General features: G+C 40.4%; 1 long non-coding RNA gene across 1 annotated transcript in view; it reads left to right on the top strand.

Moving 5' to 3' along the window:
* LOC127580047 (uncharacterized) overlaps positions 1–3,258 on the top strand; it is a 17,435-nt gene extending 14,177 nt beyond the window's left edge. The window contains exon 3 of the long non-coding RNA XR_007957772.1: positions 3,173–3,258. This is a non-coding gene — a long non-coding RNA (uncharacterized LOC127580047). The remainder of the gene's footprint in view (positions 1–3,172) is intronic.
* The last annotated feature ends 140,921 nt before the right edge of the window (positions 3,259–144,179 follow it).

Here is a 144,179-nt window from a genome sequence, read left to right as displayed (position 1 = left end):
AAGTGAACTAAATTAAAACTATAAATTAGGATGTTGCTTATGAGAAAGATAGTTTAGAATTACATTGCCTTTTATGCTTCAGTGGAGTGATTAGTTTTCACATCAGCAAAAGTGTCACTATTGTTTAGCTCAACAGAGAGCCGATGCACGTAGAACTGCTAAGACACACCTTGTATTTTGAACAATTGCCTTTAGTACAGCTTTTTTGAATAGTCACAGCTGGCAATATGCCTTTGTCTTTATTAAACAATTCATCTTTCCAATTGATGGCTTGAAATATTGCTCTCTTGATTTCAAAAGCAGTTGGCTTTGGCATTTTTTTTTCCCTGGGACAATTCATTCTGTGCAATGACTGTGGCAGTGAGGAAGTTTCAATTTAGTTACATAATTAACTGCAGTTGGCACAAAAGATTTGACACAAGAGGCTTTGTAAATGGAGTCAAAGCATCTGTTTGGAAAGATCAGCATTTTATGGAAATAGTAATAAACCTAAAGATTTGCTTAAGTTGCAAACATCATTCGTGCGTCACAGATATCCCTGAGGAAAACCACCTTTATTTTTGCCAGACAGAATCATAATTTACAGTATCTTAATACCTCCTACTAACAAGAATAAGAGCAATTAAACCCATTGCAACATCAGATCAGCACTGTTTTACAGATGTTAGATTCCAATCTTAAACTCATAATAATAATGGAGGATTATCTTATTTCATAACTTATGAAGTACTAGAGTAGAGTCTCCTTGCAGAGAATGTTGCCTTTAGTGTTCACGTCTGTATGTAACAGCATGTGCCTGTGCTTTTGTAAGAGAGAAAGTTTTTTGGTTCCATCGGCAAACCTCACCAACAAGAAGCCCCATCCTTAATAAGTCCCTTATTGTTGAAATCCAATATTGGCAACCTCAGCCATTGATATTGCTGAATGCAGCATTTAATTTCCATAAATATTGATTTTCTTTGCAATGAAAACAAAAAAATATTGGTAACACTCAGCTCATGAGGTGACACAGAGAGAAATAGAGTTCATGCTGCAAGTCAATGACCTTTCATCAGAACTGAGAAAAATGAGAAATAAATTAGAGATAAATTTATGTGTGTTCATTGCTCTGAAATAGCACATAAGCTTGAGATTTTAGTCCAGTTTTGTAAATTGCAATGACCTTTGGGCAGCTATCATACGTATCACAGTTTACAGCAGCGTACACAAATTCTGGGTCATGCTTGTTTAACATGTAGAATTAAGGGAAACTTCCAAAGTGAGGTTTCATAGCATAGTGGTTAAGTGATTGAGTTAATTGCCAATGTTCTGGACTACTAGATAGGGAAAGGAGTGGAAAGAAAAATGTGAAGGTCTGAAATAGAGAGTGAAGCAGCGATTAAAACGTAAGAGGGATGATGGCAATGGGACAAGCAATGGAATGCAGGATGGGTCTGCAGAGGTACAAATGAAAAGAAACTGTAAACTCTATATGTGGTTGTTGAACTCAGGGCTGAGTCTGGATAGCTTGATCGGAAGATGTGATGAGGTTCCTGAAGCTTAAGCAGAGTTTCCTTGTAACTTTATTCTATCTTCCCTTTTACTCAGTCTCTTAAATTTTAATTTATTTGTAATTTTTTCCAGCTTCAACCTGGAACATTAACACTGCTTCTCTCTCCACAGGGTTATATTACCAACTCGGTGTTTCCAGTGTTTCTATTTTTTATTTCAGATTTCCAGTATCTGCTACACTTTTATGTTGTATTGATATCTTTTGCCTCTTTGTCAATTCATGTTAAATGAGTGAGTGTTAATAATGTCATTAGGGGAACTGATCTGTGTGAATTACTGGTGCTGACAGTATGAAGGAGCTGAATTAACATATATATAGTTTGAATGATAAAAGACTTACTGAAGCATGCTACCTTACATGGATGCTATCTACAGACCTTGAGCTGTTTCACAGATCAAGCTCAGAACTCTTTCTCTCTCTCCCCCATCCTACCTATAATCAGATAGATCATGACCAAAGGCTACTTTAGCAAACATCTACCTCAAACAACAGAACAACTCAACACATATCCTCATGTTCCAAAGTTTTTTGTTTTTAAATGGGAAAATATGTTTGTGCAAATGAATCTGTCTGCTTCCAATGGAGCAGTATTCCTGATTTCTTTTTAAAGTAGCCCACAGTGCAAATGTCATTAAAGAAACAATGTACAATGAGGTCTAGCTCCTGGAATACTCAAGGTTTGTGGTTCTTATTCAGAATATGCTTCTTATAATAATCTGACACAATCTGCAAATGAAAGAAAAACCCAGAAAATTCCAGAAATCTGATATAAAAGTGCTGGAGATACAGGTCAGGGGGATTTGTGTGTTTTCTGCTCACATACAAAACTCAGAAGTTCTGCCACTCTTGCTACCAATTTCCACCTGTTCTCACTTTCACAAGTTTCAAACTCTGGCTCTTCCCTGACGACTTCTCTATTTTCCATCAGAGGATAGGTTAGCAAAAAAAAATAGAATAGATACAGCCTGAACTGCTGAGTGTTTCCAGTTGCTTTGGTTTTATTACAGGCAATACTGTGCCTGTATGCAAATGATGAATTCCTAAGCACAGAATCAAACACTTGCAATTAATTAAAAACTAATTGTTTCATATATACACAACCAACATTAAGACTTCAAAGGAAGCTTCACCACAGAGGATTCACACAATCAGAGGACTTATCTTTTACATATACCAAATGGAAGAGACATACATGTCTCCACAAGAATATTGGTACCATCCAAGGCTATCTAATGGCCACAGATGAGGTATCACCTACTGGCAGCATTTGCAGATTTTTAATACGGAACATACAACTTGATACAAAATAAGTGATTCTTCTACACTTAATTTCTTTACCATTTTACAGACTTAAAATCTAACAGTCCCAACTCCCTTTAAGGCATCCAAAGAATGAATTACAACACATACCAAAGTTCATCCTGTTAGCATTCTTGATCTATCTCAATTCATCTGCTCACCCCATCAATGATTAAAAGAACATATTAGACAGAAACTAGCAGTGAACAGTGCCCTACCCGACAAATACTAACGCAAAAAAAAGTTTCTTGGGCTTAAAATATCTTGCCAATCTTCTTTTACTAATATCCATCTTGTGGATAATTCTCTTATTTCCCTTAGCCCTCAATTTTTTGACCTGAAGAAATTATAAATATGCAAAACAGCTAGCTGGAACAAGTCAAGGACCGTGGAGAAGTAGACAAAACCATGTAGTGGAAGATATGGAGGCTGTCGTTTTGTGAGACTGTTCTTGTGACCACCATTTTGTAAAGTGGTTTTCTGAACTAATTCTTGCTGGATTAATCGAAGTGAGCATAACGAGGGCCCTACCAATAATCTGCTAAATCAGATATCATTTCCAAATTAGAAGATATTTGTGGTAAGATAAAATAGAAGAATCAACACAGGCTCATAAGAAGAACAGTCTGTGTGCATGAACTGAAATAACCTGAGCCCAGTGTCTGACTGGGCTATGACTGGTTTGAAATTACCTGATTCAGGGAAAAGCAAGGGAATGATATCAGAGGCATATCCTTATTTGGGAGAAGAGCAATGAGGTAATGCTACCTGTAGTCTTGGGCCAGAGCCAATGAAAAGTGGACACAGGTGAGCCAGATAAGCCAGAACCAATGGAATCGCAGTATAACGGTTCAGAACTGATAAGAAAAGAGAATAACAATGAAGGATTTTGGATGTGTAACGAGCAAGAACTTCGGAGACAAACCATCACAAGGAAGATCCGCCCCGTGGACCCCCACCCCCACCCCGCCCCAATGCCTGGGGCAGGGAGAAGAAGGATCACTTAGCCGATGTGAGATCTCCTATTTTGGTGTCGTAAATTGGAGAAGTATTCTCCCACTCAAACAATAGCATTCAGGAACTTACCTGAGGTCAATTATAACAAGTTCACATGGAATATTTACATCGATGCAATAAGGTGCAAATTTTGAATTAATTAAGATTCATGTAATCATTTACCTAATCTATGTTTGGCCAGGGTCAAAGGTCAGCACATTGTTCTCATTTCAATGGGAACTCAAGGAAGTTACTTATCTGAGTTTTGGAATTTCAGAATTTGTGTCTCTTTTTTATCCCAGTTTTAGTTTCTGTGAAAGGTGTATCTATGTAAATTTACCCTATTTCTTAATTTGATTGTGAAATTTTGGTTACTCAGTGTGTCAGTGCCTTATGTAAGATCATTAAATCAGTAGAAATATATTACATGTTGTCAGTTCACCTGAGCTGTATTGGCTAATCCATTGAATGGAATGTTAACAAAACTCTGGGATTCAATCTTCAGTTTACCTCCATCATGCAAGTCATCTCACCCGTCACGCATCATATCTGCATACTTAGCGATATCCCAAGATCATCACACCAGATAGAAAACAGTCCCACTGTTCCGTCTTTTCAAACTGTCTCAGGGTTGTCTGGAGAAATTTGGTTAGGAGCCTTCCTTGTGTAGGTGTCTAATAATGACCACCTTACATAATCTATTCTTCTCATTGATCAACACGGGCAGGAATATAACTATAAATTAGCTTGGAGAAATTAGTTTAACTACTTTGTCACAATTTGATTGATTCATTCTGATGGGTTGATTCCAAGTGATTTATCTTTCCCATTTGGAGGTATTAGATAAGTATATAATGGAGAAAGGAATACGTGGATAATTTAGATAACATCCCCAACTATAGTGCTGAAGACAAGTACTCCAGTACCAACCATATCTCTGTTGAAGTTGTTCTAGCAGAGCTATAACATTAGAACAATTAACCCATCAATGTGGAAAATAGTTCAGATACGAGCAGGAGAAAACCAATCCAGCTAATTACCATCTGTAAAGTTAAGAGATGGAAGTGATGGTCAGCTAAGTGATAGAAGGTGTCAGCAGTGCTATCCAGTGGCAGTTATTCACCAATAATCTGTCCATCAATGCCCAGACTGGGTTTCACCAGGATCACTGAAAACTGAAATTAATGGGCATCAGGGAAAACACAACAGTAGTGGGAATCATACCTCGCAAAACTGACATTCATCAACCACAACTATCTTCAGTCATCCCAGCCCCAGGGCATCACTGTAGAAAATCCTCAGGGCAGTGTCCTAGGTCCAATCATCCTCTGCTGCTTTGTCAATGACCTTCCTTCCATCATAAGGTCAGAATTGGGTATATTTACTGATGATTGCAAAATATTCAGTTCCATTCACAATCCTCAAGAAATGAAGCAGTTTTCACTTTCATACACTAAGACTCAAAAACATTCAGGTATGGGTTAATATGTGGCAAGTAATGTTCACACAACAAAAATGCCCAAAAATGATCATCTCCAACTTGGAAAAGCCTGACTAACTACCTTTGGCATTCAATGACTTTACCATCAGAGAGTCTCCCATCATCAATGTTCAGGAAAATCAGCATAAATGGACCAGCCAGATAAATTCTGTGACTACAAGATCAGGTCAGAAGCTAGATATCTTGCTGTGAACGATGAGCCTCCTGGGAGCCTGAAACCTTTCCACAATTTACAAGACACAAATTAAGGGTATGATAGATTACGCTCAACTTACATGGATGATTGCCGCTCCAACAATTTTCAGGAAGCTTGACAATACCCAGGACAAAGGTGTGCAACTAATTGTTACCACATCCACCAACCTAAACATTCATTCCCTCCACCACCAGTGCACAGTGGTTACTGTCCACAAAATGTGTTATAGTTATTCGCCTAATCTATTCCATCATCAGCCCTTCCACCAAGAAGGAAATATACTTCAGACATATGGGAACACCACCACCTACAGGTTCCCCTCCAAGCTGCACATGATCCTGATCCAGAAATATATCATTGTCATTCATTGTAACTGAGTCCAAGTCCAGGAACTCTTTACCCAATAGCATTGTGGGACTACCTTCGTCAAAGGGACCAGAGCAGTGCAATATGATAGCTCACCACCACCTTCTCAAGATAAATCAATGTTTACCTTTCAAGTGATGCTCACTTCCAGAAAGCTGAAGAAATTTTAAAAAAGAGGAAATTCATTTGGAGGAGGCTCATTGGGAGGTGAACACCAGCATACAGCATCTTGCCAAATGGATTCTTTACTTGTTGTAAATTCAGAGTAATTCTTCTTAACTATTCTATACTGCTCATCCAATGTGGAGAATTGAATCAATTGTGTTTAAAAGAACTTTAACTGTGTAGATTGTGTACCTCTATGATCATTCCATTTGGCTGCTGCCCTCTTTTATACCACTAGCATCTTTATTCAGTGAGGCATTAAAACCAGCTGGCAGGCTTTTGAGAGAAAACTGTATAAATAAACAAAGAAGAAAATAATAGCAAATTTGTTCACAGGGTCAGACAAAGCACAAACTTCACTGCTGACTTTCCATCAATGACCAACCTGCCATCATAAAGTCAGAAACTGGGATTATTGTTGATGATTGCAAAATGTTCTGTACTATTCTCGACTCCTCAATAATGAAACAATCTCTGGCAATCTTAGCAAGACTTGAACAACATAATTAGTGACAAATAACATGTCATGCCATACAGGTGCAGGTCAAGCATCTCCAAAAAGAGAATGTCATACCACTTCCCCTTGACGTCCTCATCTTCAAATCCACCACCATCAACATCCCAGAGACACTATTGACTATTTATGCTCCATTCAATCTACATTTGGATACCAAGCAGATTAGACTCTGATATCTTGTGCAGTGTAGCGGTTAGCATAACCTATTACAGTGCCAGCGACCCAGGTTCAATTCCTGCCGCTGTCTGTAAGGAGTTTGCACGTTCTCCCCATGGTTGCATGGGTTTCCTCCAGATGCTCAGGTTTCCTCCCACATTCCAAAGACATACAGGTTAAGATCTGTGGGCATGCTATGTTGGTGCCGGAAGAGTGGCGACACTTGTGGGCTGCCCCCAGCACATTCTCAGTAACGCAAAAAGACGCATTTTACTGTGTGTTTCAATGTACATGTGACTAATAAATAAATATCTTATCTTATATCTTATCCCTATATGACACAAGGCAGAAATAAAATGGTAAACTCTAATTGCTGGGATGTGTGCAGCTCCAAAAACGTTCATGTTTTGTCACCAATAAGGACAAATTAGCCCATTTGATTGGTCCCACCTCTTTCACCAAGAAAGAGAGGACAGCAGGTACAAGAAAACACCACCCCCTGCAGGTTCCACTCCAAGTTGCACACCATCCTCAGTTGGAAATATATTACTAGTCCTTCACTGGGTTTAAATCCCAGAAGTCCCAACCCAATATCACCATGGGAGCACTTCAGCAGATTAGTTCAAGAAGGCAGCTCACCACCACCTTGTCAGACAATTGGGGAAATGCAATAAATGCTGGCCTTACCAGCTATGTCCAGATCCAAAATGAATAAAATAAAATCTACCACCTTCAAGAATTCATTCACTCTCCACTATTGTACCATGGCTTTTGACACATCCACTTCCCATTACATACAAGGCTTTATTTTTAGGGCAATAATTTTCTTTATTCTCTTCCCCATTGCTTCATTATACTTGTTTTCCTTTGTTACTGCTGCTTTATTTTACCTTCTAATCTTTTTAAAATTTTTCCCTTTGCTGTTCACTTCTCAGTTTTGTTCTCATTAATTTTCTGCTTGCTTCGCCATGACTGCATCTTATTTCACTATTTCTTTCTACTTCATTATTTACTTTTCTTAGTTCTGATATTAAAATTAAGATGTCTTCCACAGGGCCAACAGCCCAATTCGATTAAATGAAATTGTTGGAAGTTTATTTGATTAAAAACCAGATACATCCATGTTAACCTATCACACGAAATTGACTATAACTTTCAGGAAGGACTGCATTATTGATCAATAAATTTGAAATAATGATTTCAGTGTAACTAATTATTTTATATTTTCATCACTCCACAAATAGTGTCATTTCTTTCAGCTGCCAAAGCTGTAACATCTGGAAGTTAATGAAGACTTCCACCGCTCTAGCTCTATTCTTCCAGGTACCCCTTAAAACAAACCTCTTTCACACGAGCTTTTAGTCATTTGTCCTAATATCACTTCACATGAGTTGCTGGTATTCAATAGTACTCCTGTTTCATGACATTTTAAGAACATTAGAACCTAAGGAAGAGTAAGCCATTTGACTCCTCCTACCTACCCTGCCTTTAACTAAGATCATGACAAATCTTTTACCTCAGCACCCTGTACTAACCCCAAATCCTTTGATTCCCTTAATATCCAAAAATCTATCAATCTCTGTCTGGAATGTATTCAGCGACAGAGACACCACAGCCCTCCATAGATTCTTTGCAGCTCTGTCCTGGATAACCAATCCCTTACTTGAGATTATGACTGCTGCTTCTAGACATCCCAACCAGGGGAAACAACATTCCTGTATTGACCCTCTTAACCCCATGAGAATTTTGTGTTCTAATGGCAAAGGTTTACAGAGTCAATCTGCCTAACCTTTCCTCACAGGACAATCCCCCCATCTCAGAAATCAATCTGGTTAATCTTTGCTGGCCTTCCTCTACTGCAAGTACATCTTTCCAAGGTTAGGGTGACCAGACCTGTACACAATATTCTAGATGCAAAGTCTCCGCCACACAACCTGTACCCATCTCCAAAATATTGCAGTGATGTTTCTCAAATAGTCTTGTTCTAATATGTGATTCTTCTAGCCTCAGAGACTAGAAACTTTGAAATATTATTTGCTTTATGTCTCTCTTACATACATTAACTCACCATATCAAAGAAACCTGAGCCTGTTATTGTGCCTGCACATCAAACAATTCCACTGTGTCAGGCCCAGCACCATCTGATATCTCCCACGCATTCCACAATAATGTTGCAAACAGATAATTATGCTTCGCATGCTCCTATCTCTTAAACATAAAATTATTACAGCAATTTGTCTTCTGGTGTAGGTGTAAACCAGATTTTACTGACAATTAACAACTTTGCTGGGGAGGATGTTTGTAATTTGGAGTCTTTTCCTATATGTGCGGAGCTATTTTTTCCATCTGTGGCTGCATAAGCAAGCATAAGAGATATTGGCCTAGAAATTCTCGTGTAACACAATATTTTTAAGTGTTAAACAAGTGAGTTTTATCAGAATGAATAAATGGGGACTTTGTATCAGCACGGCATGCTTCTAGATATTAAACCCAGGTCCTCCTTGTATATAAACTACAGAGGCTGGTGAGCATCTCAGTGTTGCTAATCAGAATGTAACTCATTTATGAGGCCAGATAACTGATATGCTAAATCCTACTACACGTACGAGGCTCTGAAACAGGCCTAACTGGAGGAAGGCATGTTGTGGTAAATCCAAACCTATCAAGGTTGATGTCAAAAAGTCCTAGGTGTCTTCCTTGAAGAATGTTCTTTCTTCCTTCTCAGCTTAAAAGACCGCAGCTCACTACCCTACCCCTGACACCAACTTCCCAACTGCCATCTCCCAAACCTCACCAAACACAACCACTTCTCTGCAATATCCTCGCTGATACTCATATCTCTCCAGCCCCATAAAAATCATCAGTCCAGGTTACCCCTTCTCCACTTTCCCTCAATCTGCCACTGCCCCCAATCTGCAGCAGTGGAAGAATATCATGGAGGAAAGACTTTGGTTGGATTTGTATTTTAAAGGCTTATTCTTCTACCTGCGACATCATGGACAAGAGAACAACAGAGCCCTCAGGGCCAGTCCCTAACTTGCATAACCCCACCCCTCCATCCCATCACACATTCAGTGCCTGTCTTTTGTGCTTTGAAGAATCTCTAGTACACTGGCATTGATAGTCCTTGTAGCATTGTGTGCAGTTACGGGTCATAAATGTTTCTTTTTTTCTTACAGCCTTATAATCCACAGTCATGCACTTTATCCATGATTAATTTTTTTTAATCATTTGCTGAAGAACTTTAACCAGAGTCATATTACATTGAGATGATAAGTGCTCAGGTAATGTACATGTTCTTGAGTTGGCATAATGAATGAAAATGGTAATAGTACAGAGGACTACAGATGGTGTTTTCTGACCATCCGCCATTAACAGAATGGATGATTTCATCTTAATTAATCATCATTCTATAGTCTTTGAAAGTTACTGTTTTGTACTATTATGTCTGATCTTACTTAATTTACAGAATCATACAAGGCCATTCAGCTCAATGTGACTGTGCTAGCTCTGTGAAGAGCTTTTCTTTCAACCTCATTCCCCTGCACCCCCACCATTGTTCCAATTTCTCTGCAAATTTTCCCTGTTCAAATATTTAATTAATTGCATTTTGAAATGCACTTCTGAATTTGTTCCCACCATTCAGGCTATGGATGGGCATCCAATATGAAAAACATTTTCCATATCTTCCTCCTGGTTCACTTTAAATCCATGTCCTCTGGTTACTGATCTTCATGGAATCAGAATACTTTAACAGAGGCTATAAGAGTTTTTTTTGCAAAAGCCGCTCAATCTTCCTCCACACTGCAGATTTTCCCCAATCTCCTGCATGTTTAATCCTTTTCAAGTACACATCCAATCCCTACTTGGATGTTCTTCTGGACTTGGATTCCATCATTGTTTTGAGTTGTGTATTTCAGATCATAATAATTTTATTTTCCTCATTTCTCTTTTAATTTGTTTGCTGGTAAAATAAACCTTCAGTCACTGGTAATGGAGCCATTTGCAAAAATCTTTTGTAATTTTGAACTGCAATTAAATGACTCCTTAAACTTCTCAGTTCTCAGGAGTATAATTTCAGTTTTTCTTCTCATTTAACTTAAGCCCCTCATTCTCTGTACCATTCTAGAGGAGATTCTCTGCATTCTCTCCTAATCCTTTTCTAATTATATTTTTTTAAACAGATCCACTGCGGCTTAAACTTGGTTGCTTCTCACCTTCAGTGCAGTGCATATCAGGATTAATCCTACGGAATAAAATTTTTTTTTCAGCATCTAATACGTAAATTATTTGATTTTAAGAGAATAATCTCATACAGAAGCTTATTGTTCAGTTGCACAGATCTTCCAAACACTTCCTTTACACCTTTAAGCCAAGTCCTGTTTATTAATGACAGCATTGAACTCAAGGGTGCAGGCTGCAAAACGACAAGGCCGTGACTCCAAGGTAACCCTCTCAGAGGAGTGTGTATTATGCTACTGATTCTTGCAAATCCTTGATCTGGGATTATATTTCAAAGTGAAAAGAATGAAGAGGATTATATTTTCATTTTCTAGGAAATGTAAAACTCTCATTTGGAAAATAAGCCTCCATCTGGTAGGAATCCACTTGTTTCCTATAATTTCTTCTCCACAAAGCATGCAACTTTGGGAGCAATCCCAACTGTATATGTCCTATATGAAATATATTTTGTTAGCTTCCAGTTATTTTAAAAATTCAGTGAGCCTGTCTAATTAGGCAAACAGTATGAGCAATTGGATGAGCTGTCACAAAGCATGAATAGCCTGCGTTATTTATCAATGAGTTTTGATCAAAATTAAATGGATGTCTCTTTCATTGGTTTAATGAGCATGTTTTCAGAAAGTGAAAGACTCATTATTGCCCTGTAAAGATTGTAATGCAATTATCTGACAGACTCATCTGGATGTGGTTTGCACTTTCACAGACAAGATGTGATGATGCTCTTTTGTACATTTTAAACGCTTCTAATTTTGCACTGCCCCAATGCTCTAAGTTGAATTGCAGTGTAAAGTATTTTTAACATGTAAATAAAGTGCAGTATCGAGGTGAGAAAGATTGAGAAGACTGTTGGGGTAATAATGTAGTCTTGCTTGACACCAGTCTGCACTGAGATCGGATCTGTTATGGACCTGTTAGTTAAAATAGGTTTACCATGTCACCATGTAGCATGCTGGAGACAAATTTATGAGAGCAGCCAAACTTTAGAAAGATATTCCTTCTGATCGAGGGATTGTGAATTCTAAAAAGGCCATGTGTGGGGGATGATATTGTTCCTTGTGTTTCTTTTGGAATTGTCATATGGTGATAATCATTTTCCACTCCCATTGGTGTGGAGCTAAGTATTGGACAAATGAGAACGTGTACAACCTATGTCATGTATATTCCAAAATCAAGGTTACTCAAACCACAGCCATCGTGCTGCAGAATGCAATGTTTGCAGAAGCGCATGTTTATTCAAGCTCCACGTCACCTCTCAATGAGCATAAACATTGATGATGAAATTTACCTTCAGTACAACAGGGCAGCCTTTGGCAGCCTGGGGAAAAAGGGTGTTTTATCATCAAGTCCTCAAACCTGGCAAAACGCTCAGGATCTAAGAGGCAGCATTGATTTCCACCTTCCTGTACGCTTCTGAGACATGGATTATCCATAGCAAATTTCTCAACTACTGTAGAGGTGCCATGCAGCCAACTCTGGAAAATCCACTGAATCCACAGGTTGGATAAAAGACCTTCTCCCATCACCCCAGCACTAAGCTCCTAATTAGGCTCATTTGTGTCTAATAGGCAAGCCACACTATCACATGCCAAACACCAGACCTCCAAAATAAAAGGGATTGACAGGTGGCAGAAACATTCTAGGATATAGCCAAAGCCTGTTTCAAAAAGTACATTTCCACCAACTGTAGGATTCCCTAGTCCATGACTGCTCAAAATGGAGAGGATAATTCCAGATGGGACTCACATTGATTCCCTACATTGGGAGCACACAGATGCCCATTGTAAATAGCAGAAATGGTTCACCACCTCCCAAATTACCCCTCTATTTGTCCCAACAAGCACCTCCTGACCCACCTCTGACAGAGTCTGCAGGTCACACATTAGTCTCATCAGCTAGCTCAGAACACACAGAATCTGAGAGGAAGCAGCTCATGTTCCCTCCAAAGACCACCAAATAAGAAAAGAAGTCATGCATTTCTAATACCAGTATTTGATGCTTATCAAAACGTTGCCTGCTGTGCCATCTAAAGAGGTCAGAGAGGAAGTTTCCTGAAGTCTTGGATTTCACATCTGATGAGTTTAAAATAGAAATCTGTTTTTTGAAAAGCAGCTGCTTGAATCAGCAGAGGGAGTTCAGAGGCTGGCAGATGGTAAGTGAAGAATCATACATTGGGAAGGGTGGAAATGTTCAATTTGTCATTAAGAAACAAATCTCTCTGGAAAGGAAAGATATGTTAGCCTCTGTTACACAGTGGGCCAGCATCACAAGCTTTATGCAAGGGCTTGGCACTGGGATCCCAGTTCCAGGACTTTAGCAAGACCGGGCACTGTGTAGAGGCCACTTGGTGCAGGCAGTCAGCTGCACTCACAGAAGGGCTGCAACAGCTGGTGAAGTCCTGCCCTTAAGCAGTCAAGGCTGTCAGTGTGGAGAGGGCAAAGGTCTTTGCTATAATACAACAAATCATTGTTAAAAAAAAATTAAATTATCTTTTAAAAAAATACATTTAAGTTAAAAAGCACAACTGGTGCATCAGTTGGTGCAGCTGCTGCTGCCGAACAGCTCCAGTGATCCAGGTTTGAACATAACCTCTGGAGCTATCAGTGTGAAGTTCACACAATTCCCCCTGTGACCACCTAGGTTTCCCCCATGTGTTCCGGCGTTCTCCCACATCCAATGATGGGCTGGTTAGTGGGTTAATTGGCCACTGCAAATTGCCCTTAATGCAGGTGGGTGGCAGGAGAATTAGATGCAGTTAATGGGCACGTGTGAGAGAGTACATGTCACAGGGGAATGTTGGGAATGGTCTGAGAACCAGCAGAGTCTTGATGGGTCAAATGGCCTGCTCGTATGCCGTATGAAAATATGAAAAGTACACCCAAACGTACAATTAAATCAATAAAACTAACATAAATAAATAATGAAAACATAACTACTTCATTTTCTTCTTGGAACAATGCCACCTATTTATTAGAATGGGGACTACCATGCCTGCTCCAACTTAAGCCCTGCACAGGCTCACGGTCAGATTTCTCAACCCGAGAGCTGGGAGACCTGCAGAAGATCGTGCTGTCCCCACGTAGCCCAAGAGTATCCACCACAGCAGAACACGGGCAGTGGTTGGAGGGCAGAAGGTGCAATGACCAATTCACTGCACCAGGACATCTGCAGGAATCTGTGGGTGAATCACAGTAGTCGCACTGGTGGAAGATTTGCCCCCAGTGAGTTCAGTCCTGGATCACTTTTAGCATTTGGTTTTCTGATGGAATTGCACTGTGTAGCCCACATGAATATTGTGCCCTGCAATAGAATTTCTAGGTTTCTGTGTGAAACGTTGCAGCTTTTGGAATCTGAGATCCCTGCTCAAAGGTTTACCCACAAAATGTCTGTTATAAACAAGGCACCATGGAGATTGAGGCAGGTTAGAGATGTGAAGAGATTTTTGTTATGTTTTATACCAGGAAAGGTAAATGGTGTTCTTCTGTCTCCTTCACCACATGCAAATTATTTGATTATTTGATTATATGACTGAACTTGATTCTTGAGTGATCAGTAAGAAGATACAGTGGCAGAAACTTTGAGCAAAAATGATGCAATAACCTAAATATTTCATGAAAAATTCAGCAAGGAGTAGAAAGGCCATGAGTTTCAATTTTCTACAAATTACTGGATGACCTAACAACATGCAAATCTATGGTCCCTTGCCATTAAACATGATAAAACACACACAAAAAAAATCTTTTCACCATGATGTTGATAGAGCTTCTTGCAAGTTGAGAACCTGCAGGACAACATATTATTTAAATCTTCTCACTTTTGTAAGTGTGTGGAGTTTTAAGTTTGAAGTTTAGCTCTAGAGTGGTTGAGTTGAATTGGCTTCCTAATGGCAGCCACACACGTCCTAATTGGTAATGTGAGTCAATGTGGACTGCTGTTGCCCAATGTAATTATGCAGAATATGCACGGGTTGTCATGCAATCCTAACCTGATGTTAGTGTTGCCAGGCTGGTGTTCAGACTCCAATGAATTATTAGCCCTCATAGCTGAAGATGTATTTAGCTGCAGAAAGGACACCATGGAAGCATTATGTAAATGGGTCACCAAATGCTTATAAATTTGTTTCTGGTTTATTTCTACTGGCTGTTGCTGCAATTCGTCAAGGGATTGGTGCTTTCCACAGTTTCTCAAGTCCTGATATCAGTCTATAAATCGGCAACCCCAAAATCTGATTTATCTCATTGCTGTACAAATTGGCTTCTACACTTGACAAGAAAACACTAACTACAGTCCAAAAGCATATTGTTGGCTAAGAAGTGTTTCTGGTGGGTCTGAGCAGCTGAAAAATAGGATACAAATGCAAGTGCTTTTTTTTTACATTAAGCTGCTTCGTTAAAACTCTTTAATGAAGTTTGCAGAATTCTTTTTTTTAAGATTACAAGTGGCATACAATTGCTAAAGGTTATTGGTGTCAGCTAATATTGACATGGTTTGGAAGAGTTCTCTTGCCTCTGGGTAACAAAGACATGGATTAAAGCCACATTCTGAGATTTGAGGAAATAATCTGGCTGGTACTTCAAGGTAGTAATGAGAGAGTGTTGGAACTGTTAAGAGATTGAATCTTTTGGATGAGACATTATAGCATAGCCCCATCTCCTGGTCATCCGACAAACATTTATCCCTCAACCAACAACTAAAGCATATGGTCGATTATTTTATTTCACTGCAATTTTTGAAACATTGTTCTGCATAAATTGGCTGCCAGATTTTCTATATTACTAGAATGGCTGTAGTCAGAAATTAGTTGTAGAACCACACCCTGATGTTTTGAAAGATGTGCAATGGTAAGTTTTTTTTTATTTGCTACTTTCAAACAATTTCTAAAGTTTCCAGTGATCAAAATAACCGTGCATGATTAATCACTTCAAACTTACCCTCTTAATAGGAGAGAAGGCATAAGAATATCATTTGTAGAGAAACAATAGTGTTTTTGCACTGTATTCCATCCATAATAGCAGTCTATTCCCTCAGACTGAAATAAACCAGCCACATGCATCTTACAAGATGAAAAAGCTCCCACTAAATGAGAGTACAATAAAGCCAGATTACTGATAAAATGCAGAAGGTGTTTATCCAGTTTCCAGGATACTGGCACCACCCTACAAACCATTGACACTAAGAAATCCTTGTTTGTAATCTTTCACCTGCGTTCTGAAAGACATTAATATGTTCCAATTCATTAAAATCCGTAAAGCACACAACATTTTCAGGATCTCATTATAAAATATTAATATGTAAACTTATTCATTGGCCCACATTTTGTAGGGATCTTAACAACTGTAATAATGCATACACATCTAGATTGGCATAAAATAAATTTGGGGTGATTCACTTACCCTATGAATTCACATTTTCGTGGTACTTTTACTCCATTCTATCATTAACTAGCCTTGCTGAGATAGAGTAGTAGTTCTCAGAGGACTGAAGGTTACATGTGACCCAATCAGTGCGCTCCTGCTGCCCATTGACATTCTGTTCTTCAAAAAAGTAAAGGATTACAGCCCACAGTTTGCTTGCTCACCAACATGTGGCTGGTAGATTTTGTCAGTCTAGAAATGAGAAATAGTAGAGAATATTGATTTTTACAGCCTTATTGTCAGTTAACAAATACAGAACATTTTTAAATGGAAGTTGTGTTGGTGCTGCCAAAGGGTATGAAAATCAGAAGAACTGCAGATGCTGGAAATCTGAAATAAAAACAGAAAGTGTTCTTTCTTTCCACAGATGCTGCCTGACCTGTTGAGCGTGTCCAGCATTTTCTGTTTTTACTGCCCAGAGAATACACTGGGATCTTCAAATATAGCCTACCATGGCAGATAGGTTGAATAATTATATGTACAATTATCATCGCTCCCCTGTATAAAACAAATGATGATTGCAATTTCTATGCATTCACATCAGTTTTCATTCTGCTGCCAATTAGACTGAAAGCCACCTGGCTTGCAGCAGTGTCAAAAGTTGTTTCTGATTGCATTTAAGTATTGTGCTAATCAGGACTTGTTATGAGAGAGATTCTTAAACCATTGCAGTTCACTTCTGTAAGAAGATATGGTGGCAGAAAACCTTGGGCAACTACAATGCAGTAACCTAATTAACTCATGAAAAATTCAGCAAGGAATAGATAAGCCATGAGCTGCAATTTTCCATGAATTACTGGATCATTTACCAACATACAAATCTTTGGCCCTCTGCCAATAACCCCGATAAAACACAAAAAAAATCTTTTCACCATGATGTTTCCCACTGAAGTTCATGGCATACCATAAAATTGCTGGATTTATGCCATAATGTGAATAAACCTTGGTGAAGCTACTCAGGACTGGCAATTTTTGTCATAAGGATCCTGTTAATGATGTGATTTATGGACTAGACAGGACAGTCAAGCTTAGAGTTCCAGAATATTTTCCAGCATCTGCAGTCCTTTGTTTCTCTAATGAACTTCTGGATTTGTGCTCCAGTAAATAGTTACTTATTCCCAAAAGATATTCAAAGTTTTATCTGTCACTAAAGCATATCTACACTAGTCATGCATAAAAGGTGAGAGCAACCAATTTCAGCAAGCCACATAAAAATGCACAATAGTAGATTTATTTTTTCAGAAAGTAACATTTTAGATTCTGTTCCATCAATAACTTGAGACATGATGTGGGGAGTGTAGGATTCCTGGGAGGAAAATAGAGACTTTTGACCTGTGATTCTCACAGCTCTCCTCTAATAGGTTTTTCCTGATGTTATACCAAGGTCTGTTGTAAACCTATTGATGGAGAGATTAATCATCAAGTCCTTTATTGCTGTTTGATGCACCATCAGATTGACAGAAGCTGAACAAGATGATTTTATTTCTCTGCAGACTCTTTTGCTCTTATAATAGCAATCATACTTACTGGTTGTTTCATTATTAGTGATCACAAAAGCTGGCTCACTGATTCTAAATGCTGCAGATCAACAACAGGCATTTTTCATGCCCACTCTGCCATTCACTTAATAACTCCTTATGGACGAGTAAAAGAATTGCCAAAACAACCAGACCACTATATTTTCTTCTACATGTTGTTTTGTATTGTTTCCTTCCTGACTCTTTTTATAGCTCTCCCTTAATCTCCCATTTTCCTTCTCTTTCTAACTAGTTTGCTGCTCATTCCCTTATTTCTTCCTGCTTCATTCAATTTGTTTCTTTATCCTTTATTTTTCATTGGTCAAAATGATGGCCCAATGAGCACAACATTCATGAGCACCCAACTGCAACATAGTCAGGCCTGCACCATTTTCCTATTTATGTTCCAGCAATCTGTGGTTTGAATATAATACCATAAGTAGTTTAGTTAAAAGATTAGTATCATTCACACAGTGAAATCTGTGATTGCAACAATTTTTGGCCCATTACAAAATTTGCTTTTCCTTGAATTATTTGTCATCTATGTTTTCTATTGAGCATAATTGTTTGTTATTAAAAGGATAATTATTTCAAAACAAATGCAGAAACACTTTCACAAATAAAACAGGCTGGAGAATATTTCACACACTGTTATTTGTGAAGCTAAGGAGTTAAAGGACTCAGAGATGATGCTTGCCCAATCTCATGCTTAGACTAAAATATTGGTATAGATTGTCAGTTAAGTCAAATCAAGTCGAGTTTATTGTCATATGCACAAGTATAGTGAGGTACAGATACAATGAAAAGCTTGCCTGCAGCAGCATCACAGGCACGTAGGTACAGACAACACACAGAACATAAATTGTACATAAATTATACAAAACAGCGAAGAGAGGAAAAAAAGACTTTAGTGCAAAAAAAAGACTTTAGTGAAAAATGAAGACACAATCAGACACAAGTTCATGGTAGTCACAACACCACCAAAGTCTGTTTCACTTTTGCTCAAATTCTGTAAAACCCTGTGTTTAATTGGAATGCCCATTTATTTCATACTGGAGTTTTAATTCTTTTCATTCATTATCTGTGAAGACAGAGAATTTCTGGAATATTCCTGTCACAATTTCAAATGGCAAATCACTGACTCGATAAAGATGAAATACTTTGCATTAATTGGATTTGCCTCTTCTGTTCGTTGCCATGTGCACTGCACCATAATCCAATTAGAAATGTGTGAAAATGTGGAATAAGTTATCAATGGTGAGATGGTGAAACTTACAGTGTCTATCAGTGACATCAGGAATAATATTACCTTTAAGAGATTTACAATGCTAATTTTAGATGATTTTGCAATAGTTTGAAGTTAGATTAGTTGGCAAAAGCATTTTTGCTTAAACCCACTAAAGCCTCAAAGCCTCATTGGCAAATATCTAATCCCTATTTGTAAAATGTCAGGAACATTTACAGTAATTCAGTGATTCTGATCAGTAAATTGGAATTTTGGTTGACCATATATCAATGTCACTTAAGGTTAAGTTCAAATTCTTATTGTCTAAGCAGGTGAATTACACGCTGCATGAATGGTGTGCACTGTGCAAAGACACTGGAGCCTCAACAGTAATTGATGCTGCACCCATTTAACAAGCAATTTCCAAGTAATCAGGATCATGTATCATCCCATAGGTCTTTCAAATCTAAATAACAGAATAAAGCGGGAATACTGCAGTATGTTATCCCATTCACTCTGGGCAAATTTTACAAGTTTGGGCCCACTAACAAAAGACATCTTCTTTTCAGCACTGTGAGGCAATCTAAATTGTAACCACAATCTCCTCAATGATAGGAACAAAGGGGAGCCTGATCTTACCCTTTAACTAAAAGTAAAACAAAACATTTAATGGACTATAGATATTGGTTAGTGTGCTGAGTATTTAATCTGGCAGAAGCTGTTATGAAGATAATAAACTGGATTGCACATGGTCAAATGCAAATATAACATTTGTGTTACATGCTATATCCAGTTTTTGAGTAGGGTGAGGCTGTACTCGTGAATGATTCCACAGTACAGTTAGTTCTGAGAAGAACATAGCTAGATACAAAATAGAATGTGAGGCGGTTGATTTTTTTTATTTCCCCAAGGAAGCAACAATAAAACCTCTATTAGTGCTTGTGATGTAACAAAATAGCCCAAGGTGCTTTAACAGGTGAACTATCTAACCAAATTTGCCATTGAGCCATGAGGAGGCATCAGGACAAATTAAGAAAAGCATAGTCGAAGAGGTAGGCTTTTAGATGTGCCTTAAATGAGGAAAGAGAAGGATAGAGGCCACAATTGGAGCAAAACAGAAATCTCAGAGGTTTATAGGGCTAGAGCAAATGAGGAGTCAGACATGGGAAGAGGACACGACATGGAGGGATTTGAAAATAAAGCTGATCGTGGTTGTTCCTCCTGATGCTGTTATGGGGAGGTGGATCTACACCAGGTAGTCTGGTGTGGTAGGCTGAGAACAAGGTAAAGTAGGTTTGTCCCTCATATTGGTTCACACTCCACCTGCTCCAGACCCAATCAGCCAAACCACTCTTGATGAAGGATAATGGTCCCCATGCAGAGTACGTTCTATGTCCTAGTTATGGATTGGAGTTACACCTTACACAAAGGAAAATTGATGCGTTTTTGCTGGTGTTTTCTTTTAAGCTCTATACAAGAATAGCAGTCTTCATGTTGCTCATTCATTTGAGTCATTCTTTAAATTACGCTTTCAAAACATTATTACTTCAGAGTCTGGTCAGATACACCTGCCTGGGAGGAAGTAATTAATGAATCTAAGGGATTTTACTGAGTGAAGAACTGACCACAAATGAGGAAGAGCAACGGGAAGAACACTATTCCTGGACAGAAGTTAAAGAAATACCCAGTAAAAACCACAGCCTCCTTCCCTTGTGCAAAGTATTACTTCAATCAGTAACAAGGGCACAGAAGCTAGTATGGATGGGGGTCTTCAAAATCCATCAGCAAGTGTGGCTTGGTAGAACCTTCCACCGGCAGAGCTGGCTGAGCCCTGGAGGACACAACTGCCAGACTGTGTCAGAGCTGGGCAGTGAGTGAACCCAAATGAGGGATAATCCACTTGACCACATCCTCACCAGTCAATCCATTGCAGACACATCTGTCCATAACTGTGTTAATAGGAGTCATGAACACCAGAAATGGCTGAAGAACCCAGAAGTACAGAAACAACTGTAAATATGTGGGTAGTGGTGATTGTTTCCAAGCACAGAGTCGGGATGAAGGAGAAGTGTGCCCATCATCAGCTGCTTCATTAATGGCCTTCCTTCCAGCACAAGGTCAAAGTGGGGATGTCTGGTGATGATTGCATGATGTTCAATTCCATTCGCAAAGGAACTAGTCTCTGCCTACAAGTAGCAAGATCTGGACAACATTCAACCTGGGATTGTGGGTTGTATGTAGCATTTGCACCACAAAAGTCCTATGCAATAACCAATTCCATTAAGAAGAAATCTAACCAACCTCTCCTGATATTCAGTGGCACTACCATCATTCAATCCTCTACCATAAACATCCTGCGGGTCACCATTGACCAGAAACTTTCATGGACCAGTGACATAATGTAAATACTGTGCCTACAAGAGTAGGTCAGATGCTGGGGTCCTGCAGTGAGTGATGCATCTCCTAACCCCCTAATGTCTTTCTACCATCTAAAAAGCATGCGTAGGATGAAATGCTCTCCAACAATAATCAGAAAGCTCAGCATCAAAGATGTCAATTGATTGGCATCCCATGCACCAGCTTAAATAAACACTCCCACCACCAGAAGCCCACAGGGGCTGCAGTGTGCGCCATCTACAAATTCCACTGCAGCAACTCATCAAGGCTTATTTGTTACCTCCATGATCTCAAGCATCAAAGAAGGACAATGGCAGTAGGCACATGGACATATCACCACAAGAGCATTCCTTGGAGTTATGCACCATCCTGATATGGAAATGTTACCACTTCACCATCAACAAGACTAGCACTGGAACTCCATACAACAGCACTTCACCACACTAACTGCAATGGTTCAATAAGGCAGCTCACCACCACTTTCTCAAGGACAAGTAAGATTCAGTCTTAAATGATAGTCTTGTCAATCTTTTCAGTGTTGCCCACTTTTCATCAATGCATTAAAAATATGTACTGTTTTGAAAATTGATTAGCAGGTCCACAGAACCTTAAATGTTTTTTATGCTAACATCAGAATTACTCATATCACAAAATTTTATACCCTATTGTGCCTACAATCCTCATGCTTTCATGCATCTTAAATAGATACACATTTCTTGATTTGCTCAGAGGAAAATAAATTTGTATCACCCCATCTATCCTCATAATGTAAAACTTTATGTCCTGTAATTATCTACATCAAAAATGACAGAAGATCTTAAAATATCCATGCACCAGTCATCATGAACTGTTAACTGACTAATGTGACACATATACATGCAAGAAAACTGCATCAATGAGTAACTCAAAAAAATCTGTTGTCAACAGAGGAAAAGCAAATAATACTGATATTTTGCAGAGATTGTCATTTTGGTTCTTTGAAAAATAAAGTTCCTGTTCAATGAACAATTGTGTTTCTGGCCTCAACAGAAGCATTTTTCTGTACCCTTCCACTGTGGAAAGAAATAAAACTAGGGAGAAACATGACACCATGAAAAAAGTTGTACTTGGTGGCACTGATGTGATAAAATGTTATTAAAATATACATTTACTGCTCACAGTCACTTCTACTTCCAGAGTCGTCGTAGCATTTACAATGGCTCCTTTTGTGATACTAAATATTATTTTTAAATTAAACTTTATTATGCTCATCCATCACTGATGCTCTCTCACATTATCATTAACCTTATAAAATTGTGTGCTCTGCACTCCAATCCTCAATAAGTAGATACCTCAAGTGGTATTCTTTACTCAATTATGTTCTGAGTTTAAGCTTCATCTTCTGTTATGGAAGCAATATAATTCACCTCCAAACATACCTTGGGAAATGTCCACTTGGTAAAGGGATATAATTTGATCATAATCTTACTGTGCTGTCTTATCTACTTGCACTTGAAGAAGATGGAGTGGACGTGCAAGTGATCAAGTAACACTAGAGAGCTTTTATTATAATATTATCTTAAAGGAAAATATAGCTTTGTTGATTTTAAAAAAAGTAGGACAAATTTAAATGGTTTAGATGATTAATCTCTAGCTAATTTTAAGGGACACAATGGAGCATTGTCTGAGAATGAAATATGTTCAGGACACACAGAAAGGCATGCTGATCAAAGTGTACCAACAGGCATTTAATTCTTTAACTCCTCAACAAAGAATTGTCTGGAGGGTTGCCATTCTTCCTTAAAAGATGTTAACTGCCACAATGTGCCTCACTGAATTATTTTACATCATTTATTTCAGATCCTATGAGGAAAATGTGGATAATTTTTGCCCAATTATAAAGGATACAAAAAAAAGGGGAGTAACTTATAGGTATATTTCGAACAAGTGAATGTTACAATCTGAACAATTGATGTAAGACAGTTCATGCAATCGAGATATGAGGGCACAGGAATACCTCCTGTCTGATGGGAAACCATGGTAAATAATCGAAACAAGTTTTATCCAGCAGGGCTTCAAAATTCATCACCGGAATTGGGTCTAACAGCTTGAAGGAAAAGAGACTGTAAGAAACTTCTGAACTATCCAATTTTGATGTATGCACTCACAACTGCTGCTGTAGATCATACAAATTTTGGATTGGGTAATTTAGACACAAAGCACTGCAAGCCATCCATATCTGAAGCTGTAATATCCACTGTCTTCTCCAGATAAACAACAACAAGAGGAAGAACGTTAACTCTTTATTATCACAATTATCAGTTCCTAAATATTGAATATTTATTTAGTGGATATGTTTAACAGATGGTTTGCTGGTTATAAATTGATCTGTACGTAAGATTGTTATAAATCAGTTATTGTCATTATGTCCATAACTCTGGTAATGACTTCATGACCATATGACTTCATCCTTTCGAAATGGAAAAGTGGAGTTGGTTCTCTGAGGTAATGATGGCTACCTCCTGAAGCTCAATAGAATCAGCCTCCTTCTGTGACTCTGATAATCCATTTTCTCCTGGGTCTCCTGCTCCTGGGTACAGAGACTTTATATGCTGTTACCAGCTGAATAAATGTAACTTGCATTGATCTGACAGAAATTCCTTGCAGGTCGATGTGACACACCCAATAACTGCTTTTATAGCCATCGGTCTCTTCTTTACTTTCTCATGGTCACACTCAATTTTTCTCTGTCATAACCTGTTGAAGTATGAGCTTCTTGTTCAGGTATGACATTTCACTGTCCTTGCACATGACATTATTCGGTATGGACTACACAGAGAGCTTGTTTGCTTTTAACAACTAAGCTTCATCTAATACATACCAAACTCTCAAATTTCCTTCCTGTGACAAAACTGATAGAAGAGTTCATCCCTTTGGATGTTAGACTCCCTAACAGGTGAAGATTAAAAATATTAATTACTTTAAAATGATGGGGAAATGCACCAAATATCATGTGCAATTTCAATTCAATAACTTGTCTTCCTAAATTTTCCATAAGAAGCCACACAAAGCTGCCCCTGAGCTGTGGCATTGACAACTCAAGGTTTTTTTTAAATGAGGAGCATCCATGATTCTGGAGACACAACAGATCACAGATGCTAGAATTTGGAGCAAAAAGCAAGCTGCTGGAGGAATTCAGTGGGTCAGGCAGCTTTTGTAGAGGGAAATGGACAGTCAGCATTTTGGGTCCAGATGAAGGATGTCAACCTGAAACTGTCCATTTCCTGCTCCAGATGCTGCCTGACTTGCTGATTTTCTCTAATAGTTTGCTTTTTGCATCCATGATTCTCCTCAGTATTGGCCATTTTAATTTCAAAAATTCAACCTGACCATCGAATCCCAGTGTAATGGCATCCTTAACAATTTTAAAAACAATTTTTCTGCAGAAGGTTGCTCAAAGAGGTGGCCGAATTCTTAACCTTATTAATAGGCTAGCTAAATACAACTGACAGATATTCCTTTATATTGTGGGCATTTTAAACAAAAAAACAGAACATGATGTGGGATATCAGAGTTCTTGACAGCTAGGATCTGAGAGACCATAGCAGAAAACTTTACTAACTGGCTTGGATATCAACATTGTTACAGTGAATGAGACAAGGCAGGCTGGACAAATGATGGAAGCTGTGCTTATTTCTAGTACAGATCGGCAGACAGGATGATGTAGGATTTGTGATTTATTGTGACATCATTGCAAAGTTGGATCAAAAAATTGCCCAATGACTGGAAAAGCCAATGAAACTGAACAAATATTCCATTCTCATTAGTCCCTATACATCATTAATGATGACTAAAAATGAGGTGGTGGAGCAGTTTTGTAGTCATCTATGATGATAAAAAAAATTGCAGGACCATCAGACTAACAAAATAATCATCACTAGAGCAAATTGGCAAGGATGCCATCAACTGAGACATTTCAAGGTTACAGTGGTATTGGGAAAGCAAATTGTAATAACATTCTGATAGAGTACTCTGATCGTGATCTGGTCATTGTTGATGCAGTTTTTTTTAACCAGTCAGACAAGCATGGAACATGCTTAATTTACCTTTAAACTAAAACAAACATCCTGTGAATAATGTCATTAGCAATAAAGCTGGTACGTTTTGCCATAATCTTATTGAATGGTATTGAAGATACAAGGTATGGAATGGCTTTTATCTGCTTCTGTTTCTTGCATTCTTATGTTCTAACCTGCTATCCTATTCTGCATTAAATCCTGCTCATCCATCACACTCCCATCTTCACTGATCCACATTAAATCCTGCTCCTCCAGTCCCTTAAATTTACGATATCCTGTATTCACCATGCCCCCCCACCCATCTCTGTTGCAATCTTCAGTATTGCAATCCACCTTTTTAAAGTTCTTACCTTTTATGATTTTGGTCAAAGCATCTCAACTGAACAATACAGTGGCCATGACATAATGTAACAACTTCTCCATGACTATTGTGTTAATGAAGCTATCAGAGTAATAAAAATACTTCAGCCCTGGGGTGGATCCCCCACAGACATTGATGTAAACAGCCACATTGGCTCACACTGACCATCTGGGGAGGTGCCACCATTATGCAAGGATTGAGGGATGTGATAGTGATAACTATTCACAAGACAGAGGGGAATAATAATATCATGTAATTTCACCTCTTTCAAAAGGCTGAGAAAAGATTTATAAGTAGGATACTCAGTCACCTGCTGGAAAATATCATTGGCTCAGTCCCCCAAAAGCAAAACTTGGTGTTAATGTAAGTTACAACATCAATAACATTACTTGACAAATTCAGTGGAAATTCAGGAGCAACATTAAGACTTCAACATTCTTACTGTTCTAACCGAAGTTACTTAAGCGGCTACTCAAATTGCTCTGTGAAACCACGGGTTAAATTGCAATAGACACTACACTATCATGCCTAGATTTGTAGAACTCTTCAAAAAGCAATAAATAATTACCGTAACAATATAACTATATTTTAAACCAATTTTTGTCAGCTATGGCGAACACAACATATGTACAGCAGATTTTCTAACCATACTAAATTACGGAAGTAGTGGATTTGGAGGCTGCTTTAACAAAACTGATGAAGACATATATTGGCTCTACAATTTGGCAAAGAGTTACAAATTAACTTCAATAATAATAAATACGATTTTGTGCATTGATCAATATGTGCATTATATATAGTGAATAGAACTTAATTGAGAAAAGGTGACTGCTGTAATCTGAAAAAATCTGAGACTGATGATAGAATCAATGGCCAGGCAATGTGGATAACATATCAAACAAAGGACAGCAACTTGTATTTATACAGCATCTTTGACATATTAAAACATCTCAAAGTGGTTCATGAGCATTATCGAGCAAATGTGATAGGGAAAGATTGGTTTATGTTTTGACAGATAACTTTTCATCATAACCAGCAATAGCTGACAAACATAGAAAAAGTAAACATTTTACACATAAATCTAGTGCTTCCTTTTCTTTGTTTCTGGATTTTGCACAGGGAAACAAGAATGTGTGAAATAAGATTACAAAGGGTGGAGAGACACTGTAAAGTCCAGGAAAGGAAACTATTATATCAGTAAAATTATGGCCAATTGACAGACATGTGAACAGGCAGGGAATAGAGGGATGCAGATCATGTGCAGGCAGATGGAATTAGTTTAGATTGGCATCATGGTAGGCACAGACATGGTGGGCTGAAGGGGCTGTTCCTGTGCTGTGCTTTTCTATGTTCTATGAACAATGATTGAGGTCCAAGACATCATTCAGGTTCAATACCCATTGGAATCTGCAAAGCTTTCAGATGCCAAGGCAACTTATTGCACTGATTTTTTTTAAAAAAAAGCTTTCTTCAGCTCTGTTACATAAGGCTGATATTTTACTTCTGGGACCCAGACTAGAACCTAACTAAGACAATTGCAAAGGAAATCTCAATTTCTCAATGGCCATTAAGAGACTTAACACTGGTTTCATCTCCTCAATCCCCAAAAGAAATGTGTCTTCTGCACAAAATCAATCTCACTGCCTGCAATGTATCTGTAAGACAAAAATGCAATCACCCTTTCTCCAGGAGCATTGCAGCTGAATAATAAACCAAGACAATCATTCAGCCATGCTGTCTCACATTGAATTCCGCTAATGGTCAGAGTTCGACTGCATGAGAAGATTTATCATATGATGAGAGTAATACCTTTAAGTGTATGCCAGCTGAATACTTCACTTAATGCCACTTTTTGACTTCATTATCTCTACATTTGCGATGCCAACACAGCAATATGTTTTTCTGCACCAGTGAGTGCTCTGAATCCTCTTGATGATACACAATCTATGGCTTCCACTTAAATCTCTTCCAACTGGAACTTCTGGGAACAACAGCTGTGAAAAACCATAACTTCCAACAGTGAAAAGGAGCTCTTTTGCTCATCATTTAATACAGACAGTGTGATTTCCAGCTGTTGTTTATTTGTGCATCTCAAGTATCAACAAAAAAACAGATCATTCAGTTAAATGGGATGGAATTTCCTCCTCATCATAGAAGATCATATTTGTTATCAAGTGCTTTGATACAGGTTGTGCAATTGATTTTTGATTTGTTGTCCTACCAAATGACTTTTATTCAACATAGCACATCAGCTTCTATTCATAAGAAAGAGGCTGCATATAGTGAAAACATTAAAGCCAGCTAGAGTGGAAATGATTGGGTAAATCTCTTGCCAATCAAGCTTGATGACCCCACTGTTGTAGATGACTGGAATTGATTTATGCACATGATTAGAATCTTCCACCTGCTCCAGTTTTTTTCCTGGGAAAATTACCCTGCTGCTATTGGGAGAAGTTGCTGTAGTTTTTGTTGCCTCCACGTTTTGAACAGATTTTGTTTTCTCGGTAAATTAACTTTGTTTGAAATACAATAACCTGTTTGCTGTGAGTATGCACATGCTCACCTGCAAGTCATTGTCTGCTGCAGCGTTGTCAGTAATTATGCTGTTAGAAGTAAGAACTAAATGTATGGGAAACAGATGGTCACAATAATAAATGGAGATATTGGCAGGAACAATTGTAATGGAGCATTATTCAACTCCTTGATACCAGAAAGACATCTTAAACTTCTCTTAAAGTGAGGTGCTGTGGATTCCACTGTACAGTAGAACCCTTGCTAAAGTCATAAGGTTCAAGACCCATTCCAGAGACATTACAAAATCCAGGCTGCCACCTTGTTGAAATAATGAGAGAATACTGTTAGAACAGTGGTGCCATTGTTGAAAGACATCAAACTGAAGCCCTACCTTCCCTCTTTGGGGGATTGTAATTTTGAGAAAGAGTCGGGAAGTTCATCTTCTTGTTCTAGTCAACATTTATCCTTCAAACAACATTGCAGAATGGGATCTTGCTCTTTCCAAAAGTATAGTCACATTTTTATATTGGCCACTACAATTTAAATGTACTTTACTCTGAGGGAAAGAAAGCATTCTAAAATTGCTTTTATCTGAGATGTGGCAGTAACAGGATTGATTATTGGTCTTTTCTTATTCTATTCTATCAAAATGCTTCAATTGGGTACAATTTGCAAAATCATGGATCTTTCATGGGCTAATTTTGTGTCAAGACAGATCATAAGATATAGAATATTCATAAGAAAAATATAATATTTTTTCCTGATCTTGAATCAAAATAAAAGTGACGGTATCTTCTTAACTATTCTTCTTAGGTGTTCCTTGGAATCAAGTTCCACTCGGGTTTTGTGGGTTCTGAGGCTTTCAATGAGGTCAATAATGGAACTGCAAACTTTTCCACAGATAGGACAGGTGGTGGCTGGTAGACAGGGGCGGGCACATGGGTAGTTTATGAGTTGGTGCACTCCTTCATTGTTTACACTGGGCTTCTGTGTGCTTTCGATACATGGCCTCAAGGTTCTCAATACCATACTGAATTCCTTCTGCACATTGAGCAGTCATGGGCTAGAAATTCCCAGGATTGCATTTAATTGAAGGAAACATAGAATACATCTCTTTTCCCCTGTCTGCAAGGTAATCTCTTTCATAACAGATCAGATTAGAATGTCTCTGGAGAAATAAAGGAATGCAGATGCTGGAATCTAGATGAAAAACACAATGATGCTGGAGGAACTCAGCAGGCCAGGCAGCATCCGTGGAGAAAAGCAGGCGGTCAATGTTTCAGTTCAGGACTTGTCTCTGGAATTCGGTGTTGGGCACGTGAACCAGGTGGAGACACAAGGGACTGATTGTGGTCTCCCCAACGTAGTTGACTGAGTGTAACTAGGACTTCATACTAATGTCAGCAAAGTCCACTAGTTCCTACTAGAGCAGTAAATAGCACTTTATTATGTTACAGATATGATTCTAAATACATCTTCAAGGCTCACAGTGAACTATCCAGGCATGTGTTTTGCTTCCAGTTAATAATTTAAACTTTCCTACTCACTGATTAATATTTCTTCCTTTAGGCCAATTCATGTAATTATCAAAAGCAAAGAACTGTATTCTTCTTAAGCTCCATGTAATTGATATTTTATAAATAATCACAATGGATCCCATGGGTTACACCACATGGAGCAATTCTATGGAAAGGTGTGTTTGTATTTTGTGACTCCAGGGGAACTGGTAGAGAGGGCAAACACTAATTACACATGAAAACATACAAAATAAAAGATAAAATCTATGCAAACAATGGGACACACTGGAATATATAGAGCATATGAGGCTGAGGGGTGACCTTATAGAGGAATATAAAATAATGAGGGGCATAGATAAGGTAAATGGTCAGTCTTTTTCCCAGGGTAGGGGAGTCTAAAACTAAAGGGTACAGGTTTAAGGTGAGAGGAGAAAGATTTAAAAGGGACCTGAGGGGCAAATTTTTCCATTCAGAGTATGGTGAGAATATGGAATGAGCTGCCAGAGGAAACTGTAGGTGTGGGTAAAATTACAATGTTTAAAAGACATTTAGACAGGTACCTGGATAGGAAAGGTTTAGAGGGGTATGGGCCAAATGCAGGCAAATGGGACTAGCTCAGGCAGACAACTTGGTTAGTATGGACAAGTTGGGCCCAAAGGTCTGTTTCCATGCTGTATAACTCTTTGACTCTATATCTTATTAAAATAAATTTTGCACAACTAACAGTCTCAATATTTTGCTGATTAACATAATGAAAGAATTACTATAATCACACTTGCCTGTTTTTTTTTTAAATATGCAGGATAATATAGAGTCAGCAGGTTTTACATAGACTTTACAAAGGACCATCAGATTGGTTGTGAGTGCAAACCTTCCACAGATGCTATTTTCCTTCTCTACTTACATCAGAAACTGGTGGGTGGCCAATATATCCCTGCAGAATTTCAATTGATAAAAAGAGCAATTAAACAGTTGACCCAACCACTAAATCCATCTACTCCATCTCGTGGTTGAAATCTGGAATGGCTGCTTCATGAAACCTAAAATAAAAATAGAAAGTACTGGCAGGTCAGGTAGTTTATGTGGAAAGAGAAACAAATGAATGATCTTTGACCTGAAAGGTTAACCCTATCTCTCTTTCCACAGCCTATCCTGCTTGGTGCATCCAGCATTTTCTAATTTTATTTCAGATTTCCAGCATCTACAGTTTTTTTGAGTTTCTTTTAACCTCATGCTGCTATTATACAGAGCTACAAATTGACTCTTGAGTGTTAGTATTAAACATGCAACATGAGAGTCAGAGAGTCATACAGCATGGAAATAAGCCCTTCAGCCTATCATGTCCTTGCAACCCATCAAGTATCTATGTTAATCCCATTTCCCAGCACTCAGCCCATTGCCCTCATGTCATAGAGTCAGAGTCATACAACACAGGAATAGACTCTTCAGCCCACCATCAAATACTCATCTATACTCATCCCTCATTTCAGTACTTGACCCATAGGCTACTATGCCCTTGATTCAAGTACTCGTCTAGGCACTTCTTAAAATGTGTGAAGTCTCTGCCTCCTCCACCCTCTTTGGCAGTGTCATCCAGATTCCAGTTAGCCTCTGGGTGAAAAACATCTTCTTCAGATCCCTTCTAAACTCTTTACTCCTTACCACACATCTATGCTCTCTGGTTGGGACGTTTCTTACTTTTTACCTTATCCAAGTCCCTCATATTTTTATATATCTCAATCAGGTCCCCCGTCAGCTTCATCCACTTCAAAGAAAACAAATATTGTTTATCCAGTCTCATCTCATACCTGAATTGCTCCATCCTGCAACATCCTTACGAGTCTCCTCTGCACCCTCTCCAGTGCAATCACATCCTTCCTGCAGAATTGCACACAGTACTTCAGCAGTGGCCTAACCTATGTTATATAATGTTATACCATAACCGACCCGCTCTTATATCTTATGACCCAGCTAATGAAGGCAAGTATCCTGTATGCCTAACAAGACATTATCCACCTACCACCTTCAGGGATCTTTGAACTCGTACGCCAAGGTTCTCCTGTTCCTCATTGCTCCCTAGGGTCTCACCATTCATTGTATATATCCTGGCCTTATAGTCCTCTCATACTGTATTATCTCACACTTAACAGCATTAAATTTTATCACAGCATTGTGTTCCCCTTTTAAAATTTGCCTCCATCAACTTCACTGGTGCTAGATTTCAAGGGACAACACAACATACTTAACTGCACATTTAGCATAAGCGACAGTTTAGGATTTTCTACTTGCTCCTCTGATTTTTTTTTCAGGGGTAAAGCTTTACAGCAGGAGCAAACCCCTCTGTGGTTTCAACAGAGAAAGTACAATTGCCAATTATCCTCTTCAGATTACACTTTGCTACTCGTAGTCTTGAACTAAGTTGGAGGGAAAGTCGGATCATTTTAGCTTATCAAGTTATACAGAATAGAAACAGGCCCTTCAGCACAACTCATCCATGCCAATCAAATGCCTAATTGAGTGAGTCCCATTTGCCTGCATTTGGCCCATATCCCTCGAAGCCTTTCCTATCCATGTACTTGTCCAAATGCCTTTTAAATATTGTAATTTTACCCGCCTCTACCACTTCTTCTGGCAGCTTGTTCCATATACTGACCACCCTCTGTGTGAAAAAGTTGCCCCTTTTAAATCTTTTCGCTCTCACTTTAAACTCATGGCCTCCAGTTTTGGACTCCCCTACCCTGGGGAAAAGACATTGGCGATTCACCTTATCTATACCCACCCCACCCCCTCCCATGATTTTATAAACCTCTATAAGGTCACCCCTCAGTTTCCTTTGCTCCGAGGAAAAATAATCCTAGCCTATCCAGCCTTTCCTTATAACCCAAGCTTCCAGTCCCAGTAATATCTTCATAAATCTTTTTTTCACCCTCTCCAGTTTAATGACATCCTTCCTTTAGCAGGGCAACTGGAACTGTATGCAGTGTTATGGCCTCACCAATGTCTTGTACAGCTGTAACATGACATCCCAACTGTACTCAGTATTCTGACCAATGAAGGCAAGTGTGTTAAATGCCTTCTTCACCACCTTGTCTGTGTCACAACTTTCAAGAAGCTATGTACCTACACCCCTAGGTCTCTCTGTTCCACAACACTCCCCAGGGCCTTACTAGCTAGACTGTTGTAGAAGCTATCAGAAGTCAAGGAGGAAATAAAATTCCATAAGCAGTATTTTCATGCAGATGATATCAATCATTGCAACATTGATCTTTGAGTGAATGGAGTGTAAACCATTTAGTCATTCAAAAATGGAAAAGCACTGATGGCAAAACCTTCCCTGCGGCCATCAGGTTCTCAAACTGACCTGAAAAACTCTAATTCCATCTCAGACTATATTTCCCTCAACTTGCACTAACGTCACTCTGTTTATTTTGTTTATTCTGTCACGTAAGTTATGTATAATTTATGTTAATTTAAATGTATGTAATTTATGTTTGTCATGTACTGTGCTGCTGCTGCAAAAAGCTAATTTTCACGGCATTGATACCCAGGGTATGTATGGCCATGACAATAAACTTGAACTTGATATCATTGGCTGACAAAAACTTTCCAGAGGCACACTTACAGAGAATTTCCTCTTTTTTTAACAGCACGTAATTTAACTACATTTTCAGTCTACATTTGTTGCAAAGATATTGTGTAAATTTTATGTATCTGGAACATTTTATTTTCACATTAGTACTACAGTGCTAAATACTTTGATTTTTTTTTTGCTGATTAATATAAAGAATGAATTGCTGTAACCAAACTTGCCAGGTGTTTTAACTACACAACCACAAGATAATCTACCATCTGCAAACGTTTTACATAGCAAAATGACTGAGTTCCTTCCATACCACCCAGATATCTATCTATTTCAACCAGTATAGCATTATTACTACTCAGGGACATTGTAGGTATTTAAATAACATATTAATCTAACCATAATCCATAGTATTTTATTGGCATTCTCATCCATCATCGCCTGTGGTTATTTCCTTCTTTAAATTGTTATATTGAGCCATAAATTGTGATAATGTACATTGTGTTGTTCTTGTCAAAAAGTAATAATTCTGCAGTGGATGATTCATAAAGCTTCTGTACCCATGATAGTTTAACAACATTAGGTTTAGTCTGCTAGGGAGAAAACAGCCTCGGATGTTCCAAAATTTAAGCACAATATTGGTGCCTATGGGTTGTTCAAGATGCGTTCAGCAATCAAAGCACAACAGGGCTAATAAAGCAGTGCATGAATCTGTGACCAAAGAAAATAGTCATTTTCATTGGAAGTGAAAATCACCAATTAATAGATGAAGGCAAAACACCCCAAGGTTAGGTTAAATCAAGCTGTCACACCTTGTGTTATAAATTGGATTCAAGATCAGATGTTTTTAATAAAACATGAGCCTGCAGAAGTCTACTTTTCCCCTTTGCCTGCTCATTTCATATTTTTTAATATTTAATGTTTCACCACTAAGAAAATCCACAGATTTGGCTCATAATCTCAACATATACATTACATACATTGTGCATCATTGTTCAAAATCAGCAATGATAAAAAATGTAGATTCAGATAAAATGGATTTTAGTGGCATTAATGGGGCAGAGAGGATATATCATCACCTCCCAAGCTATAACACTATGATGGCAGTGGGGATCTGATACCAAAAATTAAATGCAGAGAAGATGAATTGCTGACCTTTGAGTGTCCAGTGGCCACATTGAGAACTTGTTTATAATCCTTTGCTCAGACCAATGAATTTCTATGCATGTTTATTATGGTCCAGAGGTCTACCTAATATTATTCAAATATAAACAGTCATTCAGTCACTGCTCCTTTTGGCTTCTTTCATCATCATCACCTCTGCCACCACCCCCAATAACCTCAACCCCTGACCTACCCATTAATTTCCACCAACACTTTCATGGAAGGAGCTGAAAGCTTACAAGCACCAAACTACAAAACTTCATTCATGACATGAAATGCAACAGAATGTGTCCACTCTGACTAGTTTCCACAGAGTCCAAGACAAAATCCAGGTTAAACAAGAGACTGCAAATGATTGAATCTGGAACAACACTCAAGAAGCTGGAGGAACTCAGTGGGTCAGGCAGCATCTGGTTCAGTCCACATGAAGATTCTTGACCCAAAATGTCAGCTGCCCATTTTCCTGCATAGATGCTGCCTGATCTGCTGAGTTCCTCCAGCATCGTGAGAGTTTCTGTTTCCGTCTTGCTGCAGATCCCAAACGTCCCATGAGAATGAAGCAGTAACTGGTATTAGTTTGACTGATCCAGATATATAGTTTAAATTAAAATGAGGCTACAGGTTTCTTCATGTGAAACTCTGACATCTCCAGAATACCTACATGTATGTGTGCACCAGAGTAAAAGAGGTACCAAAAATCTTAAATGTCACATGTCCTCATCATCTAAGTGATAATATGGAGTGATCAATTCTACCCATTAAGAATTTTAAGCTGTTAGTCCTGGTGGTGTAGATGAAATCCTAGCCCTAGATATTTCCATTAATGTATAAACTGAAGAGCACTTTGACCACTTGCTGCTTGAGTACTTTCCGGAAAAAACGAATGTGATATGAAGGAGTAAAGTTTGGACTGAACAATGTGAGTAAAAAGAGAGTAAAGTCTCTTTTGGACTGAACAATGTGTAATACATTGGAATTAGTGGGGGAGGGCAGGGGGGGGAAAGAGTAATTTCTCCATAGATTATCCTGCCCATCCAACCATAAATTCCGGGATTTCTGCTCTTCACTGACACTACAGTGAAAATCTGGAGAACTCCCATGGAATCTACTCTCACAAATATCTTAAGCTAATTTCACAATCTCCATTTTCTGGATTTTGAGTTTACTTGGCCTATTTCCAGTGTTAAAGCTGGTGCATTTGTTCCAAACATCTATGGCCTTTGCTGGGCTGAGATCTACAAGGTCCAATTAACAGATGGTGGTTAATTAACACAGCTTCAATGAAAGCTAATTTTACCCCAGAGCCTTCACATATTCTGCTAACCTGGTGGACACCACCAATCTGTCATTGTTTCTCCCTCCCTACTCTGTTTTAAAGCATATGTTCATTCCATGCAATCTGCCAGGAGTCCAAACACACCCTTGCTCAATTTACTCTACAGCCTGTTAAATACCTAATATTGATTTTTAATAAGTTGTTAATAGGTTTTGTGTTGAGAAATACAAAGCTATGTCTAGAATTCAAAACACATAAAAATCAAAAAAACGGCAGGTGCTGGGGGACTGAATTTAAAAACAGAAAATGCAGAAAACACTCAGCAGGTCAGGCAGCATCTATGGAATTAGGAAGAGTTAACACTTCAGGTTGAAAACACTTTATCAGGGCTGGGAAAGAGAGAAAACACATTTGCCTTAAATTGCAGAGTGTTGTAATTAGGGTGAAGGGAATGTCTCTGACAGGGTAGGTTAGGGTTTCCATGGAGATAAACTGTTAATGAAGTAATCTGGTTGTTAGATTAACGAGGACAGTAAAGAGAGAAACAAAATCAAAGGAACAAAAAAGCTGCAAAATAAAGAGCTGTAGGACAGGCCAAGCTGGTCAGGCCATACTGGTGGTGAGAGAAAAGCTGAGAAAACGTACAGATAGATGACCCACAGCAGAGGTGGCCAGTTCTGATACAGAGAGAGTGAGCCATCTGAGGTGTCGAATTCAATACTGAGTCGGAAGGCTGCAAGTTTCCCAGACACAGGAGTGTTGCTGTTCCTCAGCCTTATGTTGGATCTTGTTATAATAGCGCAGGAGGCCACATATAGGTCAGAGGGGGAATGGATGGAGGATTAGGTCGGCAGGCAACAGGAAGCCTCAGGGTTGCTCCTATGAATGAACGCAAGTGCTCTTCAAAGCAGTCACGCAATCTGCATTTGATTTCTTCAATGTAGAGGAGACCACATGGTGAGCACCGAGTTCGGTGCACTAGATTGAAACAAATGCCAATAAATTAATTCTCCATCCCACTCCCATTCTGATCTATCCTCCTTCACTGTATAATGAGGCCCCAAATTAAGTCTGAGGAACAGCATCTCATCTTCCATCTCAACATGTTGCAGCCTTCCGGCACAACTCTCTGCCAAACATGCTCAAGTTCAAGTGATCTAAACTAGGATTCTAGTCACCATATCCCCAGGTGAAATCCCCTTAGAATTAGTTGGCCAGAATACCAGAAGAAATCCTACAAAAAGAGAAGTGATTCCACATTCATTAGATTAGAAATAAGTATAAAACTGAAGGAAGATACTTGATGAAAGAGATGTGTACGGACTCAGTGAAAGTCCCTTTAAGATAGAGAGTGTGTGTGTATGTGTGTGTGGGGCGTGCTTACGTCAATAGAAGATAAAGGACGTAATGACGTTGAAGAAGAAGAAGAAGAAGAAGGAGAGAGAGAGAAGGGAGAGAGACACCAGCCTGCTTGTTTACTCTATCGATGGATGAGAAACAATAACTGTGTTTGCCACTGAAATCCATGTATGGAAGTTGGAAGTAATCCGGTGGAGTTCACTTTGTTGCTGACCTGTAGAAGGAAACAGGTATTTGTGTGTGGACGACCACGGTTCGGATGCTTTTCGGGGTGAGGAAGTCACTACCGAGTAAACACTGAAGTGTCGTTTGGGTTCCATCGTGGAACATTTGGATTTCGTATGTACTCTCTCTATGTTTTTCTACATCTACATCTTTTCCTTTTGATTACCTCCAATTTAATCTCCGGTTTACCTGGATTGTCTTTGTAACTCTTTTGAAAGGTTGTAGGTTGTCCCCATTTGGATTTATGGGTTAAAGCATAATCATCTGCCAACCTAGCAGTTTCTTGTAAAGTTTCCACTGCCTTTTCATTTAAATATGTTGTTAATTCAGCTGGAACACATCTTTTAAAGTCTTCCACCAGTATCAATTCTGTCAATTTATCATAATCCCCATCTACATTTTTAGCCAGGCACCATCGTTCAAAACATATTCTCTTTCCATTGGCAAATCCATATAAGTCTGATCTGCAGATTTCCTCAAGTCTCTGAATTTTTGTCTATAAGCCTCAGGGACCAATTCATAGGCCTTCAATATAGCTTGTTTTACCTTGGTATAATCAGCTGCATCCTCAGCAGACAAAGCAGAATAAGCTTTTTGAGCTTTACCTTTAATCACACTCTGTACCATAAGAGCCCATCCTTTCCTTGGCCAGTTTGAACTCACAGCAACCTTTTCAAAATGTTGGAAATACTGATCAACCTGATCTTCTTCAAAAGGAGGGACTAATCGAACCTCCCTGCTGGCTGAAAAACCATCATCAGAATCAGATTCCAAACTCCTACGCTTCATTTGTAACTCATGCTGCCTCTGTTTTTCCTTCTCCTCACTATCCAGCTATCAATCTCTGAATATCTGCCTTTCTCATAGACTGCTTTACTTCTGTAAGGTTTAGCCTTGTAGCAATCTTTATCAAATCATCCTTTTTCGCCACCTCCAATCCCTTTTGGGTTGGTTTGACTCCAAAAATGCCTTAATATCCATTGCTGCTGGTTTCCACACACACAAGCCAATTAAAAGAATTTATCAGACCTCCCTCAAAAATCTTTGGATGAATCTCGAACAGATTTCGTCAATCTGGAGGAGGTTGAGAAAAGAATTCCGTTCGTATGTATCAGAGGGTTTTGTTTCACTGAATGATGAGTCACCCCAGGTGCCAGTGAAAATTCTTAGAGATACTGGGCTAGTCAATCTCTCTTGCTGGACAGTGTTTTAAATTTTGGTGAAGAAAGTGACACTGGTGAAGTAAATCTAGTATGAGGCGTTACAGGTGAGACCATGTCTGTCCCTTTTCACAGGGTGATTTTAAAGTCAAAGTTCATAGAAGGACCAGTCGAGATAGGGATAAGACCTAGTTTGCCAGTGGAAGGAGTTTCTTTGTTATTGGGAAATGACCCTTGCAAATGGAGGAAAGTGATCCTGTGGTACGGTTAACAACCAAACAAGGATTGATGAGTCTGAGGATGATTCAGATGTTTACCCATCATGTGCGGTGACTCGAGCTAGAGCTAAAGAATTAGCCAAGACAGACAGTCCGGTGCAGTCTGATGTGGTTCCTTGTGACAGTCCTAAACAGGAAGAAAATTTTGATGCCTTATCTGAGACTTTTCTGTCTTCACTGGAGGATCAACATCCTTATAGTGAGCCTGAATTTAAAGATTTGTCTTTGTCGAGGAAGGATTTTATGGTGGAACAGACAAAGGACCCTGAGTTGACAGAATTGAAAGAAAAAGCACTCTCATGTGAGGAGATTGAAAAGGTGCCAACTGGATACTCGGTTGGAGAGAGTCTGCCAGCTAGCGAGAGAGAATTTGAAAACAAGCCAGATAAGAATGAAGACATATTTTGATAGACGTGCTCGGCCTAGGACATTCGCAGTGGGGCAAAAGGTGTTGGTATTTTTCCCTAGCCAAAATAATCCCTTGCAAGCTCGCTTTTCTGGACCCTATGTTATTGAATCTCGAGTGACTGATCTAACATATATAATCAAAACACCAGATAGACGCAAGAAAACACAACTCTGTCATGTAAACATGCTAAAACCTTATTATGAGAGGGATTCAGTTGTGGCCTTGGTGGATGGTGAAAAGGTTGTTTCTAGAGGTCCCGGGTTCAGATCCCGGACGAGCTCCCAATTTTGTCACAAACCAGCAACAAAAGAAACACACTGAGCATGATTTAGTGTTAAAAACTATTTTATTAATCACTACTTATGATAATACGTAAAATAAAAGTAAAAAAAAATGTTAGTATGTTAGAATTCAAGAATGTTAAACCTCGAACGTTAACCCCAAAACTAAACTCTTCGTGTGTGTGTGTGACAAAGTCCAAAACTCCCAGTTCCTGAATGGTTCTTAAAGTTCAGTTCCGCAAGCCATAAGGTGAAACATGAGCAAGGGCTTCTTCAACAACCACCGTTGTCTGAAGATAAGATGTAGATGTAGAAAAACATAGAGAGAGTACATACGAAATCCAAATGTTCCACGATGGAACCCAAACGACACTTCAGTGTTTACTCGGTAGTGACTTCCTCACCCCGAAAAGCATCCGAACCGTGGTCGTCCACACACAAATACCTGTTTCCTTCTACAGGTCAGCAACAAAGTGAACTCCACCGGATTACTTCCAACTTCCATACATGGATTTCAGTGGCAAACACAGTTATTGTTTCTCATCCATCGATAGAGAAAACAAGCAGGCTGGTGTCTCTCTCCCTTCTCTCTCTCTCCTTCTTCTTCTTCTTCTTCTTCTTCATCAACGTCATTACGTCCTTTATCTTCTATTGACGTAAGCACGCCCCACACACACATACACACACACTCTCTATCTTAAAGGGACTTTCACTGAGTCCGTAACACCTCCCACCTAAAAAAAAATTTTCCCAAGAAAATTTTAACCGCGCATACAGTTAGTAATGTTAATAATTATCATGTTACACAACTACAGACTATCAGATTAGTACAGATACATGTTTCCCATTTAACATCGGGAAAGACAATCAGCAATCACATTATCTTTGCCTTTAATGTGAGTTATCATGAGATCAAACTCTTGCAAAATTAAACTCCAGTTTAACAGCCTTCTGTTCTTGTTTTTGACTCGGCTCAGAAACACCAATGGGTTATGATCTGTATACACAGTCAATGGTTTCTGAGCGGTGCAAACATATACATTGAAATGTTGCAAGGCTAAAACAAGTGACAGTAATTCTTTCTCTATGGTGGAATAATTCTTTTGATGCTCATTAAATTTCTTTGAAAAGTAAGCTACAGGATGGTCAATATCATCAAGGTCACCCTTCTGCAACAACACAGCTCCTGCAGCTTCATCACTGGCATCTACTGCTAATGAAAATGGCTTTTCAAAGTCAGGTGTTCTGAGCACAGGATGGTAGCATAAAATGGCTTTCAGCTTCTTAAATGCTTCTTGACAAGAATCTGTCCAAACAAACTTTACTCCCTTCTTCAGAAGATTAGTTAGGGGAAGAGCAATATCAGCAAAATGTTTACAAAATTTTCGATAATATCCAACCATTCCCAAAAATCTTCTAACAGTCCTCGTACCTGTGGGAATAGGGAACTCAGATATTGCTTGAACTTTTGCCTGAACAGGAGCTTGCTTGCCTTGACCTACAACATAACCAAGATACGTCACAGTGGTATGGCCAAATTCACTTTTAGCCAAGTTAACTGTAAGGTTAGCCTTGGAAAGTCTTTCAAACAACCTTTCTAACGCAGAGATGTGATCTTCCCAAGTATCATTCCCAGTCACTAAGTCGTCAATGTAGGCATCTGTATGTTTTAACCCATGAATCACTGAATTAATCATTCTTTGAAATGTTGCCGGAGCATTTTTCATTCCAAATGGCAAAACATTGTATTCATACAATCCAGAAGGGGTTACGAAGGCTGAAATTTCCCTTCCTCTATCTGTTAATGGAACACACCAGTACCCTTTTAATAGGTCAATCTTTGTAAGAAATTTTGCCTTTCCCACTCTGTCTATGCAATCATCCACCCTAGGAATAGGGTAAGCATCTGACTTTGTTACAGCATTCACTTTCCTGTAATCTGTGCAAAATCTAACAGTTCCATCAGGTTTAGGTACAATAACACAGGGCGAACTCCAATTTGAAGTAGAATGTCTAATAATATCATTTTCCAACATGTATTTTATTTCCTGATCAACAAGTTTACTTTTTTCCACATTCATTCGATATGGGTGTTGTTTGATTGGTTTTGCATCCCCAACATCAACATCATGGGTAATTATCGATGTTCTGTTTGGAACATCTGGGAACAGATTTTTAAATTTTAAAATTAATTCTCTCATCTGTTGTTTTTGTGAAACTTGTAAATGGTCCAACTTCGTTTCAAGGTTCTCCATGATATTTTGGTTTTTTAGTTTCGATGGAACAATATTTGGTCTAAATTGGCCTTCCTCAACATCAACATCAGGCATTCTAGAAACAACCTTTTCACCATCCACCAAGGCCACAACTGAATCCCTCTCATAATAAGGTTTTAGCATGTTTACATGACAGAGTTGTGTTTTCTTGCGTCTATCTGGTGTTTTGATTATATATGTTAGATCAGTCACTCGAGATTCAATAACATAGGGTCCAGAAAAGCGAGCTTGCAAGGGATTATTTTGGCTAGGGAAAAATACCAACACCTTTTGCCCCACTGCGAATGTCCTAGGCCGAGCACGTCTATCAAAATATGTCTTCATTCTTATCTGGCTTGTTTTCAAATTCTCTCTCGCTAGCTGGCAGACTCTCTCCAACCGAGTATCCAGTTGGCACCTTTTCAATCTCCTCACATGAGAGTGCTTTTTCTTTCAATTCTGTCAACTCAGGGTCCTTTATCTTCTATTGACGTAAGCACGCCCCACACACACATACACACACACTCTCTATCTTAAAGGGACTTTCACTGAGTCCGTAACAGATGGCACTCATAGCAGGAAGTTGCCAGGGACGTACCTATAACAGAATGAGTGCCCTCTACAAATACCTCCATTAATGGGATTCTGGCACTCCAGCCAATGCCTCTTCCAGATGTAAATGCACAAGTTGCATTTATCAAAAGCGGAACTTTCTCCATTTTGGTTTTAGATTTATTCTTGACTTCTGCAATGCAGCAGTGAGAGTGTCAGATATATCATATTGCAGTAGAGAAGAAATCCAGATGCAACCATCCAGAGTGTGATGTTGACCCTTTCTTTCACTCTGAGAGCAGTGAGGGCATTTATGTTCGTTTGTTGATTTCTCTACATGCCATGTTCTCTTTGCACAAGGAAGCTGTCTCCTGTGTGCTTTGCTTTTTAGAAGCCTGTGTAGGTTCCTCTGCTCAACTGAGGGGAATACACCATTACTCCATCGCAACCACCCCCCACTGCCATTGCCTATCATCAGGTAGTATGCATCTATTCCTTGCCAACACTCACTGTTAGCTGAAAGTGTGCTGATTCTATTGTGATGTGACACTTTGTCTATTTTCTGAGGTCTGTGAAAAGATCTGATTCCATACATTACAGTTCCTGAAAGAGAATAGCATTGATAACAGACTTTGTTTTGGAATGGGTGTTAACAAAGTTCACAATTTTCTCAGAGATTTTTGAAACCGAAGAGAACCAACACAGATCAACTTCTAGTTCATGGAGTTGGAAGTACTAATTTATGAAACCACAAAGTTTGGACAACGTCTGAATCAGAACACCAAAAGCAACAAACAATCTGCAGGAGGGTCTCAGCTAGTCGAGCAGCATCTGTGGGAGGAAAGGAATTGTCAATGTTTTGGGTCGAAATCCTGCATTAGGACACCAGCAGATTGCTTGCTGCTCCAGATTCCAGCATCTGCTGTATCTTGTGTCTCCGAACACCAAAAGTCAGGTATGAAGCCTCCCAATTGAGCAAACATGTGGACGTGAGCTGTGAGACAGCAAGTGTGAGGTTCATTTGGGACAGTGCATGATGGAGCAAATGTAAATGCCCAGGCTATTAGATTCCCAGGCAAGTAAACTGGTCTAAAGAATGGAGCCAATAGAGTGGAGAGTTCGTACTATAGAATGAGCTGGATATGGAAGATAAACCAGAACCAGCAAAAGTAAACATGTTATTAAATCTCATTGATCACAAGAGCAGAGCATTCTTGCAAACCATAAAGCTCTCAAATGAGACCAGAGCGAATGATTTAGGTTGATGATAAGCACGTTGCAGCCCACCTAGAAATAAAACAATTGACTATTATCAGTTCTTTAGATGCAATCAGGAGCAGGGAGAATCCTTTTGTACTTTCTTAATGGAACTACAATTGATAATTGTAATTTCACAGATTTGAAGGACTCAGTTGTCAGAGATTGGATAACTTTGTGAAATCAGGAAGTCCTGTCTGTGGCCTACTATGTGAGACAAAGGTAACTCCAGAAAAGTTGCGAAGCTGCAGAGCTATCCAGAACAAGGCTAAAAATGCTGGAAGTCCATCAGGAGGAAGTACAAGCAGTGACACACATGTACTGAGCATGTAGCTCATGAGTAAAGAAAGACTATTACATGTGATGGATGCAAAGATTGGTTGTGGTATTCAGAGACTGATGAGGAGAGCTCATATTTAACACGGATCACTGCTGCTTTTGGAGATGAATGCTATTTGTAACAAATACAGCACCAGAGAACTTTCAGCAAAGATGGGATGCTGCACTTGAGGGACTCAGTGAGGTAAAGACCGTAACAGATAATTTTAGGAGAAATAAAAACAGGAAATGAGGTAGAGTTAGACTGTGACCAAAAGCTAAGAGCCCTGATAAACAGATACACAGAGCTCCAACTGGAGATGAACAAGCAAAAGTTAAATTTCAAAATGAAAAAAGTCTCCTTCATGATAATCTGAAGCCAAAAAAGATCAAGGCAGTAAAGGAAATGCTGGGTCTGATAAACGTAACAAGGATACAATAGTTTCTGGAGTTCACCAACATCCTGAGCAAGTAACTGCCTCACCTGACTAAGATGTGTGAGCCACTCGAACAGCTAAGCAGAAGGATATGGAATGATGGATATGGTGACTGCATGCTCACAAGCAAGAGGAGACAGGCACAGCAGTGCAAATGTTGCACAGTTATGATGAAAAGAAGGAGCTGATATTTTAGGCAGACACCTCAGAAGAGGGTCTTAAAGCAGTGATCCTACGGGAGAAACAGTTGACATCATACAGAAAGAGAGCTCTGGCAGCTGCTGAGAATCATTATGTACAGATTGAGAAGGAGTTACTTGCTGTGATCATTAGACTGGAGAAGAGTCACCAACACAAATCCAAGAGAACTGTATGTGTGCAAAGGGGTCACAACCACCTCAAGATCTTGTCCATTAAGCTCCTCCATAGAATATCAATGAAGATGCAGAGAATACTTGTGATAATACAAGCATAAGCATAAAGATTTGGTACAGTCTGGGCAGAGACATGTTTGGCCAAGTCTATCTCAATGATATATCTTTGAGATCATCCGGGCCATGCCATCTTTTTGCAGCTACCTTCAGGCAGGAGGTACAGAGGTCTGAACTCCCACGCCTCCAGGTTCAAGAACAGCTCCTTCCCTTCAACCATTTGGTTCTTCAACCAACCGGCACAACCCTAATCACTGGAATTTAGGAACACAGTAACCATTTTGATTTCCTTGCACTAAAATGGACTTTTTTTGTTCTAATTTTGTTTTTTCTTGTAAAAATTGTTTTATTTATGTTTAATTTATGTTTTTCTTGTGACTGCTACTATATGATGCTATGTGCCTGTGATACTGCCTCAAGTAAGTTTTTCATTGCACCTGTGTGTACATGGACTTGTGCATATGACAATAACTTCAACTTTGACTTTGAAGATGCCAGCATTGCTGAGGATACCTCATTGTCCCAATGCTGAGACAATGAATGCAGGGATACATATTCCAACCTCCCAGTCACCGATGCACGAGACCGAGGTGGAGGGTCTCTGAAATATGATTCAGATTAGTTTATTGTCATGTACACCAGGGTGCAATGAAATTCCTAGCTCTTGGGAAACTCACAGAGTAAACAGTATGCAAGGTAATAATGAATACAACAATAAATACAGCACAAAACAACAGAATGGTACAAAGTATAGTGGTGCAACTTGAAGTAGCAGGCACGGTAGTGTAGCGGTTAGCGTAACACTTTACAGCGCCAGCGACCTTGGTTCAAATCCAGCCACTGTCTGTAAAGAGTTTGTACGTCCTCCCCGTGTCTGCATGGGTTTCCTCCGGGTGCTCCAGTTTCCTCCCACATTCCAAAGACATACAGGTTAGGAAGTTGTGGGCATGCTATGTTGGTGCCGGAAGCGTGGCGACACTTGTGGGCTGCCCCCCAGAATACTACGCAAAAAGATGTATTTCACTGTGTATTTTGATGTACATGTGACTAAGAAAGAAATCTTATCTAGTGCAAAAAGAAATGCTAAAGCGACAATAACGGAATAGGTAGAATTAACGGTTCAAAAAATGTGGCAGCACTGCCGGGAATGGGATGTGAAAGAGGTGATTGGTTCAGAATCTGTTAGCAGTGGGGAAGAAGCTGTTCTTGAGTCTGGTGGTCAGGGCTTTCAAGTTCCTGGTTCTTCTCCTAGAAGGTAGAAGAGAGAAAAAGGAACAGCCAATGTGGCAGACATCCTTGACAATACTATTAGCCTTCCTAATTCAGAAAGTATGAATGAAATACAGCATAATGTTGACCATCTTCTCAGACTATACTACCACTGGGAGATAATCTGGGCACTCAAGCTGATCTGATCTTCAGAGATGAAAGAATAGTTGTTCCCAGGCTGCAAAACAACACGGTCAAACATGGTCAATCAAAATAAATTGTTCATTCTCACCAAGTTCCAGGCAGACCCTGGCAAAAGTTACCTAGATGGAAAAATATATCTGACAACAGTTGACCATTTTTCAAATCTTTGAGAAATCAGCTTCTTGGTGAACACCCATTCATTGACGGTGATTTGCAAGCTCAACAGTTTTCCAAATTTAGAATCCCTGAGGTATGATCACATATAATTGCCAAAGATCATTATAAACAAATTTGTGAGGTTCTCAGTGAATGGCAGATTGATTACCTGGCACAACAGCACCTTTTAGTCATTGTTAAAGGAGGACTGTAATATTGATTGGTACCACTTTAAGTCTTGAAACATATGATCAGCTGCTCTCTCTACTTTGCCGCAATGTTTCAGTGTAGAATAATGCTGTGGATTTTCACTTTCAAACAAATCTTGTAGTCAGATAAAGTTTCTTATCTTCTTCTGAGCTTCCCATTAAATCACTGTTCCCATTAAATCTGTCCAACCCAATATTTACCTCTCAGACGCCAAAGGGCTCTAAGGGAAGTACCTCATGAACTGAGAAATCTATGGAAACTTGAGGCTTTTTGATGGTGGCCGTATGAATGGCAATGTTTGAATAGAGTAGATTTGTTTGCTTGGAACATCTATTCTGTTGACCTTTATTGACTGATCTTAAAAGCATCAACAAATAATGAAATGGTCTGATCAAAAGATTGTGAATTCATCCAAACAGACCCTAAACTGCAAGAGTGTCTTTTAACAGCAAACAGCTGAATTGGTACATTAGATTCTTTCAAACTGTTACTTGTTGCAGCAGCTGAGCTAAAGTTCTAAAAATTCTAGAATTTTTTTTCAAGAGTAGAATATAATTTCCATCTGAACAGGTTAGTGAATCAATGTCTTAAATCTAATAAAGCTAAGTGAATACATAGCTTGCTCAGGTGGCAAGTTCCACCATCCTCAAGACACAATTGATGGCATAATTTCCACTTGCCTGAATTCGTGCAATTCTAACAACATATACAAAGTTCTACATCATCTGGGATCAAACAGCCCTCTTGATTGGTGCCCCATCTACCTCCTCAAACATTCAATCCCTCCGTCACCAGATCTCACTGTATATTGTGTGTAACATCAACAAAATGTCCTGAAGAAGGGTCCTGACCCAAAATGTTGACTGCCTGCTTTTCTCTACAAGTGCTGCCTGGCCTGCTGAGTTCCTCCAGCATTATAGTGTTTTTTATCTAAATTCCAGCATCTGCAGTCCTTTATTTCTCTCATCAACAGAATGTACCACAGTTACTTGTTGAGGCTACTCCAATAGAACCTCCCAGACCAATGAACTCTAGTATCTAGAAGAAGAGTGGCAGCAGGGACAAGGGAACACTGCCGCCATTTCCCTTCCAAGTCACACACCCTCCTTACTTGGAAATATATCACCGGTCCTTCTTCATCACTGGGTCTAAATCCTGGAACTCCATACCGAGAGGAAGTACCTCACCAGAAGGACTACAATGGTTCAAAAAAATGGTTCACCACCAACTTCTCAAATGCAAATCAAGAATTGCTATAAATGTGAAAAATAGGAATGTGCTATAAATGCTGATCTTGTTAGTGATTCACTGATACTGAAAAACAAATGTAAATATATCAAGTTTGTTCCCATGCTTAAGACAGGCAACTCTTTTTGCAATTTTCTGCTCTGTAATACTTTACATTTTGGCGGCTTTTCCTATTCTTTGTCTCCATTCCTTTCTCTTTTCTCAATCAGACTTATTAATGGTGCATGGAAAGTTGCCTTTGATTATTGTCGTTATGTATCAATGAAATGGTTACTGTGGGAGATATTATTTCAGGCAGTTGCCAAATAGTTCCTCATTCCATCATATAGCAGGAGTCAGATTTTGCCTGGTAATCAAATACTTTGCTTAATCTCACACTTGAGACCTCTCTTATTAGCATGTAAATATAACGATCAAGGAGAAATGATTCCACTGCTGTACAAAACTATGCTTAACAGAAAGATGGAGAATATTAGAAAGGCACAAAGAAAGGAAAGGAATCCAATTGTATTCAGATGGGGGCAGAAGAGCTGATGAAGGACATCACTTGTGCCTGGAAGGACTAAGTTGAACAAAACAAATTTAATTTTTGAATATGTTTAAGTAAATCCAATATACGTTTTTTGATTATTAAAAAGATTAAGAGGCCCAATGAGTCAAAATTCTACATACAAGAGAAAAGAATTTCAGTTTCTGTAATGCCCAATTTCAGAACATAACAAAGTACTTTGCAGTAAATGATGCAATTTTGAAGTGCTATATAGGAAATGTAGCAGCAAAGTTGAGCACATAATATAATTAATATTACAAGACATATATTTTATTGATGGATGAACTTTGTATGTTATCCTGAATATTATAAAATCTCAATTCCATGGGTGCAAACAAATTATGCCCTGTGTCAGGCAAGTGCAAAAATAATCTGGTCCAACAAGCTATCCCCATGCTGGTTGTACCCTCCAACAGCATCCATTGAATCTTATGGGATAGAAAAAAATGAACAAATAAAACATTAGCCCAGTAAGGAATAGAATTCTACAGTAAGTTCCTTTCCAAGCCCTCTTAGGCAAGCAGAGATAGTTTGGGGAGGCTGTGGGTTCAAACAAGATTGTAGATCATAATGCAAGGCCAGTTTTCATCCTTATCATCTTATGTGCACTCAGATAGGAAGAATAAATATTGGAAAATGAAACAGCAAGTCTTTCACCCATCTACCCCTTTGACAGCTTTAATAGCTGTTTAGATTTTCTGGGAACATAAATCTTGACAAACTATAGTTTCTATCCAAGACAGGAGGAAGCCTCATGAATGAAGTCACAATTAGGTAGAGTGCTGTCATGGTGCCAGTTTTAATTTCCCATGTGACTAATTACAGATAATCACCACACAGACAAAGGCCATTCAGCCCACCAACTCTTTGCAGGGTCTACATATGACTAATCCTGCTAGTTGCATTTCCTCACCTTTCCTGTAATCCTGCATTCCTTTCAGATAATATCCAACAACCTTTTTAACATTACAATTAAAGTTGTCTTCACTTTCACCCTTGATAGTGCATTCCACACCCTAACCACTTACTGAATAAAAAGGATTTTCCTCTTGTCAATTTTGGTTCTTTTGCCCATCATTTTTGTTCTGTGTCCCCAACTTCTTGATCCCTGCTTCAATGGTTCCCACTGTGTGCATGCCCTCCTTAATTTTAAATACTCCTGTCAGATCCCCTCTATTACAAGGAGAACACCCACAGCTTCTCCATTCTATCCACATTACTAAAATCTTTCATCCCTGGAATCACTTTGGTAAAGCCTTTACATCTTTCCTGAGGTTAGGCACCCAGAAGTATACACAATACTCCAGTTTTGGTCAAACAAGTACTTTATAAAACTCATCATAACTTCTGTGCTTCATACTCTATGCCTCAATTTGTGAAGCCCAGAACTGTGTAGGCTTTTAAACCACTTTCTCAACCTGCTCAACCACTTCCAATTATTAACATGTACTCCAGATCTCTCTGTTCTTGCACCCCTTTAAGAATTGTGCCCTGTTTATTTTGACTCTTCTTATTCCTCCTATCAAAATGCATCACTTTACAAGTTTATCTGCCATTTTACCACCCATTCCACTTGCCTGTCTATACATCCATGATATCTATTTCTGTCTACCTCATGGTTCATCCACAAGTTTGGAAATTGTGCCTTACAGGACTATTTAAGGCACATCCAAGAAAAGAGCAGTAATCCTAGTCTCAACCTTCAGGGAACTCCACTCTTCATTTCCCTCCAGTCCAAGAAACAACTACTTTTTGTTTCCTGGTTCGATTCATGCTGCTAGCCTTTCTAGCACCTCCACTTCATCAATCTTAGCCCAACTGTCTCTTCCTTTATCCGCCTCAAAACATGAATGATACAAGACCTGAGAGGGCCATTTGAGTTCATTCTTAAAGGGATCCATGGACATACTACAGAAATTTCTCAAAGGGAATATTTTCTTACAGTCACTTTTAATGATTTTGATCATCTAGTATCTGATGGTTTCCAGACAGTGCACTTTTGGAATGAGGTTTCCTGTGGACCAACCCTGGGAAGAAAAACAGGAAGAGCAAATAGGCTATATATATTCAACAATGGGACAGGGAGTATATAGGAGACCCCCTTGAAGATGGTGTTGATTCCCTAACATATCTCCAATGCAAAGGGCATATCAAGACTTTGATTCTTGAGCTGCCAAAGATTTATAATATCTGTAGCAAACTGTAACTGACACTGCATTGCCTATTGCAGTCATGGTTGTGGCAGTTTTGAACTTCTTTGTCCCAAACTCCTTTCAGTCACCACAAGAAATATGAGAAAAATTGGTCAATCTGTGGCTATATTTGCAATAAACAGTTGGCTGACACCTATCGAGCATATTTGTCACTTCCCCTAAAGGCATCTTTAAGCAGTAGGGTAGGGTCCTGGCATTCATGCATATTTAGGATTTCTACCAAGTTCATCACATCGTTGTCTGCATCTACGTTCTCACGTGGGCTTCTTTGTACCACACAACTGCATTTATCAGTTTCCAGAGCTTCCATTCTGACAATCAATATCTGATGTGTGATAATTAGAAATGCAACATGCAGAACAATGCCAATTTTCCAACCAACAGTTACAATTCTTTTACTTTGTTTCTATCAGCCATCTTTCCACTGTTTCACCATACACAGCCATTTGAAGGACAATTGCAGCCTCTTTCACTCAAGTTAGAAATGCAAAGAGTCATAGAGCCATACAACATGAAAACAGGCCATTCAGCCCACCATATCCATGCAGACAATGGACACCTATCTATATTTATCCCATTTTCCAGCACTTGGCCCATAGACTTCTATGCGAGGCAATTAAAGTGCTCATCCAGGCACTTCTTATATGCTGTCAAAGTATCTGCTTCCACAGTGTACTTTCCAAGTTACTCAACTCTCTCTGGGTGAAAACAGGCGCTCCCTCAGATCCCCTCTCTCTTACCCCTTACCCTAAATCTATGTCCTACAGCTTTATTCACCTCTGATAAGACCAGAAGACATAGGAGCAGAATTAGGCCATTCGGCTCGTCGAGTCTGCTCCGCCATTTGATCATGGCTGATTTATTTTTCCCTCTCAACCCCATTCTCCTGCCTTCTCCCCCATAACCTTTGACACCCTTACTAATCAAGAACCTATCAGCCTCTGCCTTAAATATACCCAATGACTTGACCTCCATAGCCATCTGTGGCAATTAATTCTACTGATTCACCACCCTCTTGCTAAAGAAATTCCTCCTCATCTCTGTTCTGAATGGATGTCCTCCTATTCTGAGGTTGTATCCGCTGATCCTGGACTCTCCCACTACTGGAAACATCCTCTCCACGTCCACTCTCTCCAGGCCTTCCAATATACGGTAGGTTTCAATGAGATTCCTCCCCCCCCCCATCCTTCTAAACTCCAGCAAGTACAGGCCCAGGAGCCCTCAAACACTCTTCATACATTAATCCTTTCATTCACAGGATCATTCTTGTAAACCTCCTCTGGACCCTCTCCAACACCAGCATTATCCTTCCTTAGATATGGGGCCCAAAACTGCTCACAATACTCCAAATGTGGTCTGACCAACACCTTATAAAGCCTCAGCAATAACATCCCTGCTTTTATATTCTAGTCCTCTTGAAATGAATGCTGACATTGCTTTTGCCTTCCTTACTGTCGACTCAACCTGCAAGTTAACCTTTAGGGAATTCTGCACTAGGACTCCCAAGTCCCTTTGACCTCCAAAGGAAAAAAGTTTCCTGCAGTCAACCTGATACCTACAGTATATATTTTATATATCCTCCACCCTTCATAACTTGATATATCTCAATCCTGTCCCCTCTTAGCCTTCTCCTCCCCAAAGTAAATAGACCCAGCCTCTCCAGTCCCTCCTCAAAACTAAAACACTCTACCCCAGGAAACATCCTGGTGAATCTCCTCTGCACCCTCTCTAGCGCTATTGCATCCTTTCTATAGTGTGGTGACCAGAAGTACTCCAGCTGAGGTCTGACAGCATTTTATAAGTTGGAGTATACCTCCCTCCTCTTGTATTCAATGTTCTGATGAATGAAGGCCAGTATCCCATATACCTCTTTAACCTGTGCTGTACTGCCACCTTCACGGATCATTTTATTCCACAATACAGAACTGCACTGCAGCTGGATTCAAGGATCAAACAAAGTCTTGATCAGGCAGACCAGAAGAGTCCCTGGACAATGATTTGGATGGTCGGACAAGTCCAGCTTTCTGGAATTCAGCAGAGAAAGATGTCATGTGTGATTGTGGTTAGTATCTGCAACATAACTTTTGAAACTGTTACTGATGGCCAGCCTTTCAACATAAGGTGGGAGATGACAGTAATGGCGAGGAAATAAATGAGTGAGGTCTGTTCAACAGCAGTTTATTGAAAACAATCTGTCAGACTGTCATGTCCAACATCTCTACCTGTCTTTCCTTCTCTCCATTCAAATCCATCTGCTCAAAATGATATTCATGTCAATTAGTATTGCAGGATCACCAGCCAATATATGAAAGCACCACACAAAGACTTTTAAACAGTAGTAGAGTTATATTGGGTTTTAGAAGGGCTTACTCTCTGTTCTTTGGTTTTCAATACATAGATGACTGTTTTTCAGTAGTAAAGGTAATTTAATACCTTAAAACTCTTTTAGCAGTGATAGCCCTGTAGTCAACGGAGAAAATAGATGGCATTTCTGATGTACTTTTGCTAGCACTACCATGGTAAGATTTTACTTCCATATGTTGGCCTGGGAACTCTGCCTTTCACTGTGGACAGTGGGAATTCTGTGCAGTTCACTTCTGCCAGTACAACAGAATCTCAATCCCTTTACTTTGAGAACAGCCCAGTATGTCCCAATTCGTTAGTGAAAATTGCTGATGAGGCCATGACAACATCTGTTTTTAAGGGCTCTTTTCCAATTGTAATTTTAAAGAGCATTAGTCGCAGCATTACTCCTCCTTAACTCTGGAGACGCAAGAGACTGCAGATGCTGGAGTCTGGAGCAGCAATCTGCTGGAGGAAATCAGCAGGTCAAGCAGCATCTGTAGGGAGGAAAGGAATTGTCGACATTTTAGGTCAGAACCCTGCATCAGGACTGAGAGTGAAGAGGCGAGATGGTCAGTATAATGAGGGGAAGGGGAGTGGTGCGGAGAGGTGAATGGCAGTTGGAATCAGAACCAGATTGGGTAGGGAGGGGGAACCTGTAGTTGAACTGTGTGTGTAGTGGGTGAGTGGAACCAGGAGGGGGATGAAGATTAGTGATGACGGGCTGGGAGTGAGGGGGGTGGATTGAAGGAAAGGGGACGAAAATAAAAGGACCGGAGGAGGATCGGAAGGAGAGAACCACTCCGTCCTCCACAGTTTGAAAATCTCCTTCCCCTGGAATGTGGTTACTTGTTAAATTTACAGCCCACACACCTTCTTGTGACCAACACATCTTTTACTGCTCATTATGTCATGTTCTCCTCCCATCTCTTTCATCCATGGCCCAAATATTCCAGCATTATTTAATGCCATCAGCTGATCTCTCAGATTCCTCAGAACTCATTCCTACTACTAGCTGCAACTAAGAGATGTTTTTGTTCATAGAAATCAAATACTAAAATTTTATTTTGTTTGTACAGGTTTTTCTGGCTGTGTCAACCTTCCCAAAGGATGTTCCTTGCTCATTCACTCAGATTATAAATGCTTCAGAGTTTCCTTCTGTTTATAGATACATAAAGCTGAAAAACTGAACTCTGCCAGGTTTACAGATCATGAAACTAATCTCATGATCGTAAATGAACAAAAAACAAATCTAAATGTTAGCTCAAAGTTTATCCAGGTTGAAACAAAGCTAACTTTGGTTTTAAAATCCAGTTCCACTTTTCTTACTGAAGAGTGGACAAAGGAAATGCCCAACATGCTGACATCTCGAATATTTGATTCCAAGCACTTTTAACAAAATCTGCAAAAGTTAAATATCCCATCCTTTATTATACTGTAAAATTATACAGCTTTCCAGAAATCCTGAACTATTGACCTCTATTGTTTTCTCAAAATTACTACCTAGTTTAAAGTACTGTGGTTATCAGGGTAAAACCAAAGAGCTAATAGTCCATACATTGGAGACGTGTAGACCAAGGATGATTTAAACAAGATTTATAAGATGGTGAAGGGAATGGTTTATTCAGGTCAAGACTCTTCTGGTCCTGAAGGAGAATCTCGACCTAAAACGTCGACTGTTCATTTCCCTCCATAGATGCTGCCTGACTCGTTGAGTTCCTCCAGCTCCTTTGTGTGTTGCTCAAGATATGGGTGAATTTACATTCTTAATTTACTTAGTTAAATGTTTTTAAGTCATTCTATTTTTGATTTTTGATTCCTTGCAATTCATCATTTAGGTACGTTTCCCAATTTTTGGGTCTCTCACTGGTTTGACAGCTGTGGAAGCTTTGGGCTTGGTATAGCCAACTCTGTGTTTTTTTCCCCAGCTGTTTCCTGGTAATAACTTGTTCTCATCCCTGTACATGATGGCTCTACTTTTCTCTAGACCCTCCTGCTGCCCAGGGCTTGACCATATTGGATTTGGTATGCTTTCAGACTGCAATCAACATCAGAAGATGCAGAAAAAAAAATTCTTATTTACCTCATGGATCAGCAGCAAGCTCTGAACCTTTGTTTTTCATCTCTCTCAAAATATCACATAACATTCATGCAGGTTGGAGCCTATCATATGTAAAGTTGTATCCTGCAGGTTAGATCAATTTCATAGCACTTAACAGCTATTTTATTATTCTGAATACATATCAGTGTTTTTTGATAAAATGATAAATTGCAAAAAAAATTCAATCTCTGTAAATATTTCTCTGCAATAATTATAAGTCTTTGAAAATTTTCCTTTTACATATAAAAGCAACATCTGAATTTGAATCAATCTGAAAGGCTACATAAAATATCTACAAGGGTCCTGAGCAAAAAAGAAAAGTGCAGAAAAATAAAATGTTAAGAGATCAACCAAATATGGAGTGCATACCCTATGGATATGCACTCAGCCTGTAAGCCGTACTGTTAGTGCTGCCTGGATGCTGAAAACATGATAATGAACTGGCAGTGTGACTTTTGTGTGTGCCCTGAACCAGGTCAAATGTTTGCAAGTTAATCCCACGTTGTGATCCGAGGGCTCATTTTCTGGCTCCATCCAATTTATCGCCAAGGAAGTTTAAAGAATGAAAATCAAAAAACTGCAAATATTGGAAATCTGAAATAAAAACATAAAATACTTGAAACACTGAGCAGAAAAGAGAAGGAGAGTTAATGTTTCAGGTTGAAGACCCTCCAACAGAAGGGGGGAAGGGGGAAAGAGGGAAAACAACTTAGTTTTTAGTTGCAGAGAAGATGGGAGGGATAGCTAGGACAAAGAGTCGCTTTTATAAGGTGAGGCAGGATTGTCATAATGATAAGTTGCTAATGAGCCATCTGGTTGGCATTTTAATAAGGAAGCGAGATAGAGAGAAAATAAACAAAAGAACAAGCAAAAGTTTGAAAGGCAGGCTCAAGCTTTTGTTTAAACTTGAAACTAAAAAGGGAATGTTAGTAATGTTTTGGCAGATTAAGCAGTGATGGATAGAGAAAAACTGAATTAATATGACCAGTAGATAACCTTGTAGCAGAACTAGTGAGGTTATCTTAATACTGAATACAATATTGAGTCTCTAAGTCTTCAGCACACCCAGACAGCTTAGCCTGTTAGATCTGTTTAGGTCCCTTTAATTCTCTATCATATTCTTGTTGTGAGCTCTCTGTCTGTGACCTCCTGCAATGTTCCAATGAGGCCCAATGAAGGCTTAAGGAACATCACCTCATCTTCCATCTGGAAAAGTTGTAGCCTTCCAGAATCTATATCAAACTCAACAATTTTAGATAACATCTCTGTTTGTATCAGAATTGGCCATATCAGCAGTAGGTTATTCATTTCTAATAATTCATTTCTGCTTTCTCCATTGATACTGCCTGATCTGCTGGACATTTTCTACAACACTGACCTGAATTTCACCACTTTTGCATGTTTGTTAAAACTACAGCAAGCCCAGTCTCACCCTATTAGAAATATTCCTTTTGTCCAATCCAACCCACCTTCATTCAGTCTCTCTGTAACTTAAAACAAACTTGTCTTCTCTCCAAGTTCTGATGAAGGGTCTTTGACCTGAAATGTTAACTCTGTTTCTCTTTCCACAGATGCTGCCCAAGTTAGGGAAAGGTGGGTACAGAGTTAGGAAATATGGTCAAGGACAGTGGAGAGGAGAAGTAGTTTACAAGTTAGTTTAAGGAGACAAAAGAAGTAGTGATGGAGCTTTTGACGATCTCAACAGCAACCTATGTGATTTTGAGAAATAAATCCAACTCTTTCTCTGTCAAGTCAAGTAGATAGTTGATCTAAAACTAGTGTAGTATCCGTAAGACATAGGAGCAGAATTAGGCCATTCAGCCCAATGAATCAGCTCCACCATTTTTTTCCAACCCCATTCTCCCGCCTTCTCCCCGTAACCCATAACTCCCTTACCAATCAAGAACCTACCTGAAATACATCCAATTATGGCCTCCACAGCCCTCTGTGGCAATGAATTCCACAGATTCACCACCCTCTGGCTGAAGAAATTCCTCCTCATCTCAGTTTTAAAGGGACGACCCTTTATTCTGAGGCTGTGCCCTTAGATCCTGGACTCTCTAACAAATGGAAACGTCCTCTCCACTTCCACTCTATCCAGGCCTTTAAATATCCGGTAGGTTTCAATGAGATCCCCCCTCATCCTTCTGAACTCCATCGAGTACAGGCCCAGAGACGTCAAACACTCCTCAGTGGTTACTCCTTTCAGTCCTTGGATCATTCTTGTGAACCTCCTCTGGACCCTCTCCAGGGCCAGCACATCTTTCCTTAGATACAGAGCCCAAAATTGTTCACAATATTCCAATGCGGTTGATCATGATTATGTGGAAAATCTCACTGAAAGGGAGACTGCTGTTCACTGCTCTCCCTTCTTCCCAGCAACTCAGTTACACTGGCTCAAGGAGTAGTATACAGGTCTTTCATTCCACCCTGGTCCGTCACTTTAACACGGAAAAGTGTGTAACACTTTTGTAGTATTGCATTTTCATCACTGTTTAGCCATAATTCTCACCTTCCACTCATTCAATCTTGATCACAATCAAAGCCTGAGTGATTTACAGACTTCATTCCTGAGCCCATTTATTGAAATCCACTGACATTCCAATATTTACTCTTCCTGCCAGGTTTCATTTTGAATGCTTGCCAACAGTCAGCAGTGCATACAAGATAGGAGTGTATGTGGATAAATGACTAATGACAAATCTGGCATGCTCTCCATAAAGCACTGCCACTTAATTAATAAAATTTCATTAAAAGCTGATATTTGCTGGAACCTTCCAAATGAGCACAGCTGTACTCTCTGCTGAGTCAGCTTGGTTCTCTCATGACACAAGCTCCTTCTTCACCTAGAATTCATCCCTTCTATGTCATCCAATTCCTTTCCTGACCCAAGTAATGTCCTTCTTGAACACTAGCAATTAGGAGTCAACCACTCTGATGGGCCTGGATCCACTTATCGGCCACAACAGGCAAGTTTGGCAGATTTCCTTCCCTGAGGAGAAACTAATGAGCTGGCTAAGCTTTTATGTCAGTCCACTAGTTTCATGTTCACTCCTACTGATGCAAGCTTTTTAATCCTGGATTTATTTAACTAATTAAATTTAAATTCCCCAGCTGCCATGGTGGGATTTGAACTCATGGTTCTGGGTCAATAATACAGGTTGCCGGACATTAGTCCAGTAACTTACCATTATGCCATTGTCCCTATTCATGCAAATTATTTGTGAATCAAATTTAAATAATTCCAGATTAAATTTGTCCAGCTTTATCTAAATTAATGGATTTTATTCATAACAATATCATCTATTTATACGCAGTCTTTAATGCTGTTGAAAGCTATTGTACAATACTTAACACTTGAGGAAATGTTACAGCAGATAACCAAAAAGCCTGATGAAATTGCTGGACAGGTAACACAAAAACTTGGGTAAAGAGGAGACACAAGAGATTCTGCAGATGCTGGAATCTGGAGCAACACTCACAAAATGCTGGAGGAACTCAGCAGGTCAGGCAGCATCAATGGAGGGTAATAGACAGTCGGCCGTTTCGGGTCGAGACCCTTCATCTTGAGCAAAGAGCTTGGATTTAAGGGGTGTTTTAGAGGACAGAATTCCAGAGGTAGGACCTTGGAAGCTGTTCACATGACTAGCATTAGTGAAGTGATTAAATAAAAAATGCTTAAGGTTAAATAGAACATATAGCCGGAAATCATATTAAAGTCAATTCATATTGTTAGTTTAATAAGCATATAAACAGAATGGTTATGTGATTTTTTTTCCCTTTGCCTGTGATCTTGCTTGTTTGCAGAGGACTTTTCATGAAATAGCAACAAGCTAATAATCCTATGCCTAAACTTGATATTTCAGTAACCATAACTTCACATGTCAAGTTCTGCAGGGAGGAAAGCGGTTATTTTGTTCAGAGACAGTAATAATGTGCTTATGATCCATGTTGTGCTTCTGGTTCCTGAAGCTAAAATCTTAATGCAGCAGCATACTATTAGGATGTAATTGATTTAGCTCAGCTGTGCAAAAGCAGACTCTCCTGTCACTATGTCATTGGATAGGCCCAGCACGACTCCCTTTGGTCACACCATGTTCAAATTCCATCCAAATAAAATTGTTTCAAGGGGAAGCAACTCTCAATCTTCTTTCTTCAGTCTTGTGTAGATCTTGCTTAAAGGTACATAAGTAATAAAGCTTTGCAATAAAACATCAGTGAATAGTACCATAAGTTTTGTAGTGGAGAATTAACTAAGGAGCAAGTTAAAAAGTACATAGCATTCGCGCCATGGAAACTGGCCTTTTGGTGACTGGTTTGCTGGTGTTTATACTCCAATTGAACCTCCTCCCTCCCTAGTTATTTTGAATTACTCTCCCCATATATCCTTCTCTTCTATCTGCTGTTCCAGCATCTCCTCAAATATCAAAAGATCAAATGAAGGATCATTAATCTGAAGGATCAACTCTGCTTCTCTCTCCACAGATGTACCCTGAGTATTTCCAACATTCTCTGTTGTTATTCTCTTTCAGCATGTGCAATTCATTTCAACTGCTCCTCACAGATGTATATGTGATAAAAGGTAGGTATTGATGTCAAATAAGACTATAGAACTTTTAATTCATCTTTAATAATTCTGTTCCTTTAAGTTAGAGGTAATTGAAGTGAATGGAATTGCATTTAGGTGTGGATTTTGAAACAAAGTTGCTGCTATAATGTATGCATAACACAAGTGCCCTAGAATGAATTTTTACCCCAAATTGTTCAGAATTCTCTCATTATTTGCATTACCTTAATACCAATTTAATCATCACTGTTCAGCCAATTCAAATGCTGGATTTCATTCAACTGTGTATTCATTATGCTATTAATGGTGGTTTGGGCATATTTCATGCAGAACTTGGGTAAATCAAAGCAATAGTAATGACAAGTTTTGGTCGGATTACAGGCTGCTGTTCCAGCTTGAAACTGCAAAGCTCATCATCATTAGCATATCGCAATTAATGTTACTATAAAAGACCTACCATTTCAGTATGTACTCAGTTGCTGGGCTGGGGGAGTAATTATGTGAGAGCTGCCCTTTTACTGTTTGTTTATTTATCTGAAAGGTTTGAGAATATCAATCACACTTCAGTCACCTCTTTCCAAAAATGTCAAAGCCATGGTGGGAGAGGAGGTGGAATCAGTGTGAGTGGAAGCAGAAGGCTATTTATTTCTTGCAGAAGACTGTCACAGATTCTATTCTGTCGGTCAGAGAAGTTGTCAAATAAACTAGAGCTGGAAGAAAAAGTGTTCTTCCCAACAACATGTAGCCTTTAAATGACCTTATGAGCTTGGTAACCAAGCATTTTCCCACAGCAGGCATCTAAATGTCTTAAATTTCAAATTCTTCCCTATCCATGAGCAATTGCATGAGGAGTCAGCTCGTACTGGTTATTATGTCTGCGTAAGCAAACTATATGAACAATTAGGAACATTGTAAGGAAACAAGAATTAAACATGACAGAGCTGAAAAATGCTTTCTTGAGAAGTATAATTAAAAATGCAAATACCTTAACTAGTTTAAATTATTTATTTATGCTGACCACATATCTTCCTTGGGATATTATGTGATCTTTAACCAACGCAATGGAATTTTGAAACTTGTTACTTCGCTTTTCAGCCCAACCCCACTCATGAAATTGACTGGTCTGGAAGACAATATCACATTATTTCATGCCCTAAGTGCATGTCCATGTGGCCAATATGGCCAGTTTTAACCTCTTCCCACCCTACTTGTCAAGATTGTGGGGAAAATGGAGTAAGATGTTTGGACTGGACTTTACATATCATCCCCGACTCCCCATTTAAACTGTCTAAATTCAGGCAATGACTAACCATGCCCCAGAGAAGGGGATGGGACAATTTTAATATCAAAACTGCATCTTGGTGCTTCTGTTTTAGTCACAAAAAGCAATCAGGAGGGTCTTGGCAGCAGGAAAACTTTTCAAAGTTTCTCTGTGCTTATGTTGCTCCTCTCATGCTGTCCCAAATATACCATGAACCTCCCGTCTCTAGCTGCCCCATCCCAACTTCACAGCGATCACAGACCTTCTAAATCCTTCACACCCCATTATCCAATGCCATCCCAGCAACACTCCCCTTGATAAATGTTGACTGTCTGCTGAAGACGGTATCACTCCTGCCCAATTCTTGTAGGAAATAACGACAGGGCATGTAGATGAAGCTGGGTGTTAAAATTTCCCATGCATCATGCTACAGGGCAGAGAGGTTTCCATCTACTTAAATTGCCAATTTCCACGAGTTAAAATTATATGGTAATGGTGAAGAATTTCCACTGCATACTATTCTTGATCATGCTTTGCAGTCACTAACGGTAAAGGTTCAGCTATTGCTTTCCTTTATATGGAGCATCAAATTCTTCACTGTTGATTTATCAGCATAAGGAAATTGCAGGCATGAGTTGTATCTAGATCATATGTTACACAAAAGGACTTCCCTTTGGTTTCACAATTATACAGATGCTAACCTAACGGCACAAAACAAATTAGTAAAAGAATTGTCAAAATCAACTGGTGTATGAAAAGAGAAATGCAACGCAACTGCAACTCTATAGCGTAAAAAATTCCATGACAATAACAGAAGATAAACTTTTTAAGGATGAGTTACTCTGAGTTAAATTAATCTTCTGGGAGGCAGAGTTAATATTTCTCTAGTCTCAGACATCTAGAGCTATCCATTGTACTCTTGTGCCTGTGGTATCACACATGGATTACTGTGCCTCAGAATAATGCACTTATTCAGGCACATTTCAAGCCATTTTAAAATTGAGGTCACAAAAGCTCAAGGAACTCCAGATGAACTTTAAAACAATTTGTTAAAAATGTGATGCAAAGTTTAGCCTCCTTGTTGGAAAAACTTGACAACATAAACTGCGCAACACTGAGAAATATTTTAATTTATAAGAAATTCTGAATGTTAGCCAATGCTTAAGGACATTTCCACTGCAGCAAAAGAGCATGAAGAGTTCAATTAGCATGAAGAGTTGAATTTGCATAATGAATATTCTTGGTCTAATTTTCCTTTTTCCAGCATAACCATGGAGTAATAAAGGTCTGGAATTTCCTTCTCCAAAAAATGTGCATCGAGGTGGAGGGTCAATTGAAATTTCTCAGATTGATAGATTACTATTAAGCAAAGGTATTAAGGGCTATGATACCAAGATGGGTAGACAGTATAAATTAAATTACGTGACAGAACAAGTTTGAAGGACTGAATCATATACTCTTACTCCAATGTCTGGGTGTCTCACCTGAAGAAAATATTCACATTTCAAAATTAGCTTTACTTGAAGTTACTAAAGATGGATATTCTTTTGGTTGGCTTCTTTTTACAAATTAAAATGCCATGAAGCCAACAATTGTATCCATCAGAAAACATTATAAAATCTAATGAAAAGAAAAAAAAAATACATCACATGCACAGTCCACTCTTTGCCCACTAAGATGCTGGTAGTAGGGGGCTCATTTTAACATTGCAAGGTTAACCTTTGCAGTAAATAAGTGGGAAACACTTAATGTTCAAAGCAAAAAAAAACTGCAGATGGTCAAAATCAGAAGTAAAAACAGAAAATACTGGAAATAGTCTACAAGCCAGGCAGCCATTGTGGAAAGGGAAGTACAGTTTATAGTTCAGGTCAATGAACTTACATCAAGTTCTATTTTTATTTAATATTCATTGAATACTTAAAATATAATAAAGTAAAATTATTGAAATGAGCTCCATTTTCCAGATAAAAATAATTGATGGCAAAACTCAGCCGGTGATTGACCTGAAATGTTAACTCAATATCTTACTGCACAGTTGCTGAGTATTTCTAGCATTTTCTGTTTTTATTCCAGATTTTCAGCATCTTGCTCTATTAATGTCATTTACGCTACTCTCCTAGCTCTGCAAGAATGATGATAATCATTAAATATTGTCTTTTACATTATAGAATAAAAATGTTGACAATATTATTTGCCAAATGTTTATGAGAAATGGTATTTCAGAGATTTTACCAGAAGAAGAATATACTTGTTATAAAGATAGACAGCAAAGGTTCACCAGACTGATACCTGGCATGGCTGGTCTATCATATGAACAGAGATCGAGTAGGCTAGGTCTCTATTCCCTTGAGTTTAAAGAATGAAAGGTGACCTATAGGAAACATAAAATACCTAGAGGGCTTGACAGGGTAGATGTGGGGAGGATATTCCCTTGGCTTAGGAGTCCTAGAATACAATGGTTAGAACCACACAGAATGAATGAAGCCAGACACTACAGTTTAGTCCTAGACTCACAGTCTCAAAACAAGTGTTAGTCATTTAGGACTGAAATGAGGAGCTACTTTTCACTCAGAGGAGGGCGAGTCTTTGGAATTCCCCTCCCCCAAGGGCCAGAGTCATAGACTGCATTCAAACAGAGATTAATAGATTTCTTAGTTCTTAAAGAATCAAGGTATAGGGGGATAGGGCAGGAAAATGTTGTTGAGGTGGAAAATCAGCCATAATCACAGCAGGCATGAAGGGCTGAATGGCCTATTCCTGCTTCTGTTTCTTATGTAAATACAGTAATTGTGTTGAGTGTAAATTTAGATTTCAACGTCTGCTACATTTTCCCTTTGTTTTAGCACTTGATTTATTTCACCAGCAGTCGTGAGCACAAAGTCCGAAACTGATAAGAAGCCCATGACATATCTATGTTGATGAGACAAACATTTCATCTATACTTCCACATCAGAAAACTCGTGACATCTTTTTCATTACCAGAATTATGTAAAGGAAAAGATGCTGCCAGGAATTGAACTAATTCAGTCCTGGCTACTAGCTGAAGACTCCTGTTCAATAAGACGACAAACACTGTGTCTTCAATGCACTAGACAGAAACCAGTGAAGGTTCTGATAACAGAAAGAAAAATTGGAAAAAGCCTTATCAGGAGCAAAGAGAAATAGCCAAAAAAATCTTAATCGAGGACTCTGTGACAACAAAGATTCAACAGAAAAATGAAAAGCAAGTGAATGATGAATTGCAGAAAGCAGGACTTGAATAAAAAAAAGAAACAGCAAAGGTGCATGGAATTAAAGAGAGAGATGTGAATTTAGGTTAAAATGTAATTTTAACAGATCAAATTTTACATGAGAAGTATTAAAAAAAGAACATTAACCAAGAGCCAGTGAAAGGGCCTCCAAGGCAATGGGATAAGGTGGAAATATCTTTTGACACTTTAATTGCCCTTGGAACTCGAAGATAGCATTTGCAAGATGGATTGTGCCAGATGCTATGTTGCTATTAATAACACCTATGCAATAATTGTCTGTCAAAAGAATTCAGAGCAAACCTATCATGGATCAATAGGTTTGCAACTCTGATTTGATGCTAGTACTGCCATTCAAACCACAACACTCCACCACATGCCTTTCCTTAATAACAGCTGAATACATGTTCAGCACTCTCTCAATGTAACCATATCCTTTCTATGGTAATACAGTCCCCCCCCCATCCCCTCCCTCATCCTTCCTCTTCTAGTCCCAGCTCTAACCCTTGCCGAGTCTTTACCATCCTCCCCCGACTTCCCCCTCTCTGAGGCTGAGCAGTCTGTTCTCAGAAAAGGTCTCACCTTCGTACCTCTACACCCCCAGCTCAAAAAATTCCAAGCCTAGCACGATGCCAAGCTTTTTTTCTGCTGCCTCCTGCCTCCGTGCCTTCTCCTTCAGTAAGAAGTCCTCTCCCGCTTCTAATGACCCGTTTCTCCCACCTCCAGCCCTATTCTTCCACCTGGACTCCCCCACCGGGCCTATTACCTTCCCTAGACCCTATTCATAGCCAACTGTTGGCATGACATCAGCCATCTTGACTTTTTCTGCTCCTCTCACCCACTCCAACCTCACCCTTTCTGAACGCTCTGTTCTCCATTCCCTCCACACCAACCCTGACATTGTCATCAAACCAGCCAATGAAGCCTCGACCGTATCCTTTCTACAGTGTGGCGACCAGAACTGTACTCGGTACTCCAAGGGCAATCTAATCAGTGTTTTGTAAAGTTGCAGCATAACCTCCCCAATTTTTATAATCAATGCCCCAACCAATGAAAGCAAGCATGTCATATGCCTTCTGCACTACCCTATCTACCTGTGTTGTCACTTTAAGGGAACAATTCGACTTGAACCCAAAGTTCCCTCGGTTTATCGGCACTCTTTAGTGCCATACCATTCACATTGACTTCCCAAAATGCATCACCTCACACTTCTCAGGATTAAGTTCCATCTGTCAACACTCCACCCAGTTTGCCAGCTGATCCTATCCTGTTGTGGCCTTTGACAACCTTTTTCACTATCCACAAAACTAACAATTTCCACGCCATCCATGAACTTACTAATCATACCTTCTACATTCACATCCAAGTTGTTAATATATAATCACAAACAACAAAGATCCCAACGCTGATCCCTGCAGTACAACACTAGTCACAGGCTTCCAATCAAAAAAGCAATCCCCCACCGCCACCCTGCCTCCTATCACCAGGCTAATTAAGATCAAATTAGTCAGCTCACCTTGAATCCATTTGCCTTAACCTCCTGGACCAGCCTACCATGTGGAATTCTTGTCAAATGCCTTACTAAAGTCTATCTTCTCAGTCACCTCCTCAAAAAACTCAGTCAAATTAGTGAGGCAGGACTTACCCCACACAAAGCCGTGCCCACTATCTCTGATCATCCCATCTTTCCAAACGTACAAAAATCCTATCCCTTAGAATTTTCTCCAATAATTTCCCTACAGCTGATGTAAGGCTCACCAACCTGCATTTACCTAATTTTTTTATCTTTGTATTTCTCTGCCTGATTAAGGAAAACATTAGCTATCTCCAATCTTCTGGTACCTCACTTGTGCCTAACAAAAGTCTCTGTCAGAGCCCCAGCCATCTCCTCCCTTGCTTTCCATAGCAACTTGGCATAGATCTCATCCAGCCTTGGGGATTTATTAACCCTTATGCATTTCATGACATCTAACATCCCTTCCTTCTTAATACTGACATGCTCCAAACTATCAACTTACCCCTCCCTGAACTCTCTATCTTCCATATCCTTCTCCTTGGTGAATACAGATGAGATGATGCATTTATGACCTCACCCACATCCCCTGATTCCAAATAGATGACCTCTTTGGTCTCTAAGGGGATCCACTCTTTCCCTGGCCACCCTTTGCTCCACGTACACTTATAGAATGTCTGGAACCAAAGTTATCAGTGATATCTCATACCATGCAGTCCACTGTTGCATATGGGAGGCCTCTTGGGCATCAAAGGCATCGTTTTGGTATGCCATTGCTTTGCTCCATCATATTTTGTGTTGGAGGATAGGTTTCATAGCTTGCATCAGAGTGATCAACCAAGTCGTCAGTGGATATGCTTTGTCACCCAATTAATCACCCTTCATTTTGTCACTAAAATGCAACTGAAAAAGTGGACTCATAAGAAAACATGACATTAGTCTGCATGGTCCAACGCCTATATATCCTACTTTATATATGTGTAAAGTAACCTTAAGAACCAGTTTGCATTGCATGTGATGCTCCCAGATATTGCTGAAACCAGGCACTGCAGTTCAGTTGAGCAAGTTGCCTTGAATAAGGAATGCTCTGTTTATAACTCTGCTTCTATTTATTTGATTACATGACCAGCAACATAAAAAACCCCCACAGATAGCAGAGTGAAACCACTTCCAAGCCCATCATTCTGTGGAGATGACAAACAATAACCAATAAATTGCAGGTAATTACACTCTGCACTGGGGTGCAATACAAATAAAGCTGTGGTCTCTCTCCACAGTTGGTTTTTCCAAGAGAGAATGAAATAGAGTAAGATATCTTTGAAAACCAACTCACTAAACTCCCTTACAGAAAACTGGACCTCAAACTGTGAGATGTGGCTAATATCTCAAACTCAAGCTTCAGAGAAGCCCGACACATAAAAGTTTATTGCCACAGATAGCCAGTAGCAAGTCAGCCTTAAATTGCAGATGGTGGCGAATTTCAGTGACAAAATCCGTCCTGAAGTGCAGGCATCTAACACATTGTTCCCAGCTGAGCTTCAGGTGGGTGAATTGCTTCCTATACATCATAGTCCCTTGCTAAGGGTCTTCTCTCCAGCATCTTCCTCCTCCACCACTCTCTTCCAGCAGCTTTTTCTCCTCTACATACCTTCTGCTCACTTTCCCAGCCAAGGAACATGGAAGCGAAATTTTATACACATGCATCAATTGCCAGGGAACAACAAGTTTGTGAAAAACCCAAAGTCAATAAAAAGTCCTTCAGTGCTTGGCACGTCATCTCTTGAAGACTTTTACAACTTGAAGTTACTGTGGAAATTTTATGTAGAGGAGGTCACTGAATTATTCCATACCAAACCAGCAGTGCAGAGATCACATGGCTGAGCTGGTATTGCAGGCTTCCCCATGGTAGAAGGTGCCAATGGCTGCATGCATTTTGCTGTGTAGAATTGACAGCAACAGCCAGCAGAAACCAATCTGCAATAAACAAGTAAGCAGATGACAAAACTTTCAATTAATATTGGTGGAGGTCCTTCCTGCAGTTCTAACATTTGCTCAGACCCAAGATTGAAAGAGGAGGTTAATTGTAGCACTAGGTCCAAAATGACAAGACTTGCATCAAAAAATCTTCCTTCACTTGCAAGCTTCTGCACTAATGTCCTCATCAATGGGCTGGATCACCCCACGTCATACGAGTGGTAATTCTGGGATTAAATACCGGAATTTACCTTCACTTCCATTTGGATCATGGCTGGAACAGTGGCCTGGCTCACTAACTACAAAGCCAGCCACCTTCTGACTGACTGCTTGCCAATGCTGAGAATTAGAATCTCCTCAGCTTTGTACGAGTAGGAACACCTCCAATCCCCATTCACCGATCCAGTTCAGAGGTTTTTTGGCACAACAGGACTGCTGATTGATGGGAGGCCTCGAGGTGAGTGTTCCCCAGATACTCCCAAGATATCTGGCTCAGTCAGGACGTGAAGTGGGGCAAGTGGAATTTTGTAAGTGATGTGTGCCCAAATAATTGTTAGGCCTAAAACATGAGCAAATGGGACAAGAGGCATCTTTGACAAACAATTAAATGAGTATAAACTTTTTCACTAATATTAGTTTACATTTTTTCAAACACTGCTTTTTTCCCCCAGATGTTTGACACGACCCCAGTGACGTTTCTCAGCTACGTCCTTTTCAGGGTGAGGGGCAAGTACGAGGCCAATCCCCATTCCAAACGACACAGTTGTGGAGACCACGACTCAGTTTCCACGATGCCTCATCCATGAAACAAGAGGAACTGATGTTACTGGCAAGCGTGAGGCTGGGTCACGTGACCATCAGCCCAGGCCATTGATTAGCAAGTACAGCAGCAACTTTAAGTGAGTGGAGGATGGACATCAGTTCAGACAATCCAGCCCAATGTGATCATCAGCATAATTCGCTCCACAAATGAGCACTGATACCATTTTGGCAGTTTTAAGTCCCCTTGTAATGTTCATAAAATAGGGTTACTGATTCAAATTTCACACCAATCAACTTGCAGTTGACTGATCCTTCACAGTCTATTTCTTCTAAGTTTCTCCGGAATAAAAATTTCCCACGTTAGGATAGTTCAAAGAATTTGTTGTATTGTTATAGTAATTGACTGATAAATGAAATTGGGTCCATTTCTGAAATCCAATTAACAGTGTGAAAAATCCTTCATCACGAAAGAGCTCATGAGAGATATTTGTAGATTTCTCTGATGCAAGAACAGTGCAATTCTCTGAGGCTGCAAATCATTTGATTAGCAGGTAGAGATATCAATCTGTCTGTTGACAGTTTACCTTTTTCCACACTGTTTGAATTAACTGCAGAGCCTTGAATGAAATCCTTTCAAGTGTCATATTTTCTCTTTTGTAGTGGAGCTATTTTTGATCAATGTTTCTCTTTTAACATTTCTTTTCATGTACAGATCATTTGCGTCATGTCCCTGCACACCTCCTCACTTCATTTACAGTTTGTGGTAATTTCACCTCCTTTTAATTCTTCACTTTAATTTGCAAACAGGATTTCCATCTGATGTGCAGTACCAACTTAGATTGTTTATAACATTTTTCCTGAGTGTGGCAGTATTTTATCTGGTATTTCATCGAAAACTAATACAATATGATAGAAAACCTTTCGGCAATATTCCTCAGGGAGTCATTTTACTCAAATTTTTGGACAAATAAGCAATGGAGAGAGTTCTCAGGCTTATGCTGGAGAAAGTTGAGAGGGAAAGCTGACAGAAGGGCAGCCTTTTCTTATAGCAGACTATTTTGAGGAACTAGGTGATTCAATCCTCAGACAGATAGAATGGTCCAGTGTTGGAAGAGCTGCTGCCTCACACCTTCAGTGACCCAGTTCAATCCCAGTCTCTGGCACTGCCTGTGGGGTGTTTGTATGTTCACCTTGTGACTGCATGGGTCTCCTCCAGGTGCTTCAGTCTCCTCCCACATCCCAAACGCATGGTAGGTTAATTGGCCACTGGAAACTGCCCTTAGTGTGTCGAATCTTGAGGGAAGTTCATGGGACTGTGGGGAGAGTAAAGTAGGACTGGAGTAAATGGGTGCCTGATGGTCAGTGTATGTGCAATATAGTAGCTGCAGACCTTAAAGTCACATGGGAAAGTTATCTTTCCCACACACACAAGTAAAAACCAAATAATAATGAATCCAGAATTTTTGGTCAGTATTGCCGTTTCATACTCCTGGGACGTAGATAGTACCAGTGGTCAAGATCAAACCTATGTGGAGTTTACACATTCTCCTGATGACTGCATGGGTCTCCTCTGAGTGTTCCAGTTTCCTCCCACATCCCAATAACGTACTGGTAGATTAATTGTCCACTGTAAATAACCCCTAGGTGTAGATTAATGGCAAAAAGAATCAGAGGAATTAATGTGCACTTATGAAAGGGAATAAGTTACAGGGATACATGGAAATGAGGAGAGATGGAATGGGACTAATGAAATTGCTTCTGCCATGGACATGATAGGCTGAATAGTCTCCTTCTGTGTTGTTATATGTATAAATTAATACTTCATCTGATTCTCCCCTTTAAACAAAGGGCTGGGAAATGAGCAGGAGAGGGGCATTGGCCTTGCTGGATTAAAGAGAATAACACAGGGGCAGAAGTGTTGGGCTAACTGGACTGTTCCTGAGCCATAGTAATCAATTTCTGGTTATAGACAGAAGACTATAAGGGCTGATATAATCCTGTCATGGTGAAGCGCTTCAACTCTGCTAGACCAAAAGGAACATCATCTGTGGAATGCACTATCAATTGATGTAACATTTAATTATTGCCTTGGTGCTTTGCATAGTTCTTTCAGGCCATAAATAAATTTTACTTGCTTGGAAGCTCTAACCATGAATGGCATTCAAATTATTTTATCTTCCTTTGCATTATTCAGTCTTTAGCTTTTAGCAATATAATGGTCCTTGAGTCCCAGTTTATAGAATACTGAAGTGGTGTCTAAATGTAAACTGGTACAGAATGTGAGAAAGTAAACATTCTCCTGTTGGAGGAACAAGTAATTTTCAACAGTGTTACAATATGGACGGCAGAGCAGAAATGGATGGAATTTCTACAAGAAATAAGGAAAATGCAGGATAGATATATCCCAAGAAAAAAGGTTTTGAATGGAAAAAAGGCACAAATGTGGATAACGAGAGAGGTGAAGACTAAAATAAAAGCAAAAGGGAGGGCATACAAGGAAGCAAAAATTAGTGGGAAAACAGAAGACTGGGAAACTTTTAAAAACCTGCAGAAAGAAACTAAGAAGGTCATTAGGAAAGAAAAGATAAATTATGAAAGGAAGTTGGCAGAAAACATCCTAAAGGATACTAAGAGTTTTTTTAAATATATAAGGAGTAAAAGAGAGACACGGGTTGATATAGGACCAATTGATAATGGTGCAGGAGAGATTATAATGGACGATAAAGAGATGGCAGAGGAACTAAATGAGTATTTTGCATCGGTCTTCACTGCGGAGGACATCAGCAATATACCGGATAGTCAGGGGTCTCAAGGAATGGAACTGAGTTCAGTTAAGATTACTAGAGAGAAGGTGCTAGGAAAGCTAAATGGACTAAAGACTGATAAGTCTCCCGGACCAGATGAGGTGCATCCCCGGGTTTTGAAGGAGGTGGCTTTAGAGATAGCAGAGGCATTGGTGATAATTTTCCAGGAATCGATAGACTCCAGCATGGTTCCGGAGGACTGGAGGGTCACAGATGTAGTTCCGCTGTAAAGGAAAGATGGGAGGCAGCATAAAGGAAATTACAGACCTATTAGTCTGACGTCAGTAGTGGGAAAGTTATTAGAATCGATCCTCAAGGATGAGGTCATGGAATACCTAGAGGTGCAAGGCAAGGTAGGTCCAAGCCAACATGGTTTCGTGAAGGGAAGATCCTGCCTGACCAACCTATCAGAGTTTTTTTTGAAGAAATCCCAGGTAGGGTGGATAAGGGACAGGCGGTAGATGTTGTGTATTTAGACTTTCAAAAGGCCTTCAACAAGGTGCCACACAAAAGACTGATTAATAAGATGAGAGGTCATGGAATTACAGGTAGGATATTGGAATGGGTGGACCATTGGCTGGTTGGCAGAAAGCAAAGGGTGGGAATAAAAGGATCCTGTTCTGGTTGGCTATCGGTTACTAGTGGTGTTCCACAGGGGTCGGTGTTGGGGCTACTTCTTTTTACCCTGTACATTAACGATTTGGATGATGGAATAAATGGTTTTGTGGCTAAGTTTGCAGATGACACCAAGATAGGTGGAGGAGTAGGGAGTATTAAGGAGACAGGAAGGTTGCAGAGAGACCTAGATATTTTAGGAGTATGGGCAAGGAAATGGCAGATGAAATTCAATGTTAAAAAATGTGCAGTTGTACACTTTGGAAACAGAAATAAACAGGCAGATTATTATCCAGAAGGGGAGAAAATTCAAAGTACATAAGTACAAGGGACTTGGGGGTACTCATGCAGGATACCCTAAAGGTTAACCACCAGGTCGGATCGGTGGTAAGGAAAGCGAATGCTATGTTGGCATCCATTTCAAGAGATATAGTGTATAAAAGTAAGGAAGTGTTGATGAGGCTCTACGGAGCACTAGTGAGGCCTCATTTGGAATACTGTGTACAGTTTTGGGCCCCATATCTTAGGAAGGATGTGCTGATGTTGGAGAGGGTTCAGAGGAGATTTACGAGGATGATACCCAGAATGAAAGGGCTTACATATGATGAGCACTTGTCGGCTCTTGGACTGTACTCACTGGAGTACAGAAGAATGAGAGGGGACCTCAGAAACATTTAGTATGTTGAAAGGACTGGACAGAGTAGATGTGGCCAAGCTGTTTCCCTTGGTGGGTGAGTCCACGACCAGAGGGCACAATCTTAGAATTAGAGGGTACAGGTTTACAACAGAGATGAGGAGAAATTTCTTTAGCCAGAGTATAGTGAATTTATGGAATTCCTTGCCACATACAGCACTGGAGGCCAGATCATTGGAGACATTTAAGGAGGACATGGGTAGATATCTAATTAGTCAAGGTATCAAGGGATATGGGGATAAAGCCGGAAATTGGGGTTAGAATAGATTTTTTTCCTCTTTTGCTCATCGAGCAGACTCTTCCCCCCCCCCCATTTCTTTTTTCTTTTTCCCCTTTTCTTTGGAGCAGACTCGATGGGCCAAATGGCCTACTTCTGCTCCCTTGTCTTGCGATCTTGTGAATATTTCTGTAATTATACTCAAAATGAATGAGTGAGCTCTTGATTTTAAAAGAAGTCCATTGTCAATAGAATGCATGGAAAGTTGCCTAACCCATATGGTGCTGTGGGGAATTCAGGTAACAACTGTTCTATCTCTTTACACCATATGTGTAATTTTTCACGGGGCTACCATGGCTGCTGAAAATGTATTTTTATGCATAGAATGTGTCACTCCTATACTTTGTGCATGTCGACAAATATCACGCTGGCCTTCATCAGTCAGGCATTGAGTATAGGAGATGGGACATTATGTTGAAATTGTATAAGTCATTGGTGAGGCCGCACTTGGAGTACTGTGTACAGTTTTGGTCACCCTGTTATAGGAAAGTTGTGGTTATACTGGAAAGAGTGCAAAGAATGTTGCCAGGACTAGAGGGCCTGAGTTATAGGGAGAGGATGGCCAGGCTAGGTCTTTATTCCTTGGAATGTGGGAGAATGAGGGGTGACCTTATAGAAATGTTTAAAATTGTGAGAGGCATAGACAAGGTGGATGGTAACAGTCTTTTCCCCCAGGGTAGGGGAGTCCAAAACTAGGTATAGGGTGAGAGGGAAAAGATTTAAGAGGGACCCAAGGGCAACATTTTCACAGAGAGGGTGGTATTTGGAATGAGCTGCCAGAGGAAGTGGTTCAGGCAGGTACAATAGTATCATGTAAGGAGCACTTGGATAGGTTCAGGGAGGGGCAGGGCTTAGATGGATATGGGTTGAATACAGGAAATTTGGACTAACTGGGCGGGCACCGGGATCAGTGTGGACTGAAGGACCTGTATCTGTGCTGTATTGCTCTACAACTCCAATATCTAAGTGTTTTACGCAGGTGATTTATACTTTTAAGGTGAACAACAGGACACAAGTTGGATCCCAGTACAAACACAGTTTTATACACACACACACACACACACAATTAATTAGGTTCTAACTATCTGTCCAAGTCCCAAACACTATCTATTACTCTTGGTGTTGGTCACATGCATCTTCGCTGAGCTCCTGGAGTCCAAGGTTCTCTGCTCTTCATGAAAGTTTGTCTCCTGCCTCAGGTGGTGCTGGTGCTGTCTTTGAAGAAACAAGAGACTAAAGATGCTGGAATCTCGAACAATAAACAAGATGCTGGAGGAACTCAGCAGGTCAAGCAGCATCTATGGAGGGAAATGGACAGTTGATATTTCAGATCAAGACCCTGGATGAAGAAGAAGGATCTCAACCCAAAACGTCAAGTGGCCATCTCCCTCCACAGATGCTGCCTGACCTGCTGAATCCTCCAGCATTGTGTTTGTTGCTCCAGTGCTGTGTTCACTCCCTTGGTTAGAACCCTCAAAGTCAACCTTCACTGGCTGTGGTTGAGATTTTTCACTGCTAACAACCAGTGTGAAGTTATCACTGCTCTAGTTTGCTGATGGGAAGTAAGTATACCCCTGCTGTGATCTTTCAGAAACTTCCCTCGTCTCGACCAATTGGATGGCAAGGTGGGAGTGCAACTACTAGTCACTTCAAAGGATAATGAATTTAGGGGAAATGCAACTCTCCAAATGAGGAAGGGGCAGAAAACCTAAGCTCCATTCAGTCTGCTTCTCTTTTGTTTCTCTTTCCATGGTGTAATATTTATGTTAAGTATTCAGTCACTCATTGATGGACCTGCATTATGGTCATTTAGCACTGATTCTTGCCCTAGTATGATGACATGTGAGCTCAGCTACTTTTGTGGATTTGGATCTTACATTAGTGCAAGGTCAGCTTAGCTAATTTCTCCATGGTTCCCGACTCCATTCTGAGGAACTGCTTGGCCACAAATTATATGGTCAGATGTGTCTGAAATGTGAATGTGCTCTATTCCTCAAATGCATATTAAATTGGAAAATAGTTAAATAAATGTCTACAATGGTTTCCATATTACTGGCACTGTCAACATTAACAATGTACATAAATACAGAGTACACTACATCCTGTAATTTTGCAGTTATCTTCTCATTTTTTTTGTCTCAGGTCCACAAACCTGTTATCTCTGTAAATACAACTCTTAAATTATTCAGAGGCTTGCAAGTGACTCGCTGCACTGCAATTTGTTTTTTTTTGTTAAAGAGAACAAACAAATGATAAATGTTTTAAAATTGTATCTTTGTAAAGAATTTGAGGACATCTCACTCTCTTCTAACCTGCCCTATATTAGCAGCTTCATGATGTTCTATTGGTACCTTTGCCAATAGTTATAGTGTTGCCTGCTTATGTAGTTATGTTCAGAATCAAAGATTAACTGCAATGCACACAGAAATATCAAGTGCTTTGACTGAAAGACTCACTGCTCAAGCTTATCTGATTCAGCTATGCAGACATTAATGAACAAAAACAGTTAACTCAGACTGCAGTCCATGAAGGTATTGATAACAATCAATATCATTGCTGCTTTTTATATATTTCCTTTTAAATAGTCCAATAATATTAACTGAGCCCTGCTTTTCTTTAGAAAGAAACTCAACCACATTTAATGAAATAAGTATAAAGTATTTAGCAGGTCAGTCACATCTCCAAGTGACAAAAATGAGTTACTGTTTCAGACTGGCTATCTTTCAGTTGAACATTTCCACTGTCTATAGCATTTTGGTTTTTTTAGATTACTTGTTAATTCATTAACATACAGAGAAACACAGCACTGACATTGGTTTGCTTTCACATAGCATCTTGCAGTGTGGAATTTTAGGTAATACTGATATTTTGCAAGTTCAGTATAATTATCCACAAGATACTGTGATTGCATAATATGTAATATCAGGCATTCAATACAGAGAATTTTAGTCATATTTGCCTGAAATCCAGCTGTGCATTAATTCACCAAATGCACGTAATTGCAAATAGTGTAAAACAAACCAAGAGGCAGTCCTCAAGTAATAGACTCTGTTTAATTTTGCAAAATATAAACAAAGCCAAGAAATGAAGAGCAAAACTGTTCCTGTAACTGTAACAAACACATTTGCCAGGAAAATTGGATTTTAAACCCATTCCTGGTGAATTCAATGGGCTCTATATCTTCCCAATGCTAATCAAGTGCCGACCCCCCAAAACTTCACTAAATTGGGACATACTCGCATTCATAAATTGCTATCGTCATTGTTTCCCCACTGAAAAGTGTGAGAAGGAGAAATGCATGTTAGCAGATGGCAACTGCTGCATGAACTTTGCTGTCTTATGAATGCACTTCCCATTGGAAAGCAGGTCAGAGCTAAATCAGAATCAGATTTACTATCACTGACACATGACATGCAATTTATTGTTTTGTGCAGTAGGATACTGTTAAAATTAACAATCTCCTCAAACTCCTAATGAAGTAGAGCTGCTGGTGTGCCTTCTTCGTGATTGCATCAATGTGTTGGACCAGGATAGATCCTCCGAGATGCTGACCACCTAGGACACTTGAAACTGTTCACCCTTTCCACCGCTGACCCCTCAATGAGGACTGGTGTGTGTTCTCCCGAATTCCCCCTTCCTGCAGTCCACAATCAATTCCTCGGTCTTGTTGACATTGAGTGCGAGGTTATTGTTGTGACACCACCTCAACCAGCCAATCTATCTCACTCCTGTACGCCTCCTCATCGCCATCTGAGATTGTACCAACACAGTGGTGTCATTGGTGAATTTTATTTTATTGGCCTGCTATTTCTTTTATATCCTAATTTCCTGTGCTCTGCCCATTTATTTGAGTTGCCTTGTCATTGGAGTACCTGCCACACATTGTGATTCCAACATCTTTAGAAGAGGTTGCAGATCAGTTGGAAGAAACTTATTACCCTTAGTGTGTTAGGCCCAGAGAAAGGGAATATATCCTTATTACGTAAGCCAGTCCATTTGGAGATCTTGTTAGAAGGACTTTTTCCACAGGAAGGGTAATAACATAAAAATAACTAACAGGTAAGACATCCCCTGTGCACACTGAAGGCTTTTCATCAGAACTACAAAACTTGCATTCTCCTGCAAAATGCTTGAGACTAATGACTGAATTTTCAAACAGAGGTTAGTAGGGTTTCTTTCTTCCCAAGCATTCCAGAGGAACCTGATCCATTCCTACTAGTGGCTACTGATTTGATTTTGTATTACTCAGTGTGTGATGAAACAACACTGTGCCCATGGCAATATGTCTTGCTTGTCGCTCTCTGGCCCTGGAGTGCATTGCTCTAATGGTTTACTTCAGAGAGGTCTCTTCTGTGAATTCCAGTTTTAGGGAACTCGGGTAAGTTTAGTAAGAATACTCAAAAAAGTCTTCATCTTGTTCTTAATCCACCAGGTCAAATTTTCTGTTCTGGTTGAAGGAAACACCTTTTGCTCTCTCCTGCCTTATCCCAATGTCAACACACATCTCCCAGCTGAGAGAATAGGCTGTCTACATCCAGGATGCTGCCAAAACTGCTCCTTGATGAGCAGCAGTGAGAGGATGAGAGAGGGAATATGATATGGAAAAACCCTGTTTAATTATCCATCCAATTCCCAGTTGTTCCCTGTTCTCTGCTCACCTCCCTCATACAACACACATTCAAGGCCAGGAACTCTTTAACAACAGGAACTGGCCAACTGTACCTCCACCACAGAACTTGCCAAACATTCATAATTACTTTGTGTAATAGTCTTCTGTTTCAAAATTAATTGAACAGACTTCCCCGTCACCTTAACTCCAATTATATGCATCTCAAATAGGCAGATATTACTGACTGCACTGCAGTGCAGATCATCCATCGAGATGGGTCTTTGAAACAAAATTCCACACAAGTGCTTGCGGTAAGACTGACATAAGCTATTCCTGTAGTATGTTCTGGGAAGAAGGGTAATTTGCTCTGACAGCCTTGGTATTGAATTGATCTCTACACATGACATTGGCCCATAAATCAGACTTTTATCCTGAAAATAAACAAAACAATTTATTTTATTAAACTGGAACACAGGAATTGGATTACGTGGCTTAAGCTGATCAGACTGCAGACCACTTGTGGGTGAAATCGTACCAAAAACTCAATATTGGAGCAGGCTTTTCTGCGCACCATTCAAGTTAGCGCACTTGATATTTTCCCAGATTCAGGTGTACACCAAACTGTCATTACTTACCAACAGTAATTAGAGCAGAAAGTTCCACACAACTATTGTTGTGCAACAGTATCAGTAGAACAAGCAGCACAATGTGCTAATTTGTTTCGGTCCACTCAGCCAATGTTGGGAGTCCTGATCAGGCAGCTTCAGAACTGACTTAAGTTTGCTCAAACAACCTACAAAGTCCATACAATGTGTTCAAGCTAACAGATTTTTCCAGCACTTAGCTACTGAAATACTCATTCAATAGAAGCCTCAGTGGCGACCATGTGGCAGTGCTCCATTACTAGAGACGTTGTTATGGTGATTTGGGAACCTCAGGCTGGAAGGTATAGACAAGGCCATCAATGATGAGCCCACTCCCACAGAGATCACATTCTACTGGGATCTCTCCAATAATGCGTTCACAGGCTCAGGTTTCCAAGGCCTACACATTAAGATACGTTCTATGGGAAAACTTCCAGCCATGCTCTCTCTGTGGAGGTCAAGGTCTTGCAGTATCTCAAGCTTCCTCACAATATAATCTTTTCAAGCAGCACAGTCATGGTATTAGAACTGTAGGACAGGCCCTTTAGCCCACGATGCTGTACGAACTAATTAAGCTAATGACACCCAATCCCTTCTGTCTGCACTTCATCCATAACCCTCCATCATTCTCTGCATATGCATGTGCCTATCTAAGAACCTCTTAAACACTTCTACTTTATCTGCCCCTACCACCACCCCTGGCAGCGCAGTGCAGGCACCCACCACTCTGCTGTGTAAAACAAACTGGCCTCACACATCTCCTTTGAACTTTCCCCTCTCACCTTAAATGCATGCCCTCTAGTATCAGACTTTTCAACCCTGGGAAAAAGATACTGGCTGTAACCTATGCCTCTCATAATTTTATAAACTTCTATTAGGTCTCCCCTCAGCCTCTGCCACTCCAGAGAAAAACAACCCAAGTTTGATATGGATGGCTCAGCAGTTGGTGCTGATGCTGCACAGCTCTAGCAACCTGGGGTTCAACACTCGTCTCCATTGCTGTCCATGTGAGGTTTTGCACATTCTTCCTGTGACTGCATGGGTTTCCTTTGGGTGCTCTGACTTACTCTCCACCCATCCACATAAGCGGAAACTTGCAGTAGCCAATTAACCAGCCAGGGAGGAGGTTTATAGGCATGTTGGAGGAGGTTTATGGGCATGTGAAAGAGCAGAGATTCCAAGGAATAAGTGGGGAAATGGGACTCAGCTTGTATGAAAACATGACAAATATGAAATTTTTGCACAGTCTCACACTGCAACATCAGGCACTGCATTGACGACAAAATAGTTTTCATCCACTTTGATTTCTGCTAAGACCAGGTGGTACCTCTAGCACTAGGACTTACCAACATTGCTGAATTTCTGTGTATGCAGTCATTGACTGCACTGGTGCCTTTAAGGCTTCCTCTTAATAACCTGGAATTTTTTTTAAATGGGAAAGGTTTTCACTCCCTCAATGTACGGGATCACGAGAGAACGTCCTCATGGTAAACAGTGTGTTTCCTGGAAGCGCACACTCTGAGGGCCTCCTTCATCCTTCACACTTTCAGACAGAGGGCTGGATCCCAGAAAACAAGGCCTTCGTTCTACTCCCCTCACCACCCGGGCATTTCTCCAACCACAGCAGCTTGGTGCAAATACAGTGAGTACCAGGATAGTCTTGGTAAACCTCAGGTTTCTTCAGAAAGAGATTCTGATGCCTTCATCAATCCAGACATCCCCTGAAGTACAAGCCAAGCAGATGTGGAGACTTTATTAACACATGCTGAATAATCTATCAAAAGACAAACAGAAGCCAGCGCTGGCAGAAGAGCAACTAAGACACTCAGAGCCTAAGTGTCATGAGGTCAATCCTGAAAAAAATAGTAGGAACAAGAGCAGGAAGAAGAATCTGCAGCCTCATCTCTCAACTGAGCAGAGGAGGTAGGCATCATCCACACAGGATAGAAGGGACTCCCAAGCATGGAGACGTTTCTCATAAGAAGCCTGTAAAATAAAATTCCAATGCAAAGCAAGTGACCCTCTCTTTAACATGAACATACTACTCCAATCGCCAATGCAGGAGCAACAGGACATCCTGCTATGTAGTCCATCAAAAACAGGTGAAATCCAATCTCCAGGTTTAGCTGCTTACACAGCAGATCTCCCATATTAACACTGGTCTTACAAATGCTCCACAAGTAACTTGTACACAGCAACTAAACCAAAAATCAAACCCTAACGCAAAACATTTCAATAAAATGAAAAACGTGCTGTGAAAATTTCACATGAACCAGTAACAGCTGAACTGTTCACACATACATTTAAATACTTTCCTCTCTTATTGCAAGAGAGATTTTAACTGGCCCCTAGTAAGTGGGCTATAATAAAGTGAAATAAAATAAGCAGAACTTCCAAGTTATTAATTTGGCTCATTTATACCCAATTAAGCATAAATAGATTTGCCTATATTCATTCCACAAATATGATTTTAATGTTTGCACAACCACTTTTCTGCTTTCATTCTTTTGGATTGCTTTTTAGTAAACTGATTCTCTCAGACACATTCAGCATGACTGGAACTGATATTTCTTTGTTCCACGTCAAATGAGAACTCAGTGGAGAAAATTAATTAGGCAGCTTTGACATTAACTGAAAAATAATTGGTAAGGAATGATGTGGAAGATCTGAGATGAGCACGTACAAAGTAATCAAAAGCCACATGAACATTATTAACAGCGTTCGTTTTCAAAGATGAAGGGTAACCAAGTTAAATTGTGTTATAATTACCCTTGATTGTTTACAGACTATTGAACCAGATTATAAAATTATTGAACAGTCCCCCCGTACGATAAAATGGACTCTTGACCTCACAATCTACCTTGTTATGGCTTTGCACCTTATTGTCTGCCTGCATGCACTTTCTCTGCAACTTCTAACACCTTATTCTGCATTTTGTTATTGCTTTCCTTTGTCCTACCTCAAATAAATGATCTATGTGGATGGCATGCAAAACAAAGTTTTTCACTGTACCTGTGACAATAATAAACCAATTTACTGGAAGAAGCTGTAAAATAGTTATCTGCTTTGATCCTTGCCCCTTTCCCAGATCTCCTACCACATTGAGTCAGATGTGAAGAATTGCCCAGCAGGCAGGGCACTAGAGATTTGCAAAGGCCCAGGAAACTACAACTCAACCTGAATCAGGAGAGGTGGTGGAAAGGAATATCAGTTTGCCTGAGTTGACAGCACTCTTGCCTCAAGATTAGAACTTTGTGCATTGGATGCTCATATTTGGACTTGTGCAAAACCTACTATGATATTGCAGAGCAGTAGCAATGAAATACAACATTATTGAAGGAGCTACCCTTTGAATGATATTTGCTTTATCTATTCCAGTCAACATTAACCTTCACAGAAAATTCTCCAAATACCCTGCCCAAATATCCTTCCCTCCAAGAAATGTGATAAGAATACACAATTACTAGCATTCATCTGTTATTTAATCTGAAGGCTTCTGTGCAGAGTAGCTGCTCTGTCTTACTACAATGACTATGCTTTAAAGGCAATCCACTATGTGAAGTGCTCCAAGACACTTTCATCTCATGAGGTGCAATACAAGTTCAAGCTGTAATGATAAAACCAGGGAAAGAAGTATACATTTCTCATTTAGGACATTGCCTTACAAGAAAGAAAAATGAGGACAACCAACTCTGAATCAATTTTAACAAAGCAATTTATTGTAAAAATAGTTGAAAAGTAGGATTTTTTTTAATTAGGCAAAGGGAAATATTTTCTGTGACCTCAAGCACTACTATTTGCATAGTCTCCTAATTTAAACTTCCATTTTAAGTTCTCATTTTCAGTTGAAATTTACAGTTGCTAAAATAAATGGACAGAACTATTATTTGTAACATTTCTCTATCCACTATTCATAGCAGGTGTCTTAATCCATGTCAAATAAACAGTTAATACCTGCTCCAAAATTATGGCAGGATGGATGTCACATGGAAAGTTAAGCAGACACTAGTATACTTTTTAAGATATTTAAGACACTAGTTCTCTCCACTAGTGTCCTCTCATGAGATTGATTTTTGGTATGGATCCCCCTCCATAGGCAGTGACCAGCATTGTGTGAATGAGTCTTAGTCTGGATTTGAATCCATTAGAGAATAGGAAGGAATCAGAGAGATTGTAACAATCATACAGCAACAATTGTACCCCAATGACTTTAATTTGGAAAATGTGAAGAAGTAGAATATATATATTAAAAAAAGCAATTAAGGATGAAGGAGAAGAAATTTACTAAGTGTGAAGGTTATTTAAATGAAATTAACTGACCGAGATGAAGCTTGTTTCAAATATTCAGAGCCCAGGAACTGAGGACTTGAGAATTGAGGCCATAAACATTCCCCTTTTCTTCCTTCTGGATTACCAGTTGAACATTACTCCTAAATAAGTGCACCTTGGGAATTCTACAGCTTCCTGTATCTTTATATTTCAATTGCACATGAAGAGCCCCTGCCTGCATGTAATCAGAGAAGGCAAGGGGACAGAGGATGATTTTTTTTCTCAATTATAAGTGGGTGTTAGTAACTGAAATGGAAAAGGCAATAATGTGATGTAGTTGAAATATATCTGGACAAAATGAGGCAATAGATTACTGCATAGAGTTTTGTGAACGAGTATATAACATATTCAGGAATAGAGCCAGATCTTTATAATTTCATTGCAACTGACTGAAAGATGCCCGAGCTATTTTCTCAAAATATATTTACTCACCAACAAGGAACATGATAAGTATATGGGACAAATGATTACAAAATACTAATTTTTGGACTGGTTCAAATGACCTTGACACTTCACTGTAGTGCATATTGTTTACCATATGTCAGACACCACACCGGGATGATGGTGGGTAAAGCTAATCCCCTGGGTTATGCCCTCCTCTTTCAGTTGCAGCTGAGCAGCAGTACAACAAAAGCTAAGAGGCCACCTGAAGCACAGTGGGGAATGCCATTAGGCTCCTCAGGAACGCAGTTCTAGATTTTGCAGCACTCCGGGGTGCCCTGTGATACTCAGCAGGCAGGGTCTGGATTTTGTTGTCATATGTGGATAAGCTAGTCATCAGGATAAGTCAGCTTTTGCTTGAAACCCTCATACAGGAGGAAGAGGAGGAAGGAGCATGATAACACACAGCAAGTGGTGCATCCTGGAAGGCAGTAGCGAAAGGCAACCCTATCTGAGTGTAGTATCAAGTCCAATCTAGTTGGGTGCATATTTTCTTGAGGATCCCCCTCCACAGGCTCCATGTCCAGTATTGATGTTGATGTGGAAACAAAGGCTCACACCAACAAGACCATCCATTTTGATTAAACATGGCAAAAGATGAATGTTGCAGTGGCATTCTTCACTTCAGCTCTGGAGGACCTCACACATCAACACCACTGAAAGCTTCCATCTCTATTGAGAGGTACAGTAAGATCATGCAAGGCTGACTTGCTTGCCCTTTGTGACACAGCATTAGTGAGCTGCCAAAGTAACAATACTGCAAAAGCAGATGAACATAGAACTTGCTTACCTTCCAAAGCATTCTTTACCTCAAGCTGTGAGCCTGTGTCAATGTCACTGAACATCTGTTACTAATTTACCTTTAACTTCCATGGTTATGAAAACCCCTCAGCACACTTAGACTATTCAATCAGTGCAATCGTTTAGACTCATTAAGGATCCTTACATTGTAAGATTTTTTTTCAGACAATTCCTGTGATTGACATGTCAACAGCTGAGAAATCAATATTAACAATATATTAGTCAATCATTCTGCTTGTGAAAAGAATCAACTCTGATTTAAAATTAAAGCCAGTTCTCAAAAGGTTGTACACCTGCTTGGTCATATTACTGAACCAATGGGATCAATTACCTGATGCACCAGTAAAAGGAAAGCTTTATGTGAATAAAATGCTTCAAAGTACTTTGATGTTTGAAATTCCCAGTGTGATACAATGGTGGTAGCAGGAACCTTAGGCAACAGCAGTGGAAATAGTATTGGCAACCAGATCTTCTGAAACACTAATCCAACTTTGCAGACATCATTGCAAAAGCAGATCATTGACAGAATTCTGAGCGTGTTCATGCCTTGACGTGACAAAGGCTTGAAAAGAAGACCAACAATGAAGGAGCCCCATTCTTGTAAAACATCTCACACAGGATCTGACACTGCATTAACATTCATCTTAGGAATTGTATAAAATGGACAGGCTCTCTAGGTGGGCAAGGATTCTCTATATTAACGCATCACGTATTAGGAGAGAGGATTGTTTACAAACTATCTAGTAATTTGCATCCGCTGCTCTAGTTATGGAAGTGCAACCAGCATTGAAGGTGGAATCATCTCTCGATGCCCATGCCATGCATGTCCACTTCTAAATCTTCATTTGTGGGTAAGGCCAAGGAGAGGGGTATTCAATGGATGCTTCTGCTGAACAGTATGTGAAAATCTACAACTAACAGCAGGAAGCACAATTGTGGAGCTCTGTGACATTGAACACTCAGTATACATCTGACACATGACTCCAGCTCTCAATTATTGACAAATAATATTAATGTTTTCATCCTTAGTATGTCTAGATTCAAAAAAAATGAATGAAGATATTGCAATATATCTTGATCCATCTCTCATAAGTCCCAGTCATTCCTTTGCACCTCCAATTGCATTCTTGGTGCTTCTGTGCTTGGAATAAAGATCTGTAATTCACCAGGTTAATCAAATTATCACTCAAAGTGAAACTTGCTACACTGCAATAATAAAAGATATGTACCTTAATGTTCTTCTCTTTTGAGTGCCTTCCAGTTTGACGGGCAAGCAACTGTGGCACAGTGCACCCTACTGTGGCTGCTGGTGGATGGTTGTTCTCTGTCCACTGGGGATCAGTGGATGACCGTGATGGACAATCACCATGAAGTGTTGTTGGCTGCCAACTGTAACATTGTGGCAAAGGAGCGGGTGTGGAGCAGCTGGATGTGGAGTCCTGGTAGGGGCAATGTCTGAGCACCTTTTGTGGGTGGAGAAAGTTGGTTGTCCTGAGACAAGTCAGCACTTTCATACTCCACCATGCCAGTGGAACTCTCCCAGAAGTGAGCACAAGATAGGTTCATATATACCATGGCTGAGTTTGTTCAACAGATGTCAAAGCTTCCATAACAATACCTATGACCAACTCCCGCAGCACAGCAGTGCATTCCCTGGTGACAACAATGTTTTCAGCTCTCTGTTGGCCCAGAAAGGCAATCTGCTTCCAGTTTAAAGCAATCTTTGCCAAAGCTACATCTTTCTGAAGAAGAGCAATGTGCTTGCGTGTCTAATGGCAGTATGTTCCCAGGTGGCACCATTCTGATCTTCCATAACAGCAATCAGATTGTAAACAGAGTTCTGATTGAAAAAACCTGAGACTCTACGGAGGCAGAACATCTTTGGCTGAAATCTGTCTTTGCTTCCATGGAAAGAGAGACAATCCCCATCAGCTGCTGAAACACAGAGGTCCATACCCCAGCAGGCACATAAGTGTGTTCCACTTCCATTGTGGAAATGGTGTGCCCTCGCCCTGCAGGAGCTCATGCATGGGCTCGGAGATGGACTTCTCCATGTTCTTTAGCATCTTCTGCGATCTGTCAGACAGGCTGAGCAATGAACCAGCTACTGGGTCATACCCCAGATCAGCATCCCTTGCATGCTTCCTATCAAAGTCTTCAGCCGAGTCCTCCAGAGCAGTTCTAATGTCTGACTTCTCCATCTAAGGAGCTGGCACATGACCTTGCCTTTGCCTTTGGCCTGACAATGGCTCAGTACTGCCAAGTTTCTCCCTACATGAAATGCGCTCCTCTAATCTAGTCTCTTCAGCCCTCATGGTGATAATATCTTTACTGGTGTTCTTCCAGATCAGGTGCAATGACGTGGTCTATTCCTATTCCTCAACTGCTTGCTGTTGTTGATAGGGGATGTGGGGAAGGTGGGGGATGTTAATGAATCTCATTGGAGAGACTTCAAGAACATTGACAAAAAAGGAGACAGTGAGTGCACACCATGCATTTTGAGAGTTGCCAGGTTATGTGCCGAGAGGTGACCCTGTAGACAGATATGAAATCATAAGGGGCAGAGTTAAGGTTAATGGTCACAATATTTTACCCAGGGTAGGTCAGTCTAAAACTAGAGGGCATAGATTTAAGGTGAGAAAGATTTAAAGGGAACCTGAGGGGTAATTATTTTCACACAGAGGAAAGTGGGTATATGGAATGAGCTGCCAGAGGAAGAGGAAGAATTACAATGTTTAAAAGACATTTGGACAGGTACATGGATAGGAAAGGTTTAGAGGGATGTTACGGACTCAATGAATGTCCCTTTAAGATAGAGAGTGTGTGTGTATGTGTGTGTGGGGCGTGCTTACGTCAATAGAAGATAAAGGACGTAATGACGTTGTTGAAGAAGTCAGAAGAAGAAGGAGAGAGAGAGAGAGAAGGGAGTGAGACACCAGCCTGCTAGTTTTCTCTATCGATGGATGAGAAACAATAACTGTGTCTGCCACTGAAATCCATGTATGGAAGTTGGAAGTAATCCGGTGGAGTTCACTTTATTGCTGACCTGTAGAAGGAAACAGGTATTTGTGTGGACGACCACGATTCGGATGCTTTTCGGGGTGAGGAAGTCACTACCGAGTAAACACTGGAGTGTCGTTTGGGTTCCATCGTGGAACATTTGGATTTCATATTTACTCTCTCTATGTTTCTCTACGTCTACGTCTTATCTTCAGACAACGGCGGTTGTTGAAGAAGCCCTTGCTCATGTTTCACCTTATGGCTTGCGGAACTGAACTTTAAGAACCATTCCGGAACTTGGAGTTTGGGACTTTGTCACACACACACACAAAGAGTTTAGTTTTGGGGTTAACGTTCAAGGTTTAACATTTTTGAATTCTAAAATACTAACATTTTTACTTCTATTTTACGTATTATCATAAGTAGTGATTAATAAAATAGTTTTTAACACTGAAACATGCTCAGTGTGTTTCTTTTGTTGCTGGTTCGCGACAGGGATATCAGCCAAATGCAACGAAATGGGACTAGCCCAGGTAGGCAACACGGTCGGCATGGACAAGTTGGGCTGAAGAGCCTGTTTCAGTGCTGTATTACTCAATGACTCTATATAAGATTAATTGAATAAAGAAGTGGTGGATGATCAAAAACCAGACAGTACTTCTACACCAATGAGATTCACGGCTTCCTCAGAAGTGTCAGCTGTTATGGCCTCGCTTTGCACCAGTTCTCATTAGGAGGAGGATCCTCACCTATAGCCTGGTAGGGCTCTGAGTGAGTGAGGAACTTTGCACCCCTCACTCCACCCCTCCTCTCTACTAGATCAGTTAAGCACAGTTTGCAAATTTAGGTTGGAAAGAAAAAGGAAAACAGGATTTCAAAATGTTAAAATGACATGGCTGTGCTACTGTTCCATTCTGTGTGACCCTCTCTATACCCCGTACCTGTGTTTTTGTGTACATTTCATAATGGTGTGTGTGTGTGTGTGTGTGTGTGTGTGTGTGTGTGTGTGTGTGTGTGTGTGTGTGTGTGTGTGTGTGTGTGTGTGTGTGTGTGTGTGTGGAAGTTGCTGCATGGGGTGTGAAATAGGATTAGGCTCCCTACTTTCCAGAGCTTTTCCCTCTGTCACTTATCCCTGAAGAAGAACAACAGATAGTGCCCTATGGTTTCATGGGCAGTGCCCTTTACAGGCATGATTTTGTGATTTACTATTGAATCGTGTAGTAAACTACTAAATTCAATGTCTAACTGTTGGAGTCTATCTTTTAGAGGCAATTTAAAACTACTAATATTACAGTAAATAAAAGTATAAAAATCATTTAAAAATTAAAAAGTGTAATAAAGTCAACTTATAAATGCATAGTTTAAAACATTATGTTAATTAAAATTTGATTTGTTGTTATTAATTGAGCATTAAACTATTGCTGGAATAAAACAATTTTACTTCCCTTTTGTTTCCTAAACCTTTGTTGAATTCAATGGTGTCTCAGATCCTGAGCTAAGTCTGACCTGGTACAGGATGTGAGAGGCTACTCCCCAGTGTAATGTTGAAAAATCCCAATAAGACTGGTCCCCTCCACTGGTTTCCTCAGGAAGTCCAGCAGCTGTCCTCTGAATCTGTCAGTAAGTTCCAGACTTCTGCATTTAACAATGTGTGCACAGAAGTCCAGGACTTCATTCATTTCTACAGCTGAACATTGCCGGTACTGATCGGAACCACTTGCAAAGGTCAACAGAAACTGGCCCATAAGGCAGAACTGAGCAGTGCAATATGACCTGCTATTTTACACCAGAATTATGATCCAAAAACCATTATCTAGGCTGCATTAATATGGTTAGATTCACTTAGCTACACAGCTCTGGATTAGCACTCCTGTTCAGGAGCAATTGAATATGTAGGCCAACATATTCTGACAGTGCAGCATTCCTTCAGTACTGCATCCAACTCAATAAATTTTGAATTCGTGTCTCTGGAGTGGGTGTTAAACAAACAACCTCTGACTCTGAAAGTAATTTCAATTTTGCCACAGCTTCCCCATAAATAATGAAATCCCATGGTAACAGATTGTTTTTTTGCTTGATGTCCCTTTATCCTTGATATTAATCTTTATGTAATTGTAATGTAGTCCTTAAATTTACTGTGTCATTCAAGTAAAATCACTTGTAAACTTTGTTTTATGTTTCTCCATCTATAGAAAGCAGATTGAGTAGATCTTGAGCATTTATCACCACTGTTTATAACATGCTCAGATGATTACATTTGCATAAACATTATTCAATTTTGTTTCCATTGTTTCCTGACATACAGTTGAGTCACCTTTAAGATCCAAGTGATTTCACTGCAGCAGCTTTAGGACAATCTTATTGATGTCACGTAGGGGCAGAGAAGATCTTCCTGTCTCTACAGGTATCCTCTGTGAGTAAGCAAAAAAAGGTCATGAAATTACTAAAAATTTGTTTTCTTTAAGTTAAACATATGTGTACATCGGAGACAAATGTACTTAGTTTAACTTTGATTTGTGATACCACTTGTAAAATAAAGTAAATTGATCCATAGGGAGCTGTTATACATGTCCTTACAAGTGCCTTTGTGTTTTTCTCTTTAGAGGTTGGTATGAGCTGGATGGAGTTCGTCACCTGTCTTATGTGAAGTATATCCCGTCTTTTCCTATTAAATTTCTCCTTGGACTGAGCAAAGATGCGCAGGTAAGACTGTGAACCCAGTTGTGCAGACAGTGTTTGGGGTGGGGGGGGTTGATAATTTGACCAGAGGGTTTTGTTGGAGCAGATATTGTGCCACTAGATTGAACGAAAGACTTTTTGGTCAGGTGTGGGAATGGCAGTCGGTTTCCACTTATCTCCTTCTTGAAAACAGCATTAATTTAAGATAGCAAATACAGTCTTGTTAACCACCTGGTTTTCTGAAGTCTTTAGTCTCATCCCCAGCTGTTCTGGTGAACCGTTAGGTTGAACTTGTGATCATTTATAGTGAAGAATCATTTGTGTTTTTAATGGCAAGCTATTGATTATAGCAGCAAGGTGAAAAATAAAGGCTGAGTTAAGATTTTACAGAATGATCCCCTAATTTTTTCTTCAAGATTTACCTTCATTTGGAGGTAATGTTCAGGACTTGATTTGTAAAAAAAAAACCTGCCTTTACAAAAGTGATTGAATCCCCCATCTAAGTGGAATAATCTACTTAAATGCACTTTTTATTTGAGATGAATAATTTCTTTTAATTATTACTTCAAATAGTGTGCTTTTCATTGTATATAACCCATAATGGCAATTCAAACAGAATATTCACAGACAAGGATGGTGGTATTTTTCTGTTGTAAGTTTAACTGTAAAGCAATATAGCCACATTTCACAAGAGGAATAATAAAAGCCTGTTGTAATTTTGAGGAGATGCACCACTGATTTTATTGATTTTCTTCCAAATCTACATATTTGATCACTACTTTCAACATCTTCCCTTTTTTGCACCTAGAAAGCATATCCAAGTAACTTACGGCACACAGGCAAACACGACATTACCTAATGTTCTATTCACAGGCTCAGGGGACTTGCTTGTTACTTAGCAACCAGTGTGATCTACAGATTCATTTATGTGTTAGTGATGTTGTTACTTCATTAATCTTAGTCTCCACTGGGAACATATTTGGAAAAAAAAAATCCAATGATGTACAATGTGAATTAAATATGGGGTGAGATGGCAATATCATTGGCTGAAATGTATCCCATCTTTTATCCAGGCTCATATACTGAAAGGCTATGTTTATAGGCTACAGAGTTTAACTGTTTATGTGACAGTCATTTGCTGAAACAAGATGGCTGTACACTGGTACTAATGCTCTTGGGCAGAGGTACTTTAATATCAGCAGTCAGGGATTCAACAGTGCCCTGGCCATGCTATATTGAGACATCCCAGAAAAAGCTAGTTGTCACCTAAGCTGTTGGGCCAAATTGTGCTTGAGAGCAAACACCACTGTCCCGACTCCTATGCTAACCCTGAATCGGCACTAACCTGTTGAGACACCTTGCGATGGGCTATGTCTGGAAGCCTCCTCTGGAAATGGAGCAGTTCCCAAATGGTGACCAAGCCTCAGGTGGTGGAGCCTGAGACCCCACCCTTAGGTTCACCTCGACCACCTCTGACAGCTCACTTCTATCTAAGGCTCCTTTCACTGATGTTCAGAGACATTTAAAAGCAGTTGAAATGGATTTAAGTATTTTTTAAATTATTTAAGAAATTAAAAATATACAGTAAAATAAAGAAACGTAAACAAAAACCTTAACTGAACATTTTAATGAAGGTTAGTGACCTCGTGTAATTCAAGGGAATTGCTTCTTGTGGAGGATCCAGCCCCTCAGCTCTGCATCACTTGGAACCACCGCTGGGCTCCAACCAGATGTGAACGTCGCAGACACAATGAACAGCGGAAGGCAGGTGGATCCCCACCGCAGAGTCTGGTCCGTTGTCTATCCCCCTGGCCTCTCTAGAAAATACTGACTCATACCGGAGTGCAGTTTGACGTGTGACAGTAGCTTTCCACTGCCAATCACAAGACTTTCTTCACACAAGAGCGCAGGTGCAGCATTTGGCTGTCAGAGACATCACAGCTGAGCATGATTTTCTTCTCATGTATTATCAGTTTACACGTACTTTTCAGCAGGGCTCGCTGATTAGAAATGAGTGGCAATCTCAAATGAGAGACCCACTTCACTCTGGCACCCTCCCTTTCCCACACTCCCAACCCCAACCTCTCAAGCTGAGACCAGCTCAGAAACCAGGAAACAAACAGGATCTGCTGGAGTCAGTGTCCGATGGTACACAGCAATGTGACCTTGAACATGTTTCCTGAAAATGTTTATAAGAAAAGCACCCACATACTTTTACATAAATGTTATTTTCAAAGATGGTATTTTGAAATGGGTCACTGTCCTCTTTATGCTTATTTAAAGCTTATTATATTTCCATAATTACATGTTGATTCCAGAGTATGGGCCCTCCAAGTCAGCAGCAATGAAGGATAGTCCCAAATGCCCACTTTATTCCGATGTTTCTCCTTTTCTGTAACCAATTATTTAAATGCTTGAGAAGATCTCTGCTTCAATCATTTACACTCCAGCAGATATTGTATCCACCTCTGAAAACATTTTCAATTTTTGAGAAGGCTTTTCTGTGACCCAAGCCTGGAAGAAAAATAACAGAAAATGCTGTGTGAGAAGCAGAACAGTGTTCTTTTTCATCTTCATGTGACCTTTAGTCTCCAATATTCCCCTGAAAAAAAGACTGGCAATGACATGCATTACACAAATGGAATCTAACAAATGTCAGTCCATTTTGGAATTTCAACCTACAAATATTGTATCGGAGATCACTGGGGTTTAATTTGTTGAATACTTGTAAGGTTAAAGAAAGTAATGGAAAGGCATAGATGAAGGAGTTATTTTCAAAGGAACATATTGTAGTTTTATTGAGGGTTACAGACTGGCTGCTGCCACATTACTTCCTTCAGTAAGACTATTCATGTTGTTCTTTAATAAGACTGTTGTTTAAGCTTCTGTAATATATGAAATTAGATACAATGGGTAGAGGGTAATTTGTTCGATAGGATGCTCCCTTTCTTGGCATCCTTCTTCTTCCTCTTCTCACACTCTCATTCTGAAGCCAATTCCATAGCCAGGGCACATCACCCTCAAGCACACAGGAACTGTTAGCCATGGTCACCTCCAGGATCCACCAGGTGAACAATAGCAGCAGCTTCCAGTGACTCTTCTGAAACCATCAAGGGTTAACCTCGGTGAAGTTTTAGAATGTGGAAACCTTCTGTTAAGCAAAGCATTACAACTTGCGCACTTCTGTATGAAAGACGTTAATTCAGTCTTCTGTGTGTAAATAGATACATTACCATTTGGGAATTGGTGCATGGCCTATGCATGGTGGTGAGGGCCTAATGCCAGTGACGAATACATTGATTGGATTGGACTGTTTAGTCCGATTGCAGAATTAACTGAGTGGTGAAGGGGGTAGCAAGGAATATCAAAGGGCTTTTGTCATTTATCAGGTCTGATGGTTCAGCAATATAAATAAATGTGGGGTAAACAATTGCCCTTTGATGTCTGGTTTCCCAGTACTTAGCCCTTCTATCATCTGCTTCTCTGTCACCTTCACCCAATTCTTGCTTGTCAGAGGATGCCTCTTGCTGAAGTTTTTCATTATCCAGCTCTAACCTTCACTACATCGTTGTACTGGACAGTTCAAAGACAGCTTCTATCCCACTGTTATTAAACTACTGAATGGTCCCCTAGTACAATAAGATGGACTTTTGACCTCACAATCTACCTTGTTAGAGCCTTGCCCCTTATTGTCTGCCTGCAATGCACTTTCTCTGTAACTGTAGCACTTCATTCTGTTATTGTTTCCCAGATCATTTCATTACTTCAATGCACTGATGTAATGAAATGATCTGTATGGATGGCATGCAAAACAAAGTTTTTCACTGTACCTCAGTACATGTAACAATAAACCAATTTACTGCACACCCCAGTATGGGTTCCTGAATTGAAACTCACATTGTCTGTACCATGTATTCTCTTTTGCAATGAAGACTCTGGAACTTTAGCTTCAAGATGCGGTCAGGGTATTCTATGATGTTTCTGAAGGTCTCATGGTTATTGATAACAGGCATGTTAAGACTGTGAAACTATGTAGGTTAGAGAACTTGAGACACCCATGACACTTCGGAACCACAATTTGGGCATATATGTCAGACACACACTGATTTCAGGAAGGTATATTTCCAATCTAAGTCACTGGCAGTAAAGTCAGTCAGGGCAATCACATCAGGACTGGGCAATAAGCAGACTACATCATCATCAGGTCCCAATGAGTTCTGTCAAATGGTCCAGTGGCTTTGGCCAGGTGTGCTTGCCACCTGATCATGGGAACAGTTACAGATTTGGGTCCTCAGCTCCAAGCGATTCTGCAACACATGAATAAACTGGGGCATTTTAACTGCACAGCCATCCAATCAGGAGGAGTAAGAACTCAGTACATACCTATAAACAAATAATATATTGCTAAAATGATTTATTCTACTGAAGTGCGAGTCAGCTTTTAATATTCTCAATGCAGGTAGATATAGGCAAAATGTCTTAATTGCCCCTCACTCAAAATCCAAGAACAAATTAAAAATAAGTAATTTAATCTTTGAATAGACATGTTGTACCTATTCAATATCTCTCATTGGCATCGATCAAAGCAGCCTGCAGAAGAGACTTGTCTTCAGTTACCAGCAACAAATGTGATTCCAAATTTAGGCATATGAACAGACAGACATCTGAATCACACAGATCCCCAATCCTGCTCTGCCATTCAATGCGATCTGACTGTAACCTCAAACATCATTCCTTGCGTGTTGTGTGTGCATGGCAGAAGGATGTTAAGTCAGTCCAGGTGCAACACTGACCTGAAACCTGCCTTACAGCTGTGGGCCACATATAACCACCTAATATAGACTGTGAGCCAAGCACAGGAAAGTGGGTCTGAACAACAGCCAGAACACCAATCCTCCTCCTCTCCAAAACAAAAGAAAATAATGTTGAAAGCAGTCAGCAAGTCAGGCAGCATCTGTAGAGAGAGAGAAACAGATTCAATGCTTTAAGTCAAAGACCCTTCATCAGAACTGAATGATCAGTCCTTAACCTGAAATGTTTACACTGTTTATCTGCCCCATCGATGCTTTTCGACCTGATGAGCATTTCCAGTATTTCCCATTTTTGTTTTGCATTTCCAGCACCTGCAGATTTTTGCTTCCCTTCTCTCCATCCAGGATACATGGATCCTGAATTGCTTGAGGCTTGTTGGGGAATGAGTAGATGAGCTCCTTTTGTTGGGGATTGAGTAGGTGAGCTCCTTTTATTGAAGAGGGCTGACGACAGCCCATGCAAGGCTGGGAGTGACTCTGAGATGAAGATGGCCTTTTGTTATTAGGGGCCTTTGTAATGGTTGCACTGGACTCCAGTGTCACCTGGCTCAGGAGGTGAGAGCCTGAGACATTCCTCCCTGGCAGAATTGCCTGAAAGAAGGGATGACAAAGTTCTCTGGCCAGAAGTCAAGATTTTACAGAGAAAAACACTCCTGCATCTGGGTCTCTGGAGCTGTGAGGCAGCAGTGCTAACCACTGCACACTCTGCTCCCTCACTGACCTTGGTTATATACTTCCAGCATTCCCCCAATGTGCTTGGGACATTACTCCTGCTGTTGACTTCTCTGGTCATCTTGTCCCAGTGTCATTTCATTTCTGCTCTGGAGGTCTTGCTGGAACCTCAGGTGTTGTAGAAATCTCTTTTCTCCCCTTCATCACTTTTTCAGCTCGGGCATCGAGGGTCAAGAATCAAGATGAACGTATCATGGCTTCATTCAACATTCCCAATCCTTCAAAGTGGGTTCCAGCTTTGAGTACCTTTCCTTTTAGAGGTGAAAACTTAACTTTAATCAAGACCAGAATGACTCAATTGATGCTAAAGACTCCTAAACCTATTTTCCGTGAATGTGCACTTAGGTGCAAGGCAGCTCAATCGGTGCTGTCTGATAGTTGCAATCATTCCCTGATGTGCACACGTGAATTTCAGGTACAATCAACAATGGGTCAATCTAGTGCAAGTCCCACATGCATTGCTTTTCTACAATGTATTTTCCAGCACAATTGAATTCTTAGGCCACAGAGCCCTGACAATACTTTACTCAAGGGAATAACCTTGTTTAAATGCCACATCATCCTGTCACTGAGGCTTCTTTTGACAGAAAGGAGTAAGCTGAACAAAGCTGTCTTTCAGGCTTGTAGTGGCTGTGTACTTATCTTGATAAATTTCAATTGTTCAGGGCGGTAACAGAATGTCACTGGAACCGACCAGTTCAACTTCTCTTTTAAGAACTGTTGGACTGATGAAGATTACAACCAGTTCAAGTGTATAGAATATAAATGGATTGCGTAAATCAAAGCATGTATGGGGAGAGAGCCCATATTAACATAATAACTATTTTATACTTTGGATCTTTCTGCACATGGACACTCAGTAAATTCCACTTTTTATGAAGCAGCAACTGAATAGTCGTAACTGAATATTTCTATTTTAAATGGTATAATTTCAGATGAATTAACATCACAGCACTTCAGTCTATTAATAAATAAGCAATATCTCCACAATTAATCTCATTTAGTTTTAATCTGATCTTTCTTTATGCCATTTTGGAGTCAGAGGTCCAAGAAGATATATTGTCCTGTTTAGAGAAACAAAGAACTGCAAATGCTGGAATCTAGATGAAAAAACAACAAGAAGCCAAAGGAACTCAGCAAGTCAAGGAGCATCCGGGGAGAAAAGCAGACGGTCAATGTTTTGGGTCAGGTCTTGACCCGTAACATTGACCGCCTGCTTTTCTCCATGGATGCTGCCTGACCTGCTGAGTTCCTGCAGCATCTTGTTGTTTTTTCCATATTTTGCTGTTTAATAGTTCTTATACAATTAATGCTTAAAAGGCAAGCTCTATGACTTTACCGACTCATTTACTAAAGCATATAAAAAGGATGGGCCTCAAATTCATAGAATCTTAGGCTCGTAGAGTTATACAGCACGAAAAAAGACCCTTTGGCCCAACATGTCCATGCAACCAAGTTGCCTTCCTGACCTAGTCCCATTTGCCTACATTTGGCCCATATCCCTCTAAACCTTTCCTATCCATGAACCTATCCAAATGTCTTTTAAACATTTTCATTGTAGCTGCCTCTATCACTTCCCCTGGCAACTTGTTCCATATTCCCACATCCATAAGACCAAAGATCTCTACCAACCTGTCACCAGTGCAACACATTGCCCTCCAACAATATAGATAGATGGCAAAACCTGGGAAAATGTGGATCACTTCCCTTAACTTGGAAGCCACCTCTCAGTGAAAGCAGATATTGATGACAAAATTCACCGCTGCCTTCAGTGCACTAGCAAAGCCTTTCATTCATTGAAAATCAGGAGCTCAGACCTGGTACAAAATCCACGGCCTATCACATAGTGGTGCCCTCCTATAAGATTCTGAGACCTGGATTATCTACAGCAGGCATCATTTGGAAAAATCATCTATATTCACTAGAAGGATGGGTGAACCAACACCAGCATCCTCTCCCAGGCTATCATCCCAGAACTGAACCCTTTGTTACACTCAAAGCCTCCTTGATGAAGTGTGACATCCCCACTGACTCCTGGAAACCTCTAGCTCACATCTGCTCAAAGCGGAGAAGGAGCATTTGGGACGGTATTGAGAACTTTGAAGCCACGCATCTAGAACACACGAAAACCCTGCATAAGCAGCCGTCCACTGTGTCATACCCCTTCCGCCCCACCTGTAAAAGAATCTCCAGTTCTCACACTGGCCTCATCAGCCACCTTAGAACCTGCATAACTGGAATGGAAACAAGTCATCCTCAATCATGAGGGACGTTCTAAGAACACGCCACCGCTGTCAAATCAAGATTCTTGAGTTTGCAAAAATCTTCCAGTTACTAGAAAATGAAGTAAATATTACAATAACATCCCAGTTAGGCCACATATATTTGTAACATAACTTCCTAAATCTCATGGACATAGAACTGGTTGCCACTGAAGATAACATGTATTCCATAGGTAATTGTTTTCTCAAAAATCATATTGAGAAACCTTCTCGGATATTGTGACCACTTTTGCTCCATTGTTTTCTTTTTTTTGTCTAATCCCAGGTATCATTGATAATGCTGGAGTCATTCATTAGAAATTAAATCAAATTAGAATCAGATTGTTCTATATTCTGCATTTGATTCATTTTACCCATTATTCCATCTTATCATGGTAATATTAATTGATCTGTGCTGGACTTACTTTTGTCATGTGCCAACTTTATATACAAGATAGTTCCAAAGGAAACGGCATCCCATGGATCAAGAAGTTTGGTCCTACTCAATCATTCATTGAAGAAATCATGGAACATTTTCTGGTTCAAAATTCCATCACCTTTAAAAACATGTATCTCAAGTTCTCCATGGTAGTTTTTAATCCTGAAAATGGAAAAATGTTGGTGTTTCATCTGGTTCTGTTAGAGGATCAAGTTTGGCTGAAGTTAGCACACCCTGTCTGAAGTGAGCCAAAGTTAAGCTCTCAGAAATAAAAAAAAAGTTTGCTTCAGTATTTTGGAATCCACACATAATGAAAATGTTCAGTCACTTAAGTAAAAAAAAACCTGGGTGAAAGGGCATGGTCTATAGGGTGGAGCACCATCAAAGTTACAAAGCAGGCAAAACATCAGGTTTATAAAGGTGTTGCTGGGCTCAAGTTCTTACAGCCTGTTGATGGGAGAAAAATGAAAGAGATAAGGAACACTAAAATGTTGAGATCGTGAAAAAGTATGAGGGTGAGCAGGAAACTGCAATAATGTAAGAAATGGAATGCAACTCATTAGTATTTATGCTGTAAAGCTAAGTGCTAAACTGCAGCTATTTAGTCAATAAAACAAACCGCCTGATTAGATTCTTCAGGTACGCGAGAAACTTGTTAGGTTGTTTTTGTGAATTTATCAAGAAAGGGACGTCAGTGCCGGCGAGCAGAACATTTTTGCACTTTGGTAAGCAACTAACATCATCAATGCCCGTCCTGGACCTTCATGATAAGCAAAGTGAACTCCTAATATTTTCTTTCAGTTAGCTCCCTTAACCCTCAGCACTAGAATTACATCCATTCTTTAGATTCCTAGGGTACAGACACTACCTGTGGAGGAAGAAGTTGAACATGAGCTGGAGAACTGATGTCTCCAATGCCTTTGCAGGCAAATTCTCCAATACTCCGGAAGAGGGGATAGAAATCCATTAGAAAGGAAAAACTATGCCCACAAAGATTGAATGAGTTCATTATTGAATGGGATGAGACTGAGAGGGAAAACCAGAAGACTGAAGTGAATGCTTGAGTTTCATATTTGTATTTCCTTATGACATGGAAGGAGGCTAATTCAAGTTTATGCCAGTTCGCAGAGTAATTCCATTCCCTCACTAATCTTCCCTGTTCTCCCCTCAAATTCTACTCACACATTAGGGACAACTTACAATGGCCAATTAACCAACCACTTCACATGTGGGAGGAAACCAGAGCACACGGAGGAAACCCACATGGTCACAGGGAGAACAGGAAAAATCCACACAACAAATGGTGAAGGTCAAGATTAAACCGGAGTTGCTGGAGCTGTAAGGCAGCAGCTCTGCTGGCTGTGCTGTGGAGTCACCCAAAAGGATAAGGCTGGGTAAATAAGATGGCTGAGGTGCAGGTGCAGTTGCTCACATGAGATTGTGATGTTTTGACAAAAATAGGAACCCTGATCAAAACAGGTTAGGATTCTGTGTTCCTGGATACAAGATGTTCAAGAAAGATAGAGAATGAAATAAAAGAGAAGGTATGACAATATTGGTTAAGGAGAATACTGCAGTGCTCGAGGATAGGAGGGAGTATATCATTAACAGGTCAAGTACAACATGATTATAGTTAAGAAATAACATAAGGGCCATTTAACTCCTGGGTGATTTTATAAGCTAACAACTAATCAAAAGAATATGGAGGAATACATTTGCAAGGAATTACAGAGAGTTGCAAGAACTGTAGAATAGTAACAAAGAGGAACTTTAACTATCTTTGTTTAGATTGGGTAGTAATGGTGTAAAGGGCAAAGTGAGGGAGGAATTTCTGAAGTATGTTCAGAAATTCATTCAATCATTTCCAGCACAATCAAAAGGGAAACAGAGCTGGATCCAATTCTGGGGAGCAAGGTTGTTCAAGTGGAGCAAGTGTCATTGGGGAGCACTTAGGGAACAGTGATCATATGTCATGAGGTTAGGCTGAATTCTGAAAAAGGAAAAGAAAAGTATGCAAAATAATAATTTCAGGAGCCAGCCAGAGTAAACTAGAATCAAAGATTGGTATATAAACTATAATTGAAGAATGGGTGGCTTTTAAAAATGAGGTGGTATGGCTGCTGGATGGACACATTCCTACCATGGGAGATAAGCAAGTAAAATTAAAACCAGAACTTCCTGGACATTGAAAGAAAAAGCAGGAAAAGGGGATATCTGAGAGGAGTCTTGTTAAAAAGCAGAGCAAGAGTCTGGTCAAATATAGAAAAATAACACAAAATGAGAATATGAGACTTGACAGACAGCTGTCATAAAAGGAAATTGAAAAGTCTGCTATAGGGATACAAGTAATATGATGAGGAAGAATAGGATTTGTGACCAGTTATTCGTGACTAATTCATCACCAGAATTAGTGACCAGAGAGGATATCGATATATGGAAGCAGGTAACAAAAGAGTGGCACTAAATGAGCACTTTATATCTGATCTTAGAAAGGATGGAGATGCTGTCAAAATCATAGTACAAGAGGAGGTAGCCAGGATGCTTGCTAAGCAAAAAATAAAGCTGTGGTACTAGGAAGTATGTGGAGGGGATTTGGTGAACTGAGTAAGGGCACTGTCACAGGTATTTTATTTAAAGAACTACCTGTGGTGAGATTCCAATGCCAAACTTCACTTATCATCAATCCCAGCTTCTCCAGACTATCCAACTAAGCCCCTCCTCTCTCAGACAATTCTACTGAATGTTTGTTTTACACGCTCACTAGGTCTCTCGCATCCTTCCCACAGTGTGGTGGTGAGAAGTGGGCAGTTGTGACCACACCAATTCTCTATGTAGGTTCAGCATACCTCCTTTTTGTTTACATTCTGTGCCTTTATTTATAAAGTCTCAGATTCTGTATGCATCTTGACGATATTTTTCACTGTCCACTTTCAAAGGTTTGTGTACTTCTACGGCTGGGTCTCCCAATTCTCGAATCTCCATCAAGAACTGTAACCTTAATATTGTTTTGCTTTTCCTTATTCCTCACAATGTTTCCTCAGTAAATTTGATTTACTTTGCTTCCACCCATTCTGCTCTCCTTCAGGCCTATTGTTCTCAATGTCTACCATAATGTTCAGTGTCACCTGAACTTTTTGAGTAGATTATTAATAAACATATCAAGAAAAGCAATGTTCCTGGGAAACACTACCGTACATATTCCTCCAGCCCAGAAGCCACTTATTTCTTATGAGCCCCTTTTGCCATTATATATCCATGCAGCCACTACCACTTCTATCCCACATGTTTTAAACTTGCTAACAAGCCTATTATGTGGCACTTCATCAAATACCCTTTGAAATTTGGTATACATGGTATCAACTACTTACCACCTTTCAACCTGCTCTGTTAAATCATCAAAAATGCGACAAGGTTAGTTAAATACTACTTGCCCTTAACCAATTCATGTCGCCTTTCCAATTGAATATTAGTTTTGTCTGCACCACTGAGGATAAATTGACCATTATTCTGCCCTTTTTTTTGGGGAGTCATTTAATAACAATCTCATCTCTCACTCATAAAGTTAAGGGTTCAAGTCCCAAACTAGTGACTGGAATACCAAATTTATACTGACATTTCAGTGCATTTTTGAGAGATTGCTGGGTTCAGCCTTTTGCCAGAGATACTAAACCAAGGCCTCATGCATCCCAATTTTAAAGATGATCCAGGGAGTTCTGCTCAACATAAACAGTAAATACTCAGGCCGCATCAATGGAAAGAAAAACAAATTATCATTTCAGATCAATGATCTTACAACGGGGAAATTATAGCAATAAAATAAGTCTTAAGGTGCAGAGAAACAGAAAGAAAAGAAGGGGAGGAGAGAGCAAACAGGAAGGTCTAAAGTAGGCTGCAAGGTGGAAAAGATTGAGCAACAAAAGGAGACAGTAGTGTAGGGTGAAAGAGTGATAATGGGACAAGTAAAGGAACAAAATGCCTGGAGAATGTGTTAATGGGAGAAGCTAAATCATTATGCTTAATACTTATCATCCAACCTACATTATGCCCAATATTTATCATCCAACATATATCATTAAAACTGATGATCTGGTTATTGCTGGAAGCTTGCTGTGTACCAACATACAGTCTGGATCCCACTTTTCCAACATTCCATTCCTGATGATATTTGAAGGGATTAATTGGCTGAAAATCTTTTGGGATGTCTAAATGCAGGTGTAAATCTTTCCTCTTTATTTCTAACACCTCACATCGTAATATTTGGCAAATGTGAAAAAGCGAAATTTACATTTTGTTAGAAAATAGATCATCTGAAGAACCCTAAGGAGCATTCCTGTGCACATGGACTCCAAGTAAATGATTTGGCACATCCATCAGTTTCAATGAGAATAATAGTCCTTATTCTTCCCTTATATGTTCATATATTATACAATTATGATATGGTTATACATATTCAGTGTGATCAGATCAAGAGTCTCAAAAATGTGGATGCAAAGCCAAATTGATTTTATTTGCTTCATTCACACAGTTACAGGAATTCTCAGGAAACTCACTGTTCTCTTTACTAAATGGTTACAATGACATTTTAATTATTTTAAATAATTAGTGATAAATATTCATACCTCACATATGAAAAGTTATTTCAAATTTGTAGGGATGGTTACCAATTGCAAAAGATCTGGTGGGCAGATGCTTCTTCAATATATTTCTATGAGTAAACACAAATGAATTGAAAACATTTCTGTAAATTTAAATGATTTTTGAAAGGGAAGAGTAAAACAAAACAAATAGATTGCTATAATTACGTTGGTGATCTTGGGGAAAAAAATGTTCTATAATTTCAGTTTTAGATTTTGGAAAAAAAGGAGAGAACTACATCAGTTTTCCATGAGGCAGGAAAAAGGAAGAAGTTCTGCAACATTTGAGATTTGATAACTGTGCATCGGAACCTAGGAAATCAACAGATGCTAACAAAGAACTGATGCATTGCCAAAATCTTAAATATAAACTTAAGTATAAAATAATGCTGAACATAGGACCCCACAAAGTGAAAATAATTCATCAGATTTAAAGTTCAATATGACTAACACTTAAGACTATAAACAAAAATCTTGGCCTTACACTGAAAGTCTGGAAAAAAGTTATGCATGTTAAAGACAAAAGATTTCTTTCAATTATTGCATTTAATTTTGTTTAAATAGAAGAGCGATTTCCTCAAGCATATTGAAAAGTTTGTTACTCTAAATACCCTATCCAAAGTCTTAACAAGTCATGTATTACCAGAACAAAAAACCCTTCATTTTCTTCAATATGTATTAGGAGAGCCTAATCATATCAATCCTGAGACCCATTTCAAGCTTGACAGATTCATAGAATCATAGAAAAGTCCAGCACAAAGACTGGTCCTTGTGGCCACCTTGTCCATGACAACCATGAAGCCTATCTAAGAAAATTTCATTTGCCTGCATTAGGCCCATATCCCTCTACGTCTTTCCTACCTAAGTATCTGTTCAAATGCTTTTTAAACATTGTGATTGTATCTGCTTCTACCACTTCTTCTGGCAGCTCATTCCAGATATTCACTGTCCTCTGTGTGAGAAATTTGCCTCTCAGATCTCCATTAATTTTTCCCCATTCATCTTAAACCTGGGTCCTCCAGTTCTAGACTCCCCTGCCCTGGAACAAACACTCTGACTACCTATGCTAAATATGGATTTCTCAGGCTCCTTACAATGTTATACACCTCACCCCTCAACCTCCTAAATTCCAGTGAGAATAAACCAGCTTATCCAATCTCTCCTTGTAACTAAAACCCCCCCATTCCAGGCAACATCCTGGTGAATCTCTTCAGCATTGTTTGTAATGCTATCGCACTCTTCCTGTACTGTGCAACCAGAACCGCGCAACATGACATCCTAACTCTTATACTCAATGCCTTGGCTTATGAAGGCAACCATAAAGAATGCCTTCATCACTACCCTATCCACCTGCATCACCATTTTCAGTGAGTTATGGGCTTGCACCCCAAGATCCCTCTGTACATCAATGGTTTTAAGGTCATGGAATTATAGAATCAGTGTGGAAAGAGGCCATTCAGCCCAACATCCACACTGACCAGTGGGCACCATTCCATATTAACCCCATCGCCAGCACACAGTCCATAGGCCTCTATGCCTTAGCGATTCAAGTGTTCATCTAGATACTCCTTAAATTCTGTCATTAGTCCAGCTTCAACCAGTCTCTCGGGCATTGCGGGTGCTTCCTATTCTCTGGGTGAAGAAAGGAACATCCTCTCTGAATCTCTTACCCCTTACCCCAAACCTACATCCTCCAGTTTTATCTGCCTTGATATGGGGAAAAGATTCCTGCAGGTCAACTCTATCTATACCCTCATAATTTTATATACCTCAATCATTTCCCCTCTTAACCTTCTCCACTCCAGAGAGAAGGGACCCAGCATCTCCAGTCTTGCCTCATAACTGAAATGCTCCATCCCCAGCAACATTCTAGCGAATTTCCTCCGCACCCTCCCCAGCGCTGTCACATCCTTCCTATACATTGGTGACCAAAACTGCATGCAGTACTCCAGTTGAGGTCTGACCAAGGTATTATGAAGTTGGAGCATAACCTCCCTACTTCTGTATTCAGTGCACCAACTAATGAAGGCCAGTATTCCGTATGCCTACCTAAACACATTGTCTACCTGTGTTGACACCCTCAAAGATCCATGGATACGTACTCCAAGATCCCTCTTTTCCTCAGTATTCCCCAAGACCCTTATATTCGTGGTATGTGTCTTAGCCTTATTAGTACTCCCAAAATGCATCACCTCACATTTGTCTGGATTAAGCTCTCTCTGCCATTTTTCAGCCAATTTCACCAAAACATCAATATCTGTCTTGCAATGTACGACTACCTTCCACACACTATCAGCAACTCCACCAACCTTCATGTCATCCACGAACATACTGATTTTGCCTCTCACATCTACATCCGAGTCATTCAAATTTATTATAAATACCAAGGGTCCCAGCACTGATCCTTGTAGGACAGCACTGGTCACAGGTATTCAATTGCAAAACAACCCTCTAACATCACACTCTGTCTCCTTTTTGCCAAGGATTCAATTTTCCATGGATCCTATGGGCCTTAACCATTTGAACCAGTCTCCCATGTGGGACCTTGTCAAAGGCTTTACTAAATTCCATGTAAATAACATTTATGAACCTGCCCTCATCAATATACTTCGTTACCTCTTCGAAGAATTCAATCAAATTGGTCAGACGGATCTGCCATTGACCAAGCCATGTTGGCCATCTCTGATTAGCCCCTGCCTTTCCAAGGGATCGTTACTTGTCAAAATTTTTTCCAGTACCTTTGCTCCTACTGATGTTAGGCTTACAGGACTATAGTTACCAGGCTTTTTCCTGCCGCTTTTCTTGAAAAGGGGGAACCACGTTTGCTGTCCTTCAGTCATCTGATACCTCACTTGTGTCCAGCAAACATTTAGAAATCTTAGCCATGGCCCCAGCAATCTCTTCCCTTGCCTCCTGCAGTATCCTGGGATAAATCCAACCCAGTCCTGTGGATTTAAGCACCTTTAAGCCCATGAAGGCATCAAGTACCTCTTTTTATTTATGGAGATCTGCATGAGACTTTAACCTGCTCCTTCACTGAATTCTCCAAGTACAAAGTCAGTTTCATTTGTGAATGCCAATGAAAAGTATTCATTTATGACCTCACCTGTATCTTCTGGCTACACACACACACAGAGCCCCTGATGGGCCCTACTTTTTCCCTGGTTATTCTTTTGCCCTTAATATACCTTGAGAATGCCTTCAGATTTACCTTTATCCTGTCTGTCAGTGATTTCCCAAGACCCCTCTTTGTCCTCCTAATTTCCTTTTTAAACACCTCCCTACACTTTTTACACTCATGACAGACAACCCCTGTCATCAGTTCCCTATACCTGTTCTATGCTTCCTTTTGCATCTTTATCCAACCCTCACCACCCCTCAACATCCAAGGTTTCATATACTTCCCTTTTACCCTTACAGGAACATGATGGCCTTGAACTCTTGCTACTTCTCCTTTGAATGTTTCCCACTGTGCCAAGTATCTACTTGCCTGCAAGTAGATGCTTCCCTTTGCCAAGTCCTCCCTATGCCAAGGAAATTGGCCCTTCCATTTCCATCCTACAGAATATAACATTCCATAGTGCACTACCTCAGACTAAGTTAACGAACATTTCTGTCAGATGAAGTCATGGGTGTAAACTAATTTCTGAATACTTGTGTGGATTTTTGCACAGGACAGGACAGTGAACGTTTTATAACACATTGACTAAAAAGTGACAAAACCGACATAACTGACATAATGCTGAACCAGTTTTGTTCTTCTATGTGTGGTACATTTTGAAACTCAACTGTGCCTTTCAACTTGCTGAGATAAAAGCTTTGAAAATGTTGGTAGACTTGGCAGAGCATTTTAATTTATTTTTTAATTGCTGCTTAGCTCAGCTAAACTGAAAAGTTTATGAAGGATATTTTGGTTCCAGACTGCCATGCAGAGAGCCCTGCTATACGAATATTAGTTCCTTTAAACTATGATTGGTTCCTCTTCTTTTAAGAAAGCATGTTAAAATTTACATTCTCTGCACCTTTTGGAAATGTATTTCTATATTATTGTATCAAACTATATTATAATTTCAACTATTTTATTTATTTGAAGTTATCCCACGACTTTGGAAATTTATTTCCCGAGGCAATATGACAAGAGTATTTAGCTCCTCCTGTGTGCCAATGTCATGTCTTTTCACCCAGTAGGCAGCATACAAAAGCAGTCCAAATCACTCTGAAGCATTTTCATAGCAGTCTCCTTCTGGTCAGGATCTCCCTGAACCATCTGGCAGAAACTGGAAACCGACCTCGAGGGGAATCATGTCTTCCCACATACATGTCATCTCATACCAGTTGCTGCTCCCGAAAAATTAAACACTTGGGAAGAGAGAAATGAAGTTCAAAATAAAGTTATTTTGTTCACTGATAAACTTGTGAATGTTAAGAATTTTATTCTGCAGCTTGTGGATTGGTAAACTGTGACAATATAAACGTAAATTTGTTCCTTATACTAAACAAATTATTCTTGTGATACTGAACTTTGAGTCATGCCTCAGTGTGATTTTTTGTTAAAATGAGAAAACTTGATAAGTTAAGCAAAATTTGCCGGTACCATTCGTCTTTATTGTTGTTGTTTGCTAATATTGTTAAAACTCAAATGAAGATTCTCAAATGGCTCCACTTATCCAACCATTCCACCCTGAAATTCTCCCTCTCCTTTCCTCCCTTATCCTCCACATTCTTTGACTCCTCACTTTGTGATTGAAATCTGCCTTAAGGCTCTGTTTCCTCTCCCTCCTCCAATTCTCTAAGTTCTCCTAAACATCATTGCAGTCATCTCCTTAACTCTGCCATCTCTTACAGTCACTCTACTGCCATGGTACTGTATACCAATTTGCCTTTCCTGGTATCCTCCAACACCAGACCTCCTTCTAATCACACTTTCGTCTACATCTGTCATCACTGAACACCTGCAGCAGCGTTTTAGGTCACATTCAGGTGTGCTGACATATTGTGCATCTACCGGCTAGATCTTCTCTATCTGTGTCAATATGAGGTCAATATAGTGCCTTCATTTTTACTATACCCGAGCATTCTGCATAAAGTTTTTTTCATAATCTTCCACCTCTCTCTCAGGATCACCACTCTGTGTCATACCATCTGCAAGACCTTGTCCTCAAGGCAGGCTTGTATCTTAATCTATCCATCCACTGTGTGGACGTTTCTGTAGCTTTAGTTAATACAAAGGCAGCACAGTGAAGCAGCAGTTAATGCTGCTGCCTCACAGCTCCAGGTATGTGGATTCAACCCTGACCTCCAGGGTTGTCTGTGAAAATTGCACATTCTCTCTCTAAAACTATTGGGTGCTCTGGTTTCCTCCCACATGCCAGTAGATTAATTACCCCTTAACGTAGTTAAGTGGCAAAGGAATCAAACAGGCATTAATGGGCATGATAGAGAGAATGTTACAGGAAAGTAAGGAAAGAAGGAATGGGACTGATGGAACTATTCTGCTGGGAGCAGACGTGGACCTGATGGGCTGAATTCGCCTCCTTCTGCGTTGTAGTAAGTTTTACCGCTCTAACAGAGAAATCATTGCCTCCAGTAAAAATCATCATACAGCTAAACTTTTGTTCTCTTGTTTGTTGTAACCTCACAGACCAAATATCACCAAGGGTGTAACAGCTGTTACAGTGCCTGGGACTGTAACCTTGTCCCTCCCCATTTGCCTTGATATGATAAACTGTATCGTCCTCCTTCGATACCCTGCCCACATTGTCTGCTGTTTTGGGACAATTCCTCAGTCATTGACCTGAAGCAAAAGATCTATTTCTTGCTGCATAGATTCTCTCTGACCTGTAGTGTATTTAAATCATTTTCTTCTTTAATTTGGAATTGCCATTGCTTGGTTCCATTCATAACTATCCAATCATAGTCAAAGCACCTATATTTGCCTGTACAGGTTCAGTAGGATCTACCTTCAGACCATATCTTTTCCATCTACAAAGTGCCTCTTGGCAATGCCATCAATCTGCATGACACAAGGTTTCTGTGTGCTACATAATCAAATATCCAGCAAGTCAGTCATTCTACTTAGCATTTCTATTGGCTGTTTCTCAGTTTTAATTGTTATTTCTTGAATCATAGAGCCAGAGTCAAACAGCAGAGAAAGAGGCCCTTCAATCCACCTTGTCCTTGCCAACCATCAATTACCCTCTATACTAATCCCATCTACCGGCACTTGGATCTTAGCCTTCTTTGCCTTGGCAATCACAAGGGATACTATACCATATTGTTGTGTTTGCTACTGCAAAGTCTCAAACTGTCAAAGAAATAATTATCAAAACAGAGTAGGATTAACATCCAGTTAACAACACAGTCACCATTATAAAACATTAGGCTAACTATGAATTTTGGTTAGATGAGTTCATATTTGTAAGTAATATGAACTTTAAATGATAGTGTAAAATAGTGACATTGTTTCTGCCACCAATTGAACACCTTCTCTGATTTTAATTTCTATTGACTATTTCTATTTAATTTCTTTTGAAGTAAAAATCATGAGATGTGTTGCTGAGTGATCAGGGAAAAATTATCCACTTCCATGATGAATAAAAGTCAAAGTTATCCCCTTTTGCTTTGAAATGCCTGAAATTTAGCTAATGCAAGCAAATAGCAGTAGGTCTCGTTCCATCTTCTCAGTAGAAGCCCCTTTCCCCTGAGCCGAGGATAACTATCTCCTACCCACAAAAACAGGGAATGGCAATGATGCATTTGTTGAAGTCAGACAAACTCAAGATGAGAGCATGAAACTGATGGAAAAGAAACTGCAAGAAATCTGCTCTTCTTTCCTCTTCAAGTTCTCAGAAGTTATTCACATTTCCAACTCACATCACTAAATCATTTAAAATTTCACAAATTCAAGGAAATCAATCATGTTTAATTTTACCTGTGAGTGTAACTGATCTGATCAGGCTTCCTAATAAAACATTACACTGCCAAACCCAACTAAAACTCAGCTAAACTGTTCTGATGCGCCGCTGCATGGTTCAAATTGAAGTGACTCATTGATAAAGCACGTGGATAGGGTGGTGAAAAGGGCATTTGGTATGCTTGCCTTCAAAGGCCAAGGCATTGAGTCTAAGAGCTGGGGTGTCATGTTTCAACTGTACAAACCATAGGTTACACTGCACTTAGAGTATTGTCACTACACAACAGGAAGTATGCGGTAGCAATAGAGAGAATGCAGAAGAGACTCACCATGATGTTGCCTGGAATGGAGTGAATTAAAGGAGATATGAGGGGTGTGTTTTTGAACATCTGGAATGAGCTTGCAGAGGAGGTGGTGGAGGCAGATACAATTACAATGCTTAAAAGGCGTTTGGACAGGTACTTGGATAAGAAAGGTGTAGAGTGACACAGGCTTAATACAGACAACAGAGATTAGCATAAATAGGCATCACAGTTGGCATGGACTAGGTGGTATGAAAGGCCCCTTTCTATGATCCTGTGATATAATCTGACTGAATTTAGTACCAGATCACTGAAATAGGCTGACTTGTTATTACAACCTTGCAGTTTCATAAACATGAAAGATGTTTTCAAGTCTATCAACTTAATGACATTCTACTTACCTAAAGCAAGAGATTGGTAAACCCTTAATAAATCTTTTGATACTTTGAAAGTAATACTTCTCCAAAAAACACATTTATGCTGTTTAAAATCAATGAGGAACAGAGCATTAATGTCTCTAAAAATGTACCTTCAAAATTTCCACACTGAAAAATAATTGATCTTTCTTTATTTTGTATGTTGTAACCAGGTACATTCATGTGCCCACTCTTGCTACAAGTACTATTTCAAAAATTTGTTCCACCTCTATAAGCATGGAAGTAAAAGGAAATGAAAGCCAATAGACTTTTGCAGTTGAGTTAATTGCATCATGACGTTTGAGCCAATTTATGAAAAATATTGTACTGCTGTCAAAATCAATGTCTTCTTGAAGGCTGGCTGAGTTTTACAGTTGTATTTTAGCTGTTGTTTTGTTACATCTTTTTTCTATTAATATGATTCACAGTGACTGATACACATAGAAAATCCAATAAAAACAGCAACAAGAAAATTTTTAAAGAATATTGTCCTATCTAACCTTGGCATTGACACTTTCATCCATCTACAGAATGTAAAATTAATCCAGATGTAATAAAATTGCAAGTATTATATATTTAGACCCAATTACCAAATGGCACATATACCATTTCAGTATCATAAACAGGTTCAGTACACACAAGGAAATTCACAAAAAACAACCTTCGTGCGACCAAACCACGTGCTACGCTCCATTAACTACTGTCCCTACCACAACTTAGTTCGTAGAAAATTATTGGTGAATTATTTTACCTTCCTTCCAAGAACTGCTTTTGAAAGCAAATTTATTGCATAGGAAAGTGGTGGTTTACTGAGTTTAATCTGCGGATTGGTATCTATATCTCAGAATATCAATATTTGTGAGTAAGGGTAGCTAATTCCAGGGAATGAATCAACTGTCCATCCACTCCAGGCACCAGAGACACGTGGGCAGTGATTTATGGGAAAAGGCAGAGACCTGCTATCTTGTCACAGAGGAAGGGAGGCAGATCTTTAAATAGCCATTGCCAGCTTGACAGAGGCTTTGAAGCAGGTCACTCATGCACAGAAGGACAACGCAGAGCATCATGGAAAGAAAGAGCAGGAATCAGGCAGGATGAAAAGTAGCTTATGCTGGAATATGATTCAAGCAGTCTGAATGAAACAACACTTAAACAACAGCAATTGTTTAGCTGAACATCTATATATTTGCATCAAGAATATTATTACAATTTTCAAAGCGGGGTATACTATAAGAAGAGTTATTTACTTGCTAAGAACAAGGTGCACATTAGGAGCAAGTGTCTGTGATTCAGCCCTTGGAGCCTATTCCTCCATTCAATTTAGATAATGACTGATCCGTGCCTCACTGCCATTTGTTGCATAAATGCTCATACTATTATCTCGCAATAGTTTGCTTAATTCACTTTAATACCTCAAGCTGTACCATCATCCATTGCCTTTTGGGAGACATTTAAACTTTTCTTTCCGCAAAGAACTATTTTTGATTTTGCTCCTAAACAGACAGGCTTTAATTTTGAGGTAATGTTATTGAGGGATCAAACTTCTACAGAGGTCCCTCTGACTGAACTGCTGCAACTTGTCAGAGAATGCATGGAAGTCCCCAATGAATTTTGCAAGTGCTCTTATGAGGTATCTCTGGGGTTTCCATGCATATCCCATTTAAGTTACCAAAGGGGATCAGGAAGAACCCCCATGGAAATTCCATCACACAACACCCATTATGTTCACACAGCCTTTGAAGAAACGAGGAAATGCCAGCTAGAACTACTCCATATTAATTGCAATAAAAATAATCATTGACAGAGCACACACATCACAGCAGGAAGAAATCTGCATTGTAGCACTTGAAATAGATGCTCAAGACTGCTTTCCAAAAAACTTAAACATTAACAAACAAAGGCCTCGAAGTTCTTCAATTCATGAAACCAAGTTGGGGGCTGCTACATCTATTTGGTGCAAAACTTGTGGAGAGTGATTCAGGGACCAATGTGCAAAGCATTACGCACAGCTCAATTAGCAATCTTGGGCTTTGAGAACATAAAGCATCCAGTTGGCTCACGGTTGCACACCTCCACAATCTCCCAGCTGTTAACGTGATGGTTCCCAACAGGAGCCAGAGGTTGCGTTGGGTCAGGTCTTCCCTCGAGTGGACAGGAATAGGGACTGGAGTTGAAAACCCAGAACTGGAAGTAATCACAGCCCTTCCAGAACTCAGGAAAATTAAAGGCTGGAGCTCAATTCACGAACCTGATTTATGTAGTCCCAAAATGCAAGAGTGATGTCAATCATGTATCACATTTCAATTGATGGGATTGAGAAGTAACCAATGACAACCAAGCAGAGGCAGGTGATATGGATGGAGAACCATGTTTGAATATCTGGAAGCACGGCACATAGAGCAATGAATCTCAGTTAGCAATCGTGTTTCCAGTGGAACTCAGTCACATAGCAGGTCAGATTGCTGCACCAGAGGGTTGAATTTCTAGCCCTTCTTTCAATGATTATCAAGTTGGAACATTATTTTGTCTTGAAATATTTCATCAGACTGCATAAATTTTATGTTTTCCATTTTAACCCTAGGGCTAAGGGTACTTTAGTTGTACTCATAGTGCCTTGACCTGTATAACTACCTGACATTGGTACATGCATGGGGTCATTGGGCTGGTTTGTGCTCAACCCAACCCACCTCTTGCTCTCACTAGCCAAGCTATTCCCATGACCATACTTAACTGCGGGCCCCAACATCCTCCAGTCCGCACTGTCACAACTGCTTGGTGAAGTACAATGATCCTCAACACCACACCTCATGAGGGGGATTCTGAGGCCCCACCCCACTCAACACCACACCTCAGGAGGGGGATGCTGAGGCCCCACCCCAGACCACACCGATGGCCTGTTGACAGCTCACTGCTGTCAAAGGCCTTTGAACTCCTTATAGATGTCTCTGATGATCTGCATTAGTCACAGCTGGCATAAAGCTGAGGGGCCAGATGTGAAGTGCACTCAACCCCCTCCCCTAAGTATGACTTGAGTCCATTCCTGGGCTCAGTGCCGAATCCAGCAGCAGAGCAGGACCCTGCAGCTAGCTGGCAGTTCCCAGTGATAGGATCCAGCCAGTTTTGGTGCAAAAAACCATCCTTAGATTACCAATTCTGCTACATTGATCAGGCATATAAAAATATGATCAGTGAATTCTATTTGCTGTAAATTTCCACATTTTAGTCTTCTCTTTACAGTTGGCCTAGGTTAACAGAGGATAAAATGCTCACTTAAAAGAAAGTAAAATTAGTCTTTACATTGATATTCTCCTGTATTTATCTAAAAATAAAATGGATTATTTCCCCAACATGATTTCCCACAAACTGAGCTTGGTCAGGTGGGTATCTGACACTTCCCTCAGGAAGAACAAATCAGAAGGCTCCTTCAAATCTGGGTAATTCTGGATATTATCTGATTATAGAATCACATTGTTCAAAATGGTCAAAATAACTGCTGTCCACTGAACTGGAAAATTTTATAATGAAATGGGTATACTGTTAATAGAATGTCGTACATTCATTATAATGTCATTACAATGTCATTACCTCAGCTTCCTTAATTATTGTGCATTGTTGCTTTAAAATGCTGGAAAATTAACCATGTAATTATTTCATAATGAGAAAATCTAACTTCATTTTTTTCCTAAAAATTGAGCACTTGACTAGTGGTTAGTTGTGTATATGCATATTAAAGTAGGGAGAGTGGAAGATAATCTACCCTCTGTGATTTTAGTATTCATTCAGTGGGCAAAGTGTGATGTAAATTAACCCTGTTTACTGGTGACTCCTAGAGTCTGGATCTTTTCTTCAACGATCGAGTTACCAAGCTGTCTCATAATGTAAATAGGTGGAGGGACAGATGCCACATTGAGAGGGATTTAGGAAGTCTAGTCACAAAGATAAGTTTGGGGAAGTCTAATCAAGAGAAAAGGGGGAAAATTAAAAAAATGTTGCAGATGATGGAAATCTGAATTAAAAATGGAAAATGCCTAAAAAACTTGTAGATCAGGTAGAATCTGTGGAAAGAGAAACAGGTCTAATGTTTTACATCACATATCCTCAGTGAGAACTGGGAAACAGAGAAAACAAGTTAGCGTTAGGTTGCAGTGAAGGTAGGGTGGGATAAGGTATCTTTATTAGTCACATGTACATAGAAACACACAGTGAAATGCATCTTTTGCGTCTAGTGTTCTGGGGGCAGCCCGCAAGTGTTGCTCAGCTTCTGGCGCCAACATAGCATGCCCACAACTTCCTAACCTGTACGTCATTGGAACCTGGGAGGAAACCGGAGCACCCAGAGGAAACCTATGCAGACACGGGGAAAACATACAAACTCCTTACAGACTGTGGCCAGAATTGAACCCAGGTCGTTGGCACTGTGATAGTGTTACGCTAACTGCTACACTACTATCTGTGCCGGGGATGAATTGTATAGGTCCTCCAATCAAATGGGTGATACAGGGTGATAAAGTCAATAAAGTTCTATATGCCCTATACAAAGAAGTGGGACATGCCCAGCAGGTCAGGGTGTGCTGTTGGAGAGAGAAAATATCACAAATGGACAACCTACAGCAGAAACGGTCAAGTCTAACACAGAGAAAGCAATTACCTGAAGCTGGGGAATTCAACATCGAGTCCAGAGACCTGGTCGAGACACCACAGGGGAAACATCAACTCTGCAAATGTTCAGTTAAAACAGTTAATCTTACCTCTCCTTCTTCTAGTGTACAGGCCTAGCTGGCTTAATCTCTCCTCACAGGACAAATCCACAGAAATCAGTCTGGTGAACCTTCACAGCACTCCTATGATAAGTACATTCTTCCTTAGGTACGAAGACCAGACCTGCACACGGTACTCCTGGAGCACTCTCATCAGAACTCTAAAATTGGAGCAAGATGTCTCTGATCACAAACTTAAATTTTCATTCAGTATAGTCCAATATGATACTAAGATATTTACTTATTAGTCACATGTACATCGAAACACACAATGGTAGGCATCTTTCTGCATTACTGAGAATGTGCTGGGGGTAGCCCTCAAGTGTCACCATGCTTCCAGTGTCAACATAGCATGCCCACAGCTCCTAATCTGTACATTTTTGGAATGTGGGAGGAAACCGGAGCACCCGGAGGAAACCCACGCAGACACAGGGAGAACGTACACTCTTTACAGACAATGGCAGGAATTGAACCCGGGTTGCTGGCGCTGTAATAGCGTTACACTAACCACTGCACTACCGGGCCGCCCCAATAGACCAGTCCCCTTGCAGAACTTGCATATTAACATTTAGTGATTCATGTACAGAGATCTATCTGAAACCAACACCCTTCGATCTCTCACCATTTAAAAAACAATTCCACCTTTCTAGTTACTTCTCTTATTTAGATTTCCAGCATCAGCAGCATTTTTCCTTTGTACCATCTACTTTGTTTGAGTTAGATGTCTGAAAATCTACTTGCTTGCTGCTGTCTGACACAATGTAAAGTAAAGGTCTGTTTAAATAATCCAAGAACAATATTTCTAATGCTTGGACAGTAAATCTGACAGTTATTTGTAACAAAATGCAGCTATTAATGTTTGTTGCTTTCTCTGTATGAGCTTACATTTTGTTTGTCTGCAGGAACATGAGAATATTCCTTTGCCTTGTTCTGCTGCTCGTAATCCAATGCTCTCCAGTTTCGATGTGTCCATCAAGCTGCAATTGCACTGACACCATCATTACTTGCCTTGAAGATGTGCCCATTCCTCTTCCCCAAACAGTCAGTGTGGGCAAAATCTTCGGAAAACCAACCCTCTTTATAAACGTTTCAACTTTTGAGAATTTTCAAACTGTCAGGTACCTTGAAATTCAGCAAATGACGATCACACAAATCAATGCTGATGCATTCAGCCCTCTCACTTGTCTTGAGACATTAATTTTGGAGGATGTCAGCCTGAGTAATACAGTAATACATCAAAATGCCTTTGCTGGCCTGCAGGCAAAGACATTGTCCCTTAAAAACAACAGACTGCACATGGTATACCAACAAATATTTGCAGACAGTGAGAACATTGAAGACCTTGACCTTTCAGGAAACCAGATCAGTTTTATAGAGGATAAGGCATTTACAAGCCTGACAAACCTTAAGAAATTAAACTTAGCCAACAATCGCCTCATTACCATGACACCTTATTGGTTTGGTACTGCATTTTATACTAAGACAGATTTTCAGTTGAATATTCTTGGAAACAACCTGACCTGTGGGTGTCAACACAGAGGTACCATGTACAAGGAAAATCAATGGTTTACCCAGGCCATCGCAGCCAATAATTGGACTTGCAATTGGAATTTTCACATCCCTTCATGTGACTCACCACACTTCTTGCCAGTCTACAAAGAAATCTCTATAACAGAATATTCTTCTTCATACGTGTCTTGTGATGCACGTGGATTTCCCAAGCCAAAGGTGAGATGGTTTCTTCCCAACGGTGTTCAGTCACTTAATTCAACAGTTTCTCCTTTGAAGAATGGCACGTTGAATATAACATCAGCACAGCTGCATTTTGCTGGGACATACGCTTGTTTAGCATCAAATTCCGAGGGCTCGGCAGTGGGTCTGTACCAGATAAAGGTGGTGGAAAAACCAATCCCCTTCACATTTGGCACATATACCTTTGAATTTCAGCCTCCCAAACAAAACATAATGGAGCCGATTATGATCTGGTCCGTCATTATAATTATCGTCACGATCATGAGCGTTGTGCTCATTTGTTTGATGAGACAGGCTGTCGAGTGCTATAGGTACAACACTGCCATGGAGGATGATTTTGACAAGTTTGTTGATACCCCTTCTATCATGACCCTACCCAACAACCCCCCACCATTATCAGACCTCAAATGTGGAGCTGATCTGAAACTAAAACTAGGTCACAGCCAAAAGCATATTTTTGAGAAACAGTACGGGTCTTTTAAAGTATAAACAGTTTGATGATAAAGGAAAAATAGATCCTAATGCAAGGTATAGATTACATTATTCAATAGCATTTTGCAGCTAATTTGACTCATCCTAAAAATTCAAAGCATGCTTTTACAATTTTGTATTTGAAGAATATTCTGAGGAGCATATTTTCTAAAAAGCTCAAACCAGAATAAGATTCCCTATTTTTGCAGTAAAGTGTAATTGTGGTGAATGATAATAAGAAATATAAAACAGAGTGTTACAATGTACTCTGGGTATTTTCAGAACATTTTTAAGACCATTTTCTTAATTATCATCAAATCTGACCTCCTTTAAATAATTAATACTTGAAATTAAGCGCCATCTGATTAATGTCTCAGGAAGGGATGGAAGAATACAATTCATTTGTATTTTGGGTCCATGAATAGTAGATAAGGTTCAGAAGTAAAACAACATTCTTAATGAAGCATGTAAGCAAGATAAATTAGAACATTTGCTTCAGTTTATAAGCTAATATAGAAAATGTTGTTGGAACTTTCGCAGCTTGTAATGAAAATATAATGATCATGTTATCTATGGGAAACAAGCACAGAAGTGGGGAAAGAATAGAGGTCAAACCAGCAGGGAAACCAGTAATGTAAAGAAATAAGATTTCAATTTGAATTCTATTACCCCAGTTCACAGCCAGTAATCTCTCAGATTGATAAGTCGACCCAAAGTGGGAATGAAGAAAAGAAGGAAACGGGTAAGGGGAAATCATGAGAGGGCTAAAGAGGCTGCTGGCTCAGAGTGAGATCATGGGTCAGAGAGACCAGAAGGAGATGATGGGGGGGGGGGGGGAGATGGAGATCACGTGGGTGATTTGCATCTTGGGACACGGCTGCAGGTTTGTTCGAGGGGTGGGTTTGGAGATGGGACTTAGATCCATTCTTGCTTCCCCCTTCCTCCCCCTCCAGACAATGTTGGAAAAACATTTACCGGAGGGATCCAACTGTTGTCACCTCCCTTCAGAAACGTCGCCTGCAAGCTTTTAGGAAAGCATGTGAAGTCCCCAGAGAAGGTGCAGAAAGGAGTACCACAACAGTTCTAGGGGTAAGGGATTTATATTTTGGGGAGGCGCTGGAACTGCTTTACTTACACAGGAGAAGGAAAGAGATGGACATGTCCAAAATAGTGAGAGGTCGAGATCGAGAGCAGTGGTTCCCATTGGTGGAAGCGTCACAAACCAGAGGGCAGAGATTTAAAATGACTTGGAAGAAACCAAAGGCAACAGAAAGACAGCAGTTGGCACCTGAAAAAACCTGATGGGATGATGGAGGCAGATTCATTCCTGGCTTTCAAACAGTAATTAAGTCACTACCTGGGGGGAGAAAAGTGTGGAAAGGTCAAGGGAATGGAACTAGTAGATTTTCCTGCAGAGAGGCTGCAAAAAAAATGAAGAGGAAGGCTTCCTCCTGCACAGTGACAGTTCTCCAATGCTATAATTTTAAGATTACAGTCTGTTAATATTTCAGGGATTCAATCTCATTAGTGCAGTTAATAACTGACCCACAATTTGGGAGCAGATGCGTCGCCTGCTCCCAGCCCTTCTTGACTAAAACCACACAGGTATTTTCAAGGTTGAATGGGTCATGCTTCAGATTTTCAGAATTCTCATGTGCCTTTCCACCCAAAATCTCTCCCACGCCCACCCCACCACAAGCGGTTAAAATTCACCTTCATTCTCTGAGTGCTTCAAAAATAGAGGCAAAATGCTGATAAATTTGCGATAATACAACCTGTGCCCTAAAGATGCAATAAATTTCTTTGAGAAATATATCAACTAAATCCCACAGAATAATTAAATGCAGGTATTGGCTATATATCAAATGTTATTATATATATATCCAATATATAATGTATTAAATGGAAATAGAATTATATACAATGATAAGAAAAAGGTCAAACTTTCTTGACGACAATTTCTGATAAAATTATTGTCCTAGAAATGCTTAATATTTATTTTCAATACTGCTTAAAGTTTATATTTACAACTGTATCTTCTGTAGTATGTGGATTCACTTACTTCCCACAATAACCAACACAGACTAAATTATTTCATGTTCTGTACACTGGAACACAGGAGATGTTTATCTCTTGTATATATTTACACTAGAGCACTGAAGTCACTGCTCATGTTAATTTAACTTGCGAGTTTAAGCAAGGACCTTAAATTTGCTCTATTTCAGTGTAATTTTCTCTGCCTTTTGTCATTATGTATTTCAGCAATAAAAAGAAAGAATCACTAAAATCATACTGTGTTTCTGACTTCATTTTAAAAATGGCATAAAGTGCCACTATCTAAACAGTAATTTGGCAGATTCTTTGTGGAACAAAAATCAGGTGTGATCAGTAAAGACCAGCATAGAATCTGCCCCACCAGATGACTGCCCAGACAGCAAAGACAAAATCATTCCTCTCTGACCATCGAGCTGCCTGCGGAAACTCTGCATTAAGGTTCTGAGGCCCAGTTAATTACACATCCATCATGTAAAATGTTGGTCCTTCCTGTATATACGTAATGGATGGGAGTTGATTCCTTCAGACAAAAGTAGAAAACTTTCACCATGTAGATAGTACTATTCATAATTCACTGCCTCTTTCACACAGTCCCTCTCTTGAAATTCATACCCATTGATCTTCTACCTGGCTTTAATGTCTCCCAGTACTTCTCCCAAAACCTCAGGAGATGTCTCACTTGCTCGCTAGATGGTGCCTGGTGGCAGGAGGTTGATGGGCTCCAGTAGAGGTGCTGCTAGATGATGGAGATGAGGGCACCAGGCAGGAGGGAGAGCATCCTCCTCAAATGCTAGTTCAGGAGGGCATCAATGTTCAGCAAGTTGAGACGAGGCCTCAGGCATGGAGACAGGTTCCAAGGGTAAGGGGAGGGTGATCAGCAGAGAGAGTATGTTTGCCATGACCAGGGAAAGACAATCAGCATTCAAGGTAGCAGGAAGAGGGGAGTGATCAGCAGTCGAGAAGGAGCCCAGGCCAAGTCGAAGGGCCGCATTCGGTGGGAGGAGGGGAGGCCAGTCTCACCCCAGGAGAGAGCAAGTGCCAGCAGACCGGTGGGACAGCATTTGGAGGGGTAACCATGGTGAGAGTGAGAAGGGAGAGTGGGGGTTGAACACAGAAAGGAATGAATGAGAGGGGAAGGTCTGTAGATGGGGTGAGTGGAGGGGAAGTGAGGGAGGGGGAGAGGAGTCAGAGCCAAGCACAGAAAGGAGTCCTCAGCCCAGCACATCCACGCCAGTTGTTTTTGTTAATCTGCACTAATCCCATTTACCAGCATTAGACCCTATTCCTCTGTGCCTTGCCTATTCAAGTACCTGTCTAAATGTAGTGACTGTATCTCTGATTCCACCAAGTCCTCCTGTCACCCATTCCAGGCATCAGCCACCCTCTCTAAAACTTTCCCCTCAAATCTCCCGATAACAGAAGTTCCCTAATTCTGGTGAATCTCCTCTGCACCCTCTGCAGTGCAATCACATCCTTCCTACAATGCAGTGACCAGAACTGCACACAGTACTCCAAGTGCAGCCTAGCTGGTGCTTTGTAAAGTTGCAAAGTTTTATATTCTATGCTCTGAAGGTAAGCATATCATCTGCCTTCAGCACCCCGAGCTGCCTGTGTTGTCTCTTTCAGTGAACCCAGACTCGAACCACAAAGTCCCTCTGTTCATCGACATTCCTCAGTGCCCTACCATTTACTGGAAGCCTACCCCTATTTGACTTCCCAAAATGCATCACCTCACACTTGCCGGGATTAAAATCCATCTGTCAATGCTCTGCCCAGTTTTCCGTCTGACCTGTATCCTGCTGTAGCCCGAGACAACCTTTCTCACTATCCTCAAAACCAACAAACTTCATGTCATCTGCAAACTTACTAATCATCCCTCCTTCTTTCACATCCAAGTCATTAATATAGATCACGGAGGTCCCAGTGCTTTAGTACACCACTGGTTGTAGTCTTCCAATCAGAAACTGGTAAATTAAACTGGTTTATTACTATCACAAGTGCCGAGGTACAGTGAACAACTGCTCTGCATGCCATCCGTACAGATCATTTCATCACATCAGCACATTGAGGTAGTACAAGCGAAAAGCAGTAACAGAATGCAGAATAAAGTGTTACAGTTACAGAGAAAGTGCAGTGCAGGCAGACAATAAGGTGCAAGGGCCACAAGGCAATAGATTGTGAGATCAAGCGTCCACCTTATAAAGCAAGAGGACTGTTCATTAGTCTTATAACAGTGTCCTTGAGTCCGGTGGTACATGCTTTCAGGCTGTTGTATCTACTGCCCGATTGGGGGACGGGGGGGAAGAACATCTGCAGGCGGGTCTTTGTTTATGTTGGCTGCTTTACCGAGGCAGAGAGAAGGGGGGGGGGGGGGGGATTACAAAAGATCACCAGGCGGAGTTTCACCACTCGAGATATTCCACCAGACACTTCTCATGGCAAACTGTGCTGCCGTGACCCTTCACAGCTCCATATATGGAGTCATAGCGTCATACAGTACAAAACAGGTCTTTCGGCCCACCGCGCCTATGCCGCCCTTGCACCTCTGGACACTAACCCCACGTACTCGCATCGATGGCTGCTTCACCATGCCGTCTCCGCACCCCTTTCACATTGCCCAGTCCACTTCCAACGCTCTGTTCCATCCCTGCTCCTGCTTCACCCTACACGGTCCGCATGCGCTCCAGCTTTCCGTCTTCCTCCCAGGTCCGCTTGAGCCGCACCTGGATTTCTCCCTTTCAGGTCCGCCTGAGCTCCGCCCAACCTTCTCCCTTTCGGGTCCGCACCCCGTTTGCCATTTCTGCTCCGGATCATCCTGCTGCTTCCGTGCTTTCCCCTTTGGCCCGCTACCTCCGTGCACTCGAAGTTCACTCTCGCTTCGCTTCGCTTTCTCAGACCGCCCATGCTTTCCCCCGACCTCGTGCGCCGGCTCAACACCCCGCACCACTTCCAGTCACCCGGTCTCCCCGCTTCACCCTGCGGCCAGATGCTGCTGCCCCTTCGCTCTGTCCATCCCTGCTCTTGGTTCATCCCACACGGTCCGCCGGGCCACCGCCCTTTCGGGTCTGCCGGAGTTCCACCCTGCCGGGCCCGCACTCAGCTTTCCATTTCCACCCTGCACCTCGTCACTTTCCGCGGTCCACTTCCACTCACCTTCTCTCTCCACTTCACTCGGCGCCCCATTACTGTGGCGCATTTCTTGCTTAGTTGCCCCTTCGCCTTTGTTCATCTCTATTCCCTGTTCACTCTACACGGTCCGCTAGACCACCGCCCTTTCAGGTCCGCTTCAGCTCCGTGCTGTCTTCGCCCTTTCAGGTCCGCTTCAGCTCCGTGCTGTCTTTGCCCTTTCAGGTCCTCTTGCGCCACGCCCCGAACTTCTTCCTTTCGGGTCCGCACTCCGTTTGCCATTTCCACCCCAGATCTGCTGCCTCTGTGCCCTCGAATTTCACTCTCGCTTTTTCTGTTTTCTCGGTCCGTTCATGCTTCTAGGTCCGCTTGAGCTCCAGCCCGCCGGGTCGGCACCCAGTTTCCCCTAAGACCCATCGAGTATATGGCAGCTCACAGTGCTATCCCATTGCCCCACTAAATTCCCCTGCAATCTATTCTCCCCCAAATTCCGATCAACTCCCCCGTACCTACGCACTCCGAGGGCAGTTTTACAGTGGCCAATTAACCTGCTCATCTTTACGATGTGGGAGGCAATCAGAGCACACATGGTCACAGGGAGAACATGCAAACTCCATACAGACAGCACTGGAAGATTGCACTCAAGTTACCGGAGCTGTGGAGGCAGCAGCTCCACTGGCTGAGCCCGTCTGCCACCCATATGATTTCCACAATGCTGATGATATGACAGGTTCTGTGGGCCTTCTTTGTTGGGTGCTCTCAGAACAACAATGCATTAATAATGCTGCCCCTTGAGCAGGACGCAGTCCAGAGGCTGGGGACCCAACTCTGACTGGGTCATTAATTTATCCTGCTGCACCCAACCTTACTGACCACCACTACCCACCAATCTCACACTGCAGCTTCCTGATCGCTCCTGTGACTACTTTCCCAATCACAACCTCTTGGCTCTTATTCTCTGGTTGTCTCCCTAACTATGGCCCCACTCCCAGACAAGCCCTCAATCAGCCCCTAATCCAGGCTTTAAACTGGACTCCAATCCAACTTCCAATCCAGGCTCGTCTCCCTCCCTTACAATCCCCAGACCTGGTCTCGATCCCGTGCTTAACTGATACGTTGTGCACTCTACAATGGTGCAGCTCACAGATGAAATTCTGTGTAATGGTAATTCAGTAGCACCCAAGGTCCATGCTGAGGCATGTCTGAATATTGCTGGGTTGAACCGAACCAAAACAGTCATCGCCTGCTCCTCAACAGCCTTTAATTCACACACCCCCAGTCCTGATAAATTTTTAGCACAATATTTTCTCCATTTCTTCTCCAGCAACTCCTTTCAAAATCCTTTCAGATCACTCCTCAATTTCCTATATCCAGGATAATGACATTTTAAAAAAAAAGTCTTACTAATTCCAATTATTTCTGAATAAACCTCTGTCTTTTCCCTCTTCTGTAACAATTCCCTGCCATAAAATTGCACCAAATAATGACTGAATTCAGCACTCTTTTAGCAGTGTGTACATGTCAATCAAAGTTCTTGAAAACAGTAGCCATGGCAAAGTTCTTCAAACTAATTCTAAGTCGGCCTTGCCTAGTGGTTGGAAACTCTTAGGTCTAAGCCTCACTCCAGATCAACAGTGAAATACATTCTTTTTATTTCAATGATGCTTAAATACCAGAGTTTCCATGCTTTGGTTAGGGTTCCATCTTTCCTCTGTGGACAATGTACTATCAATATAACCTAGGTGGCAGGATCTTTTTGTACAGTAATTTGTTAAAACAAAGATCACAAGGTTTGGGCAAGATATAAACATTTTTGATGCATCAGATTCACCATTGTGTCTTTGAACTGAAGCTTTTGACATTTGTTATTCACGGGTTTTTGATGGTCTGACACAATGGTACTTTCAAAGTTGATGGACAAGTAAAGTGGCTGGCCCCCAAAGGTTTCCATAGGTCTTCCCTGGACTGGTGATAATTGACAGTCCTCAGATACACCTTTGCATTTATGCAGTATATTAAGGAAAGCAAGTTATGGTTCACAGGAAATGTTACAATTTGCTGTTACAGTTGGACTCCCTTGGAAGCCTCTCTACCAAGTTGGGTAGAGGGATTTGCAAAGGAACCCAGTTGTAACAGTCTCAGGTCACTTGTCAGCACAATCTGCAATATCAAACTAAGCCAGAATTGACACGAAACAGATTATGTCATTCTTAACAAAAATCTGGTAAAGTGATATACCACTGCAAACTGTTCACAATGCTGTGATATTTCTCCATACATTTGCACCATTTTATAACATTAATTCAGCTGATCTTTAGTGTAATTCTGTTAAATTGCCATGAGTTCTAAATTAAGAAAAGCAAAGAGTTAGCATTTCAGATTTAAGGGAAAAAAATGTAATGGTGTTTTTGATAAAGCGTGCAGAATAATTCCCATTTAAGATAAAGCCAATATAGCAACATGAAAGTACTCCAAAGTCGGAGAGAGTGGGGCTTTGTTATGGAATCAGTTCTCATGTTTCCTTACCAATGTTGCTGCTGTTGCAGTAATGAAAAGGACAACAAAATACTTGATGCTCACGGAAAGATTAATGAATACACAGCTGGAGCATAGATTTGTGGTGAATTGAATTAGAGGAACTCTCTTGATTTTTTTTAAAAATTAACCTTTTGACTTACGTTTGTGTAGCTGGAGACTACATTGTACTGAGATGCTCATTAGAATTTCAGTGAGGGTGCGAGGGAGAGGATAATGATGTGGACCAGACAGTTAGTTTATGTACTTAATATTTCCAAATGTAAGTCAATGAACAATTCTGCTTTTAGGTCAGTGTGTTGCCTGGGGTAATCTGGTAGATTGGTACAAGAGATGTCAACCTGCACAGAAGAAAATAGATCATCAGGATTTGAGAATTGCAGCTGCAAATGAACTTAGTGAACTCTTACAGTATTCCATTAGGGGTTACTTGCCATCAGTATTACTAACTTGATAGATTAATTATTTCATCATAAAATGAATTAGGTAGCACAATAGTGTTACTTCAAAAGATACCATTAGATTATTTATAGAGTTATAAATGTATCAGATTTTATAATGTGCAATACCATATTCCTACTGATGAAAATTTCTCATATAGTCCATTCATGTAATGTTAAAGTACTGCCACTGTCTTTATTTCATTGACAATTCAAATCTCATTACATCTGTAATAAAACAGAAGCTTTGTCTTCTTCTGGCAGAACAGCTCAAATACCTTGAATTGCCTCAAGGTTTATGACATAATTAGTCAATGTGGAATGCTGCTCTTGTTTCGGATCCTGCTAAGAAAAAGCACAAATTTTGTGTTGTTTTTGAAATTATGATCCCCAATTATTTTATAACATGTTGGGAATGATTCACAGATTAGAAATTGAGCTAACTGAAAATTTGAACAGTTAAAGTTTTTTGTTACATTAAGATCACATCTGTTGGGGAATGATGAGTGAAACGTTAAGTCCATGTTGCACAGCTGATGAGGTCAAGACACAAAAGCAATGGTAGTTCCCAAGTTATTTAAAACTGCTCAGAGATAATGTGTTCCCACTTCTGAGAAATTAATTGGACTTTTGAAAAAAGAGAACAGCTTTTGCACATCATTTATGAGATTTGTTATTTTGGTGTTAGGGATTATGTTGAATGAAGACTAAAATATTCAGTGGAAGGCTGAACGGACTGGTTTCCAATTCAACTTTACACATTGCATATCAAAGTCAACAATTAGAAAGTTCACCTGGGATGTAAAACCAAAACTCAATCTAATCAAGTTACAGTAACATTTCGACAATCCAACATCCGATTGTTAGGAAATCTCAATGTTTTGGCATCTTCTCGCTCGTTAGTCCCGAGTGTGAGCTGGGAGTCTGGAGTGTGAGTTGAGTGTGCAGATGGAGCTGGAGGTCTGGAGCACAGCTGGGACCGCGATCCAGCCCATGGGTCAGGTATGCAACCGGCGTCAGGTTCTGGGTCAGGGAAGAGATAGGTTTGCAGCCAGAGACAGGCCGAAACATGCAGCTAAAGCTTACAAGCCAAAACATATTGGGTTCTATTTCCCACTCCCTTTAAATCCACTGGTTCACTGGAAATTTGTGTAACATGTTAAAGAACAATGTGAAATAAAAGTGTTTTTGAATATTAATAGGAATAATGCCCAATAATCCTGAAAATCTGCTGATCCAGCACTATCAAATTTCCAAGGCTGCTGGATTGTCGGACTGTTACAGTCATTAGTTTCTGAAGAGTGTGTTAGCTAAAGTTCCTGTTATTGTTTATAAGTCACATGTAGGGTAAAACTTCAGCTGTGTGTGTTCATGTACACCAGTCTGAATTAGCATTAAAGCATCATTTATAGAATGTTGTCACAAGAGGCAACAAAGGCACCTTGGTCTTCTACATCACAGCTGACTCATGTGAATTCAGTGGGAGATCAGTGGATCATGTGTAAGCAAAAGATGAAGGTCCGAAGGTCATGTGATTGCAAAAGGTGGAAGGCCCTGCCACCAATGTCAGGGGGAGCCCACTTAAGATGGTTTAATGCTGCAGTTATATATGACATATCTTTATTAGTCACCTGTATATCGAAACACACAGTGAAATGCATCTTTTATGTTGAGTGTTCTGGGGGCAGTCTGCAAGTGTCGCCACGCTTCTGGCGCCAACATAGCATGCCCACAACTTCCTAACCCGTAAGCTTTTGGAATGTGGGAGGAAACCAGAGCACCCGGAGGAAACCCACGCAGACACGGGGAGAGCATACAAACTCCTTACAGACAGTGGCCGGAATTGAACCCGGGTTGCTGGCGCTGTAAAGCGTTACGCTAACTGCTACACTACCATGCCTGGGGCAGAGCATGCTGCACAATGATTCATGAGCCTGAAGAAGGTAGTGGCCAAAATAGATGGTGGTCCCCATACATCTCAGAGGCAGGTTTATGGAACAGACAGGCTGGAGTACCTGTACATACAGACAGAAGATGAGGAGGTAGACACAGGCATTTTTAGTGGTATCTGTCACACACCTGAGGTGGGTAATAAGGACAATAAATATAAAGTTACCTTGTTAGATGAGGAAGTAACTATAAAAATGTGCATTGATGGCACAGCCAGTGGGTCTGTTATAGGCCCAAATATGAATTTAAAAGACGTCCATCAGCTTCTAGTGAGGCAAAGGAAGACAGTGTTGGGCACCCACTGGTGTGACCTTCCTGATCATGGGTGAAATGGACTGTTGGGCTGCTGGTGGAAATGGATGGGTCCAGTTGTGTGTCATAGTCATCAGTGATGAACCTGCACCAGTGTCTACAGGAGAAGAGTGGATCAGATCACTTGGATTATGGGACTGTGCTTTTGAAAGGATTGTAGCCTTTGGTAGTGCGGAGACCCAGGAGATGTTCACATTTTGCCTGCCCAAGTGGACTAGTGGTCAATTAGGTTTGGGAAGGAGCAAGTGGTCTCTGGATAGCAAATACTTTGCAGGCAAGTTTTAGAGGTTACAGCTTAAATGGAATCATTTCAGAAACTGGTAGTGCGATGGCTTCAATGCAACCACCTGACAGTGCCGACACAGAGAATAGTAGCTCCAGATGGTGATATACCAAGAGATTATGGGAGTGATGGGGATATCCTGGAACCACAAGAGACCCAAGGACCACATGAGGAGGAAGTATAGCATGGGATAAAGGCAGCTCTACCCACAAGAGCAAGTATAGTGCTGGAGGCACAGGTGATGATGCACCAGTACTAATGCAGACAGAATCTGACGGTAGTCCGTGCAGCAGAGACTGTGAAGCACAGACTAAGGAGAAAGCCAAGCAGTTGAATCTTCCTCAGAGGAGGCAAGAGAGCAGTTTGGCAGAAGCATGCTTCTGTTGCATTCTAAGTAACCTGAAGAAGATTCATGCAGTATAGAACTGTGGGATGTTGTGAAACTGTATGGCAGTGAATAGGAGCATGACATCTCCAGGTATGGACTTACAGTGAAAGTAGATAATATTCAGAAACAGCAAACCTTTAGACATAAAGAACATACTGAAGGTCTTCTTTAAGATTTGTGATGCTGATTGTTTGATTGACAGACTGAAACCATGGGCATATTTTGCTCCAGTCAATAAGTAGGTATTGCATCAGCAAATTAGGACAAGAAGCATCGAGTCCAAAAGCACCAGAGCACCTGTGTATCTTCCTGGAGAGGGAGTTGTGAATTCTTCACCGTGGCAGATACTTAAATTGGTTCCAAGACTTCATCAGCAGGTGTCTGTCTAGAAGTCAATTCAGTCCATTGCCAATAAAAAGGAGAGTTGCTAAGTGTTTGACAGGCAGCTGATAAGGGAGTGGGATGCAGAGGTGGGGCTGAGCTCACCCTGAGCAGTGATGAGTACTGCAGCTGAACACAGGATGTGTAAGTGGAAAACTCCTTCTACTCGACCACCGTGTGGACACAGATAACGTGCCATTGTATGGAGGAGCCATGAGTTAAAAATGCAAAGATTCAGCAGCCTCTTTCCAAACATCATGGGCACAAATACTGGTTTAAACAAAGTCTGTATTCTCTTACATTTCTAGGTAACACCTTCTAGCAACTACCATCCCAAGTTGCAAAATTTTCTTTTCAAAAATCATCTGTTTCTGTGTCATGGAAGAATCCATGCAGGGTAGCCTGCCTCCTCAACCACTGCGTCTAAACCTAATTCACATATCAGGTTCATTCATGGCCAAGATTTTAATGCAGATCTCTATGAGAGATATTTGCATAGATGTGCAAGACCTGTCCCCAGTGAGAGAAGGACAGTGCAGACTGGTGCTCTGGCCAAGTCTTCTTCACAACTTAGTCCTGAACCTTAGACGTGGACTGGGAAAAGCCATTCTAGGGGCTGAGTCCCACAAGGATTAAAGTGATGTGTGATATATTTGCGGTGAAATGAGTGGAACAGTAGCAAGTGATTGGTGTGATGCCCAGTTGTACCTATCCCTCATGCACCTTCTCCCATGTAATGTTTCACTGTGCAAACTTCTACACAGCTTTGCTGTGGACACACTTTTGATCAGCCTGGCCACTGACCTCATTTTCAAGGTGCTCCAGATTAATCTGTCCAGTAAGTAACTTGGGAGTCATCTATGTTGGGCTAAGAACCTGAAATGTTACTTTGCACTACCACAATAAGGTCAGAACTCCACCTGGGTTAAAGCAGATTAGGGCCAGGTTTATCAGATTGGGGAGGGGGAGTTGGTTGCTTGAGGAACCAACTCCCCCTCCCCAACAAAATAATCAGTCAGCACATTCCAGAGAGAGTCTGCTGTTAAGGCCACATTCTGCTTGGTGCAGAGCCGTGACTGACAACTCAACTCCATCTGCAGATCAATAAAGTTCTTCAAAGTGGCTCTCTCTCAGCTATTGACTGCTTCACAAGATGGCAATTCTAACTGTTAGACAGACTTCCTAGGGTGCTGCTTCTGGGTTGTGAGATGTCTACAAGATATGGGTGTGTTTTAATTCTAGGCACAGGACTGGGCATCTTGTCACTTCAAAAACAATACACAGCACGTTCTGTGGGATAAGACAGTCACTGCTTTAAGCCTAAGGAAATATATTATACACAGTGCAGTTCATAAACGTGTGGCTGGAACGTATGCTTCATATTCAACTTGCACTTCACCCACACCTTGTACAGCCTCCCAAATGATGACCTCTATGATGGCATCATAGGAGGAGGTGAGAAATTTAGCCTGCTGACACCTCCACCTGTCTGCTCTTTACCTTCTGCTGAAGGCAGCATTTTCAGAGAAGATAAATATGCATTGAATGAGTGAACAGCCTGTGTGTTTCATTAGGTAACAGCTCCGCAATCCTATGCTTAGCTTACCTGAATGCGCCTTACCTGAATGTAAAGTGCCTTGTCCCTGAGAAGACTTATGGGAATGGTAGCACCAGCTAGTGCATGGGAATTCTCAGCTGGGTGCTTGAATAATTCTCATCCTTCAATCTTTCTTTATTGTCATCCAGGGTTTCATTATTCTGCTCTTGCTCTGAGAAGTCTCCACCTTCCTCGTTATCTCTCTAGGTCACACTTGCTACAAAAAAAAAACAGATTATTTCAGACTAACTGCAGTGAGCGACTCAAGCAAACCTGGCTGGCATATATAATTCACTTTGGTTGGCATCAGTGGCTACCTACACAGATGGCTGTCATTAAGTGGCATGGAGTCGTAGGCATTATTCATGTTCAGCTCCCTTCTTCTCTCTTTGACACCTTTCTTCAAATGTTTTTCCAGCATTTCCCAGTTGAATTCACCTTGCTGATACACAGTCTAAAGGCTTTCCGTGTCTGTTTCTCTCAATATTGTCGGCTTCTCCGTCTTCCCTCTAAAGGGACTCATTATATCCTCAAAGTTTCTATATTCATTTAGATAATGTAGACTACTGCAAGCCTTGTCCTGAATATTAGAACAATGAAGACCAGCGCTTAAATTCAAAACCGATCTCTAGAAACAACCTTGGGAGTTCTGCTCAAGGAACCAGGCAATATGTATTTACCCAAGCTTGGCTCCCAGTCCTGCATCAAGGAGAGAACACTGCATTGTGTGTTGCCTGTTGCTGGCCTAGATATAGCCAGAGAACAATGGGATGGGGTACAGTACATGTTGTAGTGTCGGGATGTTATGGGGACTCGGACCTTGATTGTAGAGTGACAGAGGTTGAAATGAGCGCAGGTGATTAATGGCAGCAGGTGGAAGAGAAGTTGGTGATTGTAGGGGAGGAATTGATGATATCATTGGGGAGATCAGATCACAGGGACGGACACAATTACAGGAATTATTCTCAGGCTGCTTATTCCAGGGATGGTCTAATCATAGTGAGGAATGGAGAGCACTTTGGTGGGGTCTAGCAACTAGAGATTACCAGACCATAAGAACAGCACAGGCCCTTCGGCCCACAATGTTGTGCCAAACTAATTAAACGCCCAACTGAACTAATCCTTTCTGCCCACACAACGTCTACGTCCCTCCATTCTCTGTGCATCCATGTGACTATCTGAGAGCCTCTTAAACACCTCTGTTGTATCTGCCTCCACCACCACCCCTGGCAACACATTCGAACCACCCACCACTCTGTAAAAAACTTGCCCTGCACATCTTCTTTGAAGTTACCACCTCTCACCTTAAATGCATGACCTCTGGTATTAGACATTTTGACCCCGGGAAGAGATACCAGCTGTCTACTCTATCTATACCTCTCATAATCTTATAAACTTCTATCAGGCCTCCCCTCAGCCTCCACCGCTCCAGAGAAAAAAACCCAGGTTTGTCCAACCTCTCCTTATAGCACATGCCTTCTAAAGTAGAGAGACTAGGAAGAAGAGTCCATGTTATTTCAAGCACAAAGCAGTGCTGGAAAGGCATTCATCTCTTCCATGCAGCACACCATGCCTTCCTTCAGCTGCTGTGGTTCCCAACTCCAGAGAGACACGACCAGTGTTAAATCCACAACAGAGGAAAAAGCAGCTGAGGCAAGCAGCCTTATCAAAATATTTAAAAAAGGGCTAACCTCCTAGTCCTGTCAAACCCCCAAATCAATCCACACCACGACACATGTTCCGCCTCCCCCCATCACTTCTCTATCTCAAAAAAAAACACCCCTATCGAATAAGAGGAAGCAAGACATACACAAGGCAGCAGGACTGGGATGGCTCTCTGGGACCTACAAGGAAGCCTTGGGCACCCCTTTCCACAGGCCTCACAAATCTCTTGAGAGGACGGAGACCCTCTTGACCTGCACCCTCCTCCCTCACTTACCCCAGGGCTGGGGGCCACGTGTTCAACCACCAGTGATAACTCCTGCTTCTTGTTCAGCAGCCAGCTGCCAGGACACCCACCAGCCAAGAAGGTTCTCCAATAAAGTTTGTGGCAGTGCACTGTGAGGCGCAGTGGTACACCTAGCAGAGATGTTACCCCATAGTTCCAGTGACCCAGGTTCAATCCTGACCTCCTGTTGTGAAACAAGTTCGAAAGGTCTCGAAGGGTAAGGACTCTGAACACAGTTTTTGGAGTTAAACTGATTTATTTACAAAGACAAATGCAGGGAAAGGTAATGGGGGCAACACACACACACGCACACCGGTGATAGCGAGCGTGGGGGAAATCGCAACAAGGGTAAGATACACACACGCACACACACAACGAACTGGGTACATACAATCAAGGAACAGTCAGTACGATACCTGCCACCCTTGATTCAGTGAAGGCACGACTCTGTGCTAAAGGGATATCCTAACTAATTTCTCTTAAGCAGTGCACAGCTTACCTCAGCATCCCTCAGGGACAAAAAAGAGAGAACCAAGCACATGCGGCACTCTTTATAGTGCTGGAGGGCTGGGGGTGGTCCAGCCCAGGTAGTTCAAAAGGGCCAATGGCCCAGTGCCAGCAAGAACTAATCGATCACCGGAGACCAACCGTCAGGTGTGCACTTGATGGGTGGGGTGGAGCCAGGCCTTGATTGACAGTGGTGTGTCTTCCAACCAGGTAGGGACAGTGCTGTCAGGTGACAGCCACGACACTCCACAATACACCTCCGCTTCTGTGTGGAGTTTGTATGTTCTCCTAGTGACTGCGTGGGTATCCTCCGATTCCTTCTACATTCTAAAATCACACCGGTTGGTTGGATAATGTACAACGGTAAATTATGTCTACCATCTGTGGGTGACAAGGGAATCGGAGGGAGTTGATGGGTGTGTGACAGAGAGAGAATATGTAATGGAGAAATAACTGAGGCAAAGGGACTGATGGGAAAGTTCCCAGAGCTAGCAACGACTCATTGAGCCATTGACCTCTCACTATGTCATAAGGAAATATGAAAGAAATGAGAAATAACCTTGTCAAAAGTGTACGGGTTAAAATGGACAATTCGATGATAACTTTAGTTCACACCTACTGCACAAGTACAGAAAATTCACACCTGTCAGTGGGCGTCAATGATGAACCAAATGTTGCCATCATTGTGAAGCTAACTAGGGCCAGCAAAATGCTAGAGCCTGTTAACAAAACATCTGGCTTCATCTGAAGTCTGTGTAAAAATTTTTCATAAGCAGCAATGAGTGCATCCTGAATTGTGGTCCAAAGTTGGATTTGGTGCAGCAAGTGAAATTAAAAAAAGTGGAATTGAAAAGAGAGAGAAAAAAGAAAGGTTTTAAAAACATGAACTGCTAACCCAAGTTTTCCATCTCCCTAATTCCCTATCTCCTTTCAAAATTGCCTTACAACTCAGTTTTAGTTCTCCAAAGTATTGGGCATTATTACACGAGCAGACTCGACTACCTTTCCCAGGACCTCTCCAGAAGTCCTGGGTTCTAATACTGGCATTGGCCTAAGCTAGAGACAGCATAGTCTGCCCTTCTGTCTGTGTTGCTGCCTTCCCCAGTGCTACTTGTTGGTCTTCTCAAGGAATCAATAGGGAAACGTAAACCTCCACACACTTCCCCATCAGGCACTAGATCTCTCCTTGAGTCTTCAAGAGCCCCAGGTGGTCAAACTGGTCTTTAATGGAATTCTGAATCAGTAGATGCCTTCTTCTGATGGATTGAACCCTTCTCTCTATCCAACTAGATTTATAGTAATGTCCTGAGAATTCAAAGTTTGAAGGAATATGTTGTCCATGTGCTGTAGTTTATAATGTCAGGGAGGTTGATTGGTGGTAATTAACTCATACCTTATCATTGAAAGTGGATTTGTGTTTGAAATGGTAAGATTTACATTTTCATGGTGGTTTTATAGGGAAAGAATGAACAAATATAGCAAGTTCTTAAAGTTAATTGGGAGAGTAAGTTGTGTAGTACATTAGAGTAAGATGCCATTTTCACAAAGTTTAAGAGCAGGGCAGTGCAATTTGGACAGTAATATTTGAATATTCATGTTTAATTGCTCCTCGGCTGCTTGCTTGAACTTGTTTTCCATTTTCCCAGAAACAACAGCAACTGCCATTAGTGTCTTTTGCTTCATTGTTATATTGACCACAAATTCTGCTCCACAGAACACATTGCTTCTAATAACAAACAGCAAACAGCAGAAGAGGAAACAAGGGGGAACAAAAGCCTTTGGAGAAGTGAAAGGCATCAACAGGTAGAATTTTAAAGGAAAAACAAAGGATTGCAGATCCTTGAAATCTAAATATATTGAATTTGAAGAACTTTAACATGCCCAAGCTGACTGGTAGCCACAGGTAGCTGAAAACCAGGAATAGCTCTCAGGCTACTATGACTGAGCCAAAATGGCAATACAGATAGCTGTGATACCTATAAAACCTCACCGATGCATGAAAAAGTAATCCATTAAACTTTGAACCATTTGTGAGGAAGCACAAGTAGAGGCAGACCTAAAGAATCCAAGCATTGGGATGGGCATAACAAAAATTAAGAAAATAGGAAAATAAGGAATATGAAAGCTAACTCACACCTTTTCACTGTAGCTGGTGAGGAGAGAAGGTCTCTATCCATCAGAACAAATCTAGTGATTCAGAATTCCAGTCAGCACAACATTGGTCAGCTGCAACAATTGAAGGCTCCAGGAGAGACTGAGTGCCTGACGGTGAAGCCTGTGGAAGTTTATGTTGCCCGCTGGATTCCTTGATAAGACCAGTGCAGGGGAAGGCAGCAACTCAGACAGCAGGGCAGAGGATACTGTCTAAAGCTCAGTCTGTGCCAGTGCTGGAACTTCTTGAGATCTCCTGGGAATGATAGTGGAGTCTGCTCAGATGATTATGCCAATTACTTTGGAGAACTAAATCTGAGTTGTAAGGCAATGTTTAAAGGAGATAGGGAATTGGAAAAATGGAAAAACATAGGCTTCAGACCAAGGCCTTCATGGAGCAGTGGGTGTGTATCCACAAGAGGTTAAATTCAGGGGCAAGACCTAACAGCCTTGAAGGTTACAGGTTTAGAAAGGGCTGAGGCAATGAAGTGATTAAGCATTAAGAAAGGAATTTTGTACTACAGGCTTTGGTGAATCGAAAGAATAGTGAAGCCATGATTGTCGAGGGATAACGGGTGCGGAGTGCAAAATAAATTGAGTATTTTTGATGTGCTGGAGGAAGTAGTATGGGGTGGTGACCAGGGGAGCCATGAAATACTTAAGACTGAAGGTGTCAAAGACATTCACCATATGTCTCCTGTTTCAGCAGGAGATGGACTTAAGACATAATGTATGAAGGTGGAAGCAGGGCAACTCTACAATGAAATGGATGTGGGTCAGAGCTTGACCTCAGAGTGGAATGAAATGATAAACAACAGGAATAAATGGACTTGTAAAGGTAGTAATTTCCAGTTCTATACAAACAATAGTCACTTGTCTTGCTCTTGGCCTGGAAACAATATGTCAGGCAGCGACTTGAAAAGAATGAAAAAGTGCATGTAATATAGTTAATACCAACAAGCTTGAAATGAATTTGATCCAGGTCTATGAGTGTTGGCCACATAATCTACTTTATGTCATTACTTACATAATTGCCAATCGTAAAATGCGAGCTCTGAAGTTGTAAAATAAATAGGCTTCCTAGTATTTTTACAGAAATGAATTAGCTAATATACAACCAAATTAAATCCTCTGCAGAAAGGCAATATTTGCCCAAGGTAGTTGTATATCAGCCCACGTGACTGCCAGGAAAATCTTCACAAGAAATAAAAGGAGTCTGCTTTTTGTTTATACAGTTCCAAGAAAATTGGTGCTGACCTTTTGAACATCAGGTTAAGTCAGAGCAGAGCAGTTTTGCACACATCTCTGGGTCCCTGAGGGTCCAGTTTTTGGTGAGGTTTTTATTTTCTCTAGCACCTCTTTGGACTGGAGTAAACCACTCCCCACGCCCCTAAGTGACAACAACTGCAGTACAACACATTTTTTTTCAACATCACTGGTCTGAGAAGTTTTTGTTTCTCCTTATTTACAGACAACCATGTTTTACCAACTTCTTTTCCACCAAGTCTGTGCTTTTTAAAGGCCCAACACTAAAACTGTTATTTGTTTTGATTGAGATCCTTGTCCTCTCTGGTCCTCAAATACAACCACATGTGTCTTGACTGCTTTGCACTAGGAGGCCAAGGACACAGTTAGTCTCAGTTTCCAAGCGTCAAGATCATTCCAGGCTGCTGATGCTGATCTGTACCACATACAACACACTGCTGCAGTAAGTAATCAAGGAGACAACACTTTACTCTTTATTCAGCCCACAGGGCACAGGCATTTGACTGCATTGCAGGCTTCCCCAGAATAGAGGCATTCATAGACTCTACAGCAACCTTTCTTGGCAACCTCTTGCCAAAAGCACCTGACTAGCTCTTGTGGAATTATTCTTCCAATTCCTAAGAGGGTGAACAGAAAAAAAAAAGGCAAAAGGTACAGCTCAAAAAGATTATAGAATCTGCTTGGAGGACAGGTTACAATTCACAAGGGAACAGCAGAATGATAAATCTTGCCACCTGAGATAAATTGTTCATACCGGATGCTAACGGGCTGGACCAACATGGCTTGGGAAAGAAGACCAGTCCGTTTGTTTTTTCTCTGGTATGTCCCTTTAAGGGCTGTCTACAAAGATCACACCTGCTGAGTTAGGTGGTGGTAGCTGCAAGAACTTGCAACAAAATCAGTGGGGAATACGGCACTGAAACCAACAATGTCAGTTTCAGCACAGAATTAACAGGAAAACACGTCAAGGCTGTTCTGTGAACCTTGCAATTGAAGTCTTGGTTTATGTGTAATTTTAACAAGAAGCATTAGGATAACAATAATGTTGTTTTAATGTCAAATAGTTGGCATGGAGCAATTACAAATGATATAGCACCTTTCACAAGCTTAGGAAAACTTAATGTGCCCCACTGTCAATGTGTGATCATACTTGTAAACTGGGAAATTCTACATCACTGGTTGGTATTTACTTTGAATTTTTAAGCAAGGTAATTTTGTTTTAACTCCTGATGACTGCATTGAGAGTCAAATGCAAATATAATTGTAATCTGTCCAGCTCTGACAAGGAAGCAAACTATAACAGCAATGGGAAAATCTGGAAATTACATGTTGAATGGCAAAAGGAAATGAGAGGTTGTACACTGGAGGTGATTATTTCAGTCAATGCACTCAGGATTCCTCTCTTTGCATAAAAGGAAAGAAAAGTGTTAGCCTTATTTTCTTTATGTTCCTCCATCTGATTATCTTGCTTCTTTCAGTAAAACAGAGAATCAAAAGAAATTGCCCTCTAAAAAGAGGCCAATCAGCCCATTGTTCCTGTGTTGGTTTTTAGAAACAGCAATCATGACTAGTCCCTCAAAATCCCTCCCTTTCTCACACCTACACACAAGTGCAAGTACTTGCTTGCATGCATATACACAAGCACAAGCTAGGGTTGCTGCAGAGTGACCTGGAGCAAGAACCAGAACTACGTTAATCTCTCCATGGCTCAGATTTGGAGACAATGGGCACTTAAATTGGATAACCCATCATGATGAATCAGGATGCCTATTTATCCTTTGTTTATTGGTGGCAATACAGGGGAATGCAAACTTCATGCTATCTGTTGAGGAGGAAGAGAATTTGACCTGGATATTAAAGAATAGCACACAGGAGGAGAGAACAGGCTCCAGGGATTTTGGATGCTACATTGCAGGCCTTGGTGGAGGCAGTGCATAGAACAAGAAAAGTTTTCTATCTGCAGGTAGGCTGCAGACCTACCAGGCATATTTACACACACACACACACTCTAGTGAGAAGTCAGCAGGTACAGATAGACATGGAGGTCAATATCAGGGATCCAACCCTAAGGATACGGGTGCAGAGTCGCAAACAGTTCAATGGCCTCACTTGTGTGGTCAAGGTGACTGAATGCATCTTTACATGCCACCTGAAACACCTTTCAGCTACACCACTAGTTCAGATACTGCTCAATTCATTACATGTTCTCAGTCAAGTATCAGTTAGGACTTGTCCCTCACAGCCACATGCTTAACAAATACTCTCCTCTAATTCTTGTCTATTCATGCATACATGCACACGTCTCGCAGCTATTACACACTGCCAGCTGTCCAACCATGGCAACCACATCCCCTCAGCATATTACATTGAACATAGAACGTAACAGCACAGTACAGGCCCTTCAGCCCACAATGCTGTGCCAACATTTTATCCTGCTCTAAGATCTATCTAACCCTTCCCTCCCACATAGCCATCCATTTTTCTATCATTCTTGTGCCTATCTAAGAGTTTCCTAAATGTCCCTAATATATTTGCCTCCACCATCTCTGCTGGCAGTGCGTTCCATGCACCCACCACTCTGTAAACAACTTACCTCTGACATCCCCCTTATACCTTCCTCCAATCACCTTAAAATTATGTCCCCTCGTGTTAGCCATTGTAGCCCTGGGAAAAAGTCTCTGACTGTGCACTCGATCCATGCCTCATCTTCTTGTACATCTGTCAAGTCACCTCTCATCCTCCTTTGCTCCAAAGAGAAAAGCCCTAGCTCACTCAACCTATCCTCATAAGACATGCTCTTCAATCCACACAGCACTAAATCTCCTCTGCACCCTCTCTAAAGCTTCTACATCCTTTCTATAATGAGGTGACCAGAACTGAACACAATACTCCAAGTATGGTCTAACCAGAGTTCTATAGAGCTGCAACATTACCTCGCGTCTCTTGAACTCGATACCCCAACTAATGAAGGCCAACACACCATACGCTTTCTTAATAACCCTATCGACCTGCATGACAACCTTGAGGGATCTATGGACTTGGACCCCAAAGTCCCTCTGTTCCTCCACACTGCTAAGACTCCTGCCATTAACCTTATATTCTGCCTTCAAATTCGATCTTCCAAAGTGTATCACAAAGTGTATCACAACAGGATAGTAATGAGGTGAGAATTAAAGGAACCATGAGTTGAAAGGTTGGAGGAAGTTAGAGATGGAGAGGGGCAAAATGATGGAGGGGAATTTTGAATCAGGATGAGAATTTTACACAAAACAAGAAACTAGGAGCAAGGGCAAGTCACCTGGTCCCTCGGGTCTGCTCCCTGATTCAGTGTTGAACATGATCCTGGCTGATCTACTCTTCCATCAGTTGCTCCTAGTCCTCAATTTCAAAATAGTTCAACTCTTCGATCTTTAAATTAAAAAATTACATGATACTTACTGACACACTTCTCTCTTGCAGCAGAAGATTATGCACAACTGGATGCTGCAGAGGCTAAACGTTGGCAGGGCCCCAGGTGCACCAACATGTTCTAACCCCAGGAGGAGAGGAGATGGTGCTGGCCATATCTGGAGCAACTATCTCTTAGGCTTTGAGAAGCAGGAGCCATTCTCTCAACCATTTCAAATACTGATATTGCACATATCTTTGAGCAAATCAAGTCAACTCGAGTTTATTGTCATATGAACAAGCACAGGTCCACATACAATGAAAAACTTCCTTGCAGCCGTATCACAGACATGCAGATTCAGACAACACACAGAACATCAATTATAGAATAAAGAGCATAGAATAAAAGCAAGATCTGCACACCCACAAGTGACCTTCAGCTACAATAGGGTTAAAGGTAGACTAGCTGGCAGCTAACTGTATTATGCAAGGGTAGTAGTACAGAGATTTCAAATGACCATTCTCCTGCAGGTTGTCGCATTGAATGTGGATGTTATTCACAACAAGATGCTTTATACATTGATAGATCTTTGCAAGAACCGGTCCTTAACCGTAAGGAGCACCAATTCAACTTATGACTCTGACCCCACCCTTTCCTGCATGGAAGTAGTGACCGTCTCCATATCCACCCATAGTCCAACCAGAAAGCAGCATCTGATGGCTATCACAGGCAGGGATCTTACAAAGTTTGCAGCAAAACTCAAATTGCTGCCATCCGGTTTGTGGGTTACAGTGCTGAAGGAAGTTAAGGTACAAAGCACTCTGCCTCCAACAGATCACCAGGACTGCTGCAGGACTGCTCTGGGGAGATGCAGTGTCTCCATAAGTATGGCCTTTCTCAGGATGTCAGCAGTGTCTACCCTTCCCTTCATTCTGCCAGTGCCCTATCAGGAAAGCAGCCCAGAAAGCTGCTGCCCTCACTAAGATGGTGGAATTTGCGGCAGGCTGCCTTTGCTGCTCAAGGTCACCCTTCAAAACCAAGGACAGTCTCTTCCACTGAAAGTCAGCAATCTTCCTTCAGGACCTGCGAAGTGCTGGGACACATGGAAGATGAAATATACTGGGTGATTACCAGACTTTTATAGGTAATATGCAAGATTTCATTTTGTGGTAGCTTCAGTCTTTCCATTTCAGCCAAGCAGATACTTCACTGGCCATTGGGCACTGGTGCTAAATAGGGAATTGGGGTTGGAGTGAATGCTGTGGAGCTCTTTCTTCGCAGACAGCTCACCAGAAAAGGGTTATCTACTTGTCACAACCATTCTTTTGCTTTTCTTCTTTCCCCACTTCATTCCTTTCCCTCTTCCTCCTCGTGCTGCTCCTCCACAGCAGCTCGCTGTATAGCTGATGGCAAGCTCTGTCCCCACTTTCAGCAGCATGCAGCAGACCACCATCAATCTGTGCCAGGTACTGCAGGGTTTTTCCAAGTGGTTCAAGCAGGGGAACATTTGTTCCAGCAAGTTGACCTTCTGCTCTGTCAGAATTACTGCAGCAGTGAGTCTTTCAATAAAAGCAGGCCACACATGCACACATTGCACACCAAAGTCATCAACTATGTTGTTAGCAAATAAACTGTCGCCAAACAGCCATTGTTGAGTCACTGCAACAACTCAAATCATTAGAGTCATACAGCACAGAAATGGGCCCTTTGGCCCATCTGGTCCATGCTGACCAAGATTCCCATCGAAGCTAGTCCCATTTGCCCATGTTTCGCCCATCTCTATAAACCTTTCCTATCCGTGTACCTGTCCAAGTACCTTTTAAAATGTCATTAATATACCTGCCTCAACATCTTCCTCTGGCAGCTCATTCCATATACTAACCACCCTCTGGGTGAAAAATTTTCCCCTCAGGTTCCTATTAAATCTTTCCCCTCTCACATTAAACCTATGTCCTCTAGTTCTTGATTCCTCAACCCTGGGAAAAAAGACTGTGGGCATTGACCCTATCTATACCCCTCATGATTTTATACACCTCTATAAGATCACCCCTCATTCTCCTATGCTCCAGTGAAGAAAGTCCCAATCTGCTCAACCCCTCTCCATAACTCAATCCCTCGAGTCCCAGCAACATCCTTGTAAATCTCCTCTGCACTCTTTCCAGCTTAATGGCATCTTTCCTATAGCAGGGTGACCAAAACTGAACACAATATTCCAAATGCAGCCTCACCAACATCTTGTAAAACTGCAACATAACATTCCAACTCCTATACTCACTGTGGCATATGGACCACCCCAGGTGACAAGACTGCAGCCAGGATACTGAGAAATGAACTGTAGGTCTCATTACCTTTATGTATTGAGGTGGAGCAGCCCCTTTCATTTCCAGTACAATGTGGGTCTCGAAGTTAGGTACATATACTGTATCAATGGCATCAAACACTATGGGGAAATCCATAATCCTAGTACATGCCATTTGCTCTCTACACCAGCTGGACTTATCAAGAGAATGAAATGTAGTTGGCTCTTCCTTAATAAATACTCATATGGACACCCCTTATACAAACAGGGGCATAAAAGTTGAATGGTACAACTACCATTGCACCCTAGTGCAACATGGTGTTTGCCTGCCCTGCCCCGAGGTTGGAGTTGCTATTAAAGTAGTAGCTGAATTTATCGAGGATATCTTTAATGAAGTCCTGATATTGCACACACAGTTGCTGCTGAGGTTCAGGCAAGGGAATTGATCCCCGAACACTTGGACAGAATTGAACTCTTGCTGATGGACCCTGTTCTCTCCTTCCAGCAAGCTTGTGTCTTCTGCTCTTTCTCATAGAGAAGTTGTACTGCTTACTAATGTACCTATATCTGTCAGCAACAGGTTTGTGCAGAAGTCATAGAGTCATACAGTACAGAAACAGCCCCTTCAGCCCAACTGGTCCATGCTGACCAAAATGCCCATCCAAGCAAGTCCCATTTGCAAAGTCTTGAAGTCACTAAAAATCCTTCATTACTTTTCTTATCACTCCCTTAAGACAATCGCAACTCGAAACTATGGAAAACACCAAACATATGGAATCATACTTACACCTACTAGAAAACCCATCAACATTTATAATTGATAATCCTTTTAAATAGTACTAATGAATGGATTGTTTCCTTCCTGCTTCTTATCACATGTTTACACATAAGAGAGAGCAAAGTCTGAAACAGCGAGTTCCAAAATGGGAGAGTTGTCATCAAAGCCCCATTGCAAGTTGATTGACATCATGATCTGCCAGCTCTGCATACTTCTGGGGCCAGTGATGACTTGGCCCATGGGACGTCCAATATTATTCACAGCAGAACTATGCATACTTGCATCTTATTTCCATTCCCAATCTGCAACACTGGCATCCAAACCTTGGGGGCTGCCAATTTTGTACTCAGCATAAAAGCTCCTGTCGTCATATTTGACCTATGACTTTGCAACAGTGAGAAATATTGAGAAAAATAAATGATTAAACTTGTGGAGATTTTGGCTGGAACTTATTGAAAAGAACTTTAAACATTGGTGTATTTCAAAATAACGTTATTTCATCTCACAAAATGAAAGTTATATCATTGAACTTTCTATTTGCATGTTTGAATTCAGCATTTAATTTTACTCTGGTATTTCATATCAATGACATTCAAATAACCAGCCATGAGATAAATTAATTTTGCATGATAATCATAGTGAAACCAAAATCCATTCACATTTAAATATAGCCATTAGATAGCATGCCTGCTCTAAACAAGGGCCATGAGCTTTATATTCCCAACAGACTGAAGCCAAGCCACTCTATCGAGGACTGTAATCTCAAAAGTGGATCAGGGTATGAATATTTAATGTTGAATTCAATTGCCTGCTTTTGATGAAAGATGAGTCATGTTTAATGGTCATTGACCAGAAATATTAATTTTCCTTCACAGATGCTACCTGATCTAGTCAGCAGTCCAAGCATTTCCTGTTTTTATTTTAAGTAGTCTATTTACTTTAAGGTTTGTGCAAAGGGGCTTCTCAAGGTCAGAGTTTATTGTAAATACTATTTGGCTTCCTAATCACAATCTCCTCATCTGATCATAGTTTCTTGTAGAATTGATTTAAATGCTTGCTTTGAGTAAACAATAACATATATTTAAATGATGGTCCACACGCAGATCAAAATGCATTAGCCTCACCACCATCAAGCACTGATAGAAAACAAGATCTTTACTTATTTACAACCAAAATTAGAGAAGTATATATGCTTGAGTTACTTTTTATTTTATTCTGTTAATGTTTTGGATCAGATAGATGCCTCTATTTCTTCCGATGTGGAATAAATCCGAACTGATTTTTAATACTATAAATGGGCTAACATTTCTTGCTATTTCCACTTCCTGATGCTTCCATTGTGTCTTATCATTAGAATTCAAGTACGTCACTAGCAAATACGGCAACGTACAAAAGCAAGAAGTGTGAAACCAAGTAGGACACACAATACCATGTACTTATTTGCAAGCATGTATTAAAGTTAGTTATGTCAATACATCACAGAGGCTGTACTGTTTTTTAAATTCTTCTTCCTTTTGTCACAAAGACAGAAATGTTCTTTGGTGATTGGCAGTATTGTTGATCCCCAGGGAATCCAATGGATAACTTTGTTTCCTCCAGTGAGCTGAAGGCAGCAGGTCTGTTGCTGTGGCAATGTATCAATGACAATTGCTTTCCACAAGAAATTAGCCCCAGCAATGAGCCGATTTTAACAGTAAGAGGTGAAACCAGGCAAAAGTTGTCCTTTGTCCACAGGAACATGAAGTACTTTTCACAATCAATGCCTCAGACTCAAATTCCCACAACAGCTCCATTAGTGAACCCATTATATGAATTTGAGCCACACAGGCTTATTCATTTTAAGCAAAGGCATTATAAATTGTC

Source organism: Pristis pectinata, chromosome 18 (genome assembly GCF_009764475.1).
Source record: "Pristis pectinata isolate sPriPec2 chromosome 18, sPriPec2.1.pri, whole genome shotgun sequence".
Classification (NCBI taxonomy): Eukaryota; Metazoa; Chordata; class Chondrichthyes; order Rhinopristiformes; family Pristidae; genus Pristis; species Pristis pectinata.
The sequence above is the reverse complement of the archived record's forward strand: the minus strand, read 5'-3'. Positions and strand labels throughout refer to the sequence as shown.